Source organism: Aegilops tauschii, chromosome 1 (assembly GCF_002575655.3).
Source record: "Aegilops tauschii subsp. strangulata cultivar AL8/78 chromosome 1, Aet v6.0, whole genome shotgun sequence".
Lineage (NCBI taxonomy): Eukaryota > Viridiplantae > Streptophyta > Magnoliopsida > Poales > Poaceae > Aegilops > Aegilops tauschii.
Genome location: NC_053035.3, coordinates 279,134,776 through 279,278,954, shown reverse-complemented (window position 1 = coordinate 279,278,954; position 144,179 = coordinate 279,134,776).

Here is a 144,179-nt window from a genome sequence, read left to right as displayed (position 1 = left end):
AATACTACTATGCTAAGATGACTTCACATTCCTCCTCAACTCCTCATCCACAAAAAACAATCAATTCAATCAAGCCATGGCCAGCGTGAGTTCTGGGTCGAGAGATTTCCACCAGGGAGGGGTGAGCATGGAAGAGGAAGCACAAGAGATGTCCCGCCTCGCCGCGAAAGCAGCCGACATGTCCAGCCGTGCAGCAGTAGGAACACAGAGGTCCCGCCGCACCGCCGAAGCAGCACGGAGGTCCCGCCGCGCCGTCGATATAGCAGACTGGTCCGACCATGCTGCGGAAGCAACAGAGATGTCCCGCCGCGCTGCCGAAGCAGCACGGAGGTCTCGCCGCACCGCGGCGGCCTGGGAAAATTTCTCGCGGGCAGGCGAGGACTCTTACAGGCGCATGCATGCGACGGTCCATAGCTAGATGGATCAGATCTCTGACTGGGCGAGGTTGCAGGACGAGGCTACCGGCGTCATCCAGCAACTAGGGGAGGGCAATGCGAAGCTCTGAAGCGAAGATCGCCGGAAGGGCGAAGCAGGAGGAGGAGACCGCTGCCTTGTTGCAGAGGATGGGCGTCATCATCAAGAAACTTATGGATGAGAATGCCATGCTCCGCATCGAGCGCAATAGGTTGGTGGAGGAATCCATGGATGCTGCCAAGCAGCGTATTAAGGACATGAAACTGATGAAAGAGATCATCGCCCGCCGCGAGAACTAGTCTCCGCGACCTGCAGCGCATAAAGAAAGTAGAGATCAGCGAGCCAGATCGTTGTATGCGTCTTCCTTCTTCTTTTGCCCTTGTGTATTTCGGGCGTAGCCGCATGTGGCTTTTTTAATTATCTTCCTAATTATGTAAGACAATTATTATCCACTCTCGTCGTCCTTATATATATTCATCAGTCTTGCAATAAGTCGTAGTAGATGCTATATAGGTCCGTCGGATCTTACATCAAGATCCGTGCAAAATTTTCTTTTCAGATTTTCCTTTTTCTCTCTTAAATCTCAGTCGAGTGAGACATTTCCACGCCATTAAATAGAGGCTCGGGCGCCATTAATGGAGACCTTGGGAGAGAGGTGGACGGCAGATGGAGGTCAAAGGGCCTTCCTCCTGATAAGCACGCGCAGGGGTCTGATTGCACGCCTCCCGTACTCAAATAGCTACCCTGCACGGCGCCTCCTAGCTAATAAAAAAAGGGGACGCGTGGCGGCATGTAAATGGTAAATAGAACGCCCACGGTTTCAATAATACTTGTGTTTCCGATTGTAACGTGACAGCACTTGTTCCAAAATGACTTTAATGATTGTTAATGTGTGCGCCTTCGCTAATCGGACAGCAAAATTACCACAGCATGTTGGTGCCATGTCATGACACCAAGCCAAGTTTCATGATTTTCATGCGTGTTTCGGATTTACAGGAATTAAAAAATCAAGTTTTTCAATGTTTCCAGCCGAGCCATGACGCCCAGATGTTTGAATTTCATTCCCATTTCTGGCATGGGACCTAGAAATTTACCCGAGGACACACATGTGATTTTTCCACCAGCTTTGGGGCACTGGAGCATGTGCTTGTATTTAAAATTTGAATTATGCACACAAAGGTGACACGTTCCCTCTCAGAACCACGAGCCTTCTTGAGAGAAGCTCCGGTTGGCAAGAAACTTATACCAAAACTTGTTCCTATTCTGCAATTTTTTTACCACAGCATGGTAGTACCATGACATGACACCATGCCAAGTTTCATGATCTTCAGGCGTGTTTTGGATTTACAAGAATTTTAAAACCAAGCTTCTCAATGTTCTCGGCCGAACCACGATGCCCAGATGTTTGAATTTCATTCCCATTTCTTGCATGGGACCTAGAAATTCACCCGAGGACACACATGTGATTTTTCAATCAACTTTGGTGCATGAGAGCATGTTCTTGTAGTTCAAATTTGCATTATGCACATTAACTGACCAGAAACTCGATTAATGTATAAAAAAGGCCAAACGAACCCGGAATAATTCCAAAATTTAACAGGGCACTCATATAGTTCTATGTTGCCTCTGTAAAGAAAATCTGGGGGAGGTAGCGGTATATTGTTTCGCACACAAAGGTATAAAGAAATAAAGAAATAAAGAAATTAGCATACGTATTTAATTCTTGGGTTCTTATTATTTATGCCACTAGTTGTGTATCACTACTCAGTTTTATCATTAGAAGTTACAACTACTCAAAAAATGTCATCGATCCGTGAGATGCCTGCTCAAAAATGCAATTAGATATCTAAAAAATGCAATCGTTAAGTTAGATGTTTGCTCAGAAATGCCATTAGACATTGTTATTTTCACGTCAAACCCGTTGACCATGTTACCAGACAAAAATAAGCCGATTCTCACAATGATAAGTTAATGGTGTCCAGCATAACACACCCCTCAAATAAAACTAAGCACCCTGGAATTCTTTGACAAAACTAAGCACCCTGAAATTCTTTGACAACTAAACTGCTGGCTATATGATGTTGGCCATATATATTGTATGTATATAATGTGAAGAAATGAGTGGTAGTACTATACCAACTAAAAGATGAAATATACAAAATATAACGAGAAGAAACATAACATAGTTCTGCTCGGGGCTCAGCACAACACACCCCTCAAATTAAACTAAGCACACCTGGAATTAAACCATGCAACTAATCCGGTAGACACTGCATTAGAACCACCATGAGCAACGACACTGCCACCTTACTCGGAGTCCTCGTCCACGTCCTCGACTTCGTCCTTGTCCCTCTTCCTCTTGGCCAATACTTCTTTGCTTGAACCGCACACTTGGCTCATGCTCTTCATCCAACCCTTGTAGATATTCAAACAAAGGTACCCATCCATTGCAGCATACTGGATGTGGTCTATATCTAGTACATTCCACTGCCATACATGACGATGAAACGTGTACGGAGGTTTCTCTAGTTTACCGTACGAAGGATGAACCATGGCTCCTGCCAGGGTCAGCATTGAAGGCTGACCACGGGAGGGCAGCAGCCGATTCTTCTGGAGATCGAAGGGGTTGCCTACAATGAGGCCTATCCGACCCAGGACTCTTTTGTCGTTCGTAAAGTCTACAGTAACGAATTTGACTAGGCCGCCCTGGAGGAAGTTCTTAAATTCCTCGCACTCACCGTCGGCATGGCATATGTGGTAAACCAAGCATAAGTCATGCACGCAAACCTGGATCACGGCGGGCTTCTTCTTCTCTTCCTCCTTTAGATCCTTCTCATGTCCCAGGACTGTGGTGTACTCAACATCTAGCCCAGCGACCCACTCATCATTTGAGTTTTCGAACATGCGACTGAAGCGAGCAAGGCATCCTTTCACCGTCGCGGAAGAACGGGTGTAGATGACGTCGAACTCATGGCCGGTGATGGTTCTAACCCTGTACTCACCGCTGATCATGGAGATTTGGGACGCCATGAATTTGGGAGGAGGGTTAGGATTAGTGGAACTGCTGTAATGTGAAAGGGCGGGACGACTAGGAGCGAACTGCCGTAATGTTAAAGGACGTCCGGGGACAAGTAGGAGCGAACTGCCAGTGGTTTTTCGATTGTAAAAATGCTGAGTGGGGCGTGCGAACGGCAGGGTAGTGGCATGCCTACTGGATAAATGGATTCATGCATAGTGCTATGGGGGCCCAATTAGATGTCATGTCTACTCGACGCCCAATTAAATGGCTTTCGATGTCATGTCAAGCGTCGGGAAAATTACAGGTGATACGAAGCTTTCCATTCTCCCATGATACGGGCTTCCGAGAGCCCTTGGATCTGAGATCGAACGGTTGCGTGGCGTGATCCTAGACCTATGGGTGAATATCCTATCCTGGAGGGTTACTCTGCAATTTTTCAGCAACTTAGCATGTGACCGTTCGATCTCAGATCCAAGGGCTGCCAGCAGCCCGTATCATGGTCGCGCCGCCTACCACGACCGTCGCCTCGCTCGCGCGGTTGCGCCCTTGGAGATTTAACACGGTGTGTTAGGCTATCTGATGTTGGCATGTCATACATAGTCATCACTTAGTCACTCGTACTACAACAAGGTTAGCTATAAGAGTATTTTTTACTTCTCTCTATCTCTTTCTTCGTAGTATTTATTGCATTTGCCAAGGAGTGACCTCTTTCAATGAAATGGTGCTTAGATGAGGTGCTAAGGGCATTAAATGGCTTAGCAATCAAGTCCCCAATGCATAGGTGCTTAGTTTTTTGTTGCTAAGTTTGCTTCATTTAATTAACTATAGGCTCAAAATTGTCTTTTCACCTAGGTACACACACTTAGCACCGTTTCTTCCTTGGGTCACCAAACTAGTATCTCTGTTCTTAATTAAATTGCCACATCAGACTTTATGCCTATGTGGCAAGCTTAGCACCTGTAGGAGCAAGTAAGTACTCCATCCGTTCCAAAATAGATGACCCAACTTTGTACTAACTTATTAAGTTAGTACAAAGTTGGGTCATCTATTTTGGAACGGAGGGAGTACAATAGCGGGCTATAAGCCCGCTTTACATGGCATTTTTGCATATGTGGAGGAAAGAGGCAAGGAAAAAGTGGAGGAGTGGGCTCTCATGCAAGAGCCAGCCTCTACATGGTGGAGCATTGGGAGAGGTACCTGTATGGAGGTGGTCAGGAATCGGGAGACTCACGCCGGTCGTAGCGCCATAGTTAAAATGATAATGGCAAGTCAAATCACGGGGCCCCACCTGTCCAGCAGTAACTCGCTGTCAAGTCACACAGCCCTACGTTTGCAGCAGCCTACTCCCTCATCTTCTCGCGTCTCTGTCGAACCGACTAGCCGGAACTGCCCCGCCAACCGCGCAGGAAAAGCCCCGCCCTCGACTTTTAAATAGTACAGTATACTAATTTTGTATCCACGGATTGCGCCATGGAGCAAAGCCTCAAGAAAACGGCGGTACACATGTACGGAGTATACAGCACGCCCGTCGCGTTCGCGTCGCACCCCAGACGGTCGGTCGGTCTGGCACGCCGCTCTCTGAATGGAAATGCGTCATATTGCGTTTGCACACACATGTGGGACCGCAATTGAGAACCGACCATAGGCACACTCCCCGGCCCCGCAAGTCGGGTGAGTTAATAGAAGAGAGAGACGAGCGATAGTACTACTAGAGAAGTGTTGTAGGAGTACATACGTTGGTACCTGGACGATCCCTGCAAGACACGGAAGATCAGTTCGTCCATGCATGTGACCAGACTCCATCAGACACGCCTAGATTGGCTATCGTCTACATATCGTGCAGGCTGTGTTGTACAGGGCTGTAGTTCTGGTGAGAAATCTAAAAAAAGGTTTCTTGTCATCTCGCAAAATTAGGTGTCATGTGCTTCGGATCACTGCGAGGGTTAAACAGTGACAACTGAGTTGGGCTAGTCATTGGGGGCACATGAACGAAGACTACTCGGCTGCCATCTAGGTCAGGCCGGCTATGTTAATTAGGACATCTATCGACGGACCCCTTTTCTACGAGTTTATCTTTAATTTGAGCTTTGATCCTCGTCTAGTTTGTCCGTCGGGATTCATCTAGTCTCCTTTGGGCAGTGAGGTTATGATTTCTTGTCATGTGGCATTTTTTCGTGTCATATGTTATAATCCGGTGCTTCAGATCAAAATGATGACAACTGCACCTCTAGGCACGTGCATGAATACTTCTTGACAGTCATTGCCGAGGTCAAGCCGGCTCTGGCCAGTAGACAAAAGAAAACTAGTACTCCACTATATAGGCAGGAGCCTCCGCGCTTGCTTGCTAGTGTTGATCTATTCACACTGTCTCGTCCTCTCCAGATCTAAACATGACAGCGGTGGCCACAGTCTCTCTCTCTGCTCACCGCTGGTCACAGATCCAGCCGGATCCTCTCCGCCGGGGAAGGTGAGAAGGTGCAACATTCACGCGGTCGTCCTCGGCGATGGCTCTTACCCACTGTCGGCACGTCCCAATCAGCGTGCCTTGCCGTTCTCTCCCAAGCATCGCTGGCGAGGGAGGGCCTCCCACCCCTTGTTCCTCGTTGTCGTAGTGTGGGCAGATCCGGCCTCCCGCCGCCCACCTAGCGACATCCCGGCGACCCTCAGGTATAACTTCCTTCGAAACCGGCCTTGCTCTACTTCCCGAGCTCCTGACGTTGCTGCATTTGTATCTTTTACTATTTCTCAGGCCCCCTCGTAGATAGGATCGATCGGCTGTTCGAAAACCACCTAATTTTTTACTGTTAAGAGGTAAAACTAGTTCATGCACTCGAATCTAGTACTACTTAGTTCAAACAAGGAAGAAAGGGGGTGGGGGTGGGGGAATATTTGTTACCTGAATCTAGGACTTGGTCGAAAGAGGAAATAATGGGGGCGAAAAGTAGCAGAGACTGGCTATCCAACTGGTCTCTAGGTCTAATAGGGAAATAAAGGGACGCAGTACAAACTCAATATAAACCCGATCTATTGGTTGAAAAAGGAAAGAAAGTGGGGACTGGGGGACAAGTAAACAGAGTAAGTCCAGCACTAGATTTGCTAGCCTCACACAGTATAAGGTGGCTACATGCCGAACAAAAATGGGACCAACCCAGATATCCTCTTCTGATGTTTGTTGCCCCGAGCCACTCTTATGTAATGCCACTGGTAAAATGTAGCAGTCGCACTGTTAAAAGTAAGGACACGATAAACCAATGTTGTTTTCATTGTAATGCCTCCAGTAATATGAATCAATGGCACTTTTTTCATGTCCTGCTGAATTTCCCATTAACATAAGTTGCTTCTTTTCATTAGAGATGCAACTGTCCTGGTCCGCCTACTCTCCCGTGCCCAAATACCGACTCTGTAGCAGCTGTTAATGTAATGTTGCTGGTAAAATGAAGAAGTGGCTCCATTAAAGTAATGTCGTATTTAACGGTTGTCATAGTTAATCCTAATGCCCACACTAATATCTAGCAATGCTGCTAGAAATTGCTACTGTCCTTGTACGATTGCCATTCAGATAAGGAACATGCTTTTTTCATTTGATGCATGTTTCATCACTTGTTAGTCACCCTCCTTTCCACCTTTTGTGTGCAAACAGAGATATACATTTCACGCTTGATCTTAGTTGAACTGCGCAAATGATATCCAAATTATAGTTGAACATTCCAGGAGCTTCATGACCAACCTTGATGTTGCTCAATTTTATTGCAACTAATGAAGAAGAAGCTCTGTGGGTTTCGCTTTCTGATGGAAATGGAACTGGGGCTGGAGCCCTTTTCTTAAAAACAATAAGAAGCTGCTAGCTCATGGGACATTGCTTCATTTTAGGTGAACTGCACCAAAAGGTCCCATGAATTGAATCATCCATGTTGGTGACTGGTGTCATCCCTTCTACGATGGCGTTGACTGCAGATATGGTTCCCATCACGAGGTATGTTCCTTTTTGGACTGACCATTTGCCAAAGATCATGCATGTTGATCCTGCTCTTGTGCTACTGTTTTGGCACTGCCATGATAAAGCAGTAATGTTATTATTTTGCACCTTAATCTAGTGGCACTATTAATTTGAGGCAATGTTTTGGCACCGCTAGTGCCACTGTTTTTTATATATCGAAACAGGGGATTCCCTCCGATTTGATTAAACAAATCCAACCATAGAGAACCATTATCCGACAACATCTCAGTGTAAACGGGCAGTTATGCAACTACTACTAGAATGGACTGAGTACTAGCAGGAGACAAGTTCGCACATAAGCTAGGCAGGTAGGGGGCGCAGCACCAGCTCGACCAAGTTTGGATTACAACCCAAATGCTACCACAGAAACATCAGGGGGGAGATAGGGACTGAAAGAGCCAGCTTCAGCATCCCAGTCTAAGCACCCCCGGCCTTCATCCTTGCGACGCACGGTACACCTCGTTTGCCACCTGCTCGACCCTAGTGTCACTGATAAAATGAAGAAATAATACAGTTAAAATAGAGCGAGTGTCCTCTCTATCATTTCATTTCCAATGTAGATAAAGAAAGTGCTTCTCTTTGTTAATGTATGTTTCATCAACTAGTCCCATTGTTAATGTTTAAGCGTTTATGCAAACTGGGGTGCTTAATTTTAGTTGATCTACACAAAAATAGATATTTGAATGACTCAAGGCCCCTCCTTGTACTACCGCTCCACACTGATGTTCATCACTGGCAGAAGGTGTATCGGGGAGACTTGGGATGATTTCCAGTATGAGGCGTGGCGTACCGTATGAGGCGTCGCAGGGCCCATCTCGCCCTCGCAGCATGGCATACTCTGATACCATCGCAATATTTTCTTCTATTTATTTTGAGTGTTTCATCAACTAGTGCCACTATAATGTAATCATGCTTTTTCATTATAAGTGCAAACAGGGTTATTCAGCTGCATTTTGGTGGAACTGCACAAATGTACAGATGGAACCGGCATATATGCAGAGTGCGAGGTGTGCCAAGTAAAAATTACCGACACCAACCATGCTCCATGCACGCATTGGCATCCACCACCACCAGTGGGATGTGTGGCGCTCTCTGTGGATGGATCTTTCTCGGCAGCAAATCCTCTAACCAAATATTAGTAGCTTATAATGGCAGTTTTCTAGGGAGTACTCTTTTCTGAAAGAAGCACCAATCTACTTTTCTTTATTTGTACACAGTGTCACAACTTTGACCCAAAGGTCCAGAGCTATTTAAGGGTGATTGGTGTAGTACTCGGAGACTGATTGTAAGCATGATTTTCATTAGCTGTCACACTGATTGTAAGCATGAGCAGGTGGAAGATTAGGTTAGTGCGAAGCTTACCTTAAACCATACCGCCACCATTGAAACGAGGCGAGCGTCTAGGGAACCGTGGAGAACGGCGGGGAAGCGAGGTCGCGCCATCCGGCCTCCTCTTGCGGTGGGAGAACAAATACTCCTATGGCTCCGGCTGGCTCTGCACCCTCACGAACGGCACACCGTACTCGATCCATTCGTTATCCTTTGGGTGCTCGACCTTCGACCTGTACGCCCACCACCTCCTCCTAACTTTCGCCCCGGGCGAATCTGTCTGCTCCATCGCCCAGAGGAGATACTCGATGAACTCGAAGGACTACATGTACATTGCCGCCCTCATCGTCGCCGTCTCGCTCTTTCTCATACATTGCCACATGGCCCTCACCGTCCTCGAAATCTCCCACTCATTGTCAAACCAAGTAAGGATCTCCTTCAACCTGGCTAACTTTGCCTGGTCGCCGCCGGCGATCTGCCTGATTCGTTGCTGCATCCTCTCCATAAATGTCCTTCTGAGTGGTCCGGTGCTAGCTTTGGAAGATGGGAGGAGAGACGGTGGTTGTCAGGACCCCGATTCTAAGTCACACCGATCTAGCCTGTAACACCTCATATCACATTGCGGCCTCACGCACGGTACTCCCACAGGTGTCGCCTTACCATGGCCCGGGACCGTTTGCGCCTTTTGGCTCACGTATATGACAATGTCGCTAGCATCCATATGACAGAGAACCCGGGCCGACATGGCTAGTCGTGAACCCAAAGCGGCACTAACGTATGGGGACAGGCATACATGAATCAACATCGAACGTGTCGGTCAGCAGCGTGTGAATCCGGGCTGTAGCACTGGGCTAACAGGACTCCGGGAACCCGGGCTGTAGCAGGCTAGGCAGGACTCCGGATGTCACCGCGTGACATTTCCCCGAAGGGACAGACACAGGAACGATATGAAACACATGCCGGCCAATCAAGTGTCCAGAGCAGTAGTGCTGGGCTAGCAGGACTCCGGTGAACCGGGCTGTAGCGGACTACTATGGCTCAAGGAGGCACTAGACTACATTTCCCCATAAGAGAGGCTGCCAAGGATAAACAACTAGATTGTCGGATCCCACACATACCAAGCATTTCAATCATACACACAATATGCTCGATATGTGCAAATACAACATGGCATCACAACAAAACTCTACAACTCAAAGTACTTTATTTAAAGGGCTCCAGAGAGCCTTACATAACTTGTTCATACAGATAGGGGTCACATGACCCGACACTCAAGTCATACAATCATACAAACACATGCGGAAGCAACTTGTCTGGGTACAGACACTAGAAAGAAAGAAGGCTTGACGAAGCCTGTCTATCTACGTAGGCCCTTCACAAGCCTAGATCACCACCTGGGTGGCAAGTCACTCGTCGTCGTCGAGTTCTACATAGAACCCATCGGAAGGGGCGGTGTTGTCGTCTGAAAACAGTAATTGAAGCAACATGAGTACAAAGGTACTCAGCAAGTCTTACAACAGATCCTACTATACATGTTCATTCTCAAGAAGGAAGTGGAGTTATTGCAGCAAGCCAGCTTTGACTCTTGGCTAAGCTATCCTACGAGACACCACTTGTAAAATAGTTTTCGCACACGAGTCCACTAATCACCATTTCAATACTCCACCATGGATCCTCCCTCGTCATCCCACGAGAGAGCCATCCGCGGTACTCACACTTATCTTGAGGCTTTTAGTAGTATCCATTTACTTGTCTATGAACTGTATAAGCGACCAAGTAGTCCTTTACCGCGGACGCGGCTATTCGAATAGTTTTATACCCTGCAGGGGTGTACTTCGTCACACACGCTCTCACCACTTACCGCCGCTACACGACATGTACTCGGCAACCTTCAAGCGGAAGCCCAACGTGGGTGTCGGCCACAGCCTACCTAAACACTCAAGTCTCTAGTCCAGGTTTATCGCCTATTCAGGTTCCATCCGCAGGGAGTCCGGCCGAGGTTTCCACATACGGCCCCAAACGATGTGTGCAGGGTTCCCGGACACCAAACGGGCGACTCGGTACACCGTGCCACGAGCCTACCGCATCACAGCCCACCCCTTGGTCAGCGCTGTCCACGGCCTCCAGCTTACTACAAACACCAGAAACTACGTGCAACTCCTGGACAGAGGACAAGGGTGATTAAGAAGCCGAGGGGGTCCATTGGTTTCGGGCCCAATGCGTGGTAGTAGCTGAATCTTAAATCACGCATATAGATCTCAGTTCTTAGGGACGGTCTCAATGAAACAACCCACCATGTACTCCTACATGGCCTCCCATCGATACCTTTACCAAATCGTATTCAACACCTCACTCTCATTACCGACACACGCTTTCACTCTAGTTCATCACCCTGATGAGCCAGACCTGACACGACTCTAAGCGTAGCAAGCATAGCATTGTAGGAACACAACATGGCTCAATCAACTCCTACACATGCTAGTGGGTTTCATCTAGTTACTGTGGCAATGACAGGTCATGCAAAGGAAAGTGGGTTCAACTACCGCAACACACAGCAGTTTGAATCGCGTTGTCTTAATGCAGTAAATGAGAGCAGAAGCGAGAAGATGGGTTTGTATCGAAATGATCAATGGGTTGCTTGCCTGACGGAGTGGTGGTGGGATACTGCCCTTCAGTTGGATACTCGTGAATATCCTCGGAGGCAGAACCTACCACAATGAACACATCGAAGCACAATCAACACCAAGCAAGTGCAACAATATGATGCATGCATGAGACATGGCAAAATGGATGTATTGGGCTAATGCAACTAAGACCAGATGGGGTTGGACTATCTTGAATCAAAGATTCAAATTCCAAGTTCATAAATGGCCCATGTTAGTGCTTTATCTTGTTCTGCATTAAACAGTGGGTTAATTTGCTTAAACATGCATGAAACCAGTACAGATGGATAGAATGGATTTTTCTGATCATTTTTCATATATAAATCTTTTCATTCTGAGCTATAGATTATTTTCTATGATTTTTTGAAGTTTGTGATAATTTCTGGAATTTCCTGTATAAGCATAATTCCAGTAATTAAGTTACTTATTACGTCAGCAGTGTGTCATGATGACGTCAGCGGTTAACGGGGTCGTCCAGGTCAAACCTGACGTGTGGGTCCCCTGTGTCAGTGTCACTGTTAGATAATTAACTAATTAGAATTAACTTAAACCTAACCCAGGTTAATTAGCAGGCGGGCCCCACTTGTCAGTGACTCTGGGGAGTCAATCCGTGGTCAAACCACGCTGACTCGCCGGCGTTTAGCCGCCAGCGACGTCCAGACGCGGCGGTGGGGTGCGGGATCCGTGCTCCGGCGGCCAAATGGGCGGCGGAGAGCATCTACACGCAGCTAGGAACGAGCCACATCGATTGGTGGTGGTGGTGGAGCTCGGGGTCGCCGGAATCGACGCCGGCGATGAGCCGTGCGGCTGCCGGGGTACGGGTGTAGTCGAACCCGTCGCTAGAGAGCACGGCGAGGGGCGTGCGATGGTGCTACGGGCTCCTGGTGATGCAGTGAAGCTAACGGCCATGGTGGTGTGATCGTTGGATGGCCGGAGCCTCGTCGGCGACGAGCTCGTGCGGCGGCGTGTGCGGTGCTGCTGGTTACGGTCGACACAAGGGCGGCAGCAAGAATGAGAGGATGGGGAAGGGGCAGAAGCTCACGGCAGAGGCGATGAGCTAGGTGGCGCTGTTGGGGACGAACTGCTGCGGTGGTGACGGCGAAGGGGGTCTCCGGCGGTGGGCGGTGAAGGCGAGGTCGAAGCAGTGGCTTCGGGGCAAGCGAGCGCTCGGGGCTCGACTTGCTCGAAGGAGAAGGCGACGGCGGAGCTGCTGGACACGGTCAGGTGACGCGGGGACGGCGGTGGCTACGGCTACTCCGGCGAGGTGGCAGCGGCTGCGTCGGCCATGGCGAGAGAGAGCGAGGGAGAGGCGATGGGGGCGAATGGGGGTGTCCAGGGGCTCGGGGGCGCGACGTGGAGGTCGTCCAGCTTGTCCATGGGCGAGGCGGCAAGCAGGTGGCGCCGTGGCGAGCTTGCGCACGCCGGCGTCACCTCTGCGCCTGCTCTGGCGGGAGCAAGCAGCTGACTGGCCATGGGCCAGCACAGTGCTGGGCCGCCAGGTGGGCTGCCAGGTAAGTTCCTTCTCTGCTTTCTGTTTTCCTTTATATTTATTTCTGTTCTGTGTTTTGAAATAGTAGAAATACTATTCCATTTAGGAAAATCCTGGAAATATTCAGAGGCACATTTGAAATTATTCTCAACAGCCTAAAAATACCTTCAAGATTATTTGGGCATTTTAAAATATTTATAGGATTTAAATTGCCCAAATGCAAATACTTATGGCTTGGTGCAAAAATCCAGAATGGCCTCCAAAAATATGAAACCATTTTTGGCAGAGGTTTTAGCCAGGACCAAAGATGGTGAACATTTATGGAGGGCATTTCAGGTTCATTGAAAAGGATTTTAGTAAACCCTAGTTGTGTTCAGGGGGGTGCTGGGGGTTTCTGGCATCCCCATTTCAAGTTTCTGTGAAAAGTAGACATGATGCAACACTCTAATGCATGAACTAGCTAGGATGTGACAACTCACCCCCACTCAAAAGAATCTCGTCCCGAGATTTAGGATCCGTTGGGAAGAAGGTGGGGTACTCAAGTCGAAGACGATCCTCCCTTTCCCAAGTAGCTTCTTTCTCGGAATGGTGTGACCATTGAACCTTGAGAAACTTGATGTTTTGGCGTCGAGTGGTACGCTCGGCTTGATCAAGTATTCGAACGGGATATTCCAGATATGTGAGATTATCTTGGAGATCAAGCGTTTCGTAGTCCACTCCACGGATAGGATCCGAAAGCAACGCCTGAGTTGAGAAACGTGGAAGACGTCATGAACCTTGGAAAGATGCGGAGGTAGTTCCAATTGGTAGGCAACTTCTCCTCGCTTGGCAAGAATGCGAAAGGGTCCAATGTAATGAGGAGCCAATTTGCCTTTGATACTGAATCGATGGGTTCCCTTTAAAGGGGTAACCCGAAGGTAAGCCTTCTCATCAACCTCAAAAGTCATAGCCTTATGTTTGCGGTCATAATGGCTCTTTTGGCGAGATTGGGCTGTTTTCAATTTCTCACGAATAATGCGAACCTGCTCTTCTGCTTCCTGAATCATATCCGGGCCAAAGAGTTGTCTTTCCCCGGTTTCTGACCAGTTAAGAGGCGTTCGACATTTTCGTCCATAGAGAACCTCGAAAGGAGCTTTGCCCAAGCTAGCTTGATAACTATTGTTATAAGCGAACTCGGCGAATGGAAGGCATTTCTCCCAATCCATGCCGAAAGAGATGACAGAAGCTCGGAGCATATCCTCCAGAATTTGATTAACTCGTTCTACCTGACCACTTGATTGAGGGTGGAAGGCGGTGCTAAAGGAGAGGCGTGTTCCCATAGCATTTTGGAAACTTTCCCAAAATCGAGAGGTGAAGAGACTTCGACGGTCTGAATTAATTTCCAATGGAACACCATGAAGAGACACTATTCGGGAGATGTACAAGTCAGCTAGCTGGCTCGCGGTTATACTCTCACGAACAGGTAGGAAGTGGGCTACTTTGGAAAGACGATCGACAACAACGAAGATAGCATTATTCCCTCTCTTGGTCCTGGGAAACCCGGTAATGAAATCCATACCGATTTTATCCCATTTCCATTCAGGAATAGCCAAAGGCTGAAGGGTGCCAGCAGGCCGTTGATGCTCTGCTTTAACACGACGGCAGACGTCGCAATTAGCAATGTATTGAGCAATTTCTCTCTTCATCCTAGTCCACCAAAACCTCTGGCGTAGGTCTCGATACATTTTAGTACTACCGGGATGAATGGTGAGAGGAGATTCATGAGCTTCCTTAAGGATCAATCGCCTCAGGTTGCGTACCTTGGGAACCACTAGGCGGTCTCCAAAGAACAAAACACCTTGGTCATCAACGGAGAAACAATCCGCAACTCCTTTCTTGATGTTTCTCTTAATACGGGAGATTCCCAGATCTACCTTCTGAGCTTTGATGATCTGATCCGTAAGGGTAGGTTTCGCCACCAGGGTGGATAGGAACCCCCGAGGAACAATGTGAAGGTTAAGCTTACAGAATTCCTCGTGGAGAAGTGGTTGACTTTGTTGTAACATCAAGTTGTTACAGTAAGATTTACGGCTTAGCGCATCAGCCATGACGTTGGCTTTGCCCGAGGTGTAAGTTATTCCTAAGTCGTAATCTGTGATCAACTCGACCCAACGTCTTTGCCTGAGATTCAAATCCGGTTGGGTGAAGATGTATTTCAGACTTTGGTGATCGGTGAAAATCTCGCAACGATTACCGAGAAGGTAATGTCGCCATGTTTTGAGTGCATGGACTACGGCTGCAAGCTCTAGATCATGTGTGGGATAATTATCCTCATGTGGACGCAACTGTCGAGAAGCGTAGGCAATCACATGACGATCTTGCATGAGTATGCAACCTAGTCCTTGTCGCGAGGCGTCGCAATAGATAACAAAGTCCTTAGAAAAATTTGGTGGTATGAGTACGGGGGCAGATGTCAGGCGTCTTTTCAGTTCCTGAAAGCTGAACTCGCACTGTGGGGTCCACTCGAACTTTTTATCTTTCTTGAGGAGTTCAGTTAGAGGTTTAGCAACCTTGGAGAAATTCTCGACGAAGCGGCGACAGTAGCTCGCTAAGCCAAGGAAACTCCGAACTTGCTTGACCGATTCAGGTGGAGTCCAGTCAAGGATGGCTTGAACTCGCTCGGGATTGACAGCAATACCCTTCCCAGAGATTACATGGCCTAGATAGGTCACTTCTCGCAACCAGAATTCACACTTAGAGAATTTAGCATAAAGGCGATGCTCTCGAAGTTTCGTCAATACTAGCCTTAGATGCTCGGCATGTTCTTCCTCATTCTTGGAGTAGATGAGTATATCATCGAGGTATACTACGACGAATTTATCCAAATACTCCATGAAGATTGAGTTCATTAACCGAGAGAAGGTGGCTGGAGCATTGGCTAAACCGAAAGACATGACGGTATACTCGTATTGGCCATAACGAGTAACAAAGGCCGTTTTAGGAATGTCCCCGTTCTTGATTTTGATTTGATGGTAGCCCAACCTCAAATCCATTTTAGAGAAGACTGAGGATCCAGCGAGCTGATCATACAGGTCATTGATCCTGGGGAGCGGATACTTGTTCTTGATAGTGACTAGGTTGACAGGTCGGTAATCTACAACCATCCGATCCGTACCATCCTTCTTCTTGACGAAGAGGACGGTGCAAGCCCACGGAGAAGAACTAGGACGGATGGAACCCTTTTTCAAGGACTCATCGAGTTGTTTCTTAAGCTCGGCTAGCTCTAGGGGTGCCATCTTATAAGGTCTTCTAGAGATTGGGACGGTTCCTGGAACAAGGTCTATCACGAACTCGACATCCCTGTCAGGTGGAATACCTGGCAGTTCTTCTGGAAAGACATCTGGGAAGTCGCGGACTACCGGAACATCTTCAAGGTCTGGAAGAGGGTTGGCATTTAATGAGTAAAGCTGACGCTTAGACACTCGGGTCAGAACATTGACTGTCTTGCCCAACGGATGGGTGAGTTGAACAGTTCTAGTAGAGCAATCAATCTTAGCATAATGAGCTGACATCCAGTCCATACCCAAGATGATATTTATGTCCGAGGACTTGAGAGCTATTAGTGATGCAAGGAAGACCAATCTGTCGACAAGAATTTCATTTCCATGGCTTATCCTAGAGGTTTGCCACTTAGAACCAGGGGTTTGAATTACCATGGAGGTGGGCGTGTCACAGAATGTGGTGTTGTGCAATCGAGCATAGCTCTCAGAGATAAATGAATGAGATGCTCCAGTATCGAAAAGAACAGTTGCCGGATGGCAATTAACAAGGAGCGTACCAAGGACGACGTTGGGATCCTCATGAGTTTCTTCAGCTGAAACATAGTTGACATGGCCATGTGCAGTGGTGGCTGGCTTGGCGTAGTAAGTCTTTCCTGCTGGCTTACCACGGCCAACGGACTGTCCAGGTTGATTGGGGTTGTTTCGGGGGCACTCGCGCAAATAGTGACTCGTTTCTCCACACTTGAAGCATGTCACAACATTGGGGCGTGGAGCAGCATTAGCAGCGGGGCCACCATAGACCTTGGGCGGTGCATACTGCTGGTTGGCGCGAGGCGCCTCGAAGGATGGCCTCGGAGTGAACCTAGGTGGCAGAGCAGTGTTTGGAATCCAGACCTGGCGCTTCTGAGATCCGGAGCCGGATGAGGAACCAAAATCGCGAGAGTGCTTGCGTGTAGCGTCATAGTCAGTCTGTCCTGTCTCAGCACTGATGGCCTTATTGACCAATTTCTGGAAAGAGGTGCACTCGTGCAGACGAAGATCACGGCGAAGCTCGGGGCTAAGTCCCTTGCGGAACCTTGCCTGCTTCGTGGCGTCGGTGGATACCTCTTCAGGAGCATAGCGTGCTAGATTTCCAAACTCACGGCTGTATGCATCCACAGTCAGTCTGCCTTGGGTGAAGTTGCAGAATTCTTCCCGCTTACGATCTATGAGACCCTCCGGAATATGGTGCTCACGGAAAGCCTCACTGAATTCAGCCCAAGTAGTGATTTGGCCGGCTGGGCGCATAGCCTCAAAGTTTTCCCACCAGAGGCTAGCAGGGCCTTCGAGGTGATAGGCAGCGTAGGTAACCTTATCAGCTTCGGCTACGTTGGCAGAACGTAGCTTATGGGTGATGCTGCGAAGCCAATCATCCGCATCGAGGGGCTCGACGGAATGGTTAAACTTCGGTGGGTACAACTTGATAAAGTCATTGATGGACACCAAGTCGTTCCTCTGATGACGTGCAGTATTCTGCTCAATTCGCTCTAGCAAGCGGTTAGTCTCACGCTTGTTTCTTTCTGCCTCCAGCATGACTTCGGCCAGAGAAGGCGGTTGAGGCAGATTCTCCCCCCTAACTGCATTGGCTTCACCCTGCGCCTGGACAGCATGGTTGTTGCGGGTGTTAACCATCCTAGGAGAAACAAAACAACGGTTTAGACAAGGATGGCTAAATCTTGGCAGGGGAATGCGGAATGTAATGGATAACACGGAATGCAGAGATGATCATCAGTATGACATGGTAATATAGAAACTGACATATAGATACCAACGGTCATACTCACCATACATAGTTTAGTACAAGCCCAAGCTAGAGTACAGCTACGATGAAAGACGATACATCTCATCAGAGGCATTCCAAGCTCCTATACATTATTTTTCTACACCTCCGGAACGTGATACACACCAAGTCGTATCCCACAAGACACGCAGGACTGTGGGGAATACAACTGTTACAATATTAGTGGAACTACTACCAACTCAGACGTCTCCGTAGTAATCTTCATAGAAGTCACCACCATGTCCTGGGAGCTGAACATGATCATCTGGAAACAGTCGGTCCTGTGGAGCTTGCGGTCCATAAGGACTCGGGTGTGGCCTTGGTCCAACAAACGGTGGCAGACGGGGTCCACGAGGAGGGGTGATGCCTCCTACATCACGCCATTCCATACATTCTGGCAGACCAGACCGCACGGGGTACAAGTCCCTCATGTCCATATACCCGGCCTGCACGGCAGGTGCAAACCGTGTCAGAGTGGCCCAGTGATCAGAACGGGCATTAAAGAGCTCCATTCGCAAGACACGATTCTCATGGTCCTTGTCCTCAAGCATCTCGGTGGTGGTGCGGAGTAGTGAATCCTCATGGGTAGGATCACAGTAGGTAGCCTGATAGTACCCCTGTGCCCCAGGGAGTGACGCTGGCATATAGCGGAAGTCAGTGTTCTGAAGCAAGGCAGTTCTGGCTCGCATGATAGTCATCATCAAGTAAGCTGCGTCCTGCACGGACATCTCGATGGTAACCCCAAGTCCATAAGAGCAATGGAGGGGTTCAGTAGCTCCAGGATAGGAAGGGTAAATCCTGACTGTGCAAAAATATTGGCTTTGATTAAAGTCTCGAAACTGCTCCTCGACGGTATACTCGGGATACCACCGATAGCCTGTCTCAACCATCACTCGGATCAGCATGGCCGTGTGACCAGGTACGCCGAGGCACCGGGTTAGGCGAACCACTTGATTCTGGGAACGGGTGGCCATCTGAAAGCACCGAATAATGCAAGGCATTAGTATCTCTAGGAGAATTCGGACATCATAATGGCTGTAAATGCTCGGAAAGAGATTTGAGACATTTGCAATAGTTTGCCATACCACTCAACAACATCATATCAAGGTTCTGGTTCAACCGACAACATACTAAAGTTAGTAGAAACTGAACTGAAGCATGGAACCAGCAATCCTATAAGTTACTACGGATTAGTAACACGTGAACTTGATAGAGAGAAGAGAGCCTAGTCCTTAACCCACGTAGAATGATAAGAGAATGACTCAGATCAGAGGGCATAGGGTAAGGAGTAAAAGCGCCTTACGTTCCCTCCCACAATCAATTCCCCTACATATAACTAAAGCATTTCTAGACTCGACATCGACCAGTTTGGCTTAACACACCTACAGGCAGTCCGGCTCTGATGCCAATGCTGTCAGGACCCCGATTCTAAGTCACACCGATCTAGCCTGTAACACCTCATATCACATTGCGGCCTCACGCACGGTACTCCCACGGGTGTCGCCTTACCATGGCCCGGGACCGTTTGCGCCTTTTGGCTCACGTATATGACAATGTCGCTAGCATCCATATGACAGAGAACCCGGGCCGACATGGCTAGTCGTGAACCCAAAGCGGCACTAACGTATGGGGACAGGCATACATGAATCAACATCGAAGGTGTCGGTCAGCAGCGTGTGAATCCGGGCTGTAGCACTGGGCTAACAGGACTCCGGGAACCCGGGCTGTAGCAGGCTAGGCAGGACTCCGGATGTCACCGCGTGACATTTCCCCGAAGGGACAGACACAGGAACGATATGAAACACATGCCGGCCAATCAAGTGTCCAGAGCAGTAGTGCTGGGCTAGCAGGACTCCGGTGAACCGGGCTGTAGCGGACTACTATGGCTCAAGGAGGCACTAGACTACATTTCCCCATAAGAGAGGCTGCCAAGGATAAACAACTAGATTGTCGGATCCCACACATACCAAGCATTTCAATCATACACACAATATGCTCGATATGTGCAAATACAACATGGCATCACAACAAAACTCTACAACTCAAAGTACTTTATTTAAAGGGCTCCAGAGAGCCTTACATAACTTGTTCATACAGATAGGGGTCACATGACCCGACACTCAAGTCATACAATCATACAAACACATGCGGAAGCAACTTGTCTGGGTACAGACACTAGAAAGAAAGAAGGCTTGACGAAGCCTGTCTATCTACGTAGGCCCTTCACAAGCCTAGATCACCACCTGGGTGGCAAGTCACTCGTCGTCGTCGAGTTCTACATAGAACCCATCGGAAGGGGCGGTGTTGTCGTCTGAAAACAGTAATTGAAGCAACATGAGTACAAAGGTACTCAGCAAGTCTTACAACAGATCCTACTATACATGTTCATTCTCAAGAAGGAAGTGGAGTTATTGCAGCAAGCCAGCTTTGACTCTTGGCTAAGCTATCCTACGAGACACCACTTGTAAAATAGTTTTCGCACACGAGTCCACTAATCACCATTTCAATACTCCACCATGGATCCTCCCTCGTCATCCCACGAGAGAGCCATCCGCGGTACTCACACTTATCTTGAGGCTTTTAGTAGTATCCATTTACTTGTCTATGAACTGCATAAGCGACCAAGAAGTCCTTTACCGCGGACGCGGCTATTCGAATAGTTTTATACCCTGCAGGGGTGTACTTCGTCACACACGCTCTCACCACTTACCGCCGCTACACGACATGTACTCGGCAACCTTCAAGCGGAAGCCCAACGTGGGTGTCGGCCACAGCCTACCTAAACACTCAAGTCTCTAGTCCAGGTTTATCGCCTATTCAGGTTCCATCCGCAGGGAGTCCGGCCGAGGTTTCCACATACGGCCCCAAACGATGTGTGCAGGGTTCCCGGACACCAAACGGGCGACTCGGTACACCGTGCCACGAGCCTACCGCATCACAGCCCACCCCTTGGTCAGCGCTGTCCACGGCCTCCAGCTTACTACAAACACCAGAAACTACGTGCAACTCCTGGACAGAGGACAAGGGTGATTAAGAAGCCGAGGGGGTCCATTGGTTTCGGGCCCAATGCGTGGTAGTAGCTGAATCTTAAATCACGCATATAGATCTCAGTTCTTAGGGACGGTCTCAATGAAACAACCCACCATGTACTCCTACATGGCCTCCCATCGATACCTTTACCAAATCGTATTCAACACCTCACTCTCATTACCGACACACGCTTTCACTCTAGTTCATCACCCTGATGAGCCAGACCTGACACGACTCTAAGCGTAGCAAGCATAGCATTGTAGGAACACAACATGGCTCAATCAACTCCTACACATGCTAGTGGGTTTCATCTAGTTACTGTGGCAATGACAGGTCATGCAAAGGAAAGTGGGTTCAACTACCGCAACACACAGCAGTTTGAATCGCGTTGTCTTAATGCAGTAAATGAGAGCAGAAGCGAGAAGATGGGTTTGTATCGAAATGATCAATGGGTTGCTTGCCTGACGGAGTGGTGGTGGGATACTGCCCTTCAGTTGGATACTCGTGAATATCCTCGGAGGCAGAACCTACCACAATGAACACATCGAAGCACAATCAACACCAAGCAAGTGCAACAATATGATGCATGCATGAGACATGGCAAAATGGATGTATTGGGCTAATGCAACTAAGACCAGATGGGGTTGGACTATCTTGAATCAAAGATTCAAATTCCAAGTTCATAAATGGCCCATGTTAGTGCTTTATCTTGTTCTGCATTAAACAGTGGGTTAATTTGCTTAAACATGCATGAAACCAGTACAGATGGATAGAATGGATTTTTCTGATCATTTTTCATATATAAATCTTTTCATTCTGAGCTATAGATTATTTTCTATGATTTTTTGAAGTTTGTGATAATTTCTGGAATTTCCTGTATAAGCATAATTCCAGTAATTAAGTTACTTATTACGTCAGCAGTGTGTCATGATGACGTCAGCGGTTAACGGGGTCGTCCAGGTCAAACCTGACGTGTGGGTCCCCTGTGTCAGTGTCACTGTTAGATAATTAACTAATTAGAATTAACTTAAACCTAACCCAGGTTAATTAGCAGGCGGGCCCCACTTGTCAGTGACTCTGGGGAGTCAACCCGTGGTCAAACCACGCTGACTCGCCGGCGTTTAGCCACCAGCGACGTCCAGACGCGGCGGTGGGGTGCGGGATCCGTGCTCCGGCGGCCAAATGGGCGGCGGAGAGCATCTACACGCAGCTGGGAACGAGCCACATCGATTGGTGGTGGTGGTGGAGCTCGGGGTCGCCGGAATCGACGCCGGCGACGAGCCGTGCGGCTGCCGGGGTACGGGTGTAGTCGAACCCGTCGCTAGAGAGCACGGTGAGGGGCGTGCGATGGTGCTACGGGCTCCTGGCGATGCAGTGAAGCTAACGGCCATGGTGGTGTGACCGTTGGATGGCCGGAGCCTCGTCGGCGACGAGCTCGTGCGGCAGCGTGTGCGGTGCTGCTGGTTACGGTCGACGCAACGGCGGCAGCAAGAATGAGAGGATGGGGAAGGGGCAGAACCTCACGGCAGAGGCGATGAGCTAGGTGGCGCGGTCGGGGATGAACTGCTGCGGTGGTGACGGCGAAGGGGATCTCCGGCGGTGGGCGGTGAAGGCGAGGTCGAAGCAGTGGCTTCGGGGCAAGCGAGCGCTCGGGGCTCGACTTGCTCGAAGGAGAAGGCGACGGCGGAGCTGCTGGACACGGTCAGGTGACGCGGGGACGGCGGTGGCTACGGCTACTCCGGCGAGGTGGCAGCGGCTGCGTCGGCCATGGTGAGAGAGAGCGAGGGAGAGGCGATGGGGGGGAATGGGGGTGTCCAGGGGCTCGGGGGCGCGACATGGAGGTCGTCCAGCTCGTCCACGGGCGAGGCGGCAAGCAGGTGGCGCCGTGGCGAGCTCGCGCACGCCGGCGTCATGTCTGTGCCTGCTCTGGCGGGAGCAAGCAGCTGACTGGCCATGGGCCAACACAGTGCTGGGCCGCCAGGTGGGCTGCCAGGTAAGTTCCTTCTCTGCTTTCTGTTTTCCTTTATATTTATTTCTGTTATGTGTTTTGAAATAGTATAAATACTATTCCATGTAGGAAAATCCTGGAAATATTCAGAGGCACATTTGAAATTATTCTCAACAGCCTAAAAATACCTTCAAGATTATTTGGGCATTTTAAAATATTTATAGGATTTAAATTGCCCGAATGCAAATACTTATGGCTTGGTGCAAAAATCCAGAATGGCCTCCAAAAATATGAAACCATTTTTGGCAGAGGTTTTAGCCAGGACCAAAGATGGTGAACATTTATGGAGGGCATTTCAGGTTCATTGAAAAGGATTTTAGTAAACCCTAGTTGTGTTCAGGGGGGTGCTGGGGGTTTCTGGCATCCCCATTTCAAGTTTCTGTGAAAAGTAGACATGATGCAACACTCTAATGCATGAACTAGCTAGGATGTGACAGTGGTCTTGCAATAGAGAAGAGGGAGAGGCGAGACGGTGGTTTTGGAATGGAAATGATGGAGAGGAGAGGAGGTGGTTTTGCAATGGAGAAGAGGGAGAGGCGACACGGTGGTTTTGGAATGGAGATGATGGAGAGGAGAGGAGGTGGTTTTGCAGTGGAGAAGAGGGAGAGGCGAGATGGTCGTTTTTGAATGGAGATGATGGAGAGGAGAGGAGGTGGGTTTGCAATGGAGAAGAGGGAGAGGAGCGTGCGACAGCGATTTAGGATTGGACGAGAGGGCCGGCGCGCTGTGACTGGATCAAAATCAAAATCAATTTACCCTTCAATTAAGAAAGTGACCCCACATTAACTAGTCTCCCTTTTATTCTGGGTCATAATTGACCATGATTTTCGCAAATAAAATATATGTTATACGTTGCAAAAATAATATAATTTGAAAGTACATTCAGATACGAACCAAACGATAGAATTTTTGGTGACATGCATTCACATTTTGCTTGTCAAATACAGTACGCGGTCATACTTTGACCCAAAATACACAAAAAAAATACTTCCAAGACCAGCGCCGCTCTTCCGCTCTTCTCCTGTTAAACCACCGCCGCTCCTCTCCTGTTCCAATCTAAATCCAGTGCCACTCCTCTCCTCTTCCATTTCAAAACCACCGCCCCTCCTCTCCTGTTCCAATCCAAAACCAGCGTCGCTCCTCTCCCGTTATAATCCAAAACCAGCGCTGCTCCTCTCCTCTTCCATTCAAAAACCACCGCCGGCGAGTGAAGGTGTTGTGGAGAAGTAGATCGATGGAGGAGTACAGCCGATACGTGAGGATCGCAGACGACGACCCTGTGAAGCTAGCTAGGATGTTGGAGATACAGTCTTGGTTTGACAACAAGGACCAACTAGCGGCGACGGCGACATCCATGGACAAATATCTGCAACAGAGCGAAAAGGCAGCGATACTCCCGGAGGGAGTCGCGCGGGAGTACATAGAGCTGCTCCTCTAGGCCATGGAGCAAACAGATTCACCGAATCCGATCGTGAGGGAGCGGTGGTGGGAGTATCGATCCCAGATGGAGCATCCACCAGAGATTGAAGGATCGAGCATCTACAGGGTGCCGTTTATGAGGGTGTCGTGCCAGAGCGAGCCGGTGGAGTCTTCATCGACCGAACCCAACTGCAAGAGGAGAAAACAGTTGGCCCGACGACGCTTCCCCGCCATCCTCTCCCTCGCCGTTCACATCATATCATGGGGCGGCTGTCTGCCGTCGAGGAATAGGAGGGACTCCCCCCAGCCCAATAGTCGGGCAGGTTGTGAATTGTCAGGAGGAGCTTAGGGTTGTCAGTATTTGCAGGTTGTGAATTGTGTTTTGTGTTGTGTATTTTGAGAGTACTTTCAGATATGAATGTCTTTTGAATTTCAGATTTGCAGTATTGAGCATATGAAGTATTTTATGAATTCTAGAGATCTATTTTTAGCACTTAAAAAATGTAGTTTCATAGGAGTATAAAAGTGCAGACAATGTGATTCTTAGAGAAGAAACTGCAAGTTTCAGTTTCAGATAAGAAACTCCAACTTCAGTTTCAGATAAGAAACTGCAACTTTCAGAGGCAGAGCATTTGTATTAACATGGCCTTTTCAAACAGTGTTAACATCATGTTGGAAGTTTTATTCATGGTTGAAACTGGAACTACCAGCCAGTTAACATCATGCTGATCAACATTCATGCATATCACATCTTCATTTGATGCATAGTCAAAAAGATATGCTATTTTCAAAATGCCCACACAATGTCGAGTGTGTGAAAACAGAGAAAATGAGGGACGAAGTTTTGGCAAGTGTTGGACGTGGTGTGCGTAGATGACAATTGGGACCCACATGTCAATAAAGGCAGAGGCAAAAATTTGGAGATATTTTCTCTGCACGGGTGGAGTCGAACCCGGGCGGAACAGCTGTCGGGTAGTGTCACTCGGCCACTAGGCTAGTTCAGTTGTTTCGTTACCGATATGGCACTTCCTCAGGTGGTCGGATCTCCTCCTGCGCCTTTGTCCGCTCGCCACGACGCCGCTGTCTGCCATTGTGAACATGCTGAACAAACGAGAGGAATCTGGAGAGGACTGTACGTGGAGAGGCGGACATTCAGGACCCACCAGGTCTATGGTCGTACGCAAGCAAGTGCCTCATCAAAAAAAAATACTTCCTCCTAATGCTATACTGACGTTGGGGCCCACGGGTTTGTCAACATAGTTACATTTTTAGGTGCTACGTAGTTACTATAGGAGATAAATTCACAACAAAGCCGGGGAGCTGGCAGGTATCATTTATTATCACTGGGGCAGCAAGTATCAGCTGGGTTTTGGGCTGCCCCGTCTAGGCTTTCTTTTTTAACATGCGCAGCCCACGACCTCGGATGGGAGGTCCATAGGCCTGTTTGTATTTTCTTGAGGGTCGTCATGTATCGACCGGCCTATGGACCTCCCATCCGAGATTTTATTTTTCCTGAAACATCGGCAGCCCAATTTATGTTTTTTTTGAAGAAAATGCAGAGGTCTGTTCTATTTTTCTATATAAGAATAGGAACGCCTGGTCCAACTTATGTTTCCCTTCTAACTATATTATATATATTTAAATTATTTTATATGTTATTATATATTATTGTTATTGCCTTCATATATTTAACAGATACTTCCATATCTAAGAAAACAATATCCCACATCTTATTAACTTATAAAAATAATTTCTTAACAATAAAATCCTGGATTTTTTGGCAACAAAAATCCTGGTGATTGTGTACAAAAGCTTGGTAAGATTTAAGGACCAATGTAATAATAAATCACTTATTATTTAAATATATATATATATAACAAAATGCTCAGCCCCTCTTTATTTTTTGATAACATTGCTGCGCCCACCCCAACATTATAATTAGAATCAGCCCAGCAAAATCATGTATTTCGAGAAAGTGCAAATGGCCTGTAATTTTTTAGGAAAAACATAAATGGGCCGCATGGAGGCAACATTATTTGTTCACCCAGCCCAGCTAATGGACTGTAATTCAAAAAAATAAGAGATCAAATTTACTGTAAATTCTACCCCACAAAAAAGACTGTAAATTCTGAAAAAATGGGTTGAATACGTGCCACATTTTTTGGAGGCTGAAATGTGGGCCAATAGGTCGAAGCTAATGCAAGTCGTTGTCAACTTAGTCAACAAATGATTCTGACATCATTAGCCGTTGGATTTACATCCAACGACCGGCATCCATCTTCAATCTCTCGTCTTCTTCCTCCAGCGCCGCCGGGATCACCTGCTCCCGCCTCCTGCTGCTAGCGGCTCTGCTTAGCATGCTTCGCTATTGAGCGCTACTCCACCGTTGGCCAGGCCATCCCTCCACCCCTCCACACCTCCTGTTCTTCTCCACCGACTGCCGAACCACACCACACCAGAACCAGTTAACCCTCGTACACCTCTCCGTCTGCGACTCTACTCCCGCGTCTTCCCATCTCCGTCTCGTTGATGTCCGGGGCCTCGCCGTCGTCCACCACCTTGGATGCGCTCGGCGCGGAGTGGTCAACATGGTCAACGAACGACATCATCAGAAGTAGACTGTGTGTGGAGAGGCTGACAGCTGGGTCCACGGCCGCACGCAAGGAAATGCCTCCTTATTACGCGCAAAACAATTATTCCTCCACCTGACAGCTGGGACCCGACGGAAGGGCCTCTGTATTTCGTGAAAAAACGTTCCCACCGCTGACAAGTCGGACCCACCAGCTATATCTTCGCATGCAAGTAAGTGCCTCCTTATTACGCACAAAAAATGAATACCCCCTGCTAGCTGGGACCCATAATAGTGGGAGGCTGACTTGTGGGCCAACTAAGTTGACGGGGACGGAGGGCTTTGTCAACTTAGTCAATATGAATGATTCTAGCTCCAGTGACCGTATGATGTCCATCCAACGGCCGTAGTGCTTCTTCAACCTCTGGTCTTCTTGCTCCAGCCGCCCAAACCAGCGCCGGTCATGCCTCGTGCTCCTGCCTCCCATGGCCGGCTGCGATGCCACGGAGGCCTCACCGCCCCCTACTACTCCCACCGCTGGCCAGGCCATCCCTCTACTCACCCACACCCCCTGTTATTCTGCGGCGACGGCAGCCTCACACCGCAGCGAACCAGTGAACCCTCATACTCAATTACGCGTGGGCATCCACTGCCGCGTCTTCCCCGGCTCCGCGTCATCCCCTTCCTAGGCCTCGCCGTCGTCCACCGCCCTGGTGCTCTCGGCGCGGCGTGGTCAACGTGGTCAAGGAACGACTTCCATCGGACGTGGACTGTGCGTGGAGAGGCTGACAGCTGGGTCCACGGCCGCAGCAAGGAAGTGCCTCCTTATTACGCGGAAAATAATGATTCCTCCACCTAACAGCAGGGACCCACTGGACGGGCAACCATATTTCGCGAAAAAAACGTTCCCCCCCGACTGCTGGGACCTACCAGCGACATCTTCGCAGACAAGGAAGTGTGTCCGGGCAAAAATAAACGATTCGCCCCCCTGACTGCTGAGACCCACCAGCTACATCTTCGCACGCAAGGAAGTGCCTGACAGTCGGGACCCACCTGGTCGAAGCGTATGTAGCGTTGTCATTCCGGTCGCGAACGTGTATGTACATACTGGTCCATGTAGAGGCGCGCACGTGTCGAAGTAGAGGCGCGCACGTAGCATGTACACGTACGTACAGCGGCCAATGTGCAAGAAAGAAAATATGGCCACGTACGTACATACGGGCAGGGTCTCGAACGCCTACTCGCGCACACGTACGGCCAGGGCTCATGTACATGGCTGGGTCGGAACAGAGAAACAGCGTCGTCGTCGTGTTCATGGGTAGCCAACCGGCTGGGTCAGAACAGAATGCGTCGTTGTGTTCATCGGGAGGGATTGGACAGAACACACGCGCTCGGGTTGAGTAGGCGAACGCCTCGCTTGGGTTCAGTTCGAGCCCAACGCCGAGCACACACGCGCGTGCATGTATGAGAGAAACGTGCATCGCTCGGCCCCGACCACCCACCATAACCGGGAACACCCCGATATTTTCCTCACCCTCGCTTCTACCATGGTTTTTCTGTCATGGACGGCCCAAAGAATGTCATGCAGCTACGTCTCCGGCGCGCCCAGGACGAAAAGCCTATTTTCTGTCATGATTTTTTGTCATAGAAGTAGGACCCCACCACATCTATGATCATACCGGGTTTTGCACAATTATCGTCATAGAAGGGTCATAAGTATGACAGAAAAAAAATTCGTTCAGCCCAAAATATCACGGATGTGTCTTTTTTTGTAGTGAGGAGAGAGGGGGAGACTCGTCGTCATGTCTGTGATCATATCCGGGACTCCGGACTACCTTCGGTTCATCAAAACACATAATCTCATATTACCGATCGTCACCGAAGGTTAAGCGTGTGGACCCTACATGTTCGAGAACTATATAGACATGACCGAGACACGTCTCCGGTCAATAACCAATAGCGGAACCTGGATGCTCATATTGGTTCCCACATATTCTACGAAGATCTTTATCGGTCAAACCGCATAACAACATATGTTGTTCCCTTTGTCATCGGTATGTTACTTGCCCAAGATTCGATCGTCGGTATCTCAATACCTAGTTCAATCTCGTTACCGGCAAGTCTCTTTACTCGTTCCATAATACATCATCCCGCAACTAACTCATTAGTTGCATTGCTTGCAAGGCTTATAGTGATGTGCATTACCGAGAGGGCCCAGAGATACCTCTCCGACAATCGGAGTGACAAATCCTAATCTTGATCTATGCCAACTCAACAAGTACCATTCAAGACACCTGTAGAGCACCTTGATAATCACCCAGTTACGTTGTAACGTTTGGTAGCACACAAAGTGTTCCTCCAGTATTCGGGAGTTGCATAATCTCATAGTAATAGGAACATGTATAAGTCTTGAAGAAAGCAATAGTAATAGACTAAACGATCAAATGCTAAGCTAACGGAATGGGTCAAGTCAATCACATCATTCACTAATGATGTGATCCCGTTAATCAAATGACAACTCATGTCTATGGTTAGGAAACATAACCATCTTTGATTCAACGAGCTAGTCAAGTAGAGGCATACTAGTGAGACTCTGTTTGTCTATGTATTCATACATGTACTAAGTTTCCGTTTAATACAATTCTAGCATGAATAATAAACATTTATCATGATATAAGGAAATATAAATAACAACTTTATTATTGCCTCTAGGGCATATTTCCTTCAGCCTCCGACTTGCACTAGAGTCAATAATCTAGATTACACAGTAATGATTCTAACACCCATGGAGTCTTGGTGCTGATCATGTTTTGCTCGTGAGAGAGGATTAGTCAACGGGTCTGCAACATTCAGATCCATATGTATCTTGCAAATCTCTATGTCTCCCTCCTTGACTTGATCGCGGATGGGATTGAAGCGTCTCTTGATGTGCTTGGTTCTCTTGTGAAATCAGGATTCCTTTGCCAACGCAATTGCACCAGTATTGTCACAAAAGATTTTCATTGGACCCGATGCACTAGGTATGACACCTAGATCGGATATGAACTCCTTCATCCAGACTCCTTCATTTGCCGCTTCCGAAGCAGCTATGTACTCCGCTTCACACGTAGATCCTGCCACGACGCTTTGCTTAGAACTGCACCAACTGACAGCTCCACTGTTCAATATAAACATGTATCCGGTTTGTGATTTAGAGTCATCCGGTCAGTGTCAAAGCTTGCATCGATGTAACCATTTACGACGAGCTCTTTGTCACCTCCATAAACGAGAAACATATCCTTAGTCCTTTTCAGGTATTTCAGGATGTTCTTGACCACTGTCCAGTGATCCACTCCTGGATTACTTTGGTACCTCCCTACTAAACTAATAGCAAGGCACATATCAGGTCTGGTACACAGCATTGCATACATGATAGAGCCTATGGCTGAAGCATAGGGAACACCTTTCATTTTCTCTCTATCTTCTAGAGTGGTTGGGCATTGAGTCTGACTCAACTTCACGCCTTGTAACATAGGCAAGAACCCTTTCTTTGCTTGATCCATTTTGAACTTCTTCAAAACTTTATCAAGGTATGTGCTTTGTGAAAGTCCAATTAAGCGTCTTGATCTATCTCTGTAGATCTTGATGCCCAATATATAAGCAGCTTCACCGAGGTCATGCATTGAAAAACTCTTATTCAAGTATCCTTTTATGCTATCCAGAAATTCTATATCATTTCCAATCAACAATATGTCATCCACATATAATATTAGAAATGTACAGAGCTCCCACTCACTTTCTTGTAAATACAGGCTTCTCCAAAACTCTGTATAAAACCATATGCTTTGATCACACTATCAAAACGTTCATTCCAACTCCGAGATGCTTGCACCAGTCCATAGATGGATCGCTGGAGCTTGCACACTTTGTTAGCATCCTTTGGATCGATAAAACCTTCAGGTTGCATCATATACAACTCTTCTTCTAGAAATCCATTCAGGAATGCAGTCTTTACTTCCATTTGCCAAATTTCATAATCATAAAATGCGGCAATTGCTAACATGATTCGGACGGACTTAAGCATCGCTACGGGTGAGAAAGTCTCATCATAGTCAACTCCTTGAACTTGTTGAAAACCTTTCGCAACAAGTCGAGCTTTGTAGACAACAACATTACCGTCAGCGTCTGTCTTCTTCTAGATCCATTTATTCTCGATGGATTGCCGATTATCGGGCAAGTCAACCAAAGTCCACACATTGTTGTCATACATGGATCCCATCTCAGATTTCATGGCCTCAAGCCATTTTGCGGAATTTTGGCTCATCATCGCTTCCTCATAGTTCGTAGGTTCATCATGGTCAAGTAACATGACCTCCAGAACAGGATTACCATACCGCTCTGGTGCGGATCTTACTCTGGTTGACCTACGAGGTTCAGTAGTAACTTGATCTGAAGTTACATGATCATCATCATTAGATTCCTCACTAATTGGTGTAGGAGTCATAGGAACTGATTTCTGTGATGAACTACTTTCCCATAAGGGAGCAGGTACAGTTACCTCATCAAGTTCTACTTTCCTCCCACTCATTTCTTTCGAGAGAAACTCCTTCTCTAGAAAAGATTCATTCTTGGCAACGAATGTCTTGCCTTCGGATCTGTGATAGAAGGTGTACCCAACAGTCTCCTTTGGGTATCCTATGAAGACACATTTCTCCTAGTTGGGTTCGAGCTTATCAGGTTGAAACTTTTTCACATAAGCATCACAGCCCCAAACTTTAAGAAACGACATCTTTGGTTTCTTGCCAAACCATAGTTCATAAGGTGTCGTCTCAACGGATTTAGATGGTGCCCTATTTAATGTGAATGCAGCAATCTCTAAAGCATAACCCCAAAATGATAGCGGTAAATCAGTAAGAGACATCATAGATCGCACCATATCTAGTAAAGTGCGATTACGATGTTCGGACACACCATTACGCTATGGTGTTCCAGGTGGCGTGAGTTGCGAAACTATTCCGCATTGTTTCAAATGAAGACCAAACTCGTAACTCAAATATTCTCCTCCATGATCAGATCCTAGAAACTTTATTTTCTTGTTACGATGTTTTTCCACTTCACTCTGAAATTCTTTGAACTTTTCAAATGTTTCAGACTTATGTTTCATCAAGTAGATATACCCATATATGCTCAAATCATCTGTGAAGGTGAGAAAATAACGATACCGGCCGCGAGCCTCAACATTCATCGGACCACATACATCAGTATGTATGATTTCCAACAAATCTGTTGCTCGCTCCATTGTTCCGGAGAATGGAGTTTTAGTCATCTTGCCCAAGAGGCATGGTTCGCAAGTACCAAGTGATTCTAAAAGTCCATCAGAATGGAGTTTCTTCATGCGCTTTACACCAATATGACCTAAACGGCAGTGCCTTCAAATAAGTTGCACTATCATTATCAACTCTGCATCTTTTGGCTTCAATATTATGAATATATGTATCACTACTATCGAGATTCAATATAAATAGACCACTCTTCAAGGGTGCATGACCATAAAAGATATTACTCATATAAATAGAACAACCATTATTCTTTGATTTAAACGAATAACCGTCTCGCATCAAACAAGATCCAGATATAATGTTCATGCTTAACGCTGGCACCAAATAACAATTATTCAGGTCTAAAACTAATCCCGAAGGTAGATGTAGAGGTAGCATGCCGATCGCGAGCACATCGACTTTGGAACCATTTCCTACACGCATCGTCACCTTGTCCTTAGCCAATCTTCGCTTAATCTGTAGTCCCTGTTTCGAGTTGCAAATATTAGCAACAGAACCAATATCAAATACCCAGGCACTACTGCGAGCATTAGTAAGGTACACATCAATAACATGTATATCACATATACCTTTGTTCACCTTGCCATCCTTCTTCTCCGCCTAATACTTGGGGCAGTTCCGCTTCAAGTGACCAGTCCCTATGCAGTAGAAGCACTCAGTCTCAGGCTTAGGTCCAGACTTGGGCTTCTTCACTTGAGCAGCAACTTGCTTGCCGTTCTTCTTGAAGTTACCCTACTTCCCTTTACCCTTTTTCTTGAAACTAGTGGTCTTGTTAACCATCAACACTTGATGCTCCTTCTTGATTTCTACCTCCGCAGCCTTTAGCATTGCGAAGAGATCGGGAATTGTCTTATCCATCCCTTGCATGTTATAGTTCATCACGAAGCTCTTGTAGCTTGGTGGCAGTGATTGAAGAATTCTGTCAATGACACTATCATCCGGAAGATGAACTCCCAGTTGAATCAAGTGATTGTTATACCCAGACATTTTGAGTATATGCTCATTGACAGAACTATTCTCCTCCATCTTGCAGCTGTAGAACTTATTGGAGACTTCATATCTCTCAATCCAGGCATTTGCTTGAAATATTAACTTCAACTCCTGGAACATCTCATATGCTCCATGACATTCAAAACATCGTTGAAGTCCCGGTTCTGAGCCGTAAAGCATGACGCACTGAACTATCGAGTAGTCATCATCTTTGCTCTGCCAGATGTTCATAACATCTGGCGTTGCTCCTGCAGCGGGTTTGGCATCTAGCGGTGCTTCCAGGACGTAATTCTTCTGTGCAACAATGAGGATAATCCTCAAGTTACGGACCCAGTCCGTGTTGTCGGCATTCTGGGAAAGGGGGTCCCTAGACTTGCCTGCCTGCGGCCCACGGCGTGGCTATGCTAGCGGGCCTGTACGGCCCATCTTCATAAACAAGGCATTCAAGACCCTCGCGAGGCGAACAACGCAAGAGCTCCTCAGGAGCGGCCTCACCAGGCTGCCTCGCGAGGAGCAGAGATATCAAGGCAGGGCGAACCTCGCGAGGCTCTCGTGACGTGAGCCATGACGATCAGGATCAGGCGAGCGCCAGCGCGCGAGGCGTCCTTGTTTCCTCTTTGGTGCTAAGGAGGCCAGCGCAGGCGTGGAGTACCGAGGCATTAGGCAAAGGTTTCCATATCAGTGCAACGAGACCAATACCAGCCGGACAGAAGGACGGATTTCGCCGTGGAGCCCGAGACGGCGTCACCACCCGAGCTTTCCGCAGGCGAAGACCGCTTTTGTCAGGATAAGCTGTACTAGTTGTCCCCTTTCAAATTGGCCATTGTTGGCTCCCTTCCCTCTCAATATTTGGGGAGAGGACCAGGGCCTATATAAGTAGGACTAGCCACCACAATAGGGGGCAGCTGGATCACATTTGATCGGGAGCCAATCCTTAGCCACACACCGAACACAAGAACACATCAACCTCAGGAGGTTGTTCTTCCCCTTGTACTGTTCATCATCAGCCCAAGAGGCAATCCACCACCACCACACTGGAGTAGGGTATTACACCACAACGGTGGCCCGAACCAGTATAAATCTTGTGCCTTTGTGTTGTGAGTTCGTCGAGTTCGTCCGCGAGATCTTAGCGAGCTAGGGCGTAGATCGGTAGGAGGGAAAGAACTTCGCGCGCACCCCAGAATTCGAACCTTAAGGGTTTTCCCGGAACCCGAGATCCGACATTCGGCGTGCCAGGTAGGGGTGCGCCGGAGCCTCTTCCCCGCCGATCGATCCACCGACGCTTTGCGCCCCGATGTCCGGCAATCCAAGGCCAGACTCGGACCGCTGGGCAGCTTGGTCAGCCCGAGCGGTGTCACCTGCCCATGAAGACCTCGACCACGCGCTCCAGGCGGCGCAAGCACTGTCCAACGCTGCGAGGCACGGGCGGCGCGGCCAGGCGTCGTCCACCCTCACTCCACGGCAAGTGCGAGCCACTGCAAGGGCAGCCAGCCACGCCGTAGCAACGGCACCGCACACACGGCGGGAGCAAGCGAACATGCGGGCAGCGCTCACGGTGGCGCAAGAGCTGCTGTGGTGCCGGCTGATGGAGAGCGGCCGGGATGCACTGCTGGAACGCGTCGCCGAGCTGCTGGATGCGGCGGCACCGGGAGCGCCGCCCTTCTGCTATCAGCTTCCTTCTCAGGCCACTACGGGGTCTCACGGCAGGCCTCGCCGCAACCACGCGCCCTCGGGTGTGCCTGGGGGCTTCGTCAACACTAGCACGGTCGGCGGCGCCGGGGGCTCCACCGCCCCCGTGCCGCCCGCGACAAGCATGGGCACAAGTGTCGCCTCCCATGGTCCCTGTGAGATGCCGCGCTACAATCCGCAGGACGCCACGCTGGGCCGGGCAACATGGAGTGTGGGGCACTACGGCGAGGTGTTCGGGGTAACGGCCCCGGAAGCCTACGTGCGCCGCATGATAGACCAGGAGTACGCGCCGGAGGACGACCCTGGCTCGTTCCTCGGAGAAGATTGGGAAGAAGGGACGCTAGAAGTTGAAGCCTTCCAGGAACCGACGGAGAACCGCAACGATCACGCCAGCAACAACAACTACAGGGTACCACTCATCTCTGAGGAGCAGGCTTATGCTAACCGTGGGCTGCAAGTGAATCCGGTCAGAGCGTCGGTCGACGACCCCGGCACAATAGCATCCCTTCCACCGGGGGAAGCACACTTGGGGCCATGCGGAGGGAGCTAGGAGCAAGGCCCCTCCCCACTTCGCGCGAAGCGAGGCAACGCCCAGAGGTAGGCCCTCTGCCGGGGAGGTGTCGGCAAGCCTTCCCCCGGCAGAGGACCCGTGGTCGCCGAGGGCACCGCTGGCGTCCCCTTTCCCCCCTTTGTGTCGTCCAGGTTGCCGGTCGGCTCAAAGGTGGTCGAGGGTGGCGCAAGGCAGGGCCCTCGTCTGGCGATATGAAGCAAGGCCGGTTCCTGTGAAGAAGGCCCAGTGCCTGTGAAGCTCACCACCCGTGACACTCTCACGTAATAATGAGTGGGGATGTACACGCCCCGGAGTCTCAGGGGTGCCAGCCTCAGGCCCTGCGGCTCCCTCCCACGCCTAGTGGCAGCACTTAGCTCCGCGCTGGTGAGAAGACTCGAAGACCAGAAGACTAGACTAGGCGTCGGACGCGGCCATTTTCTTTGGATCTCTTCTTCTGTAGCCTTGCTTTCTGGATTTGGATTTAAGTTGAAGTCGAGTTTTTGTCGATGCGTGTGGGGGGTGTATTTTCTCGTTCAAGCGATTTCTTGCCATCTGGTTCTTGCCTTATTCTGGAGCTCACGCTCGCTGCCTCCCCCTCACGGGCCCCACGCAAGCGGGGCTGGGTACAACACGCGCGCCACACGCGCCGATCAGCGCCGGAACCTGGCAAGGCCCTCTCGGGCGGGTCAGCGGACCCTTCAGGAGCCCCGTGGCGACTCTCGACCTTACAATCCGATTCAGGGCCCGCCCCAGCTAAGGTAAGCCACAGCGGCAAAACTTGTCGTCAGACTCATGACTGACCAAAACGCGCCCTCGGTTAGGCATAAAGGAGTAGAAATCATGATTTGTTTACATGAGGGGTTCCCCCTCCCAAAATGCTCTCACAATCTTTAGGGGCCACGCCCGAGTTTTTGCATACAGGGTGAAGCAGTAAAGGGACGAGGAATTAGCTAGATATGTTGCTCGCCGCGTCCTCCGCATCGCCTTCGGACGCGCCGCCCGCGTCGCTGTCATCATCATTGACGCCGCCACCGTCACCGACGTCCCCGTCGTCGACCACGTCGCCTCCGTCTGCGGCGACCATCACCGCGTCGTCCTCTGAAGTGAAGGCCCGGACCAACGCGTCCACGTTGTCCTCTACCCACCGTGCCAGGTCATCCCGAACGACCGTAGGAACGGGGGCGATGGCGGCGTCGAAATCGAAATCGGGGTTGGCGTTCAGGAGATGGCTGAACACACGGGAGAAAGCGAGCTCGAGCAGGCCGCGACTCCTCTCCTCCACGAGCCTGCGAGCTTTGTCAGATCAGGCCTCCAGGCGTGTCACCACGTCGGTGAAGAAGCAGAGGTGACTGGCGTAGTCGTTCACTTGAGGATGTGGGGCGTTCACGTCACAGACATGGCCTAGGGCAGTGTTGGCCCTGTTCCGAAGATCCTGAAGCATGGGAGCATGATAGCGCTCCAGCGTCCGCCTCTCCAGCACTTCCTCCCGACTCTGCCGCGCGACGGACTCGGCGCCATCAACCCGCCTCTGGAAGGAGAGCAACTCGGCGCGGGCAGAGGCCAGCTCCGCCTGCGCCGCGGCCAGGGCGACGGCCGTGGCCTTCGCGCGCCTCTCTGCATCAGCGAGCCTGGGCCTGAGGCCAGCGGCCCTGCCCGCATCCTCCTCCCCGCAAGTTTCAACTTCAAGTCATACCTACCCTCCAGATCTGCATGAGCTTCGGCCACCCGACGATCAACCTACTCCTGAGCCTTGGCCTCGCGTGCGTCGACGGCATCTTCTGCCTGGGCAACTTGGCGTTCCCTCGTCTCCAACTGCTCGAGCTCGAGGCTAAGCTCCACGGCTTCAAGGGCCAACGCCTCCTCGCGCTTCCGGACCTCTTCTTCCTCGGCGGGCGTCCCCCTCAGCGATGCAAGGGCGGCTCTGCGCGCCTCCACCTGCTGCTCGAGGGACGCACTCCAGGCCTGGAGCTCCCACGCGCGCTTCTCTACAGCCTCGCGACGGTGGTCAGCCTCGCGAGCCTCCTCCAAGGCTCGGGAGCAATCTTTGCGGGAAACCTTGAGGGACGCCTTGGCCTTCGCATTGTCAAGATCACGCTGTTAGTGGCCCAGGTTGACGGCCACCCTCAGCTTACGCCACTCCTCCGCCAGCCAAAGACCTTCAGCCTCAAGACGCGAGTCAACAGCCGCGAGTTCTTCACCAAGTCGGCGCATCGCGCCCATCGCCTCCTGGAAGAGCTCATGGCGAACGACGCTTCGCCCGCGCTCGGACTCGAACGCATGGCCCACCTCGTCCTCCACCTCGGGGGCTGCAGGGGGGACATCAAGCGGTGCACCGCCTCTCGGCAGGGAGCTGGGGCCTGATGCTGCCCCGGGCGCCGGCCAGTCCTCGCGGGGGGCCCTAGCCGGTCGGGGCCCGCTGCCTGAAGAGGAACCGAAGACTGAAGCTCACCAGCTACTGTCCATGGCCGGAGGAGGGGTCCTGGGCACGCCCGCCAAGCTCCATGCCAAGCCGTGGGGGAGGAACGACAAGGTCGCAGGATCGGCGCGCCACGAAGGCAAGCGCGCTCCATGAACCAACCCTGCTCCAGGGGCAGCAAGCGGACTCGGAGTGCTCAAGGCCGATGGGGGAGTCGAGGAAAGAGGAGGCCGTTTCTCAGGAGGCGCAGCAGCCTCGACGGAAGGAGCCCTGAAGGACTGACGTCAGGAGATGGAAACAGCACACGAGAGGCCATTGCGGTACGGTACTTACACGTCGACGGCGATGTACTTCCTTCGCTTCAGCGGCCCGAAGATGCTGTTACCGCTTGGGGATCCTTTCCTCTTCCGGAGCTCCTCGAAGTCCATGCAAAGCCGACCGAAGCGCTGGACGTGGCGGCCAGCGTGGGGCAAGGCCGAGGAAGAGCTTGGAGGGACAACTTCAGGGGTGCCCGGCTGCGGTGAACAGTCGGACGCCGTCTCACCACGACCTCCCGAGGCTTCCGGGGCTTTGACCTCGGGAGCCGCATGCTGCGTCACCTCAGTAACCGACGCCCTAGGGGAGGGATCGCGAGCTCCCGAGGATGACTCCCCAGGATCACCAGGCGGCATAAGCTCCTCAGCACTCGAGCCGCCGACCTCCGTCGGAGCTTGCCCCCTGCGCCCACACTTGGGGTGGGCTCGGCACCGGCGGCGAGGAAGGGAACCACGTCGACGGGGTTCTCGCGGGGCCCCACCAGGCCGATCGGGCGCAGCCCCCACTCATCGAAGGTGGGCATGCTTTCGGCAAATTCAGCGTTGTTCTCGCAGTGGTACAATAGACAGCTCTTCCTGGGCATGTCGTCCGGCAGAGGGGCACCCGTCAGGACCGTAAGCACTGTTTGCCACGTCTTAAGAGGAAGCCCCTCCTCCTAAAACCTCATATGGTCTTGACTGCTGAGCACGGCCCATATCGGGCGGGAATGGCGCTGAAGCGAAGCAACTCGGTGCTTGACGAACTCCTTCATCACCATAGGCGCAGTCACGCCACGGTCCTTCAACCTCCTCAACCTGAGCCATACGGGAACGAGACGGGGACTCGCGAGCCTCTGGTGGCCCCAACCGGAGTTGGAAACGGCAGGCCCTGGCGGAGCACGGAGTAGAGGGCTGAGCACACCGGCGTTGACAAACACCCATCGTGTCCGAAACACGCTCGGAGATGGTGGAAGCTCAAAATCGATCCCCGCGCCCGCTGTCGCGGCCACGGCCTGGAAGCTCACGCACCCAGAGCTTTGCCGAGGGTCAGTCACATGCAATGAGAAGAAATGGCAGAAGAGGGCCACCGAAGGAGCAATGCCCACCATGGCTTCACACACAAAGGCGAAGACGGCGAGAAGAGTCGCAGATTGAGGGTCGAGATGCAGCATGTGGATCTGATAATGCTCGAGCACCGCGTTGAAGAAGGCGGATAAGGGAGGAATCAGGCCAGCCCAGAGGGCATCTATGGAGATTGGGACCTCAGTGGCTGCCAGGGTAATGCGAGCGCGGGACGCAGGCCAAGCCACCGTCTCTCCGCACTCGTTGAAACTGGAAGCGAGCATGGGGCGCACCTTATCCATGGCCTCGTCGTTGAGCACCAGGGGTCGGCCGAGCGCAGGCTCGAAGGACGGAGGCGCACTTGGCGAAGGCAGGGGCTTCTTCCCCTTGTCTGCTCCCTCCGGCGTCATAGCGACGAGGCGGGCAGGGCGCAGATCAGATTGGAGGGGAGGAGCAGAGTCCCGGGGAAGCAGGAAGATTGGGGAAGCCAGGCGTGGACGAGGGAAGAATAACCGTGTAGGCTGCGGGGGCCGCATAGCCAGGCGGATTGAAAGGTAGCGTGGGGAAGCGGAGACGCCCACGTCCAATCAACCGCCATGCGTCGACCAAGGCCGCAGGCTTTCGGGGCCCGCGGCGCTCCGCACTTGACCCTTGGCTTTGCCTCGAAGCCAAGCCCGAGCGCACCTTGGGCCCGGGGGCTACTGTCGGCGTTCTGCGAACGGGGGTCCCCAGACTTGCCTGCCTGCGGCCCACGACGTGGCTATGCTAGCGGGCCTGTACGACCCATCTTCATCAACAAGGCATTCAAGACACTCGTGAGGGGCCAAGCCTCGCGAGGCGGACGATGCATGACCTCCTCAGGAGCGGCCTCACCAGGTTGTCTCGCGAGGAGCAGAGATATGAAGGCAGGGCGAACCTCGTGAGGCTCTCGTGACGTGAGCCATGACGATCGGGATCAGGCGGGCGCTAGGCGGGCGCCAGCGCGCGCAGCGTCCTTGTTTCCTCTTTGGTGCTAAGGAGGCCAGCGCAGGCGCGGAGTACTGAGGCATCAGACAAAGGTTTCCATATCAGTGCAATGAGACCAAGACCAGCCGGACGGAAGGACGGAGGTCATCGTGGAGCCCGAGATGGCGTCACCACCAGAGCTTTCCGCAGGCGAAGACCGCTTTTGTCAGGATAAGCTGTAATAGCTGTCCCCTTTCAAATTGGTCGTTGTTGGCTCCCTCCCCGCTCAATATTTGGGGAGAGGACCAGGGCCTATATAAGTAGGACTAGCCACCACAATAGGGGGCAGTTGGATCACATCTGATCGAGAGCCAATCCTTAGCCACACACCGAACACAAGAACACCTCAACCTCAGGAGGTTGTTCTTCCCCTTGTACTGTTCATCATCAGCCCAAGAGGCAACCCACCACCACCACACTGGAGTAGAGTATTACACCACAACTGTCGGATGTGGGGTTCCGGCAAAACCCTTAACGTTCGAACTCTGGGGTGCACGCGAAGTTCTTTCCCTCCTACTGATCTACGCCCTAGCTCACTAAGATATCGCGGACGAACTCGACGAACTCGCAACACAGAAAGACACGGGATTTATAATGGTTCAGGCCACCATTATGTTGTAATGCCCTACTCCAGTGTGTGGTGGTGGATTGCTTCTTGGCCTGATGAAGAACAGTACAAGGGGAAGAATAGCCTCCTGAGGTTGAGGTGTTCTTGTGCTCTGTGGACTTGTGTATGAGGACTCGGTTCGTCTCACCCACCCCCCTACTGTGATGGCTAGCTCTACTTATATAGGCCCTGGTCCTCTCCCCAAATATTGAGCGGGAAGGGAGCCAACAACGGCGGGCGAATTTGGAAGGGGACAGCTAGTAAAAGCTATCCTGACAAAAGCGGTTTTCGCCTCCAAAAGGCACTGGTGGTGACGCCGTCTTGGGCTCCACGGTGACCTCCGTCTTGCTGTCCTGCTGGTCTTGGTCTTGTTGCACCGATATGGAAACCTTTGCCTGATGCCTCGGTACTCCGCCCCTGTGCTTGCCTCCTTAGCACCAAAGAGGAAACAAGGACGCTGCGCGCGCTGGCGCCCGCCTGGTCTCGATCGTCATGGCTCACGTCACTTGAGCCTCGCGAGGATTGCCCCGCCTTGATATCTCTGCTCCTCATGAGCCCGCCAAGAGGGGCCGCTCCTGAGGAGGTCTTGCGTCGTCCGCCTCGCGAGGCTTGGCCCCTCGCGAGGGTCTTGGATGCCTTATTGATGAAGATGGGCTGTACAAGCCTGCTAGCACAGCCACGCCGTGCACCGCAGGCAGGCAAGTCTGGGGACCCCCGTTCCCAGAACGCCGACCGGAGCCCCCGGGCCGAAGGTGCGCTCGGGCTTGGCTTCGCGGCGAAGCCAAGGGTCAAGTACGGAGCGCCGCGGGCCCCGAAAGCCTGCGGCCTCGGTCGACGCGTGGCGGTTGATTGGACGTGGGTGTCTCCACTTCCCACGCTGCCTTTGAATCCGCCTAGCAATGCGGCCCCCGCAGTCTACACAGTTATTCGTCCGTTGCCCGTGTCTTGCTTCCCCAATCTCTCTGCCTCCTCGAGACTCTGCTCCTCCTCTCCGATCTAACCTGCCTCCTGCCAGCTCCCCCGCCATGGCGCCGAAATAAGCAGACAAGGGGAAGAAGCCCTTGTCTTCGCCGAGCGCGCCTCCGGCCGTCGAACCGGCGCTTGGCCGTCGTCGGTTCTCAACGACGAGGCCATGGACAAGGTGCGTCCAGTGCTCACTTCCAGCTTGAACGAGTGGGGAGAGACGGTGGCTTGGCCCGCGTCTCGCACTCGCATGGCCCGGGCCGCCACTGAGGTCCCAATCTTAATAGATGCCCTCTGGGCTGGCCTGATTCCTCCCTTCTCCGCCTTCTTCAACGCGGTGCTCGAGCATTATCAGATCCACATGCTGCATCATGACCCCCAATCTGTGACCCTCCTCGCCGTCTTCACCTTTTTGTGCGAAGCCATGATGGGCATCGCTCCTTCGGTGGCCTTCTTCCGCTATTTCTTCTCATTGCATCTGACTGACTCTCGTCAGAGCTCAGAATGCATAAGCTTCCAGGCCGTGGCCACGACGGCGGACGCGGGGATTGACTTTGAGCTTCCTCCATCCACGAGCGAGTTCCAGACATGATGGGTGTTTGTCGACGCCGGTGTGCTCAGCCCTCTGCTCCATGCCCCGGCGGGGCCTGCTGTTCCAAACTCCGGTTGGGGCCATCAGAAGCTCATGGGCCCCCGCCTCGCTCCCATCTGGGCTAGGCTGAGGAGGTTGAAGGACCGCGGTGTGACAGCGCCTATGGTTGTGAAGCAGTTCGTCAAGCGCCGAGTCGGTCCGCTTCAGCGCCATTCCCGCCCGATGTGGGCCTTGCTCAGCAGTCAGGACCACATGAGGTTTCAAGAGGAAGGGCTTCCTCTTAAGACATGGGAGACAGTGCTTATGGTCCTGACGGGAACCCCTCTGCCGGACGACATGCCTAGGAAGAGCTATTTGCTGTACCGTTGAGAGAACAAGGATGGGTTTGCCGTGAGCATGCCCTCCTTTGATGAGTGGGGCCTGCGCCCGATCAGCCTGGTGGGGCCCCACGAGAATCCTATCGACGTGGTCCTGCTCCTCGTCACCGGTGCCGAGCTCGCCCCGAGTGAGGGTGCAGGAGGGCGAGCTCCGACGGAGGCCGGCGGCCCCAGCACTGAAGAGCACATGTTGCGTGGAGATCCGGGAGCATCGTCCTCGGGAGCTCGCGATCCCTCCCCTGGGGCGTCGGTCACTGAGGCAACACAGCTTGCAGTTCCCGAGGTCAAAGCCCCCGAAGCCTCGGGAGGTCGTAGCGAGACGGCGCCCGACTGTTCGCCGCAGCCAGGCTGTAACGCCCAGGTAACTAAGCTACAGTAATCCCACGCTAATGGTGCCATGTCACCATGGTTACTATTGCTAATCTACCGTTAGGTCAAACCGTTTAAAAATTCAAATTCAAATTAATGTCAACGATAAAAGTTTTTCAAAATTTAAAAGAAAATTGTTCGGGGGTGCCATATTTTGCATAAGTAAATATGGTGTAATAAACACATTTTTATAAAATGCCTAGATAATTTAAAATGATTTAAAACAGAAAAGAAAATACAAAAGAGAAAAGAAAAAAACCTGGGCCTTTTGGCCCAGCTCGCCATCCACGCGGACCCGAGCCGCCCGAATGGGCCGGCCCAACCGGCCACTTCCCCCCCACTCCTCCTTATCCACCCCGAACCCCCCACCGACACCCCACTTCCCCCCTCCCCCCGAAAATATCTCCCCCCCTCTCCCCCGATTGGATCGGGATCGAGAGGAGGAGACTGACGACGCCACCGCCCGGACCGCTCGACGCCGCCTCGCCCTCGCCGGCCTGCCTCCTCCTCCCCGCCGGCCTGCTTCTCCTCGTCGCCGTCGTCCTCGACCACCACCCTGACCCCCGTTGCCCCTGACCCTACGGCCACCGTGAGCCGCCGCCTATTCTGTTCTCCTCTCCCCCTGACCCCGTACGCACGCATGCGCGCACGCTCCGCCGTGGCCGCGCCCTCTCCCCCATTGCTCCCTCGTCCCGCAGCTCCACGCCAGCACGCGCGCCCGCGCCGTCCCGTGCCCGTGCTCGCGTCGTGGCCGCGCCCTCCCCCTCCCCCCGTGCTTAGCTCCGTCGCCCGCCGTTGCTCGCGGACGGCCGCATCCGGCCAACCCCGCGGCGCCCCGCTCGCACGTCCCGCTCCGGCCGGCGCCCCATGGCCCCGTGCCTCGGCGTGCCTCGTCTCCGCCCTCTCCTCCCTCCCGTGGCGCCGCCCTCCGCCGCCTCCCTTGGCCGGCGTCGTGGGCGCCGGCGGCCTCGCCATGCCCGTGGCTGGCGCCCCCCTGCCTGCTGATTTGGGCGCTCGCCCAGTCGGGCGCCGACGCCCGACGCCCGGCTCCGCCCAGCGCCCGCGCGCCCGCTTACCCGTGCGCCTGTTAGGCCCCTGGGGCCTATGACACATGGGCCCCGCCCAGAGAACGTTTTAATAAAAAATGATGACTTAAAAAAGTTAATAAACATAAATAAATAAATAATAAATATAATTAAATAAGATAATTAATTAACTTAATTAATCCTGTTAATATTAACTAATTGAGATTAATTAACCTAATAACTAATTAACCTAATTAACTACTGTTAATTAGCTAACAGCCCCTGACAGGTGGGACCCACCTGTCAGGTTGACTAGGTCAACGGTCAACGTTGACTGTTGACGTCATGCTGACGTCATGCTGATGCATTAATTAAATTTCGAATTAAATTAATTTATTAAATTCTAAAAATGGTTTAATCTTTGAAAATTCATATAAAATAATGCGTAACTCGGATGAAAATACTTTCTACATGAAAGTTGCTCAGAACGACGAGACGAATCCGGATACGCAGCTCGTTCGTTCAGCACACGTCCCTAGCATAGTGAACCTGTAACATTTCACCTCCGGTCCATCTGTTCGAAAACGCGAAACATCGGGAATACTTTCCCGGATGTTCCCCCTTCGTCGGTACCTCCTACTGCCACGTTAGGGCACACCTAGCACCGCTCATTGTCATGTCACGCATCGTCATGCTTATGTTTGCATTGTATTTACTGTTTCTCCCCCCTCTTCTCTCCGGTAGACTACGAGACCGACGCCGCTGCTGCCCAGTTCGACTACGGAGTTGACGACCCCTCCTACTTGCCAGAGCAACCAGGCAAGCCCCCCCCCCCTTGATCACCAGATATCGCCTATTCTTCTCTATACTGCTTGCATTAGAGTAGTGTAGCATGTTACTGCTTTCCGTTAATCCTATCCTGATGCATAGCCTGTCCTTGCTACTACTGTTGGTATCTTTACCTGCAATCCTACATGCTTAGTATAGAATGCTAGTTTCCATCAGTGGCCCTACACTCTTGTCCGTCTGCTGTGCTATACTATCGGGCCGTGATCACTTGGGCGGTGACCACGGGTATATACTTATATACTCTATACATGACACCTGTGGTGACTAAAGTCGGGTCGGCTCGTAGGAGTACTCACAAGTGGATCTTGTGGCGGAGCGACAGGGTAGGTTGAGACCACCTAGGCGAGAGGTGGGCCTGGCCCTGAGCGGCGTCCGCGGTTACTTCAAAATAACACGCTTAACGAGTTCTTGGTATTTGATCTGAGTCTGGCCATTTGGTCTATACGCACTAACCAGCTACGCGGGAACAGTTATGGGCACTCGACGTCGTGGTATCAGCCGAAGCTCTTTTTGACGTCAGCGACTAAGTGGCGCGTGCCGCATTGGACCGTAAGCTCGCGCTTGTATTAAGGGGGCTAGGTCTGCTTCCGGCCGCGTACGCAACGTGCAGGTGTGCAATGGGCGATGGGCCCAGACCCCTGCGCGCATAGGGTTTAGACCGGCGTGCTGACCTCTCTGTTGAGCCTAGGTGGGGCTGCGACGTGTTGATCTTCCGAGGCCGGGCATGACCCAGAAAAGTGTGTCCGGCCAAATGGGATCGAGCGTGTTGGGTTATGTGGTGCACCCCTGCAGGGAAGTTTATCTATTCGAATAGCCGTGTCCCTCGGTAAAAGGACGACCCGGAGTTGTACCTTGACCTTATGACAACTAGAACCGGATAATTAATAAAATACACCCTTCCAAGTGCCAGATATAACCCGGTGATCGCTCTCTAACAGGGCGACGAGGAGGGGATCGCCGGGTAGGATTATGCTATGCGATGCTACTTGGAGGACTTCAATCTACTCTCTTCTACATGCTGCAAGATGGAGATGGCCAGAAGCGTAGTCTTCGACAGGACTAGCTATCCCCCTCTTATTCTGGCATTCTGTAGTTCAGTCCACTGATATGGCCCTTTACACATATACCCATGCATATGTAGTGTAGCTCCTTGGTTGCAAGTACTTTGGATGAGTACTCACGGTTGTCTCTCTCCCTCTTTTCCCCCTTTCCTTTCTACCTGGTTGTCGCAACCAGATGCTGGAGTCCAGGAGCCAGACGCCACCGTCGAGGACGACTCCTACGACACTGGAGGTGCCTACTACTACGTGCAGCCCGCTGACGACGACCAGGAGTAGTTAGGAGGATCCTAGGCAGGAGGCCTGCGCCTCGTTCGATCTGTATCCCAGTTTGTGCTAGCCTTCTTAAGGCAAACTTGTTTAACTTATGTCTGTACTCAGATTTTGTTGCTTCCGCTGACTCGTCTATGATCGAGCACTTGTATTCGAGCCCTCGAGGCCCCTGGCTTGTATTATGATGCTTGTATGACTTATTTATGTTGTAGAGTTGTGTTGTGATATCTTCCCGTGAGTCCTTGATCTTGATCGTACACATTTGCGTGCATGATTAGTGTACGGTCAAATCGGGGGCGTCACAAGTTGGTATCAGAGCCGACTGCCTGTAGGAATCCCCCTTTCCACACTCCTTGGCCGAAGTCGAGTCTAGACATTACAAAACTTTTACTAACATGGTTGTGTGTCTTACGGGCCCACGTCGCCATTGGGTGGTACTAGGATCTTTTACTCCTCGACCTTTACTCTGGGACTCTGAACTCTCTTCTACTCGGGTTAAACGAATTTACTAACTCTAACACTAGGATCCCGTGGCCGCATTCACCCCAAAGTTGGATAAGCCATAGTTATTTCTTAGAATAGTATTTTGAACAATTCACACACTGTCATTTGATTCCTTTGAAACATCTTTGCTTTCAGATGGAACCCACGAGGCAGGTCGTGCGCCACACGACGGCCATTGGTGCCTCGGGATCACCGGCTGTGCTAGCTGAGATGATGACCTATCTGGGTTATCGCTGGCACCCTGAGTACACCGTCTACGAGGAGTACCAGGACTTTAACCAGGAGCAGTACCGTGCCATCGTCCACCTCTACTCGCGGGAGTATGACTCCACTACTGTGCTGCACACCGCTCATGGTGTTGGAGTGACCATAGATATGGCTGTCCACGATGCTGTCTATGCTGCTCTGACACGTCTTCGTGGAGAGTATCGGGAGTTGGACACCTCCCTTTCAGGCACATTGCTATCGCATCTGATGTTGGTGCGGAGGGATACTATACTGCTGCCTACTCCACTGTCACCCGAGAGCCCTTCTACCATCAGAACCTGGTTCTGCATGCTGATGGGTTGGATCGAGCTAACCGAGCTCTTCGCCATGAGTTGTACACCACCTGTCAGCACCTTTACCGTGCTCTGACGCTGCTGCACCCCTTTGTCCGATCTAGGGAGCTGCCCCGTTCTGCGATCTACCCAGCCAGGACTGTGATGCCCCAGGGTGTCAGCTGGCCAGATGTGGGAGGCCACTCTCCCGCACTTGGACATCTTCTGCCACCTGAGCATCAGGTTCTACACCAGAGTATTCGCGGACCCCAGGTTGCTGACGTGGAGTTCCCGATGCGACACTACCAGCTTTCAGGCTACACCTACCTCCACAGTACCTCTTGGGACTGATGTAGGCTTGCTTGTTAGTGTTAGATGCATTCGCCGCAAGCCTGTGTGCCGCCTATGTTGTTTTAGTCTATGTACTGAACTCTATGCATGACCCCTTTTGTAAGTTATGCCGACTACTATGTAGTAGCTATCGTGCTCCTTTCATTATGCATGTTTCATCATGAATGATTCTTGTCTTTGCAAATTTCTCAATGCTGAACTACCCCTGTTATATATTAGCAGGCTGGTTAGACCAGGTGGTCGTGGTAGTGGTGGAAATGCCCCACCACCACCTGAGTACATGGCTGGTATGATCCAACAGTTCGAACTGAACCGCCAATTCATGGAAAATATGATGGCTCAGTTTCCTCGTCCCAATATGGACTAGCAACCAACCCCAGTAACTCTGCAGGATTTCATGCGCCTCAATCCAACTGTGTACCGCAGCTCAACTCAGCCTCTGGATGCTGATGACTGGTTCCGTGACATCACCTATGAGATGGAGTCTGCCAATGTAGCCCCTGCCAGCTATGTCACCTTTGCTTCCTTCTTTCTGAAGGGACCCGTAGCTCAATGGTGGGACAGCCACAGGCGTACTCTGCCAGCTGGAACAATCATCACCTGCCCAGACTTCCAAGCAGCTTTCCGTGCCCGCTTCATTCCTCAAGGAGTCATGGACCGAAAGAAGCGTGAGTTCCGCAAGCTCATCCAAGGCAACAAAACTGTTGAAGCTTATCAGCGGGAGTTTCTGGACTTGTCTCGCTATGCTGAAGAGGACATTACAACTGATGCACGCAGACAGGAGAAGTTCCGTGATGGCCTTCAAGCTGACATCAAGCTCGCACTTCTGGTGCATGACTTTGCTGATTTCGCTACCTTGGTGAACAAGGCCATCAATGTCGAAACTGGTCTGCAGGAATACCAGAGCTCCCACAGGCGCAACCGTGACACGGGCTCATCTTCGGGCCCGCCCTCATAGAAGCGTAAGATAGGGATCCCGAACAGCATGTACCGTCCAAATGCATCTGCCCCAAGGCAGACCTATGCTGCACCTCGTCTGCCTCCACCACCATCTAGGCAGTCAAGACTTCCAGCTCCACCATCCCAAGCTCCTGTTCCCACTCCCAATAATGGTCTGTGCTACAAGTGTGGACAACCAGGTCACCGTGCCAGGGACTACAATCAGAATCAGAATCAACTTGCCCTTCCCACAGCTGGCCGTGGTAACAACCAGCCCCGCAACAACAATGCTAAGTCTTATGGTCGTGCTCATGCCAACCACGTTGACCTGAACGAAGCTCAAGACCAGCCTGCTACTGTGATGGGTACACTCCTCGTAAATTCAGTACCAGCATCCGTTTTATTTGATACAGGTGCATCACATTCATTCATGTCAGAAGATTTTGCATACAAGCACGACGTTAAATGTGAGGAGATGAACACCTCGGTATTGGTCAAAACCCCCGTGGGACAGTGTCAAACCTCCCTGGTTGGCATTGACGTCCCCGTGGAAATCGAAGGGCTGGAATTCTATGCCTCTCCCATTATCCTGAAGTCATCTAACATCGACCTCATTTTGGGGATGGATTGGTTGAAAGCGCATACTGCTTCAATCGTTTGCGCCACTAAGACCGTCCATCTGCTACACCCTTCAGATGAAATAGTTGCTTACCAAGCTCATCTGGTGCAAAATGCTGAGGCCAGGCTCTATGCATTGAATGCATTGAACGCCGCACCACTCGAGGGCATTGAAAACATTCCCGTCGTGCGTGAATTCCTCGACGTCTTTCCTGAAGAACTTCCAGGGATTCCCCCTGCTAGGGCTGTCGAATTCATCATCGACTTGAAACCAGGCACCACTCCTATAGCCAAGCGACCCTACAAGATGCCGCCGCATGAACTCCTTGAGCTTAAGGAGGAAATCGACAAATCTCTTCGCAAAGGATTCATTCGCCCAAGTTGCTCTCCTTGGGGAGCACCTTCTCTCTTTGTCAAGAAGAAGGATGGGACAAACCGATTAGTTCAAGACTATCGTCCTATAAACCAAGCTACCATTCAGAATAAATACCCTCTTCCTCGGATCAATGATCTATATGATCAACTGGCAGGTTCATCAGTGTTCTCTAAGCTCAACTTGAGGTTGGGTTACCACCAGATCCGTGTTCGCGAAGAGGATATCCCAAAGACCGCCTTCGTGACTCGACATGGTTCATACGAGTACACCGTCATGTCTTTCGGTTTAACCAATGCTCCAGCCACCTTCTCTCGTCTAATGAACTATATATTCATGGATTACCTCGACAAGTTCATCGTGGTTTATCTGGATGATATCCTGGTATTTTCCAAGAACGAAGAAGAACATGCTGAACATCTTCGTCTTGTGCTGGAAAAGCTACGAGAGCATCAACTATATGCCAAATTCTCCAAATGTGAATTATGGTTACCCGAAGTAACCTATCTTGGGCATGTCATCTCTAAGGATGGTATTGCCGTCAACCCTGAACGAGTCCAGGCTATCCTTGATTGGACTCCTCCCAAGAACGTTAAGCAAGTCAGAAGTTTTCTCGGTCTCGCTAGCTATTGCCGTCGATTCGTCGAGAACTTCTCCAAGATCACCAGGCCTCTGACTAACCTGTTGCATAAGGGCGTTAAGTTCCAATGGACAGACAAATGTTAGGAAATTTCCAGGCACTCAAAGACAAGTTGACTTCTGCCCCAGTTCTAGCTCCACCTGATACTAAGAAGGACTTCATCATTTACTGCGACGCTTCCCGTCAAGGATTAGGCTGTGTCCTAATGCAAGACCGCAAAGTGATTGCTTATGCCTCTCGGCAATTGCGCCCTCACAAAGAGAACTACCCAGTTCACGACCTCGAACTTGCTGCTGTCATTCATGCGCTGAAGCAGTGGCGACATTACCGTCTCGGTATCATTGCGAGATCTTCACTGAACACCAAAGTCTGAAGTATCTGTTTGCTCAGCCAGACCTAAACCTCCGTCAGCAGAGATGGATGGAGCTTGTTGCAGACTTTGTCTTGGGTATTTCCTATACGCCAGGCAAGGCTAATGTAATCGCTGATGCCTTGAGCCGCAAGTCTTACTGCGACCACCTCCAGGTTCACAAAGTTCAGCCCTCGCTTGTTGAAGAATTCAGGAAGCTGAACCTCCATATTGTTCCTCCAGGTGCACTCGCTCCCCCTCCTAAGGAGTTTCGCAAGATGAACCTCCATGTTGTTTCCCAGGGTTCCCTCAATACCCTGGCCGTCGAACCAGATCTCTTGGACTCCATCAAGAGAATACAGGTATATGACTCTGAAGCCCACAAGATTAAGCGCTACCTCGCAGAAGGAAAGCCCTCATTCTTCACTATTGCTGAAGATGGCACTTTGTACTTCAAGGGCTGCCTAGTGGTGCCATGTGCAGAGAAAAACCTGGATATGACTCAGGAAGTTATGAAAGAAGCTCATGATACGCCTCTATGTATCCATCCTAGTAGTACAAAGATGTACCAAGACATCCGTCAAAGATTCTGGTGGTCTAATATGAAGCAAGACATTGCTCGTTATGTTGCTGAGTGTGACGTTTGCCGTCGTATCAAAGCAGAACATCAAAGGCCTGCTGGAACTCTGCAACCTATCTCTATTCCTGAATGGAAATGGGACCATGTTGAGATGGACTTCGTCACTGGATCTCCCAAATCACAGAAAGGTAATGATGCTATTCTTGTCGTCATTGACCGGCTTTCCAAAGTTGCACATTTCCTGGCGGTCAAAGAAACGATCACTGCTAGTCAGCTGGCAACGCTCTATATGTCCAGGATTGTTTCACTCCATGGTATTCCATTGGTTATCAGCTCAGACCGTGGCAGCTTATTCACTTCAAGATTCTGGGCAAGTTTCCAAGAAGATATGGGAACTCATCTGTCGTTCAGTACTGCGTTTCATCCTCAGTCGCAAGGGCAAGTTGAACGCGTCAACCAAGTTCTCGAAGACATGCTTCGAGCTTGTGTTATTTCCTTCGGCAAGAAATGGGAGGAATCTCTCCCGTATGCTGAGTTCTCTTATAATAATAGCTATCAAGCTAGTCTGAAGATGGCCCCCTTCGAAGTGTTATATGGACGAAAGTGCCGAACCCCTCTGAACTGGTCAGAAACTGGGGAACGTCCACTCTTCGGTCCGGATATTATCCAACATGCCGAAGAACAAGTCTGCATTATTCGTGAGAATCTCAAGACTGCTCAGTCACGTCAGAAGAGTCAGTATGACCGTCATCATAAAGACATGGTCTATCAACCTGGCGAAAAGGCTTATCTTCGAGTCACACCAATGAAGGGTGCTCACCGCTTCGGAATCAAGGGCAAACTAGCTCCTCGATATATTGGCCCATTCACTATTCTTGAAAGGCATGGAAAAGTGGCATACCAACTGGAGCTTCCGCTGAACCTTTCTCAGGTTCACGATGTGTTCCATGTGTCACAGCTCCGCCGTTGCTTCAAGGACCCAATCCGAGCAGTGGATCATGAAGTGCTCGAATTGCAGCAGGACCTCTCCTATAAGGAGCATCCGGTCCGCATTCTCGACCAAGCTGAACGCCGCACACGTCAGAAGGCGATCAAGTTCCTCAAAGTCCAGTGGTCGCACCATTCTGAAGATGAAGCCACCTGGGAACGCGAGGATCGCCTGCGTGATGAATACCCCGCACTGTTTCCTTCTACCTCCTAAATCTCGGGACGAGATTTCTTGTAGTGGAGGAGTTTTGTAACGCCCGGGTAACTAAGCTACAGTAATCCCACGCTAATGGTGCCACGTCACCATGGTTACTGTTGCTAATCTACCGTTAAGTCAAACCGTTTAAAAATTCAAATTCAAATTAATGTCAACGATAAAAGTTTTTCAAAATTTAAAACAAAATTGTTCGGGAGGTGCCATATTTTGCATAAGTAAATATGGTGTAATAAACACATTTTTGTAAAATTCCTAGATAATTTAAAATGATTTAAAACAGAAAAGAAAATAAATAAAAAGAAAAGAAAATACAAAAGAGAAAAGAAAAAAAACCTGGGACTTTTGGCCCAGCTGGCCATCCACGCGGACCCGAGCCGCCCGAATGGGCTGGCCCAGCCGGCCACTCCCCCCCCACTCCTCCTTATCCACCCCTCAGCTCCGTTGCCCGCCATTGCTCGCGGACGGCCGCAACCGGCCAACCCCGCGGCGCCCCGCTCGCGCGTCCCGCTCCGGCCGGCGCCCCATGGCCCCGTGCCTCGGCGCGCCTCGTCTCCAACCTCTCCTCCCTCCAGTGGCGCCGCCCTCCGCCGCCTCCCTTGGCCGGCGTCGTGGGCGCCGGCGGCCTCGCCACGCCCGTGGCTGGCGCCCCCCCTGCCTGTCGATTTGGGCGCTCGCCCAGTCGGGCGCCGACGCCCGATGCCCGGGTCCGCCCAGCGCCCACGCGCCCGCTTAGCCGTGCGCCCATTAGGCCCTTGGGACCTATGACACATGGGCCCCGCCCAGAGAATGTTTTAATAAAAAAATGATGATTTAATTTTTTTAATAAAAATAAATAAATATGATAATTAATTAACTTAATTAATCCTGTTAATATTAACTAATTAAGATTAATTAACCTAATTAACTACTGTTAATTAGCTAACAGCCCCTGACAGGTGGGACCCACCTGTCAGGTTGACCAGGTCAACGTTGACTGCTGACGTCATGCTGATGCATTAATTAAATTTCGAATTAAATTAATTTATTAAATTCTAAAAATGGTTTAATCTTTGAAAATTCATATAAAATAATGCGTAACTCGGATGAAAATACTTTCTACATGAAAGTTGCTCAGAACGACGAGACGAATCCGGATACGCAACCCGTTCGTTCACCACACGTCCCTAGCATAGTGAACCTGCAGCATTTCACCTCCGGTCCATCTGTCCGAAAACGCGAAACATCGGGAATACTTTCCCGGATGTTCCCCCCCTTCGCCGGGACCACCTACTGCCGCGTTAGGGCACACCTAGCACCGCTCATTGTCATGTCACGCATCGTCATGCTTATGTTTGCCTTGTATTTACTGTTTCTCCCCCCTCTTCTCTCCGGTAGACTACGAGACCGACGCCGCTGCTGCCCAGTTCGACTACGGAGTTGACGACCCCTCCTACTTGCCAGAGCAACCAGGCAAGCCCCCCCCCCTTGATCACCAGATATCTCCTATTCTTCTCTATACTGCTTGCATTAGAGTAGTGTAGCATGTTACTGCTTTCCGTTAATCCTATCCTGATGCATAGCCTGTCCTTGCTACTACTGTTGTTATCTTTACCTGCAATCCTACATGCTTAGTATAGGATGCTAGTTTCCATCAGTGGCCCTACACTCTTGTCCGTCTGCTGTGCTATACTATCGGGCCGTGATCACTTGGGCGGTGACCACGGGTATATACTTATATACTCTATACATGACACCTGTGGTGACTAAAGTCGGGTCGGCTCGTAGGAGTACTCGCAAGTGGATCTTGTGGCGGAGCGACAGGGTAGGTTGAGACCACCTAGGCGAGAGGTGGGCCTGGCCCTGGGCGGCGTCCGCGGTTACTTCAAAATAATACGCTTAACGAGTTCTTGGTATTTGATCTGAGTCTGGCCATTTGGTCTATACGCACTAACCAGCTACGCGGGAACATTTATGGGCACTCGACGTCGTGGTATCAGCCGAAGCTCTTTTTGACGTCAGCGACTAAGTGGCGCGTGCCGCATTGGACCGTAAGCTCGCGCTTGTATTAAGGGGGCTAGGTCTGCTTCCGGCCGCGTACGCAACGTGCAGGTGTGCAATGGGCGATGGGCCCAGACCCCTGCGCGCATAGGGTTTAGACCGGCGTGCTGACCTCTCTGTTGAGCCTAGGTGGGGCTGCGACGTGTTGATCTTCCGAGGCCGGGCATGACCCAGAAAAGTGTGTCCGGCCAAATGGGATCGAGCGTGTTGGGTTATGTGGTGCACCCCTGCAGGGAAGTTTATCTATTCGAATAGCCGTGTCCCTCGGTAAAAGGACGACCCGGAGTTGTACCTTGACCTTATGACAACTAGAACCGGATAATTAATAAAATACACCCTTCCAAGTGCCAGATATAACCCGGTGATCGCTCTCTAACAGGGCGACGAGGAGGGGATCGCCGGGTAGGATTATGCTATGCGATGCTACTTGGAGTACTTCAATCTACTCTCTTCTACATGCTGCAAGATGGAGATGGCCAGAAGCGTAGTCTTCGAAAGGACTAGCTATCCCCCTCTTATTCTGGCATTCTGCAGTTCAGTCCACTGATATGGCCCTTTACACATATACCCATGCATATGTAGTGTAGCTCCTTGCTTGCAAGTACTTTGGATGAGTACTCACGGTTGTCTCTCTCCCTCTTTTCCCCCTTTCCTTTCTACCTGGTTGTCGCAACCAGATGCTGGAGTCCAGGAGCCAGACGCCACCGTCGAGGACGACTCCTACGACACTAGAGGTGCCTACTACTACGTGCAGCCCGCTGACGACGACTAGGAGTAGTTAGGAGGATCCCAGGCAGGAGGCATGTGCCTCGTTCGATCTATATCCCAGTTTGTGCTAGCCTTCTTAAGGCAAACTTGTTTAACTTATGTCTGTACTCAGATGTTGTTGCTTCCGCTGACTCGTCTATGATCGAGCACTTGTATTCGAGCCCTCGAGGCCCCTGGCTTGTATTATGATGCTTGTATGACTTATTTATGTTGTAGAGTTGTGTTGTGATATCTTCCCGTGAGTCCCTGATCTTGATCGTACACATTTGCGTGCATGATTAGTGTACGGTCAAATTGGGGGCGTCACACAGGCACCACTGAAGTTGTCTCTCCAAGCTCTTCTTCGGCCCCGCCTCGCACCGGCCGTCACGTCCAGTGCTTCGGTCGGCTTTGCGTGGACTTCTAGGAGCTCCGCAAGAGGAAAGGATCTCCAAGCGGCAACAGCATCTTCGGGCCGTTGAAGCGGCGAAAGTGCTTTGCTATCGACGAGTAAGTACTGCACCTTGTGATTTCTTGATTGCTGCTTTCCTTCCTGACGCTAGCTCTTCAGGACCCCTTCTGCCAGGGCCATCGGGCCCCTCGTGAAGCAATCCTCGCCTTCCTCGGCAGCCCTGCTGGCCTTGTGCACCCCGAGCCTGCATGCCGTGCCCGGAACTGGGTCGGCAAGGGGGTGCGCTCGCCTTCATGGAGCCTTGAATCTGTTGCTTCGCTGCCCTTCCTGCACGGTCTGGCTTGGAGCCTGGCAGGCGTTCCCCGATCTCCTCCTCTGGTGATGGACAACAACCGGTTGACTTCGTCCTTTGGCTCCTCCTCAAGCATCAGGCCGCATCCGGCCGGAGCTTCTCGCAAGGTCGGGCCGGTGCCCGGTGCGACACCAGCCCCCAGCCCCCTGCCGAGAGGCGGCGCACCACTTGATGTCCCGCCTGATGCCCCCGAGTTGGAGAACGAGGTGGGCCGTGCTTTCGAGTCTGAGCGCGGGCGAAGCGTCGTTCGCCATGAGCTCTTCCAAGAGGCGATGGGCGCGATGAGACGACTCGGTGAAGAACTTGCGGACATCGACTCGCACCTTGAGGCTGAAGGTCTGCGGCTGGTGGAGGAACGGCGTAAGCTGAGGGTGGCCATCAACCTTGGCTGCTATCAGTGTGATCTTGACAATGCGAACGCCGAGGCGTCCCTCAAGGTTTCCCGCAAAGCTTGTTCTCGAGCCTTGGAGGAGGCTCGCGAGGCTGGAGAGAAACGCGCGTGGGAGCTCCAGGCCTGGAGTGCGCCCCTCGAGCAGTAGGTGGATGCGCGCAGAGCCGCCCTTGCGTCGCTGAGGGGGACGCCCGCTGAGGAAGAGGAGGTCCGGACGCGTGAGGAAGCGCTGGCTGTGGAAGCCGTGGAGCGCAGCCTTGAGCTCGAACAACTGGAGACGACGGAGCGTCAAGTTGTTCAGGCGGAAGACGCCGTCGGGGCTCGCGAGGCCAGGGTCGAGGAGGAAATCGACCATCGGGTGGCCGAGGTTCATGCAGACCTGGAGGGTAGGTATGACTTGAAGTTGAAGCTCGCAGGTACGGAGGATGCGGGTAGGGCCGCTGCCCTCAGGCCCAGGTTGGACGAGGCGGAGAGGCGTGGGGAGGCCACGGCTGCCGCCCTGGTCACAGCTGCCGCCCTGGTCACGGCGCAAACGGGTTGATGACGCCGAGGCCGTCGCGTGGCAAAACAGGGAGGAAGTGCTCCAACGACGGACGCTGGAGCGCGAGCACGCCCCCATGCTTCAGGACCTCCAGAACAGGGCTAATACTGCCCTGGGCCACATCTGCGACGAGAATGCACCCCCCCACTCGAATGACTACGCCAGCCACCTGGCCTTCTTCACCGACGTGGTGACACACCTGGAAACCCGGTCTGACAGGGCTCGCCGGCTCATGGAGGAGAGAAGTCGGGGCCTGCTCCGGCGCGCATTCTCCCGTGTCTTCAGCCACCTCAGGAACACCTTCCCTGACTTCGACTTCGACGCCGCCATTGCCCCGGTACCGCAGGCCGTCCGGGGCAACCTGGCGCGATGGGTGGAAGACAATGTGGACGTGTTGGTCAGAGTCTTCACTTCAGAGGACGACGCGGTGGTAGTCGCTGCCGACGGAGGCGACGTGGTTGACGATGGGGACGCCAGCGCTGGTGATGGTGGCGACAGCGCCGACGACGACGTCAGCGACGAGAGCGGCGCGTCCGAAGATGACGCGGGGGACGCGGCGAGCGACATATCTGGCTAATTCCCCGTCCCTTTACTGCTTCACCCTGTATGCAAAAACTTGGGCGTGGCCCCTAAAGATTGTGAGAGCATTTTGGGAGGGGGCGCCCCTCATGTAAATGAATCATGATTTTTATTTCTCTGTGTTGAATCAAGGGCGCATTTTGGCCTGCCATGAGTCTGATGGCAAGTCTTGCCGCTGCGGTTTACCTTAGCTGGGGCAGACCCTGAATTGTGTTGTGAGGTCGAGTGCTGCCGCGGGGCTCCTGTAGGGTGTGCTTTCCCGCCCGAGAGGGCCTCGTGAGGTTCCTGCGCTGATCGGCGCGCACGGCGCGTTCGCTAGGCCTAGCCCCGTTCGCGAGGGGCCCGCGAGGGGGAGGCGGCAAGCGTGAGCTTGAGAACAAGGCAAGAACCAGACGGCAAGAAAACGCTTTGAACGAGAAAATGCACCCCCCGCACGCATCGACAAAAGCTTGACATCAACTTAAATCCAAATCCAGAAAGCAAGGCTACGGAAGAAAAGATCCAAAGCAAATGGCCGCGTCCGGCGCCTAGTCTAGTCTTCGGATCTTCAAGTCTTCTCACTAGCGCGGAGCTAAGTGCTGCCACTAGGCGTGGGAGGGAGCCCCAGGGCCTGAGGCTGGCACCCGTGAGACTCCGGGGCGTGTATAGCCCCACTCATTATTACGTGAGAGTGTCACGGGCGGCGAGCTTCACAGGCACTGGGCCTTCTTCACAGGAACTGGCCTTGCTTCATATCGCCAGACGAGGGCCCCGCCTTGCGCCTCCCTTGACCACCTTTGACCCGACCGGCAACCTGGACGACACAAAGGGGGGAAAGGGGACGCCAGCGGTGCCCCCGGCGACCACGGGTCCTCTGCCGGGGGAAGGCTCGCCGGCACCTCCCCGGCAGAGGGCCTACCTCCGGGCGTTGCCTGGCTTCGCGTGACATGGGGAGGGGCCTCGTTCCTGGCTCCCTCCTCATGGCCCCCAGCGTAGTCCCCCCGGCGGAAGGGATGCTGCTGCGCCGGGGTCGCCGACTGATGCCGTGACCTAATTCACTTGCAGCCCATGGTTAGCGTAAGCCTGCTCCTGAGAAATTAGTGGTACCCTGTAGTCGTTGACGCCGGCGCGATCGTTGCGGTTCTCCGTTGGTTCCGGGAAGGCTTCAACTTCCAGCGTCCCTTCTTCCCACTCTTCCCCGAGGAATGAGCTAGGGTCGTCCTCCGGCGCGTACTCCTGGTCCATCATGCGGGGCACGTAGGCTTCTGGGACTGTCACCCCGAACACCTCGCCGTAGTGCCCCACACTCCATGTCACCCCACCCTCCGCGGCGTCCTGAGGATGGTAGCGTGGCATCCCACTGGAACCATGAGGGGCGACGCTTGTACTCATGCTCGTCGCGGGCGGCATGGGGGCGGCGGAGCCCCCGGCGCCGCCAGCCGTGCTGGCGTAGACGAAGCCCCCAGGCGCACCCGATGGCGCGTGGTTGCGGCAAGGCCCACCGTGAGACCGCGGAGTGGCTTGAGAAGGAAGCTGATAGCAGAACGGCAGCGCTCCCGATGCCGCTGCATCCAGCAGCTCAGCAACGCGCTCCAGCAGTGCATCCCGGCCGCTCTCCATCAGCCGGCACCGCAGCAGCTCTCGCGCCACCGTGAGCACTGCCCGCATGTTTGCCTACTCCCACCGTGAATGCGACGTTGTTGCTGCGGCGTGGCTTGTTTCCCTTGCAGCGGCTCGTACTTACCGTGGTGTGAGGGTGGACGACGCCTGGCCGCGCCGCCCGCGCCCTGCAGCGTTGGGCTGCGGTAGCGGTGCCTGGGGCGCGGGGTCGAGGTCTTAATGGGCAGGTGTCACCGCTCGGGCCGGCCAAGCTGCCCAGCAGTCGGAATCAGCCCTCGGGTTGCCGGACATCGTGGCCACGGAGCGTCGGCAAGTCGATTGGCGGAGAAGAAGCTCTGGTGCACCCCTACCTGGCGCGCCAAATGTCAGATGTGGGGTTCCGGCAAAACCCTTAAGGTTCGAACTCTGGGATGCCTGCAAAGTTCATTTCCTCCTACCGATCTACGCCCTAGCTCACTAAGATCTCGCAGACGAACTCGACGAACTCGCAACACTGAAAGACACGGGATTTATACTGGTTCAGGCCACCATTGTGGTGTAATACCTGAAGGAAATATGCCCTAGAGGCAATAATAAAGTTATTATTTATTTCCTTATATCATGATAAATGTTTATTATTCATGCTAGAATTGTATTAACCGGAAACTTAGTACATGTGTGAATACATAGGCAAACATAGTGTCACTAGTATGCCTCTACTTGACTAGCTCGTTAATCAAAGATGGTTGAGTTCCTAGCCATGGACATGAGTTGTCATTTGATTAACGGGATCACATCATTAGTAGAATGATGTGCTTGACTTGACCCATTCCGTTAGCTTAGCACTTGATCGTTTAGTATGTTGCTATTGCTTTCTTCATGACTTATACATGTTCCTATGACTATGAGATTATGCAACTCCCGTTTACCGGAGGAACACTTTGTGTGCTACCAAATGTCACAACGTAACTGGGTGATTATAAAGGTGCTCTACAGGTGTCTCGAAAGGTACTTGTTGGGTTGGCGTATTTCGAGATTAGGATTTGTCACTCCGATTGTCGGAGAGGTATCTCTGGGCCCACTCGGTAATGCACATCACTATAAGCCTTGCAAGCATTGTAACTACTGAGTTAGTTGCGGGATGATGTATTACGGAACGAGTAAAGAGACTTGCCGGTAACGAGATTGAACTAGGTACTGAGATACCGACGATCGAATCTCGGGCAAGTAACATACCGATGACAAAGGGAACAACGTATGTTGTTATGCGGTTTGACCGATAAAGATCTTCGTAGAATATGTAGGAGCCAACATGAGCATCCAGGTTCCGCTATTGGTTATTGACCGGAGACATGTCTCGGTCATGTCTACATAGTTCTCGAACCTGTAGGGTCCGCACGCTTAAAGTTTCGGTGACGATTTTATTATGAGTTTTTGTGTTTTGATGTACCGAAGGTAGTTTGGAGTCCCGAATGAGATCGGGGACATGACGAGGAGTCTCGAAATGGTCTAGACGTAAAGATTGATATATTGGACGACTATATTCGGACATCGGAAAGGTTTCGAGTGATTCAGGTATTTTCGGAGTACCGGGGAGTTACGGGAATTCACCGGGAGAAGTATTGGGCCCCCCTCTGGTCCGAATTGGACAAGGGGTGCAGCCCCCTTTTCCTTCTCCCTCTCCCCCTCTTTCCTTCTCTCCTACTCCGGAAAGGAAAGGGGAATCCTACTAGGACTTGGGAGTCCTAGTAGGACTCCCCACACTTGGCGCGCCCCCTCTAGGGCCGGCCTCTCCCTCCCTCCTTTATATTCGGGGGCAGGGGGCACCTCTAGACACAACAATTGATCACTTGATCTCTTAGCCGTGTGCGGTGCCCCCCTCCACCATAATCCACCTCGATCATATCGTAGCAGTGCTTAGGTGAAGCCCCGCGTCGGTAGCATCATCATCACCGTCATCACGCCGTCGTGCTGACGGAACTCTCCCTCGAAGCGCTGCTGGATCGGAGTTCGTGGGACGTCATCGAGCTGAACATGTGCTGAACTCGGAGGTGCCGTGCGTTCGGTACTTGGATCGGTCAGATCGTGAAGACATACGACTACATCAACCGCGTTGTGCTAACGCTGCCGCTTTCGGTCTACGAGGGTACGTGGACACACTCTCCCCTCTCGTTGCTATGCATCACCATGATCCTGTGTGTGCGTAGGAAATTTTTGAAATTACTACGTTCCCCAACAGTGGCATCCGAGCCTGGTTTTATGCGTAGATGTTATATGCACGAGTAGAACACAAGTGAGTTGTTGGCGATACAAGTCATACTGCTTACCAGCATGTCATACTTTGGTTCGGCAGTATTGTTGGATGAAGCGGCCCGGACCGACATTACGCGTACGCTTACGCGAGACTGGTTCTACCGACGTGCTTTGCACACAGGTGGCTGGCGGGTGTCAGTTTCTCCAACTTTAGTTGAACCGAGTGTGGCTACGCCCGGTCCTTGAGAAGGTTAAAATAGCACTAGCTTGATGAACTATCATTGTGGTTTTGATGCCCTAGGTAAGAACGGTTCTTGCTCAGCCCGTAGCAGCCACGTAAAACTTGCAACAACAAAGTAGAGGACGTCTAACTTGTTTTTGCAGGGCATGTTGTGATGTGATATCGTCAAGACGTGATGAGATATAAGTTGTTGTATGAGATGATCATGTTTTGTTGAAGTTATCGGCAACTCGCAGAAGCCTTATGGTTGTCTCTTTATTGCATAAGATGCAAGTGCAAATAATTGCTTTACTTTATCGCTATGCGATAGCAATAGTTGCAAGAGCAATAGTTGGTGAGACGATCATGTGACGACACATTGATAGAGATCAAGATGATGGAGACCATGGTGTCATGCCGGTAACAATAGAGATCATGACGGTACTTTGGAGATGGAGATCAAAGGCGCAAGATGATCATGGCCATATCATGTCACATATTTTGATTGCATGTGATGTTTATCTTTTATGCATCTTATTTTGCTTAGATCGACGGTAGCATTATAAGATGATCTCTCACTAAATTTCAAGGTATAAGTGTTCTCCCTGAGTATGCACCATTGCGAAAGTTCTTCGTGCTGAGACACCACGTGATGATCGGGTGTGATAGGCTCTGCGTTCAAATACAACGGGTGCAAAACAGTTGCACACGCGGAATACTCAGGTTAAACTTGACGAGCCTAGCATATGCAGATATGGCCTCGGAACACTGAGACCGAAAGGTCGAGCGTGAATCATATAGTACATATGATCAACATAGTGATGTTCACCATTGAAACTACTCCATCTCACATGATGATCGGACATGGTTTAGTTGATATGGACCACGTGATCACTTAGATGATTAGAGGGATGTCTATCTAAGTGGGAGTTCTTAAGTAATATGATTAATTGAACTTTAATTTATCATGAACTTAGTCCTGGTAGTATTAGCATGTCTATGTTGTAGATCAATAGCTCACGCTTAGCTCCCCTGTTTATATTTTGATATGTTCCTAGAGAAAACTAAGTTGAAAAATGTTAGTAGCAATGATATGGACTTGGTCCGTGATCTGAGGATTAACCTCATTGCTGCACAGAAGTATTATGTCCTTGATGCACCGCTAGGTAACAGAACTATTGCAGGAGCAAATGCAGACGTTATGAACGTTTGGCAAAGCTCGGTATGATGACTACTTGATAGTTTAAGTGCCCCATGTTTTACGGCTTAGAACCGGGACTTCAAAAATGTTTTGAACGCCACGGAGCATATAAGATGTTCCAAGAGTTGAAATTGGTGTTTCATACTCATTCCCGTGTCGAGAGGTATGAGACCTCTGACAGTGAGCATGTGCCTACAAGATGGAGGAGAATAGCTCAACTAGTGAGCATGTGCTCAGATTGTCTGGGTACTACAATTGCTTGAATCAAGTGGGAGTTAATCTTCTAGATAAGATAGTAATTGACAGAATTCTCTAGTCACTATCACCAAGTTACTAGAACTTCGTGATGAACTATAATATGCAAGGGATGACGAAAGTAACTCCCGAGCTCTTCGCGATGCTGAAATCGATGAAGGTAGAAATCAAGAAAGAGCATCAAGTGTTGATGGTTAACAAGACCACTAGTTTCAAGTAAAGGGACAAAGGGAAAAAAGGGAACTTCAAGAAGAATGGCAAGGAAGTTGCTGCTCAAGTGAAAAAACCCAAGTCTGGACCTAAGCCTGAAACTGAGTGCTTCAACTGCAAAAGGACTGGTCACTGGAAGCGGTACTGCCCCAAGTATTTGGTGGATAAGAAGGATGGCAAAGTGAACAAAGCTATATTTGATATACATGTTATTGATGTGTACTTTACTAGTGTTTATAGCAACCCCTCGGTATTTGATACTGGTTCAGCTGCTAAGAGTAGTAACTCGAAACGGGACTTGCAGAATGAACAGAGACTAGTTAAGGGTGAAGTGACGATGTGTAATGGAAGTGGTTCCAAGATTGATATGATCATCATCGCACACTCCCTATACTTTCGGGATTAGTGTTGAACCTAAAAATAAATGTTATTTAGTGTTTGCGTTGAGCATGAATATGATTGGATCATGTTTATTGCAATACGGTTATTCATGTAAGCTAGAGAATAATTGTTGTTATATTACATGAATAAAACCTTCTATGCTCATACACCCAATGAAAATTGTTTGTTGGATCTCGATCGTGGTGATACACATTTTCATAATATTGAAGCCAAAAGATGCAAAGTTAATAATGATAGTGCAACTTATTTGTGGCACTGCTGTTTAGGTCATATTGGTGTAAAGCGCATGAAGAAACTCCATGCTGATGGGATTTTGGAATCACTTGATTATGAATCACTTGATGCTTGCGAACCACGCCTCATGGGCAAGATGACTAGAACGCCGTTCTTCGGAACAATGGAGCAAGCTACTAACTTATTGGTAATAATACATACTGATGTATGCAGTCCAATGAGTGTTATGGCTCGCGGCAAGTATCGTTATTTTCTGACCTTCACAGATGATTTGAGCAGATATGGGTATATGTGCTTGATGAAACACAAGTCTGAAACATTTGAAAAGTTCATATAATTTCAGAGTGAAGTAGAAAATCATCGTAACAAGAAAATAAAGTTTCTACGATCTGATCGTGGGGGAGAATATTTGAGTTACGAGTTTGGTCCTCATTTGAAACAATGCGGAATAGTTTCGCAACTCACACCACCTGGAACACCACAGCGTAATGCTGTGTCCGAACATCGTAACCATACTTTATTAGATATGGTGCAATCTATGATGTCTCTTACCGATTTACCACTATCATTTTGGGGTTATGCATTAGAGACAGCTGCATTCACGTTAAATAGGGCACCATCTAAATCCGTTGAGACGACACCTTATGAACTTTGGTTTGGCAAGAAACCAAACATTGTCGTTTCTTAAAATTTGGGGTTGTGATGCTTATGTGAATAAGTTTCATCCTGATAAGCTCAAACCCAAATCGGAGAAATGTGTCTTCATAGGATACCCAAAGGAGATAGTTGGGTACACCTTCTATCACAGATCCAAAGGGAAGATATTCGTTGCTTATAATGGATCCTTTCTAGAGAAGTAGTTTCTCGCGAAAGAAGTGAGTGGGAGGAAAGTAGAACTTGGTGAGGTAACTATACCTGCTCCCTTATTGGAAAGTAGTTCATCACAGAAATTTGTTCCTGTGACTCCTACACCAATTAGTGAGGAAGCTAATGATGATGATCATGTGACTTCAGATCAAGTTACTACCGAACCTCGTAGGTCAACCAGAGTGAGATCCGCACCAGAGTGGTACGGTAATCCTGTTCTGGAGGTCATGTTACTTGACCATGATGAACCTATGAACTATGAGGAAGCGATGATGAGCCCAGATTCCGCGAAATGGCTTGAGGCCATGAAATCTGAGATGGGATCCATGTATGAGAACAAAGTGTGGACTTTGGTTGACTTGCCCGATGATCGGCAAGCCATAGAAATTAAATGGATCTTCAAGAGGAAGACGGACGCTAATAGTAGTGTTACTATCTACAAAACTAGAATTGTCGCAAAAGGTTTTCGACAAGTTCAAGGTGTTGACTACGATGAGAGTTTCTCACTCGTATCTATGCTTAAGTGTAACGCCCACGATGCGGCTATATCTCCCACGTGTCGAGGCACGACTTAGAGGCATAACCGCATAGTGGTTTTGTCGCAAGAAGGGTCATCTTCACACAATCCCATGTAATGAACAAGAATGGGATAAAGAGTTGGCTTACAATCACCACTTCACACAGTACATGAATGTAGTCATACATCATCCAAAATACAATCATATAGACCGACTACGGTCAAAATCCAGATGAAAATAAGACAACCCCAAATGCTAGATCCCCGATCGTCCCAACTGGGCTCCACTACTGATCATCAGGAAAAGACACATAGTAACGACCACGTTCCTCGTCGAACTCCCACTTGAGATCGACGCCATCATCTGCACTGGCATCGTCGGCACCTGCAACTGTTTTGGTAGAATTTGTGAGTCACGAGGACTCAGCAATCTCACACCCGCGAGATCAAGACTATTTAAGCTTGTAGGAAAGGAAGGTGTAATAAGGTGGAGCTGCAGCGGCAAAAGCATATATGGTGGCTAACTTGCGCAAATGAGAGCGAGAAGAGAAGCAACGGAACGGTCGTCAACTAGCAATGACCAAGAAGTGATCCTGAACTCCTACTTACGTCATACATAACTCAGACCGTGTTCACTTCCCGGACTCCGCCGAGAAGAGACCATCACGGCTACACACGCAGTTGATGTATTTTAATTGGGGTCAAGTGACAAGTTATCTACAACCGGACATTAACAAATTCCCATCTGCCTCATAACCGCGGGCACAGCTTTCGAAAGATAATACCCTGCAGGGGTGTCCCAACTTAGCCCATCATAAGCTATCACGGTCAACGAAGGATAAACCTTCTCCCGGAAAGACCCGATCAGTCTCGGAATCCCGGTTTACAAGACATTTCGACAATGGTAAAACAAGACCAGCAAAGCCACCCGAATGTGCCGACAAATCCCGATAGGAGCTGCACATATCTCGTTCTCAGGGCACACCGGATGAGACATCCTACGAGTAAAACCAGACCTCGAGTTTCCAAGAGGGGGCCCCGCAGTCTACTCAGTTCGGACCAACGCTCGAAGGAGCACTGGCCTGGGGGGGTTAAAATAAGATGACCCTCGGGCTCGCGAAAACCCGGGGGAAAAGGCTTAGGTGGCAAATGGTAAAACCAAGGTTGGGCCTTGCTGGAGGAGTTTTATTCAAGGCGAACTGTCAAGGGGGTCCCATAAATCACCCGACCGCGTAAGGAACGCAAACTCAAGGAACATAATCCCGGTATATCAGTAACTAGGGCGGCAAGAGTGGAACAAAACACCAGGCATAAGGCCGAGCCTTCCACCCTTTACCAAGTATATATAGATGCATTAATTAAATAAGAGATATTGTGATATCCCAACATATCCATGTTCCGACATGGAACAAACTTCAACTTCACCTGCAACTAGCGACGCTATAAGGGGGGCTGAGCAAAAGCGGTAACTTAGCCAAACAACGGGTTGTTAGGAAAGGATGGTTATGGGCTGACATGGCAATATGGGAGACATGATATAGCAAGTGATAGGTAGCGGAGCATGGCAATAGAGCGAACAACTAGCAAAGCAAAGATAGAAGTGATTTCGAGGGGTGGTCATCTTGCCTGCAAGGTTCTCAGAGTTGTCGAAAGCTTGATCCTCGTAAGCGTCCTCAACAGGTTCCTCATTCACGAACTCGTCTCCCGGCTCTACCCAAGACAAGAACACAAACAAACGGAACCACAATCAACAACGAGAAATGCACAAGCAACATGATGCAAAACATGTATGATATGCGAGATATGATATGCGATGCGTATGCATGCTCCGGAAGGAAAATGATGAACAAGGCAGTAACTTGGCAAACCAATCATGCCACTGGAAAGATGAGATGATTTCGGTCGAAATCGATATAAAGATCACCGGAAACGGATGCACGGTTTGCAAATGGCAAGCAAAACAATAATGACACGAATCTGCGATTAACAGCATGATAGCACTTAAAATGCAACAAGTAACAATGCTACAGCACTCCAACATAGCAACAAAGCACATGGAAGTAATCTACAGGAGATTCTTGACAAAATATGAACACCGAGCTACGGCTAGATCACAACATATCAAGCTCAAACAAGCATGGCAAAAGTGCAAAAGACAACAGGTTCACAGACTTGGTGAAAAACTGGACATGGCAGAAAACAGCATCAGGTAGCAATGTTCAGAGCACAAAAACAACATGTTACAGGAACTTAACATAGCAAAACAAGGCATGGCAGTGTGCTACTAAAGGCACATGACAAAATACCCTTACCGACCATAAGCCAAAAAGGACCACAAGATATGATGGCAAGCATGTGAACATAGCAAGTTTCGTTATCAGGTTTCAGACTTAGCAGAAAACAGAGCATGGCAGAAATAATAATATGTAGGCCTCTTTGTGAGCTTGATGCACTCACTACAGAGCAATGCACTACAAAAAAAGCACACCTATGGCAAGATGGCATGCTTATGAATCTAATCATGGCAAGAACAAAAGCATAGCATGTATGGAGCAATTAAAATAAGCTTGGCAAAATTGCATATCATGTTAAGAATCTGCCAGAAATATTTTATAGCAAACGTTGAGCAAGATTGAGTCATGCTATGGCACTCCATAATTGCAAACAAGGGCAGGAGTGGATCAATTACCATAATAGATACAAAACATCCTTACTGAACATCTCCAAAATATGCATAGATCTCTTTGTAGAATCAAGTTTACATGGCAACAAAATAACAGCAGACAAGGACTTAGAGAAATCACCAAGTCCTTGAAATCAGAAATATTACGGGGCCTACTTTGCATGCTTGTGCTACTCACCACAGAGACCACAAAAATACATGGACTACACCACTGGAAATATGGCATGGCATACTTCAAAACACATGTAGAGCTCACGCTCATAAGATGCACAGATTAAATGATACAAAAATGACAAATCTCCAAGTTCTGCTAAAACCAGAGAATAACAGCAAGTAGCCCTCTTCCAACAGAGATTTGGGCATCAAGATGACCTCTAATGAACATGTGCAATTGAACAAAATGACGATCATCGCGAGACTAACAATTTGACATATCACACGCGTGAATCGGAGCTACATGCAAAGAGTTGTGCAACGATGAACATGAGCACTTGCTGAGAAAACTTGAGGACTTGGCAGATTTTTTAGGGTTCGGGGGAAAGTCAACGCTCACGATGTTGGATCCAGATCGGCGAGAGGAGGTCGGCTCGACGGGGCTCCGGCACGGCGCTGGAGGCTGCCGCTGGCGGGGAAGTGCGGCGAGGGGAAGGAGGGGACCGGAGACCGCGGGCGACGGCGGGGAAGTGCGCCGGCGACGGGGCGGCGCCTGCGACGGCGAACGGCGGCGGGGCAAGCTCGACGACGGCCGGAGCTGCGCCGGTGGCGACGGCGGGGCGGCGGGCCGGCCGGCGACGGCGAGGCGGCGGAGGCGCGGGGCGGGCGCGGAGGCTGGGCGGCGGCGGCGCGGCGCGGGCTCGGGCGGGCCTCCCGTGGGCCGAACGGACCGCGGCGGAGGGAGGTGGCCGGGTGCCACGTGGCGGCGCCCGATTCGCTGGACGCGGCGGCGGGGATGTCCGGCGGGCGCCGGACACGTCCGGTGGCGGCGGGGAAAATTAGGGTTACGGGAGACTGCGAATGTTTTCGGGAGGGCTCACATATTTATAGGTAGAGGGAGTTAGGAGGCTCCAAATGAGGTGCGGTTTTCGCCCATACGATCGTGATCGAACGACCTAGAGCATGGAAGAGAATTTGGTGGGTTTTGGGCTGGTTTTGAGGGGGGTTTTTGCTGGACACTCAAATGGACTTTGCGGATGCCCGGTCAACCGTTGTAGTATGAAACGACCTCCAAATGGAACGAAACTTGACCGGTGGTCTCCGGGTGGTGTAATAAGGCCACTTGACAAGCCTCGGTCCATTCCGAGGAAGTTTGACACCCACACACGAAAGAAAACAAGAGGGATGCACCGGAGGAGATAGGAGCGCCGGATTGGAAAACGGACAACGGGGAAAATGCTCGGATGCATGAGACGAGCACGTATGCAAATGCAATGCAGATGATGACATGATATGAAATGCATGACATGAACAAAATGCAAAACGAAAGACAAAACCCGACCACGGAGGGAATATCATAACACATAGCCGGAAATGGCAAGAGTCGGAGTTACAAATATGGCAAGTTACATCCGGGGTGTTACAACACTCCACCACTATGAGAGGATCTCGTCCCGAGATCTAGGACTGAAAGAACTCCGGATATTCAGAACGGAGATGGTCCTCGCGTTCCCAGGTGGCTTCCCGGTCGGAATGGTGCGACCACTTCACTTTCAGGAATTTGATTGACTTGTTGCGAGTCTTGCGCTCAGTTTCTTCAAGAATAGCAACGGGGTGCTCATGATAAGACAAATCTTCTTGAAGGTCAATCTCTTCGAAGTTGATAGTGCGCTCAGGTGTCTTGAAGCACTTGCGGAGCTGTGACACGTGGAACACATCATGCACGTTCGCGAAGTTGGAAGGAAGTTCAAGTTGATAGGCGAGGTCGCCTCTTTTGCCAACGATCTTGAAAGGACCCACGTATCTAGGGGCAAGCTTCCCTTTGATACCGAAGCGACGAGTGCCTTTCATTGGAGAGACGCGGAGATAGACATGGTCTCTGATCTCGAAAGCCAAATCACGATGCTTACTATCATAGTAACTCTTCTAACGCGATTGTGCGGCTTTGAGATTATCACGGATGACTTTACACATTTCTTCAGCTTCAGTGATTAAGTCATTGCCAAGAAGTTGGCATTCACCAGTCTCTGACCAATTGAGAGGAGTACGGCACTTTCTGCCATAGAGAATCTCGAATGGGGCCTTGCCCAAACTTGCTTGGAAGCTGTTGTTGTAGGAGAATTCAGCATAAGGAAGACAATCTTCCCATTTCATGCCAAAGGAAATGACACAAGCCCTGAGCATATCTTCAAGAATTTGATTGACTCGCTCGACTTGGCCGCTAGTTTGAGGATGGAAAGCTGTGCTGAAGCGAATGTTTGTGCCCATGGCCTTCTGGAAGGAGTCCCAGAACTTAGAGGTGAAGATGCTTCCACGATCTGAAGAAATCAATTGTGGAATGCCGTGCAAGGAGACAATTCTGGAGGTGTAAAGCTCTGCCAGCTGAGCTGCTGTGATGGATTTCTTTGATTGGAATGAAATGAGCCACTTTAGAAAGCTTGTCAATGACAACAAAGATAGCATCATTTCCGCGCTTGGACTTTGGAAAACCAGTCACGAAGTCCATTTCGATGTGATCAAACTTCCATTCTGGGATAGCAAGAGGTTGGAGGAGACCAGCTGGTCATTGGTGTTCTGCTTTCACTCTTCGACAGACATCACATTCATTCACGAACTGAGCAATTTCTCGCTTCATTCGAGTCCACCAATACGACTGCTTGAGGTCATGATACATCTTTGTACTTCCAGGATGAATGGAAAGAAGAGAATTGTGTGCCTCGTTCATAATGACTTTCCTTAGATCACCTTTAGGAACCACAATCCGGTCCTCGAAGAATAAAGTGTCTCTGTCATCAATGCGATAGCACTTGTATTTGGAAAGGCCCTTGTCGATACCACGTTTCACCTTCTTCACCATGGCATCAAGGAGTTGTGCCTCACGAATTTGATCTTCCAAAGTAGGAGAGACTAAGAGGTTGGCAAGAAAGCCTTGAGGAACAACTTGGAGATTCAGCTTGCGAAAAGCTTCACAAAGATCTGGTTGGAAAGGCTTGAGAATTAAGCTGTTGCAATAAGCCTTCCTGCTTAAAGCATCTGCAATGACATTGGCCTTGCCTGGAGTATATTCAATACTCGGATTGTACTCTTGAATCATTTCGACCCATCGAGTCTGCCTGAGGTTGAGGTTGGGTTGAGTGAAGATATACTTGAGACTCTTGTGATCGGTGAAAATGTCCACTTGTCTTCCCAACAAGAGATGTCTCCACGTTATTAATGCATGGACAACTACCGCCAACTCAAGATCGTGAGTGGGGTAGTTCTTCTCGTTGGGCTTCAACTGACGAGAGGTATAGGCCACGACTTTCTTCTCTTGCATTAATACACGACCGAGACCATGGAGAGAAGCATCACAGAAAACTTCATACGGCTTGGATTCATCAGGAGGAGTCAAGACAGGAGCTGTGACTAGCTTCTCTTTGAGAGTGTTGAAAGAAACGTCACACTCAGGAGACCAGACATACTTCACATGCTTCTGTAGGAGGTTGGAAAGGGGCTTTGCAATCTTAGAGAAATTCTCAACGAATCTTCGGCAATAGCTTGCAAGACCAAGAAAACTGCGGAGCTGCTTGACATTTTGAGGAGGTTCCCAATTCACAATTGCGGACACCTTCTCGGGGTTAACAGCGATGCCCTTGGCAGAGATGATGTGACCAAGGAAAAGAACTTCATCGAGCCAAAACTCACATTTGGAGAACTTCGCATAGAATTGATACTCTCTGAGCTTGTCGAGCACCAATCGCAAATGTTTGGCATGATCCTGCTTATTCTTGGAGAAGACCAAGATATCATCGAGATACACCAGGACGAATTCATTGGTATAGGGGTTGAAGATGAAATTCATCATCCGAGAGAACACTGGAGGAGCATTGACAAGGCCGAAAGACACGACAGTATATTCATAAGAACCAAAGCTTGTTCTGAATGCTGTCTTGGGAATATCTTCTTCACGAATGCGAATCAGATGATAACCCATACGAAGGTCAAGCTTCGAGAATACTTTAGCCCCTTTGAGTTGCTCAAATAGCTCATTGATGTTGGGAAGTGGATACTTGTTCTTGATTGTCTTCTTGTTCAGTGGACGTTAGTCGACACAAAGTCGGTCCGTGCCATCCTTCTTCTTGACAAAAAGAACACCACAACCCCATGGAGAAGAACTCGGTCTGATCAAACCCAGACGCTCTTGTTCATCAAGCTGTTTCTTCAATTCCTTCAGCTCGTTGGGTCCAAGCTTGTATGGACGCTTGCAAACGGGTTCAGTGCCAGGCTCTAGTTCGATAACGAACTCAACTGGCCGATGAGGAGGCATACCCGGAAGCTCTTCTGGAAAGACATCTTGATACTCACAAACGACTGGAATTTGCGAGATGGCATTCAATTCGCCCTTCTCATTGAGAGAGAAAAACCGAATGGTTTCATCACGAGCGACATAAATAATCACATCCTCAGACGAGTGTGTCAATTGAATTTCCCTGGCAGCACAATCAAGTTGAGCCTTGTGCTTAGAAAGCCAGTCCATCCCAAGAACTAGATCAATATCCGAGTCACCAAGAACAATTGGAGAAGACTGAAAATCATAGTCACCCATCTTGATGGAAACATCGGGAGCAACCAAACTAGAAGACAAAAGCTTTCCCGGAGAAACAACTTGCATAACTTTCGATAAAATCTCTGTGTCAACATTGTGCTTCGATGCAAATGGGTATGACAAGAAAGAATGCGATGCACCAGTATCAAAAAGAACTTTCGCAGGAATATCATTAACTGAGAGATTACCCATTATCACATCAGTAGATTCCTCCACTTGAGCTGCACTCATCATGTTCACCTTTGCAGACTTTGGATTATGCTTGACCACTGCATTGCTGGAAGATCTGACAGGAGGAGGAGGAGGAAGGCGCCTTTGGTTGAAGCACTTGTTAGCATAGTGACCTTTCTGCTGACATTTGTTGCAAGTCACCTCTGAGAGTGGACGGTGATAAGGAGCATTGGACTTTGGAGCTTGATTCTGAGACTTGTTCTGATAGCCAGAGTTGGAAGAGTTGGAAGAACCATGGCTGTCGTGGAATTCTCACGGCAGATGTCCTCGAACTAGGCCTTAGTCGTGGAGCCATCGCAACTAGGAAGCTTGAAGGGGTTAAGTGGGACAAGGCACATGAGGGTTTATACTGGTTCGGCCCCTTACGGTGAAGGTAAAAGCCTACGTCCAGTTTGAGGTGGTATTGATTAGAGTTTCGATGACCAGGGAGCTTAACTGCTATGCCTGGCTCTCGACGAGATCTTACATGTCCCTAAACCGCTGCCGGGTTGTCCCTTTATATAGGGAGGCTGACGCCCAGCAGCTCTCAGAGTCCCGGCCGGCTCATAAAAGTGTCCGGCTCGGACTCTCAACTACTCTTGCCTTACACTACAAGTTCTACCATAATAATGATTGTAACTACGGGCCTTAAGCCATGTCCGGGTCTTAAGCCCATCTTTGGCCCACCGTCTTCAAGCTTAGCGTCGGGCTTCTGGCAATGACCATATGAGTAACCCAGCCCCTCCTGGCGGGTGACTCTAAGGTCTATATCCTCAACATTAGGCCCCAGATTGATTTGAGCCGGCTCATGTCAATCTTCAATTCTTTCGACAGAAAAAATCTCCGGCTTACCATTTATGTGAAGACCATAACCCGGCGTGACGTCATTCTCTGGACTCCGGGTAATCCGCCGTGACGTCATCTTCCATTAATCCCGTTTTTTACTCCACCAGATCCGCAACGGATCTTATCTTTACTGTCATCCCGAAAATCGAGGCGTTTCGTGGGGAGATAACCACGCCATGGTCTCCTCGTTTCTCGCGCCCACTTATGAGCTCACCCTTATAAATAGGCCGGTCCGACGGGCCTTTCTCACTCTCCTTCCTCTGTCGTCTCCTTCCTCTCACTGCTCCCGCACTGCTCGAGCTCCGCCGCCGTCGCCGCCGCGGGTCTTCTCGTCGTCACCAGCTCAGGCCCCTGCATCACCCTGATTTGACCAGAGAAACGTGACGACCTCCGCGACTCCCCAGCCCCTGTAAGTCCTGGCTGCCCTATAGAACAGATCTGCAGAAGGGTTCGAACAGTTCGTCTGTGTTCTTCGCCGCCACCCGCGAGTTCTTGGTAGTTTTCCCTTTTTACTGCCTCTTTCTGATCTTAGGATAGTATATAACCAATGTGGCGGCTGTTTAGCACTCATTTCAAATGTAAGTAGATCTCTTTTTACTACATAAGAGCCTCGTTCGAGCCCAAGAACTTCTCCCGCGTCTGTTTTTAGGTCTAGAAAATTTCCTTTTAGCCGACCATTTTGATCCAAATTATTTACTGCGATGTGTGAAACCTGTTTTCACCACACTTAGTGAAAAACTGCACCTGTTAAGTCTTGGCGGTTTACATTTCCGGTTTAAAGAAAACACGCGCCGTAGAACCTTCCGACTTAAAGGAGACCATGCGCCATAGAATTTTCTGGCTCATCTGTGATAAGGCCGTAGACAATCGAATTACTCTCAGTACCTTGGGCGGCTTAAATAACCTGGTGCACTTAGATATATGTCATCAGTCCCCTCCGTAAGGCGCCACTTTAACATCGAACTATAACTTTCCTCCGGCTTATACTTAAACCAGACGTTTCCTGTTATCATAGGCTGCCGACTTTCACCATGCCTCCCAAAGCTCCTAAAGCCTCCATCACTTGCAATTGGATGAGGTCCAATGTCACCAACGAGACCTTAGCAGATTTTGTCAAGTCAGGCTATCTGCCCAAGAAGGACATCATGTCCTACCATGCCCCCGACCCATCAAAGGAGAGACCACAGCCAAGGGACAGGGAGGTGGTCATTTTTGCGGATCACATGAGCCGGGGCTTCGCACCGCCCGGCTCAAAGTTTTTCAGAGACGTTCTGAATTTCTTCGATCTGCGGCCTCAGGACATAGGACCCAACTCAGTGTCCAATATCTGCAACTTCCAAGTGTTCTGCGAGGTTTACCTTGGAGAAGAACCCAGTCTGCTGCTCTTTAGAGAGCTCTTCTACCTGAACCGTCAGAATGAGTGTGCCAATGAGCCAAGTCTGGAGCTAGGTGACATCTCCATTCAGCGGCGGAGGGACTGCCTTTTCCCTTACGCAGAGCCGCCAAGCCACCCCAAAGACTAGAATCTGACGTGGTTCTACTGCCAAGACACGTCGCCGGCTGATGAGAGTCCGTTGCCCGGCTTTCGCCCCTCGCGTCTGGAGCCGACTCACCCGCTGTCTGACAAGTTAACTCAGGCGGAACGCCAACCTCTGCTCCCCACCATCAACAAGATCAAAGCTTTCCTGGGCAATGGTCTCAACGGAATCGATCTGGTCTGGGTCTGGATCTCCTGGCGGGTGATCCCATTGAGCCGCCGCCCCGGCTTAATGTGCGAGTACACGGGCCAAAAGGATGACCCCCAGAGACACAGCCGCAACGATCTTCCTGAAGATGTTGCAGAGGATATGACCAAGGCTCTTTTGAACGAGAGCCTGGCAGACTGTGGGAGGACCGGGTTAGCCCCCTTCTGCAAGACCAACCCAGCCCCAGTGGTAAGCCGCTGATCTGAACATCTTATCTTCTTCTGTATATAACTTTCATCTGAATCGTTTTAAGAAATCATCATTGTATTTTTCAGGCTGATGACAAGTTCTGGCGGGTCAAATATGACCATGAGGCGGCCAAGAAGGCCAGAAAGGCGAAGAAAGCCGCCAAGAAAGCTGCCCCTCGCAAGAAAGGAAGTAGGCCTACTGCTTCAGAGCTGATGCAACTAAGCGACAGCTCCGAGTCAGAGGTAACCCCTGAGCCTGTAAGTCCTTATTGTATTTGTTGTTTATTTCTGTCCGCCTTATCAATACTTGTTCATCAATAGGACGACACCGGAGCAAGTAACCCGGTGCTTGAAGAGGTAACGATACTTTCCTCCGACTCGGAGCCCTTGCCACGGCTGAAAATCCGAAGGGTAACCCGGAAAGTAAGCTTTTCACATCCTTTAGCTTATCAAGACCCTCAATTTATTTTGAAGCGACAAGTTCATGAGAGCCGGCGGCACACCCGGACCGACAAAAACACTGACCTCTCCTCCGGGTTACCTGACGCATCAAGGAAACGCCGGACCGAGGTGATTTCAAAATTGTACCCCTTTCATCCTTTGGCAGGTGTTATACGTCAACCGCTCAACTCCGCTGACTCAAATTATCAGGAAACTTCCCCCTCTTCTGGCGACTCTATGCAGTCAAGCCTGCCGGCTTTCAAGACCGTGCCCGGGTAATGACAATCATCTCATGTTGTACTTTGTATTTACTTATACTATTGTGCTTAACCTTTCTGTCTTTTCAGTGCCCAGGCCAACCTCACCAAGAGCGCGAAGAAGACCAAGCCGGTCGAAGAGCCGGACTTGCCTGAGCCAGAGGCAGTCGCTCAAGAACCGCCAGCTGCCTCTGCTCCTGAGGCCGCTGCTCCAACCAACAAGCCCGTAACAGAAGCTTCTGTTAACCCGGAGGCCCCCAGCTCGGCTCAACCAGCAGATGACCCGGACGTGGTAATCACTCGGACGGAGTTTGTTGAGCCGGGTAGACCTACTGCGCTGGCCAAGTGCTCCGCCAAAGGGGAGCTGCTAGAGTCCCGCCGGGTTAACCTGGACCTCACCGACTACGCCAATTTGAACATTGGAGAGATCGTCTCCGGCTTCGTCAGCCAAGTGCACAAGAGCCTGGACGCAGAGATTGCCATGGTGAACCAGATCCAGCAGAAATCTGAGGTATTATTCTTCTGTCCTCTTACTTACTGTATAGTTACCATTACCATGCTAACCCCCAAGTCGATGACTTATGATTGAGTATGTTGTAGACTTAGGTTCCGGCTTATTTCCATGAGCCGGTAGTTTGTAGATAGGAATGTTCGATATGCATTAGCCCCCAAGTGCCAAGTGTCTTTGCTTGGAAAACGCTTGGGACTTTAAATTTGCATAGTAACTGTTCATGCCATAACCCGGAAATTTATGCAGGCTGCTGGCAAGAAGTTTGAGGCTGACATCTCTGATCTCAAGAACCGGCTGAAGATGCAAGAAATGGAGACCCGGAAGGCAAATGCCAAATTTGTGTCCAGCATCGCCGCGCAAGAAAAGCTGAAGACGGAGTTTGACACTGAACGGAAGGCTTGGGCCGAAGAAAAGGCCGCGCTGGTGAACCGGGCTGAACAGGCGGAGAAGGCTCTCTCCGAGAAGACCGCCAAACTCTCCGGCTTAAAGCGCCAAGTATCCCAGATGGTTGCCGCAATCTTCGATAAGTCATCTCACCGGCTTTCATCAAGTTTAGAATCTTTATATCTCATAACTCATCCCTGTCGGCGGCTTACCTGATTCTGTTAAACAGGTCCCAGAAGTGCCAACCTCAACCAGAGTGTGGTAACCATGCTGAAGGCCGTGTACACCCTGGTGGAGCAACTCTACACCGGGTCACAGCGTGCCTTGGCTGTGGTGGCCCTATCCAACGAGGTGCCGACTCACCTGGCGGAAGTGCTTCGCCGGCTCGCCGTTCTTCCTCAACGTATCCAGGAGCTGCGACGGGCCTCTGCAAGAGCCGGAGCTATCGCCGCGCTGAGCCGGTCCAAGGCTTTCCTTCCAGAGTTAGACCCGGCGGACATCGCCCTCGGCTATCCAAGTTTGAAGGAGGACGGCACAGCCTTCGACCAAAGGGACTTTGCCGCCTGCGTGAAGGTCGTGCGCCCGGTGGCCACTCTCATTGTAAACGACACAGATCTGACCAAGTACCAACCGGGTTACAATGCGGAAAATCAGAGGATCCCGACCCCGCGCTATGAAGCCCTCAGCTTAATCCCGTCGGCTCGTCAGCACACCTTCGCCCCGGAGATTGACCCGGCGGGGTTAATTGACGAGGAGGCTCAATTCGAGGCTCTGAGCGGCATCGATTGGAAGTCATCGACTTTCCAGGCCTTGGGAACGGCCGGAGGAGAAGAGAGGGACGAGCCGGAGACTTCAACCCAGCAAGCGTCTTAACTTCTGCAGGAGGCTTATAAAACAATGCTCCACCCTTTTGGACTCAATGATTCTTGTAATAGAGTAGGACCAACACTTTATCTCTGCCGTGCCATCGTGCACGCCTTGAATGCTGAAGTCCATTGAAGTTGTCTCCTTTATATTTCTCCGGGTCGTAATCAATCATTTGTTTTCCTTAATCTCAAAATAGTTGCCTTTAACTATCCTGCATAGAAGGACAAATCACAAGTCTCGAGGCGGCTTACCGCCCTGAGAATCATAGGTTTTAGATGTATAACCCGGAATATGAATCAAAAAGGACTGGTCTTCAATTATATCCTTAATACAGCCGTAATAACACACTTAGCGGCCTGCAAGCATACTTCCGGTTTAGATAACCCGGGTAATAAGGTTGGTACCTCAACTCCGGTTTACCTGTCTGAATAACGCCCATTATGTTCAACTAACACTGTAAATCAAAGCTAAGCCGGCAAAATGAGACCCGGCCGTACACACTTTGAAATAATCAGAAGAAGCTTGCTATAAAGCAGAAGAACTTTAGGGGCTTCCGGTTCGAATACGACCAGAGACCCGGCCCAAAGGGGTTATGCTAGGATTCGAATACGATCATATAGCCCCCAGTGGGTGTGGCGATGCCAATCAAGAGGGTACCGACAGCTATGTTCTCTTTGGTTCGAATACGACCCATGTTTGAACAGGAAGCCCCCAAATGACTTTAAGAATTGTTTAGCGACGCTGATTCGAATACGATCCACGTCGGTTCTCAAAGGGGTTAAACTAAGATTCAAATGTGATCAAAGAAAATTCCCAAATGAGCTCGGCACTTTGCCAATCAAATGGGTATCGACAGCTATGTTCTCTTTGGTTCGAATACGACCTATGTTTGAACAGGAAGCCCCCAAGTGACCTTATTGGTTACGGCTAGATTCGAATACGATCATAAGCCGGATCCTCCTTCAGGTGATCATGTAATCTTGCAATGGAAACACACGTGCACATTTGGAGGAGAAAAAAGGATAGAGGTCCTGCTTTATTACTTATCATAAGATATACATGGCTTGGAGAAATATGTACATTATGAGAGCCGGAGGCTTCAAGTGTAGTAAGGCCGAAGCTGAGCTATGTTCCACGGCCGACAGGTCTCTTCCTCCGACTTACGTGAATCCTTGTGCTCCCGAATGTCAATGAGGTAGTATGACCCGTTGTGCAAATTCTTGCTGACCACAAAGGGCCCTTCCCAAGGCGGGGATAGCTTGTGCGCATCTGTTTGATCTTGGATGAGCCGGAGCACCAGATCGCCTTCCTGGAAGACCCGGGATTTAACCCGGCGACTATGATAACGGCGCAGGTCTTGTTGGTAAATCGCTGAGCGAGCTGCGGCCACATCACGCTGTTCGTCCAACAAGTCAAGAGCATCTTGGCGCGCCTGTTCATTGTCCGCCTCAACATAAGCCGCCACTCGAGGTGAGTCATGACGGATGTCACTGGGGAGGACTGCTTCTGCTCCATAAACCATGAAGAAAGGCGTGAACCCTGTAGACCTGTTAGGAGTAGTGTTGATGCTCCATAACACGGAGGGCAACTCCTCCACCCAACAACCCGGCGTCCGTTGCAAAGGGACCAAAAGCCGGGGCTTGATGCCCTTCAGAATCTCCTGATTAGCCCTCTCAGCTTGACCATTGGATTGAGGATGAGCAACAGAGGAAACATCAAGTCGGATATGCTCTCGTTGACAAAACTCTTCCATGGCACCTTTGGATAGATTGGTGCCATTGTCAGTTATAATGCTGTGCGGAAAGCCAAAGCGAAAAATCACCTTTTTCATAAATTGAACCGTCGTGGCTGCATCACACTTGCTAACTGGCTCTGCTTCTACCCACTTGGTAAATTTGTCAACTGCCACCAAGAGGTGGGTCTTCTTATCTTTGGACCTTTTAAAAGGCCCAACCATATCAAGCCCCCAGACCACAAAGGGCCAAGTAATTGGGATCATCCTCAGCTCCTGAGCCGGCACATGAGCCCGTCGCGAGAACCTTTGGCAACCATCACATTTACTGACCAAGTCCTCCGCATCAGCATGAGCCATCAGCCAATAAAAACCATGGCGAAAAGCCTTGGCCACAAGAGACTTTGAGCCGGCGTGATGGCCACAATCCCCTTCATGAATCTCGCGCAAGATCTCTTGACCTTCCTCAGGGGAGACACAACGCTGAAACGCTCCTGTAACACTACGGTGATGCAACTCGCCATTGATAACAATCATTGACTTAGCCCGCCGGGTTACTTGTCTGGCCAAAGTTTCATCCTCAGGCAACTCTCCCCGGGTCATGTAAGCCAAATAAGGTACTGTCCAGTCCAGTATGATGTGGAGAGCCGCCACCAGTCGCGCCTCCGGGTCAGGGACAGCCAAGTCTTCCTCTGTAGGCAACTTAACAGAAGGGCTATACAGGACGTCCAGGAAAGTATTAGGCGGCACCGGTTTTCGCTGAGAGCCCAGCCGGCTTAAAGCATCAGCCGCCTCGTTCTTCCTACGATCGATGTGTTCCACTTGGTAACCCTGAAAGTGCCCAGCAATGGCATCAACTTCGCTGCGATAAGCCGCCATGAGAGGGTCCTTGGAATCCCACTTTCCTGATACTTGCTGAGCCACCAAGTCTGAGTCGCCGAAGCACCTTACCCGGCTCAAGCTCATCTCTTTAGCCATCCGAAGACCATGGAGCAAGGCCTGGTACTCAGCCGCGTTGTTTGTGCAAGGAAACATCAACTGCAGCACATAATGGAACTTGTCACCTTTAGGGGAAGCCAACACGACTCCAGCCCCCGAGCCCTCCAACTGCCTGGACCCATCAAAGTGTATAGTCCAGTATGTGTTATCCGGCTTTTGCTCGGGCACTTGTGACTCTGTCCAATCATTGATGAAATCCACCAAGGCCTGAGACTTAACAGCAGTGTGTGGCACATATTTCAGACCATGAGGTCCAAGCTCTATAGCCCACTTGGCCACTCTCCCTGTGGCCTCTCTGTTTTGAATGATATCACCAAGAGGGGCAGAACTGACCACACTGATAGGATGACCCTGGAAATAATGCTTAAGTTTCCGGCTTGCCATGAACACACCATAAACAAGCTTCTGCCAATGTGGGTACCGCTGTTTGGACTCGATAAGCACTTCGCTGACATAGTAAACCGGCCGCTGAACCGGATGCTCCGTACCTTCTTCCTTGCGTTCCACCACCACAGCCACACTGACGGCTCGTGTGTTTGCCGCCACATACAGTAATAAGGGCTCCTTATCAACCGGAGTAGCAAGGACTGGGGGCTCTGCCAGCTGCTTCTTCAAATCCTCAAAAGCGGTATTAGCTACATCATTCCAGACAAAGTTATCAGTTTTCTTCATCAACTGATATAATGGCATGGCCTTCTCACCCAAACGGCTTATAAACCGGCTCAAAGCAGCGATGCGACCCGCCAAGCGCTGAAAGTCATTTATACACGCCGGTTTAGCCAGGGAGGTGATGGCCTTGATCTTCTCCGGGTTAGCTTCAATACCTCTGTCAGAAACCAAAAAACCCAAGAGTTTGCCTGTAGGAACACCAAAAACACACTTGGTCGGGTTAAGCATCATCTTGTAAACCCGGAGATTATCAAAGGTTTCCCTTAAATCATCTATCAGGGTTTCCTCCTTTATGGACTTAACCACGATATCGTCCACATAAGCATGAACATTACGCCCAATCTGGTTATGAAGACAGTTCTGTACACAGCGCTGATAAGTCGCCTGTGCACACTTGAGTCCAAAGGGCATAGACACATAGCAGAAGGCTCCAAAGGGAGTGATGAATGCCGTCTTCTCCTGGTCCTTAACTGCCATTTTAATCTGATGATATCCGGAATAAGCATCCAAGAAACTTAAGCGCGCACAACCTGCCGTAGCATCAATAATTTGATCGATACGGGGAAGGGCAAAAGGATCAGCCGGACACGCCTTGTTTAAGTCCGTGTAGTCCACACACATCTGCCAAGTGCTGTTCTTCTTGAGTACGAGCACCGGGTTAGCTAACCATTCTGGGTGAAAGACTTCAACAATAAACCCGGCCGCCAAGAGTCGGGCCACCTCTTCACCAATAGCTTTCCGCCTCTCTTCATTAAACCGCCGAAGGAATTGCCTGACCGGCTTAAATTTCGGATCAACATTGAGAGTGTGCTCAGCGAGTTCTCTAGGTACACCCGGCATGTCAGACGACTTCCATGCAAAGATGTCCCTATTCTCACGGATGAACTCGATGAGCGCGCTTTCCTATTTTGGATCCAGACTGGCACTGATGCTAAACTGCTGAGATGAATCTCCTGGAACAAAATTAACAAGCTTAGTTTCATCAGCCGACTTAAATTTCATCGCCGGCTCATTTTCCGTAGTCGGCTTTTTCAGAGAGGTCATATCCGTTGGATCAACATTGTCCTTGTAAAACTTCAACTCCTCTGTTGCACAAACAGATTCTGCATAAGCTGCATCGCCTTCTTCACACTCCAGAGCCACCTTCCGGCTGCCGTGAACCGTAATGGTCCCATTGTGACCCGGCATCTTGAGCTATAAGTACACATAACACGGCCGTGCCATGAACTTGGCGTAAGCCGGCCGCCCAAATATGGCATGGTACGGACTTCTCATCTTAACCACCTCAAAGGTCAATTTCTCCACCCTGTAGTTGTTCTCATCTCCAAAGGCCACTTCTAATTCGATCTTGCCGACTGGATAAGCCGACTTACCAGGTACCACACCATGGAAAATAGTGTTTGATTGGCTGAGATCCTTATCAATCAACCCCATACGACGAAATGTCTCATAATAGAGGATGTTGATGCTGCTGCCTCCATCCATGAGTACCTTAGTGAACTTATATCCTCCCACCTGAGGAGCCACCACCAGGGCCAAGTGACCCGGATTATCCACCCGGGGAGGGTGATCCTCCCTACTCCACACTATAGGTTGCTCAGACCACCGCAAGTAGCGTGGAACCGCCGGCTCAACAGCATTCACAGCCCTCTTATGAAGCTTCTGGTCTCGCTTACACAGACTGGTGGTAAACACATGATACTGTCCACCGCTAAGCTGCTTTGGATTGATCTGATAACCTCCCTGCTGCTGTTGATGACCCTGGCCAGACTGCTGATTAAAGCCCCCTTGACCGTTCTAAGGATTAGAATTTGAGCCGCCGCCCGGGCCATGAAAGTCGCCGGCGCCTGAGCCACCGCCTGGGCCATTGTAATTCTTAAAGGCCTTCATGATTGCACAATCCTTCCATAGATGAGTCGCTGGCTTCTCTCTAGAGCCATGCCTTGGACAAGGCTCATTCAATAATTGCTCCAGCGTCGGGCCTGACCCGCCGCCTCGGGGAGGGGGCCTCCCCTTGCGTCGCTGGTTATTACCTTGTGAGCTGGCATTAGCTACAAACTCTAGGCTGCCATCGGCCTTGCACTTGCCTCCTCCTTGGTTTCCCGGGTTATGCTGAGGACCCTTGCCATTGTCGTTCTTCTTTCCCTTCCCTGTCCTTTCATCATCTGAAGCGGGGTCCTTGGTACCATCAGAATCGGCGTACTTGACAAGAGCCGCCATCAGTGTACCCATATCATTGCAGTCGCGTTTAAGCCGCCCGAGTTTCATCTTCAGGGGCACAAAACGACAATTCTGCTCCAACATTAAGACTGCAGAGCCGGCGTCCATCTTATCCGAGGAATGTATTATCTCCTTAACCCGGCGAACCCAATGTGTCGTAGACTCACCCTCCTACTGCTTGCAGTTAGTCAAATCCACAATTGACATAGACTGCATACAGGTATCCTTGAAGTTTTGGATGAACCGGGCCTTCAGCTCAGCCCAAGACCCAAAGGAATTCGGTGGTAGTCCTTTCAACCAAGTGCGGGCAGTCCCATCTAACATCATGGTGAAGTACTTAGCCATGGCCGCTTCACTGACCTCCAGCAGTTCCATAGCCATCTCATAACTCTCGATCCAGGCCGCGGGTTGTAAGTCTGCCGTGTAATTAGGTACCTTCCTAGGGCCTTTGAAGTCCTTGGGTAGACGTTCATTGCGGATAGCTGGCACTAAACAAGGGACACCCCCAGTCCTGGTAGGGATACCCACGTCGACGGAAGCCGTCGGATAAGCCGGGGAAGTCTGGTAAGCCGTCAACTGAGGCACCTGTTCTGCCTCTTGCCGCGCTCTGTCTTGGCCTGCTGCGTGAAAGGCTCCGTTATGAGCCGGGCCATAGCCAGGGGGTGGGTCATGGCGTCGGACGTTACTTGAGCCGGTCGCTGAGACCATGTGTCTGCTGTAACTCGGGCTCCGGCCTGGGCGAGGGGTCGAGTGGATCCTGTCCCGGCTGTAGGAGTATGCCTCTTGCTGCACCAGTGCTGTCTGAAGGAGTTCCCTGACCCGGCGGGTTTCGATAGCCGTCGGAGAGTCGCCGTCAATTGGGAGAGCCGCCAGCCGTGCTGCCGCGGCGACCATGTTCTCCAGCGGGTTGGCATAATGACCCGGTGGTATTGGCACGTACTGAGGCGGGGCAGGGGGCATCTGGGGAGGCCCCATCACTTGCGGTTGAATAGGGGTTCCAGACCCGGGCACTATGACCCCTGGCGGGTTACTAGACCCTGCACCTGGCGTGTTGAAGAGGTTTCGCGGATCGTAAACCGGAGGGAGTCGAGATTGGGCCTTTTGATGCCTCCTTCTCATGACCTCATTGGACGCGTTTTGATCCATCGTGAGCCGAAAGGACTGCGCTTGAATCAACTGGGTTTGGGCGTCGAGAGCCACCCTTTCCGCAGCCATCCTGATCCCTTATGCTGCTAGATCCTCCTTAGCTTTCACTAGATCCAACTTTAACTGTGCCGCCTCCGCATCATGCTGAGCTTGATCCGCCGGGTCAACCGTGGCGGTTAATAGGGCCGTCATTTTGTCCATGAGATCCATTAGCACCTGAGCCAGCGAGGGCACCGGGGTTCCCGCTCCAGCAGCAGGGTTCTGAACAGGCTGTGCACCAGCCATAAAGACTCCAACCTGACTTGGCGGCTCAAACGGGTCTGGAATACTGTCACCATCGGAACAACCCATGAGCCTGCCATCTTGAAGTTGATACAACGAGTTTGACTCATCGGTGGACGACTCGCCGTCAGAGCCGGCGGCCGTCTCATCACCAGATCCAGATCGGTCAGAGAGCCCTCCATGGATACATCCCACAAAAGCATGCCTTAAGGCAGGCCGGGCCCGGGCGGGTCGTGCACGCTGAGCTGTCTCGACGAGATCGGCGCAGAGATCCGGCTCAGGGCCCGGCTCACCAATCTTGCCAATGAAAACATGAATTCCGCCGAAGGGGACCCGGTACCCGTATTCAATTGAGCCGACGTCGGGGCCCCAGTTTGCATCGTCGATGTAGAGCTTGCCGCGACGACTCTTGGTCATCCGGCCCACAGCGTATCCCTTGAGCCCTTTGAAGCTGCCCTTCAAGAACTCAAATCCACCGTGTGCTGGTGTGACGCCCCCGATTTGACCGTACACTAATCATGCACGCAAATGTGTACGACCAAGATCAGGGACTCACGGGAAGATATCACAACACAACTCTACAACATAAATAAGTCATACAAGCATCATAATACAAGCCAGGGGCCTCGAGGGCTCGAATACAAGTGCTCGATCATAGACGAGTCAGCGGAAGCAACAATATCTGAGTACAGACATAAGTTAAACAAATTTTGCCTTAAGAAGGCTAGCACAAAAGTAGCAACGATCGAAAAGGCAAGGCCTCCTGCCTGGGACCTCCTAACTACTCCTGGTCGTCGTCAGCGGCCTGCACGTAGTAGTAGGCACCTCCAGTGCCGTGGGAGTCGTCGTCGACGGTGGCGTCTGGCTCCTGAACTCCAGCATCTGGTTGCGACAATCCGGTACAGAAAGGGGAAAAGAGGGAGAAAAGCAACCGTGAGTACTCATCCAAAGTACTCGCAAGCAAGGAGCTACACTACATATGCATGAGTATATGTGTAAAGGGGCATATCAGTGGACTGAACTGCAGATTGCCAGAATAAGAGGGGGATAGCTAGTCCTGTCGAAGACTACGCTTCTGGACATCTCCATCTTGCAGCATGTAGAAGAGAATAGATTGAATTCCTCCAAGTAGCATCGTATAGCATAATCCTACCCGGCGATCCCCTCCTCGTCGCCCTGTTAGAGAGCGATCACCGGGTTGTATCTGGCACTTGGAAGGGTGTATTTTACTCAGTATCCAGTTCTAGTTGTCATAAGCTCAAGGTACGACTCCGGGTCGTCCTTTTACCGAGGGACACGGCTATTCGAATAGATAAACTTCCCTGCAGGGGTGCACCACATAACCCAACACGCTCGATCCCAATTGGCCGGACACACTTTCCTAGGTCATGCCCGGCCTCGTAAGATCAACACGTCGCAGCCCCACCTAAGCACAACAGAGAGGTCAGCACGCCGGTCTAACCCTATGCGCGCAGGGGTCTGGGCCCATCGCCCTATGCACACCTGCACGTTGCGTACGCGGCCGGAAGCAGACCTAGCCTAGTGGCGTTCCAGTCCAATCCGGCGCGCGCCACTCAGTCGCTGACGTCAAGAAGGCTTCGGCTGATACCACGACGCCGGGATACCCATAACTACTCCCGCGTAGATGGTTAGTGCGTATAGACCAAATGGCCAGACTCAGATCAAATACCAAGATCTCGTTAAGCGTGTTAAGTATCCGCGAACGCCGACCAGGGCCAGGCCCACCTCTCACCTAGGCGGTCTCAACCTGCCCTGTCGCTCCGCCACAAAGATCCACTTGCGGGTACTCCTACGAGCCGACCCGACTTTAGTCATCACATGTGTCATGTATGTAGTATATAAGTATATACCTGTGATCACCGCCCAGGTGATCACGGCCCGATAGTATAGCACAGCAGACGGACAAGAATGTAGGGCCACTGATGGAAATCTAGCATCCTATACTAAGCATGTAGGATTGCAGGTAAAGGTATCAACAGTAGTAGCAAGGATAGGCTATGCATCAGGATAGAATATCGAAAAGCAGTAACATGCTAAACTACTCTAATGCAAGCAGTATAGAGAATAGAGTAGGCGATATCTGGTGATCAAGGGGGGGCTTGCCTGATTGCTCTGGCAAGTAGGAGGGGTCGTCGACTCCGTAGTCGAACTGGGCAGCAGCAGTGTCGGTCTCGTAGTCTACCGGAGAGAAGAGGGGGAAGAAACAGTAAATACAATGCAAACATAAGCATGACGATGCGTGACATGACAGTGAGCGGTGCTAGGGGTGTCCTAACGCGACAGTAGGTGGTACCGGTGAAGGGGGGGAACACCCGGGAGGTATTCCCGATGTTTCACGTTTTCGGACAGACGGACCGGAGGGGAAAAGTTGCTAGTTCGATAGGTTAGGGAGGTGTGGTGGACGAACGGACTGCGTATTCGGATTCGTCTCGTCGTTCTGAGCAACTTTCATATAGAAAACATTTTCATCCGAGTTACGGTTTAAAAGATATGAATTTTCAAAGTTTATTTGAATTTCTGGAATTATTTATATTCAGAAAAATGAATTATGACGTCAGCATGAGGTAATGCTGACGTCAGCAGGTCAACTGGTCGGCTGACCAGTCAAACCAGACAGGTGGGTCCAGTGGGACCCACATGTCAGCCTCTGTTAGTCTAACATTTAGTTAATCTAAACTAACAGTATAATTAGAGGGATGGGCCCCACATGTCAGTGACTAATTAGTTAAACTAATTACTTTTAATTATAAAATCATTTTAATTATTTATTTTAAGGGGCGGGGCCCGCACGTCAGTGGCTGGGGCCGCCCAGTCAGCCCAGTTGACCAGGTCAACTGGTCAACAGGTGACCAGGGGGCCCACTGGCAGTGACCCAGGGGGTGGCCCCCAGGTGTGCCACGTCGGACGCCGGCGGGAGGGCACTCCGGCGAGCCCGTACACGGCGACGAGCCTCGGCCGTGGCCGGATTTCGGCCACAGGGGTCCGTTTCACGCGCGCTTGGTCGCGTTCGAACGGCCAAGACGATCCGCGCCGGATGGTGGTAGTGGTTCGTCCGGAGATGGCCGGAAACGGCACCGGCGGTGAGCTTAGCGGCGGCCGGAGTTCGGGGTTGCACGGGCACGGCGATGGGAGGCACGGGAAGGCCAGGCGTGGGGCTCTACGGGGTCCTGGGAGTGCCAGGAGCACGCGGGGACCATCGGTGCGGGCGGAGGAGCTCGGGGTGCGCGAGGACGAGGGGGGGCAGGCGGGGCGTGGCCGACGCGGGCGCGCGGTCGGGGCGCGCGCGGGCGAAGGCCGTGCGGGCGCGCGTGCGTGGACAGGCGCGGCGGGGCGCGTCTGGGCGCGCCGGAGCGCGAGCGGGGCGGCGGTGACCGAGAGGAGAGGGGCGGGCGACGGAGGCCGGTGGCCTCACCGAGGGATGCAGGGTCACGGCAGTGGGGTCGAGGGGGAGACGGGGGCGACGGCGATGCGGTGTCGAGGCGCAGGCCGGCGAGGAGGAGGAGGCAGGCCGGCGAGGCAGCGCTCCGGCGAGGCGAGGGCGCGGGGTCGAGCGCGACGGCGTCGGTCTCCTCCTCGATCCAGACCGGGGGGGTGAGATATTTCGGGGGGGGAAGCGAGGCTGTCGGTGGGGGGGGCAGGGGATAAGGTGAGGGGGGTTGGGCCGGCCGGCTGGGCCTGGGGTGGCCCAGTTGGGCCAGGTCCAGTGGGGGGGGGCTTTTGTTCCTTTTTTTTTTCTTTGTTCTGTTTTCTGTTTTCTCTTTTTTGTTTATTTCCTTTTCTGTTTTATTTCATTTAAAAGTATTTAGACATTTTATAAAAATGTGTTTTCTCCACCATAATTACCAGTGTATTATTTAGAACCCACTGAACATTTCTGTTTGAATTTTTGAAAACTTTTATTTTCCACTTTGATTATATTTGAAGTTTGAACTAGGAGTTTGACAAGGGTGTGGTTCAAATGTGATCAAGCCCTGTTTAGCAACATGATTAGCTTAATCATAGGGGGTTACTGTAGCATGATTCCCAGGGTGTTACAAATCTCCTCCACTACAAGAAATCTCGTCCCGAGATTTAGGAGGTAGAAGGAAACAGTGCGGGGTATTCTTCGCGCAGACGATCCTCTCGTTCCCAAGTGGCCTCATCTTCAGAATGGTGCGACCACTGGACTTTGAGAAACTTGATCGCCTTCTGACGTGTGCGGCGTTCAGCTTGGTCGAGAATGCGGACCGGATGCTCCTTATAGGAGAGGTCTTGCTGCAATTCGAGCACTTCATGATCCACAGCTCGGATTGGATCCTTGAAGCATCGGCGGAGCTGTGACACATGGAACACATCGTGAACCTGAGAAAGGTTCGGCGGTAGTTCCAGTTGGTATGCCACTTTTCCACGCCTTTCGAGAATAGTGAATGGGCCAATATAGCGAGGAGCTAGTTTGCCCTTGATCCCGAATCGGTGAGCACCCTTCATAGGTGTGACTCGAAGATAAGCCTTTTCGCCAGGTTGATAGACCATGTCTTTATGATGACGGTCATACTGACTCTTCTGACGTGACTGAGCAGTCTTGAGATTCTCGCGAATAATGCGGACTTGTTCTTCGGCATCTTGGATAATATCCGGACCGAAGAGTGGACGTTCCCCAGTTTCTGACCAGTTCAGAGGGGTTCGGCACTTTCGTCCATATAACACCTCGAAGGGGGCCATCTTCAGACTAGCTTGATAGCTATTATTATAGGAGAACTCAGCATACGGGAGAGATTCCTCCCATTTCTTGCCGAAGGAAATAACGCAAGCTCGAAGCATGTCTTCGAGGATTTGATTGACGCGTTCAACTTGTCCTTGCGATTGAGGATGAAACGCAGTACTAAATGACAGATGAGTTCCCATTGCTTCTTGGAAACTTGCCCAGAATCTTGAAGTGAATATGCTACCACGGTCTGAACTGATAACCAATGGAATACCATGGAGTGAAACAATCCTGGACATATAGAGCGTTGCCAACTGGCTAGCAGTGATCGTTTCTTTGACTGCCAGGAAATGTGCAACTTTGGAAAGCCGGTCAATGACGACAAGAATAGCATCATTACCTTTCTGCGATTTGGGAAATCCAGTGACGAAGTCCATCTCAACATGGTCCCATTTCCATTCAGGAATAGAGATAGGTTGCAGAGTTCCAGCAGGCCTTTGATGTTCTGCTTTGATGCGACGGCAAACGTCACACTCAGCAACATAACGAGCAATGTCTTGCTTCATATTAGTCCACCAGAATCTCTGACGGATATCTTGGTACATCTTTGTACTACCCGGATGGATACACAGAGGCGTATCATGAGCTTCTTTCATAACTTCCTGTGTCATATCCAGGTTTTTCTCTGCACATGGCACCACTAGGCGGCCCTTGAAGTATAGGGTGCCATCTTCAGAAATGGTGAAGAATGAGGGCTTTCCTTCTGCGAGGTAGCGCTTAATCTTGTGGGCTTCAGAGTCATACCCCTGTATTCTCTTGATGGAGTCCAGGAGATCTGGTTCGACGATCAGGGTATTGAGGGAACCCTGGGGAACAACACGGAGGTTCATCTTGCGGAACTCCTTAGGAGGGGGAGCGAGTGCACCCGGAGGAACAATATGGAGGTTCAGCTTCCTGAATTCTTCAACAAGTGAGGGCTGAACTTTATGAACTTGGAGGTGGTTGCAGTAAGACTTGCGGCTCAAGGCATCAGCCATTACATTAGCCTTGCCTGGAGTATAGGAAATACCCAAGTCAAAGTCTGCAACGAGCTCCATCCATCTCTGTTGACGGAGGTTCAGATCTGGCTGAGTAAACAGATACTTCAGACTTTGGTGGTCAGTGAAGATCTCGCAACGATTACCGAGAAGGTAATGTCGCCACTGCTTCAGCGCATGAATGACAGCAGCAAGTTCGAGGTCGTGAACTGGGTAGTTCTCTTCGTGAGGGCGCAATTGTCGAGAGGCATAAGCAATCACTTTGCGGTCTTGCATTAGGACACAGCCTAATCCTTGACGGGAAGCGTCGCAGTAAATGACAAAGTCCTTCTTAGTATCAGGTGGAGCTAGAACTGGAGCAGAAGTCAACTTGTCTTTGAGTGCTTGGAAACTTTCCTGACATTTGTCTGTCCATTGGAACTTGACGCCCTTATGCAACAGGTTAGTCAGAGGCCTGGCGATCTTAGAGAAGTTCTCGACGAATCGACGGCAATAGCTGGCGAGACCGAGAAAACTTCTGACTTGCTTAACGTTCTTGGGAGGAGTCCAATCAAGAATAGCCTGAACTCGCTCGGGGTTGACGGCAATACCATCCTTAGAGATGACATGCCCGAGATAGGTTACTTCGGGTAGCCAAAATTCACATTTAGAGAACTTGGCATATAGTTGATGTTCTCGTAGCTTTTCCAGCACAAGACGAAGATGTTCAGCATGTTCTTCTTCGTTCTTGGAAAATATCAGGATATCATCCAGATAAACCACGACGAACTTGTCGAGGTAATCCATGAATATGTAGTTCATCATACGAGAGAAGGTGGCTGGAGCATTGGTTAAACCGAAAGACATGACGGTGTACTCGTATGAACCATAGCGAGTCACGAAGGCGGTCTTTGGGATATCCTCTTCGCGAACACGGATCTGGTGGTAGCCCAACCTCAAGTCGAGCTTAGAGAACACTGACGAACCCGCCAGTTGATCATACAGATCATTGATCCGAGGAAGAGGGTATTTATTCTGAATGGTAGCTTGGTTTATAGGACGGTAGTCTTGAACTAACCGGTTTGTCCCATCCTTCTTCTTGACAAAGAGAGAAGGTGCTCCCCAAGGAGAGCAACTTGGGCGAATGAATCCTTTGCGAAGAGACTTGTCGATTTCCTCCTTAAGCTCAAGGAGTTCATGCGGCGGCATTTTGTAGGGTCGCTTGGCTATAGGAGTGGTGCCTGGTTTCAAGTCGATGATGAATTCGACAGCTCTAGCAGGGGGAATCCCTGGAAGTTCTTCAGGGAAGACGTCGAGGAATTCACGCACGACGGGAATATTTTCAATGCCCTCGAGTGGTGCAGCGTTCAATGCATTCAATGCATAGAGCCTTGCCTCGGCATTTTGCACCAGATTAGCTTGGTAAGCAACTATTTCATCTGAAGGGTGTAGCAGATGGACGGTTTTAGTGGCGCAAACTATAGAAGCAGTATGCGCTTTCAACCAATCCATACCCAAAATGAGGTCGATGTTAGACGACTTCAGGATAATGGGAGAGGCATAGAATTCCAGCCCTTCGATTTCCACGGGGACATCGATGCCAACCAAGGAGGTTTGACACTGTCCCACGGGGGTTTTGACCAATACAGAGGTGTTCATCTCCTCACATTTAACGTCGTGCTTGTATGCAAAATCTTCTGACATGAATGAATGCGATGCACCTGTATCAAATAAAACGGATGCTGGTACTGAATTTACGAGGAGTGTACCCATCACAGTAGCAGGCTGGTCTTGAGCTTCGTTGAGATCAACGTGGTTGGCATGAGCACGACCATAAGGCTTAGCATTGTTGTTGCGAGGCTGATTGTTACCACGGCCAGTTGCTGGAAGGGCCAGTTGATTCTGGTTCTGGTTGCATTCTCTAGCACGGTGCCCTGGCTGACCACACCTGAAGCACAAGCCATTATTCGGAGTGGGAACAGGAGCTTGGGATGGTGGAGCTGGAAGCCTTGACTGCCTGGACGGTGGTGTAGGCAGGCGAGGTGCAGCATAGGTCTGCTTTGGGGCAGAAGCATTTGGACGATACATGCTGTTCGGGATCCATATCTTACGCTTCTGTGAGGGCAGGCCCGAAGATGAGCCCGTGTCACGGTTGCGTCTGTGAGAGCTCTGGTATTCCTGCAGACCAGTTTCGACATTGATGGCCTTGTTCACCAAGGTGGCGAAATCAGCAAAGTCATGCACTAGAAGTGCGAGCTTGATGTCAGCTTGAAGGCCATCACGGAACTTCTCCTGTCTGCGTGCATCAGTTGCAATGTCTTCTTCAGCATAGCGGGACAAGTCCAGAAACTCCCGCTGATAAGCTTCGACAGTTTTGTTGCCTTGGGTGAGGTTGCGGAACTCACGCTTCTTCCGGTCCATGACTCCTTGAGGAATGAAGCGGGCACGGAAAGCAGCTTGGAAGTCTGGCCAGGTGATGATTGTTCCAGCTGGCAGAGTACGCCTGTGGCTGTCCCACCATTGTGCTGCGGGTCCCTTCAAGAAGAAGGAAGCAAAATTTACATAGCTGGCAGGGGCTACATCAGCAGACTCCATCTCATAGGTGATGTCACGGAGCCAGTCATCAGCATCCAGAGGCTGAGTTGAGCTGCGGTAGATGGTTGGGTTGAGGCGTATGAAATCTTGAAGAGTCACTTGAGCTGGCTGTTGGTTCAAATTGGGGCGAGGAAACTGAGCCATCATATTTTCCATGAATTGGCGGTTCAGTTCAAACTGTTGGATCATACCAGCCATGTACTCAGGTGGTGGTGGGGCATCGCCACCACGACCACGACCACCTGGTCTAACCATCCTGCTAATATATAACAGGGGTAGTTCAGCATTTAGAAAATTTGCAATGACAAGAATCATTCATGATGAAACATGCATAACGAAAGGAGCACGATAGCTACTACATAGTAGTCGGCATAGCTTACAAAAGGGGTCATGCATAGAGTTCAGTACACAGAGTTCAGTACATAGACTAAAACATCATAGGCGGCACACAGGCTCGCGGCGACTGCAACTAATACTACAAGCAAGCCTACATCAGTCCCAAGAGGTACTGTGGAGGTAATCGTAGCCCGACAGCTGGTAGTGAGGTAACGGATAATCCTCCACGTCAGCAGACTGGGGGCCGCGGATGCTCAGGTGTAGAGCCCGGTGCTCAGGTGGCAGAAAAGGACCAAGTGCGGGAGAGTAGCCTCCCACCTCTGGCCAACCGACACCGTGGGGCATCACGGTCCTGGCTGGGTAGATCGCAGTACGCGGTACCTGTCCAGACCGGACAAAGGGGTGCAGCAGCGTCAGAGCACGGAAAAGGTGCTGCCGGGTGGTGTACATCTCGTGGCGAAGAGCTCGGTTAGCTCGATCCAGCCCATCAGCATGCAGAACCAGGTGCTGATGGTAGAAGGGCTCTCGGGTGAGAGTGGAGTAGGCAGCAGTATAGTATCCCTCCGCACCAACATCAGAGGCGATAGCAATGTGCCTGAAAGGGGAGGTGTCCAACTCCTGATACTCTCCACGAAGACGTGTCAGAGCAGCATAGGAAGCATCGTGGACAGCCATACCGATGGTCACACCAACACCATGTGCGGTGTGCAGCACAGTAGTGGAGTCGTACTCCCGAGAGTAGAGGTGGACGATGGCACGGTACTGCTCCTGGTTAAAGTCCTGGTACTCCTCGTAGACGGTGTACTCCGGGTGCCAGCGATAACCCAGATAGGTCATCATCTCAGCTAGCACCGCAGGTGATCCCGAGGCACCAATGGCCGTCGTGTGGCGCACGACCTGCCTCGTGGGTTCCATCTGAAAGCCAAGACGTTTCAAATGAGTCAAATGACAGTGTGTGAGTTGTTCAAAATACTATTCTGAGAAACAATTATGGCTTATCCAACTTTGGGGTGAATGTGGTCACGGGATCCTAGTGTTAGAGTTAGTAAATTCGTTTAACCCGAGTAGAAGAGAGTTCAGAGTCCCAGAGTAAAGGTCGAGGAGTAAAAGATACTAGTACCACCCAATGGCGACGTGGGCCCGTAAGACACACAGCCATGTTAGTAAAAGTTTTTGTAATGTCTAGACTCGACTTCGGCCAAGGAGTGTGGAAGGGGGTTTCCTACAGGCAGTTGGCTCTGATACCAACTTGTTACGCCCCCGATTTGACCGTACACTAATCATGCACGCAAATGTGTACGACCAAGATCAGGGACTCACGGGAAGATATCACAACACAACTCTACAACATAAATAAGTCATACAAGCATCATAATACAAGCCAGGGGCCTCGAGGGCTCGAATACAAGTGCTCGATCATAGACGAGTCAGCGGAAGCAACAATATCTGAGTACAGACATAAGTTAAACAAATTTTGCCTTAAGAAGGCTAGCACAAAAGTAGCAACGATCGAAAAGGCAAGGCCTCCTGCCTGGGACCTCCTAACTACTCCTGGTCGTCGTCAGCGGCCTGCACGTAGTAGTAGGCACCTCCAGTGCCGTGGGAGTCGTCGTCGACGGTGGCGTCTGGCTCCTGAACTCCAGCATCTGGTTGCGACAATCCGGTACAGAAAGGGGAAAAGAGGGAGAAAAGCAACCGTGAGTACTCATCCAAAGTACTCGCAAGCAAGGAGCTACACTACATATGCATGAGTATATGTGTAAAGGGGCATATCAGTGGACTGAACTGCAGATTGCCAGAATAAGAGGGGGATAGCTAGTCCTGTCGAAGACTACGCTTCTGGACATCTCCATCTTGCAGCATGTAGAAGAGAATAGATTGAATTCCTCCAAGTAGCATCGTATAGCATAATCCTACCCGGCGATCCCCTCCTCGTCGCCCTGTTAGAGAGCGATCACCGGGTTGTATCTGGCACTTGGAAGGGTGTATTTTACTCAGTATCCAGTTCTAGTTGTCATAAGCTCAAGGTACGACTCCGGGTCGTCCTTTTACCGAGGGACACGGCTATTCGAATAGATAAACTTCCCTGCAGGGGTGCACCACATAACCCAACACGCTCGATCCCAATTGGCCGGACACACTTTCCTAGGTCATGCCCGGCCTCGTAAGATCAACACGTCGCAGCCCCACCTAAGCACAACAGAGAGGTCAGCACGCCGGTCTAACCCTATGCGCGCAGGGGTCTGGGCCCATCGCCCTATGCACACCTGCACGTTGCGTACGCGGCCGGAAGCAGACCTAGCCTAGTGGCGTTCCAGTCCAATCCGGCGCGCGCCACTCAGTCGCTGACGTCAAGAAGGCTTCGGCTGATACCACGACGCCGGGATACCCATAACTACTCCCGCGTAGATGGTTAGTGCGTATAGACCAAATGGCCAGACTCAGATCAAATACCAAGATCTCGTTAAGCGTGTTAAGTATCCGCGAACGCCGACCAGGGCCAGGCCCACCTCTCACCTAGGCGGTCTCAACCTGCCCTGTCGCTCCGCCACAAAGATCCACTTGCGGGTACTCCTACGAGCCGACCCGACTTTAGTCATCACATGTGTCATGTATGTAGTATATAAGTATATACCTGTGATCACCGCCCAGGTGATCACGGCCCGATAGTATAGCACAGCAGACGGACAAGAATGTAGGGCCACTGATGGAAATCTAGCATCCTATACTAAGCATGTAGGATTGCAGGTAAAGGTATCAACAGTAGTAGCAAGGATAGGCTATGCATCAGGATAGAATATCGAAAAGCAGTAACATGCTAAACTACTCTAATGCAAGCAGTATAGAGAATAGAGTAGGCGATATCTGGTGATCAAGGGGGGGGCTTGCCTGATTGCTCTGGCAAGTAGGAGGGGTCGTCGACTCCGTAGTCGAACTGGGCAGCAGCAGTGTCGGTCTCGTAGTCTACCGGAGAGAAGAGGGGGAAGAAACAGTAAATACAATGCAAACATAAGCATGACGATGCGTGACATGACAGTGAGCGGTGCTAGGGGTGTCCTAACGCGACAGTAGGTGGTACCGGTGAAGGGGGGGAACACCCGGGAGGTATTCCCGATGTTTCACGTTTTCGGACAGACGGACCGGAGGGGAAAAGTTGCTAGTTCGATAGGTTAGGGAGGTGTGGTGGACGAACGGACTGCGTATTCGGATTCGTCTCGTCGTTCTGAGCAACTTTCATATAGAAAACATTTTCATCCGAGTTACGGTTTAAAAGATATGAATTTTCAAAGTTTATTTGAATTTCTGGAATTATTTATATTCAGAAAAATGAATTATGACGTCAGCATGAGGTAATGCTGACGTCAGCAGGTCAACTGGTCGGCTGACCAGTCAAACCAGACAGGTGGGTCCAGTGGGACCCACATGTCAGCCTCTGTTAGTCTAACATTTAGTTAATCTAAACTAACAGTATAATTAGAGGGATGGGCCCCACATGTCAGTGACTAATTAGTTAAACTAATTACTTTTAATTATAAAATCATTTTAATTATTTATTTTAAGGGGCGGGGCCCGCACGTCAGTGGCTGGGGCCGCCCAGTCAGCCCAGTTGACCAGGTCAACTGGTCAACAGGTGACCAGGGGGCCCACTGGCAGTGACCCAGGGGGTGGCCCCCAGGTGTGCCACGTCGGACGCCGGCGGGAGGGCACTCCGGCGAGCCCGTACACGGCGACGAGCCTCGGCCGTGGCCGGATTTCGGCCACAGGGGTCCGTTTCACGCGCGCTTGGTCGCGTTCGAACGGCCAAGACGATCCGCGCCGGATGGTGGTAGTGGTTCGTCCGGAGATGGCCGGAAACGGCACCGGCGGTGAGCTTAGCGGCGGCCGGAGTTCGGGGTTGCACGGGCACGGCGATGGGAGGCACGGGAAGGCCAGGCGTGGGGCTCTACGGGGTCCTGGGAGTGCCAGGAGCACGCGGGGACCATCGGTGCGGGCGGAGGAGCTCGGGGTGCGCGAGGACGAGGGGGGGCAGGCGGGGCGTGGCCGACGCGGGCGCGCGGTCGGGGCGCGCGCGGGCGAAGGCCGTGCGGGCGCGCGTGCGTGGACAGGCGCGGCGGGGCGCGTCTGGGCGCGCCGGAGCGCGAGCGGGGCGGCGGTGACCGAGAGGAGAGGGGCGGGCGACGGAGGCCGGTGGCCTCACCGAGGGATGCAGGGTCACGGCAGTGGGGTCGAGGGGGAGACGGGGGCGACGGCGATGCGGTGTCGAGGCGCAGGCCGGCGAGGAGGAGGAGGCAGGCCGGCGAGGCAGCGCTCCGGCGAGGCGAGGGCGCGGGGTCGAGCGCGACGGCGTCGGTCTCCTCCTCGATCCAGACCGGGGGGGTGAGATATTTCGGGGGGGGGAAGCGAGGCTGTCGGTGGGGGGGGCAGGGGATAAGGTGAGGGGGGTTGGGCCGGCCGGCTGGGCCTGGGGTGGCCCAGTTGGGCCAGGTCCAGTGGGGGGGGGCTTTTGTTCCTTTTTTTTTTCTTTGTTCTGTTTTCTGTTTTCTCTTTTTTGTTTATTTCCTTTTCTGTTTTATTTCATTTAAAAGTATTTAGACATTTTATAAAAATGTGTTTTCTCCACCATAATTACCAGTGTATTATTTAGAACCCACTGAACATTTCTGTTTGAATTTTTGAAAACTTTTATTTTCCACTTTGATTATATTTGAAGTTTGAACTAGGAGTTTGACAAGGGTGTGGTTCAAATGTGATCAAGCCCTGTTTAGCAACATGATTAGCTTAATCATAGGGGGTTACTGTAGCATGATTCCCAGGGTGTTACAGCTGGCCCCACGGTGGGCGCCATCTGTCGTGGAATTGTCACGGCAGATGTCCTCGAACTAGGACTTAGTCATGGAGCCATCGCAACTAGGAAGCTTGAAGGGGTTAAGTGGGACAAGGCACACGAGGGTTTATACTGGTTCGGCCCCTTACGGTGAAGGTAAAAGCCTACGTCCAGTTTGAGGTGGTATTGATTAGGGTTTCGATGACCAGGGAGCTTAACTGCTATGCCTGGCTCTCGACGAGATCTTACCTGTCCCTAAACCGCTGCCGGGTCGTCCCTTTATATAGGGAGGCTGACGCCAGCAGCTCTCAGAGTCCCGGCCGGCTCATAAAAGTGTCCGGCTCGGACTCTCAACTATTCTTGCCTTACACTACAAGTTCTACCATGATAATGATTGTAACTACGGGCCTTAAGCCATGTCCGGGTCTTAAGCCCATCTTTGGCCCACCGTCTTCAAGCTTAGCACCGGGCTTCTGGCAATGACCATATGAGTAACCCGGCCCCTCCTGGCGGGTGACTCTAAGGTCTATATCCTCAACAATGGCCACCTTTGTTCTTCTGCTGGTAAGGCTGACGAAACGGAGGAGGAGGAGGCAACCAGAACTTCTGTTGCTTAGCTGTCACAAGTGAGGAAGAAGAAGACTGAACTGCGTCTCTGACTCTCTTCTTAGAAGCCTCACACTTGAGCTGAGCAGCCTCTTGCTTCAGTGCCATATTGTAGAATTGATCAAACTGAGTAGGCTCAACAAGAACGAGAGCTAACTGCAGATCCTCCTTAAGGCCACCTCTGAAGTGATAGATCATGCTCTTTTCATCAGGAACGTCTTGTTTAGCGAAGCGAGCAAGTTCTGAAACTGGATGTTGTATTGATACACAGACATGTTGCCTTGCTTGAGATTGCGGAACTCCTCACGCTTGCTCTCAACAACACTTTGTGGAATGTGGTGCGCTTTGAAGTCCCGACAGAAGTCAGTCCAAGTGATCACATGACCTCCTCTGGAATCTTTGTATTGTTGAAACCAATCAGCAGCTTGGTCCTTGAGCTGGAAAGAAGCGAACTTGACATAGTCCTCATGCCTGACATTGCTACATTCAAAATGCTTGTTGATGTCCACGAGCCAATCATCGGCATCCGTGGCCTCGGCACAGTAGCTGAAAGACTTGGGCTGATTTGCGAGAAACTGGTTGAGAGTAGCAAAGTGAAACTGATTGTTACCTTGACCTTGATTGCCTTGCCCTTGAGTACGTTCTTGCAAGAGTTGCAGAATCATCTGAGCATTGGCGTTGGTGGCTGCCATGATAGATTGCCATGCCTCTGGAGGTGGAGGTGGTGGCGGAGGGTTCGCTTGACTCCCTTCATTGCGATCTGGATTCTGACGCGTTGGCGGAGCCATCTTGAAGTGGGTGACATCCATTAACATCTTGATAGACAAATAGATAAGTAGAATCAACGGATAGAAATTGCAACATATAGTCTTCGCAATAAACATTCGAACGAAGATGAACGAATGAATTCTGTAGTAAATCATCACACTTCCATAAGTTGAGAAGCCACTTATAAAAGATATGGAATCAACATATGAATTCGAAGCAACTCGAATACCACAATACAAAATAAAAGAAAGTATTGGCTTGCAGAATAAGCCGGAACAAACATATGATAGATATTTCGTCCGAAGTTTTCGTGGTGGGGCCCACACGGGCTCAATCGTACAGCACCATCATGTACAAGGCTGTGCACATGACATACGAAGCGTCCCCGAGTCGGCATAGCCATGGACTCTTTAAGACACTACGTGACCACTGTAAAATCAACCGTATACAGGCGGACCACTAGACGTCGAACCCCAATCTCGTATCATGTGTCTGTCGGAAAGATATCCTAAGGCTACTTGAATTCCCACTTATAAACTCCCGAAACTTTCTGGTTATGCAATCTGGTGTTGGGGATACAGGGGACACAAAATATATCACCCAAACTAACAATCCCTAGATCCAGCTGTATCCATCCGTCAACACATAACCAAGAAACCTTCGGAAATCGTTTACATCAACCTTCAAAAAACATCCGTTATACAAGTTATGGCAATACTCCCGAACTCCCGCCCCAGTACTGGGTGGCGTCGAGATGATCTCACCAACAACTGCATAAAAGAGATTTCGATGTCGGCGAAACTCATGTATTCCAGAACTGCAACGATAAAATTGTGACGACAACACCTCGGAGCTCAACTCCCCGGGACACTGCCACAACCCCTAAATGACAGGAGGCACCAAGAACAATGTTCTCGTCACAAAACCATCGGAACGATTCCAAGATATCCGCGTGATCCAAAAAAAAAATTTAGTGAAATTTGAGGAGAGAATAGTCAAAACTTCTACGTCAGGAGACCTCACCAGAGCGACGAAGGGACTGAGGAGTAAAAAGAATCCTACTCTCCGATATATATAATCCTAAGACTCAAAACATTTTTGTTCTAGACTCAACAACGCCAGCGATTCGATCAAGCAGGGGGCTCCTAAGTCGGGGATGGCTCTGATTACCAACTTGTAACGCCCACGATGCGGCTATATCTCCCACGTGTCGAGGCATGACTTAGAGGCATAACCGCATAGTGGTTTTGTCGCAAGAAGGGTCATCTTCACACAATCCCATGTAATGAACAAGAATGGGATAAAGAGTTGGCTTACAATCGCCACTTCACACAGTACATGAATATAGTCATACATCATCCAAAATACAATCATATAGACCGACTACGGTCAAAATCCAGATGAAAATAAGACAACCCCAAATGCTAGATCCCCGATCGTCCCAACTGGGCTCCACTACTGATCATCAGGAAAAGACACATAGTAACGACCACGTTCCTCGTCGAACTCCCACTTGAGATCGACGCCATCATCTACACTGGCATCGTCGGCACCTGCAACTGTTTTGGTAGAATCTGTGAGTCACGAGGACTCAGCAATCTCACACCCGCGAGATCAAGACTATTTAAGCTTGTAGGAAAGGAAGGTGTAATAAGGTGGAGCTGCAGCGGCAAAAGCATATATGGTGGCTAACTTGCGCAAATGAGAGCGAGAAGAGAAGCAACGGAACGGTCGTCAACTAGCAATGACCAAGAAGTGATCCTGAACTCCTACTTACGTCATACATAACTCAGACCGTGTTCACTTCCTGGACTCTGCCGAGAAGAGACCATCACGGCTACACACGCAGTTGATGTATTTTAATTGGGGTCAAGTGACAAGTTATCTACAACCGGACATTAACAAATTCCCATCTGCCTCATAACCGCGGGCACGGCTTTCGAAAGATAATACCCTGCAGGGGTGTCCCAACTTAGCCCATCATAAGCTCTCACGGTCAACGAAGGATAAACCTTCTCCCGGAAAGACCCGATCAGTCTCGGAATCCCGGTTTACAAGACATTTCGACAATGGTAAAACAAGACCAGCAAAGCCACCCGAATGTGCCGACAAATCCCGATAGGAGCTGCACATATCTCGTTCTCAGGGCACACCGGATGAGACATCCTACGAGTAAAACCAGACCTCGAGTTTTCAAGAGGGGGCCCCGCAGTCTACTCAGTTCGGACCAACACTCGAAGGAGCACTGGCCCGGGGGGGTTAAAATAAGATGCCCTCGGGCTCGCGAAAACCCGGGGGAAAAGGCTTAGGTGGCAAATGGTAAAACCAAGGTTGGGCCTTGCTGGAGGAGTTTTATTCAAGGCAAACTGTCAAGGGGGTCCCATAAATCACCCGACCGCGTAAGGAACTCAAACTCAAGGAACATAATCCCGGTATATCAGTAACTAGGGCGGCAAGAGTGGAACAAAACACCAGGCATAAGGCCGAGCCTTCCACCCTTTACCAAGTATATATAGATGCATTAATTAAATAAGATATATTGTGATATCCCAACATATCCATGTTCCGACATGGAACAAACTTCAACTTCACCTGCAACTAGCAACGCTATAAGGGGGGCTGAGCAAAAGCGGTAACTTAGCCAAACAACGGTTTGCTAGGAAAGGATGGTTAGGGGCTGACATGGCAATATGGGAGACATGATATAGCAAGTGATAGGTAGCGGAGCATGGCAATAGAGCGAACAACTAGCAAAGCAAAGATAGAAGTGATTTCGTGGGGTGGTCATCTTGCCTGCAAGGTTCTCAGAGTTGTCGAAAGCTTGATCCTCGTAAGCGTACTCAACAGGTTCCTCGTTCACGAACTCGTCTCCTGGCTCTACCCAAGACAAGAACACAAACAAACGGAACCACAATCAACAACGAGAAATGCACAATCAACATGATGCAAAACATGTATGATATGCGAGATATGATATGCGATGCGTATGCATGCTCCGGAAGGAAAATGATGAACAAGGCAGTAACTTGGCAAACCAAGCATGCCACTGGAAAGATGAGATGATTTCGGTCGAAATCGATATACAGATCACCGGAAACAGATGCACGGTTTGCAAATGGCAAGCAAAACAAGAATGACACGAATCTGCGATTAACAGCATGATAGCACTTAAAATGCAACAAGTAACAATGCTACAGCACTCCAAAATAGCAAAAAAGCACATGACAGTAATCTACAGGAGATGCTTGACAAAAGATGAACACTGAGCTACGGCTAGATCACAACGTATCAAGCTCAAACAAGCATGGCAAAAGTGCAAAAGACAACAGGTTCACAGACTTTGTGAAAAACTGGACATGGCAGAAAACAGCATCAGGTAGCAATGTTCAGAGCACGAAAACAACATACTACAGGAACTTAACATAGCAAAAAAAGGCATGGCAGTGTTCTACTAAAGGCACATGACAAAATACCCTTACTGACCATAAGCCAAAAAGGACCAGAAGATATGATGGCAAGCATATGAGCATAGCAAGTTCCGTTATCAGGTTTCAGACTTGGCAGAAAACAGAGCATGGCAGAAATAATAATATGTAGGCCTCTTTGTGAGCTTGATGCACTCACTACAGAGCAATTCACTACAAACCAAGCACATCTACAGAAAGATGGCATGTTTATGAAGCTAGCCATGGCAAGAACAAAAGCATAGTATGTATGGAGCAACTACAATAAGCTTGGCAAAATTGCATATCATGTTAAGAATCTGCCAGAAATATTTTATAGCAAAAGTAGAGCAAGATTGAGTCATTCTATGGCACTCCATAATTGCAAACAATGGCATAAGTGGATCAACTACAATAATATCTACAAAACATCCTTACTGAACATCTCCAAAATATGCATGGATCTCTCTGTAGCATCAAGTTTACATGGCAACAAAATAACAGCAGACAAGGACTTGGATAAATCACCAAGTCCCTGAAATCAGAAATATTATGGGGCCTACTTTGCATGCTTGTGCAAGTCACCACAGAGACCAAAAAAATCCATGGACTACACCACTGGAAAGACGGCATGGCATACTTCAAAACACATATAGAGCTCACGCTCATAAGATGCACAGATTAAATGATACAAAAATGACAAATCTCCAAGTTCGGCTAAAAACCAGAGAATAACAGCAACTAGCCCTCTTCCAACAGAGATTTGGGCATCAATATGACCTCTAATGAACATGGTGCAATCGAACAAAATGAAGAGCATCGCGAGACGAACAATTTGTCATATTACACGCGCGAATCGGAGCTACATGCAAAGAGTTGTGCAACGATGAACATGAGCACTTGCTGAGAAAACTTGAGGACTAGGCAGATTTTTGAGGGTTCGGCGGAAAGTCAACGCTCACGATGTTGGATCCAGATCGGCGAGAGGAGGTCGGCTCGACGGGGCTCCGGCCCGGCGCTGGAGGCTGCCGCCGGCGGGGAAGTGCGGCGAGGGGAAGGAGGGGACCGGAGACCGCGGACGACGGCGGGGAAGTGCGCCGGCGACGGGGCGGCGCCTGCGACGGCGAACGGCGGCGGGGCGAGCTCGGCGACGGCCGGAGCTGCGCCGGTGGCGACGGTGGGGCGGCGGGGCGGCGGGCCGGCCGGCGACGGTGAGGCGGCGGAGGCGCGGTGCAGGCGCGGAGGCTGTGCGGCGGCGGTGCGGCGCGGGCTCGGGCGGGCCTCCCTTGGGCCGAACGGGCCACGGCGGAGGAAGGTGGCCGGGTGCCACGTGGCGGCGCCCGATTCGCTGGACGCGGCGGCAGGGTTGTCCGGCGGGCACCGAACACGTCCGGTGGCGGCGGGGAAAATTAGGGTTACGGGAGACTGCGAATATTTTCGGGAGGGCTCACATATTTATAGGTAGAGGGAGTTAGGAGGCTCCAAATGAGGTGCGGTTTTCGCCCACACGATCATGAACGAACGACCTAGAGCATGGAAGCGAGTTTGGTGGGTTTTGGGCTGGTTTTGAGGGGGGTTTTGCTGGACACTCAAATGGACTTTGCGGATGCCCGGTTAACCGTTGGAGTACCAAACGACCTCCAAATGGAACGAAACTTGACCGGTGGTCTCCGGGTGGTGTAATAAGGCCACTTGACAAGCCTCGGTCCATTCCGAGGAAGTTTGACACCCACACACGAAAGAAAACAAGAGGGATGCACCGGAGGAGATAGGAGCGCCGGATTGGAAAACGGACAACGGGGAAAATGCTCGGATGCATGAGACGAGCACGTATGCAAATGCAATACAGATGATGACATGATATGAAATGCATGACATGAACAAAATGAAAAACTAAAGACAAAACCCGACCACGGAGGGAATATCATAACACATAGCCGGAAATGGCAAGAGTCGGAGTTAAATATGGCAAGTTACATCCGGGGTGTTACATTAAGTCTGTCCGAATCATGTTAGCAATTGCCGCATTTTATGAAATCTGGCAAATGGATAAACAAAACTACATTCCTTAATGGATTTATTAAAGAAGAGTTGTATATGATGCAACCAGAAGGTTTTGTAAATCCTAAAGGTGCTTACAAAATATGCAAGCTCCAGCGATCCATCTATGGACTGGTGCAAGCATCTCGGAGTTGGAATATACGCTTTGATAAGTTGATCAAAGCATATAGTTTTATACAGACTTGCGGTGAAGCCTATATTTACAAGAAAGTGAGTGGGAGCACTACAGCATTTCTGATAAGTATATGTGAATGACATATTGTTGATCGGAAATAATGTAGAATTATTCTGCAAAGCATAAAGGAGTGTTTGAAAGGAGTTTTTCAAAGAAAGACCTGGGTGAAGCTGCTTACATATTGAGCATCAAGATCTATAGAGATAGATCAAGACGCTTGATAAGTTTTTTCAATGAGTACATACCTTGACAAGATTTTGAAGTAGTTCAAAATGGAACAGTCAAAGAAAGAGTTCTTGCCTGTGTTACAAGGTGTGAAATTGAGTAAGACTCAAAACCCGACCACGGCAGAAGATAGAAAGAGAATGAAAGTCATTCCCTATGCCTCAGCCATAGGTTCTATAAAGTATGTCATGCTATGTACCAGATCTATTGTATACCCTACACTGATTTTGGCAAGGGAGTACAATAGTGATCTAGGAGTAGATCACTGGACAGCGGTCAAAATTATCCTTAGTGGAATAAGGATATGTTTCTCGATTATGGAGGTGACAAAAAGGTTCGTCGTAAAGGGTTACGTCGATGCAAGTTTTGACACTGATCTAGATGACTCTAAGTCTCAATCTGGATACATATTGAAAGTGGGAGAAATTGGCTTGAGTAGCTCCGTGCAGAGCATTGTTGACATAGAAATTTGCAAAACACATACGGATCTGAATGTGGCAGACCCGTTGACTAAACTTCTCTCACAAACAAAACATGATCACACCTTAGTACTCTTTGGGTGTTAATCACATAGCGGTGTGAACTAGATTATTGACTCTAGTAAACCCTTTGGGTGTTGGTCACATGACGATGTGAACTATGGGTGTTAATCACATGGTGATGTGAACTATTGGTGTTAAATCACATGGTGATGTGAACTAGATTATTGACTCTAGTGCAAGTGGGAGACTGAAGGAAATATGCCCTAGAGGCAATAATAAAGTTATTATTTATTTCCTTATATCATGATAAATGTTTATTATTCACGCCAGAATTGTATTAACCGGAAACTTAATACATGTGTGAATACATAGACAAACATAGTGTCACTAGTATGCCTCTACTTGACTAGCTCGTTAATCAAAGATGGTTGAGTTTCCTAGCCATGGACATGAGTTGTCATTTGATTAACGAGATCACATCATTAGGAGAATGATGTGATTGACTTGACCCATTCCGTTAGCTTAGCACTTGATCGTTTAGTATGTTGCTATTGCTTTCTTCTTGACTTATACATGTTCCTATGACTATGAGATTATGCAACTCCCGTTTACCGGAGGAACACTTTGTGTGCTACCAAACGTCACAACGTAACTGGGTGATTATAAAGGTGCTCTACAGGTGTCTCCAAAGGTACTTGTTGGGTTGGCGTATTTCAAGATTAGGATTTGTCACTCCGATTGTCGGAGAGGTATCTCTGGGCCCACTCGATAATGCACATCACTATAAGCCTTGCAAGCATTGTAAGTAATGAGTTAGTTGCGGGATGATGTATTACGGAACGAGTAAAGAGACTTGCCAGTAACGAGATTGAACTAGGTATTGAGATACCGACGATCGAATCTCGGGCAAGTAACATACCGATGACAAAGGGAACAACATATGTTGTTATGCGGTTTGACCGATAAAGATCTTCATAGAATATGTAGGAGCCAATATGAGCATCCAGGTTCCGCTATTGGTTATTGACCGGAGACATGTCTCGGTCATGTCTACATAGTTCTCGAACCCGTAGGGTCCGCACGCTTAAAGTTTCGGTGATGATTGTATTATGAGTTTTTGTGTTTTGATGTACCGAAGGTAGTTCGGAGTCCCGAATGAGATCGGGGACATGACGAGGAGTCTCGAAATGGTCTAGACGTAAAGATCGATATATTGGACGACTATATTCGGACATCGGAAAGGTTCCGAGTGATTCGGGTATTTTCGGACTACCGGGGAGTTACGGGAATTCACCGGGAGAAGTATTGGGCCTTATTGGGCCATACGGGAATAGAGGAGAGAGGCCAAAAGGAAGGAGGCGCGCGCCCCCCCTCTGGTCCGAATTTGACAAGGGGTGCAGCCCCCTTTTCCTTCTCCCTCTCCCCCTCTTTCTTTCTCTCCTACTCCGGAAAGGAAAGGGGAATCCTACTAGGACTTGGGAGTCCTAGTAGGACTCCCCACACTTGGCGCGCCCCCTCTAGGGCCGACCTCTCCCTCCCTCCTTTATATACGGGGGCAGGGGGCACCTCTAGACACAACAATTGATCTCTTGATCTCTTAGCCGTGTGCGGTGCCCCCCTTCACCATAATCCACCTCGATCATATCGTAGCAGTGCTTAGGTGAAGCCCTGCGTCGGTAGCATCATCATCACCGTCATCACGCCGTCGTGCTAACGGAACTCTCCCTCGAAGCTCTGCTGGATCGGAGTTCGTGGGACGTCATCGAGCTGAACGTGTGCTGAACTCAGAGGTGCCGTGCGTTCGGTACTTGGATCGGTCGGATCGTGAAGACGTACGACTACATCAACCGCGTTGTGCTAACGCTTCCGTTTTCGGTCTACGAGGGTACGTGGACACACTCTCCCCTCTCGTTGCTATGCATCACCATGATCCTGTGTGTGCGTAGGAAATTTTTGAAATTACTACGTTCCCCAACAATACCCTCCAGTCTGTGGTGGTGGATTGCCTCTTGGGTTGATGAAGAACAGTACAAGGGGAAGAACAGCCTCCTGAGGTTGAGGTGTTCTTGTGCTCTGTGGACTTGTGTATGAGGACTCGGTTCGTCTCACCCCCGCTACTGTGATGGCTAGCTCTACTTATAACGGCCCTGGTCCTCTCCCCAAATATTGAGCGGGAAGGGAGCCAACAACAGCGGGCGAATTTGAAAGGGGACAGCTAGTACTAGCTATCCTGACAAAAGCGGTCTTCGCCTGCAAAAGGCTCTGGTGGTGACGCCGTCTTGGGCTCCACGGTGACCTCCGTTTTGCCGTCCTTCTGGTCTTGGTTTTGTTGCACCGATATGGAAACCTTTGCCTGATGCCTCGGTACTCCGTGCCTGCGCTTGCCTCCTTAGCACCAAAGAGGAAACAAGATGATGCACGCGCTGGCGCCCGCCTGGCACCCGCGTGGTCTCGATCACCATGGCTCACGTCACTTGAGCCTCGCGAGGTTTGCCCCGCCTTGATATCTCCACTCCTCGTGAGCCCGCCTAGAGGGGCCGCTCCTGAGGAGGTCTTGCGTCGTCCGCCTCGCGAGCCTTGGCACCTCGCGAGGGTCTTGGATGCCTTGCTGATGAAGATGGGCCGTACAGGCCTGCTAGCACAGCCACGCCGTGGGCCGCAGGCAGGCAAGTCTGGGGACCCCTGTTCCCAGAACGCCGACAACAATGGTGGCCCGAACTAGTATAAATCTTGTGCCTTTGTGTTGTGAGTTCGTCGAGTTCGTCCGCGAGATCTTAGCGAGCTAGGGCGTGGATCGGTAGGACGGAAAGAACTTTGCGCGCACCCCAGAGTTCGAACCTTAAGGGTTTTGCCGGAACCCGAGATCCGACACGTGTAGTTTCTACCATCGTCTTTCAACTTAGCTTTCTCAAGGAACACATTAAAATTCGACGGAACAACAGCACGGGCCATCATTTTTTTTCGAGACCTACTCAGGCAAGGAAACACAAAACAAAAACTAGATGGATCTCGAAAACAAACCTAATATGAAAAGAACTCGGATTGGTGATGGACAGGCGGTGGTATATGTGGTATATGTGGACTCGAATTGGTGATGGACAGGCGGTGGTATATGTGCACTCGGATTGGTGATGGACAAGCGGTGGTATATGTGGACTCAGATTGGTGATGGATATATGGTGGTATTTGGCGGCGGCGATGTGTCTGGTGTGGTGGTGGTATATGTCAGCGGAAGATGAATCTGGTGTGGTGGTGGTATATGGCAGCGGATGATGAATCTGGTGTGGTGGTGGTATGTGGCAGCGGATGATGATGGTGCGGCGGCGGCGTGAATACCCGTGAACAGAACTCGAAACTCTAAAAGACTAGACGCTAAGACCAGAAACTAGACACGACGATGCAACCGCAAATTCAATCAAAGCAAATATAGAAAAGATTATGCAAAGGCTCAGATTGGTTCAAATATGATGAACTAACCCTAATTTTTTTGTGGCTTTTTCGTGGACTGTAGGTATGAAGAACAGACTCGATCTAAACTACGAAAAACTGTAAAATCTCACCGAGCAACCTGAAAATCTGATACCACTTGATAGAGGCAAAGGTGTCCCGATGTTTCGATGAGATGGTGGCTATCGTTTTCTGTGGGAGTTGACCTTGACAATCCGACTACAAACGTGCGAGACATCGCGCCTTAGCAATCGCTAAACCAACTTCCTAGGGTTATTGACCACGCCGGAGCACGATCAACCTGACCCGAGGGCCTGTTTCCTGCGAGCAAACGAAGAACAAGCAAGAAACTAAGATTGCAATCTGGATATTGCAAATATAAGAGGAAAGCTTTATTAATGAAGGTGGGGTTCTGTGACGCCTTGGTCTGGTCGTTGAACACAAACGAAGTACGCGAAGTTGCAGCTATGGCGAACTTTTAATCTAAACAAAACCCAAAGTCTAAACGACGCCCTAAGGGCTGTATATATGGAGGAAGAGGGGGGATTTCGTGGCCCTTGAGGGAGGGGTCCGAAACCAACCCTAACTCTTGTTTCCCCACACATACGGACTCTAAAAACAGCCTATACTTAAGTATTTCGAAATTACATGGGCCTGGCCCAATAATAAGGTGACACAGCACCTAGAATAGCCTCTGGACGAAATTTATCAAGAGGCATCTTGTATATTTCGTCCAAGGCTTCATGCACTCCTTATGGTGGCTTGAAAGTCCTGAAATCATCACTTGTAACTCCGTTCTTGTTGCCCTTGCGCATGCCATCATCTCCAGGATTGGTCTTGCTCCAGTGTTCATCCCTCTTATCCATGCCAGGCCCTTCATTTGTAAGCAAAACAAATGTATCCAATTTAGGCAGCATCATATTCTCACGAACATTAGAATCATTACCAAGAAACGAAAGTACCTGATAATTTAATTGGTGTGCGCGAGCTCTAGTAATTGGTCCAGTATATATAGCAGTAGGGGCTGTGGGTGTAACAATGGTATTGATGTCCTCATCACTTAATAGTCATTCATGTATCTTTATGCTGGCGTTACCAGTAACGCCCCCTCTTTATGTACTTTAAACCCTGTGTAACTGAGGGCCGGAGGGGTCTGGCGAACTCTATATAAGCCACCCCCTCCTCAGGGACAAGGGTTCGCACCCCCTGTAACTCCACACACATATAATCCAGTCGACCGCCTCCGGGCACCGAGACGTAGGGCTATTACTTCCACCGTGAAGGGCCTGAACTCGTAAATCTTGTGTGTACAACTTCACCATAGCTGGGATCTTGCCTCCTCATACCTTCCCCCCATTCTACTGTCAGTCTTAGAACCACGACAGTTGGCGCCCACCGTGGGTCAGGTGTCTTAGCGACTTTTCGGTGAAGTTGCGATTTTTCCAATTCCCATCATCATGGTTTCCAGCGGTGGATTGGCTGAGGGCCGCGAGATCCGTCTCGGTGCGCTCGTCTTTGTTGCCGACGACTCCGCCTGGCTTCAGGAAGCTCCCCTCGACGTCGAGAAGCTCCCGTCCGTGGGTCGACGTACTTTCGTGCGTGCGTTCACGGCATCCTTCTCCGGCAGCCGTCGACCAAGTATCGGTCGGCTCCCGTGGTGTCCTCGCTCCCCGCTGTTCGCCGAGGCAAGCGATCCGGTTGGTCGCGGCTTCAGCGGTGGGTGAAACACGCGGTGGCTCGTCAGTCAGCCACCCCACAAGTCACGGCAATCGAGCCTGACAAAACTCTCTACAGCATGTTCGATCTGTCGACTGGCTCCGTCGAGACCGCATCCGGGTGCGATAGCAGCGATCCTGCGGCTGAAGTCTTGATGGTCGACGGACCACGTAGTCCGCCTGGCTTCCGCCGCGACGACGGCGGTGATGGTGGTGGCGATCCGTCACGCGTTCACAAGGAGTACTGCCCCGAACCCCTTTCTTCGCAGCAGAGGGAAGAGCTTCACCGCCGCAACATGGATGCGCTCCACACGCCCATCGTTGGGGGAACCTCCGAGGCTCGGGCCTTGGAGGAGGCGCGCCTAGCCAACTTGGTTGAGCGCACTTGACTGGAGAACCTTCAGCATGCACTCGACGAGCGTGCTCGGCAGCGGATTCCTGAGTCCAGTCGACGACAGCTTTTTCCGCCTCAACCTCAGGTATACCGCACTCCGATTCAAAATCTCACAGCTGCGGCCCATATAGCAGAGTCAATTCAACCTTCCCAGTCGGAGGCTGGCAGAGGTTTGATGCAGATCCGGGCCTTTCTCCGGGCAGCAGGAGAGCGGAACATAGCACTGTCTCAGTCGCGGAATAGGATTCATAGCAGATCTCTGATGGCAGATACAGTTCAGTCGGCCCACAGCCCAAGATCGCCCCCGCGGCGTGAGGGACGTGGGCACTGGCAGGATCAATACAGGAACCACAAGCAGTATGATCACCGACTCGGCCGTGATCATCGTCGTCGAGTGCCTCGGCAATATGATGACAGACGCCCTCACAGTGGCGAGCAAAAAATACCAGTCGACCCAAGGGAGCCAGGCTTTGATGCGAGGTCTACTCTCGTTCAAGGTCTAGTCGACAGGAACAGAGCACACGGAGAGGGCCTTGACAGAGATCACCCGACTGGCAGCAGAGTTCATGTTTTAGGTCCAGAGTGTTTCAGCAGAGCCATCAGGGCCGCGGTGATTCCTCCCAACTTCAGGTTGGCGACTGGAGTCAGCAAGTTCACTGGTGAGTCCAAGCCTGACACTTGGCTTGAGGATTACCAAGTGGCTGTGCAGATTGGTGGCGGCAATGATGAAGTGGCCATGAAGCATCTTCCTCTGATGTTGGAAGGTTCAGCCAGAGCATGGTTGACTCAGTTAACACCAGGCAGTATATTCAGTTGGGAGGAACTTGCCCGAGTGTTTGTCAGAACTTTTGAGGGTACTTGCAAGCGGCCAGCAGGATTAACAGAATTGTAGCATTGCGTGCAAAAACCGAATGAGACTCTGAGGGATTACATTTAGAGGTGGACCACTTTGCATCACACAGTGGAAAATGTGTCCTAGCATCAAGCAGTTTGTGCCTTCAAGGAAGGCGTTAAGTATCGAGAACTGGTCCTGAAATTCGGTCGGACGGGAGATATATCTCTGACTCGGATGATGCAAATAGCCACTCGGTATGCTAGCAGAGAAGAAGAGGATCGACTCCGCAGTGGAAAGAGCAAACCAGTCGGTCAGGACACCGGTGGAGGCAATTCCAATCGGAAACAGAAGCGTAAAGCTGAGCCTGCAGGGCCTGGTGAAACTGCGGCAGTGATTCAAGGAAAGTTTAAAGGGAAACCTAAGGGGCCCTGGACCCCCAAAAAGGTAAAAGATCAAGCAGGAAATGATGTGTTGGATTTGCCATGTCATATTCACACCAAGAAGGATGAAGAGGGTAATCTGATTTATCCTAAACACACCACTCGACAGTGTCGACTCCTGATCCAGCAATTCTGAGAGAAGCAGCCCAGTGAAAAGGAAAAGGAGTCGGACAAGGATGAGGACAAGGAAGAAGGTGATGATGGTTTTCCCAACGTCAATTCCTCTCTGGTGATTTTTGCTGATGTTGAGAGCAAAAGTCGACTGAAAGTGATAAACCGGGAAGTGAATATGCTTGCTCCGGCAACGGCAACATACGTGAAGTGGTCACAAACAGCTATCACATTCGACCAGTCTGATCATCCTGCTCACATAGCCACTCCAGGGAGGCAAGCATTGGTGGTCGACCCAGTCGTTGCAGGCACTCGATTGACCAAAGTGCTAATGGATGGTGGTAGCGGCCTGAATATCCTTTATGCTGAAACCATGAAGGGGATGGGCATTCCGATGTCCAAGCTAAGCGAAAGCAACATGAGTTTCCATGGTGTTATCCCTGGAAAGAAAGCCGAATCACTCGGCCAGATAACCCTTGACGTGGCTTTCGGTGATTCAAAGAATTACCGTAAGGAAAAGTTGACATTTGAAGTAGTGGATTTCTAGAGTGCTTATCATGGTATTTTGGGGAGGCCTGCATATGCACGCTTTATGGCTCGACCATGTTACGTGTATCTCAAATTGAAAATGCCTGGTCCCAGAGGAGTGATCACGATCACTGGCAATCGGCAGAAGGCAGAGGAATGCTTCCAGAAGGGTTCTAAAATTGCCGATGTACAAATGGCAGCAGTTGAAATGCAAGAGTATCAAAAAAATGCAGATCCAAGTGATTTGTTGCGAGCCAAGAAGCCCGCCACAGATTCTGCATTTCAGTCGTCCCGTGAAACAAAGCCGATTCATATTCACCCGACCGATCCTAATGCTGCTCCTACTCATATCTCGACATCACTCGACAGCAAATAGTAAGAAGCTCTCATCCAGTTCCTCCGTGAGAACTGGGACATCTTTGCATGGAAACCTTCTGACATGTCGGGTGTACCCAGGGGACTGGCTGAGCACCGTTTGCGAGTCGACCCGAAAGTGAAACCAGTCAAGGAACATCTTCGATAGTCCGCCGTACAGAAGAGAAAGGCAATTGGCGAGGAAGTGGCTCGGCTCCTGGCAGCTGAGTTCATCCGAGAGATTTACCACTCTGAGTGGCTCGCCAATGTTGTCATGGTCCCCAAGAAGGACGACTCACTTCGTATGTGCATTGACTTCAAGCATATCAATCGGGCCTGCCCGAAAGATCATTTCCCTCTCCCCCGTATCGACCAAACGTCGACTCAACTGCGGGGTGTGAGCGTTTGTCTTTTCTGGACACCTATTCCGGGTATCATCAGATCCGACTGTATGGACCCGATGAGATAAAACAGCTTCATCACTCCATTCGGGTGCTTTTGTTATGTCACCATGCCATTCGGTCTCAAGAACGCTGGTGCCACATTTATGAGGATGATTCAGAAGTGCCTGCTCACTCAAATCAGTCAGAATGTGGAACATATATGGATGACATCGTGGTCAAGTCGCGTAAAGGTTCCGACCTGCTGACTGACCTCGCTGAAACCTTTGCCAACCTGAGAAGGTATGATATCAAGCTTAATCCGTTGAAATGCACATTCGGAGTTCCAGGAGGAAAGTTACTCGATTTCCTCGTTTCCGAACGAGGGATCGACGCGAACCCAGAAAAAGTTGGGGCCATACTCCGGATGAAACGCCCTGTGCGGGTGCATGACGTTCAGAAGCTTACTGGTTGTTTGGCCGCCCTGAGTCGATTCATCTCTCGCCTCAGTGAAAAGGCATTGCCTCTTTACCGACTGATGAAGAAATCTGATAAGTTCGAGTGGACTCCTGAAGCTGATGTAGGGTTTGCAGAGCTCAAAACCCTGCTTTCCACCCAGCCGGTGCTTGCTGCCCCTATCAGCAAAGAGCCTTTACTGCTTTATATTGCAGCCACTGAACAAGTTGTCAGTATAGTACTCACGGTCGAGTGGGAAGAAGAAGGAAAAGCCTATAAAGTTTAGCGCCCAGTGTACTATATTTCTGAAGTCTTGACTCCATCCAAGCAGACATATCCACATTATCAGAAGCTTGTTTACGGAATTTACATGACCACGAAGAAGGTTGCACATTATTTTTTAGATCATTCAATTACAGTCGTCAGCGGTGCACCATTGTCAGAAATTCTGAACAACAGAGATGCAACTGGTCGAGTGGCAAAATGAGCGATTGAACTCCTTCCATTGGATATCAAGTTCGAGGCAAAGAAAGCTATCAAGTCCCTAGCAATAGCAGATTTCCTCGCCAAGTGGGTTGAGCAGCAACAACCGACTCAGATTCACTTGGAGCATTGGACCATGTTCTTTGATGGATCCAAGATGTTGAATGGTTCTGGTGCTGGGGTGGTATTGGTATCCCCCGGGGAGACAGGCTCAGTTATGTTCTTCAGATTCATTTTGATTCCTCCAACAATGAGGCTGAATACGAAGCACTTCTGTACGGGTTGCGTATGGCCATTTCACTCAGCGTCCATCGCCTAATGGTCTACGAAGACTCAGATTTGGTGGTTAATCAAGTAATGAAGGAGTGGGGCGTGAGGAGCCCGGCTATGACTGGTTATTGTAATGTAGTGAGAAAGTTAGAGACGAAGTTCGAGGGGTTAGAGCTCCATCATATACCCCGACTGAAAAATCAAGCAGCCGATGATTTGGCAAAGATAGGTTCCAAGCGTGAGCCTATTCCCAGTAATGTGTTCTTGGAGCATCTTCACACGCCGTCTGTCCAAGAGGATCCCTTCACGGAGGAGCCCCCACAACCTAAGAGCCCTACTGATCCGACTGAAGTTGAAATCCCAGCCGTGGTCGACTAGGTCATGGAAGTTTTGGTCATCATACCCGATTGGACAGTGTCGTACATTGCATATATTCTCAGGAAAGAGCTCCCAGATGATGAAGAAGAGGCCCGTTAGATTGTCCGTCGATCTAAAGCTTTCACAGTAATGGGTGGACAGCTTTACAGAGAAAGTGTTACCGGAGTCGCTCAGAAGTGCATAACACCGGAAGAAGGTCGAGTGATCCTCAACGACATCCATTCGGGGACCTGTGGTCACCATGCGTCCTCTCGGACCATTGTGGCCAAAGCATACCGAGCGGGGTTTTATTGGCCACGAGCGAATGAAATGGCGAAAGACATAGTCGACAAATGTGAAGGTTGCCAGTTCTATTCCAATATGTCTCGCAAGCCTGCATCAGCCCTGAAGACCATTCCACTCATCTGGCCCTTTGCTGTTTGGGGATTAGATATGGTTGGACCTCTGAGGACTGGCAGGAGTGGCTTCACTCATGTACTCATGGCAGTCGACAAGTTCACCAAATGGATTGAAGCCAAGCCTATCAAAAACCTCGAAGCAAGTACTACTGTCAGCTTCATCAGAGAGTTAACATTCAGATATGGTGTCCTGCACAGCATCATCACAGATAATGGGTCGAACTTCGATTCTGATGAGTTCAGGGCCTTTTGCGCTTCCCAAGGCACTCGGGTCGACTATGCTTCAGTCGCCCATCCCCAGTCGAATGGACAAGATGAAAGAGCAAATGGATTGATTCTCAAAGGACTGAAACCCCGATTGATGCGTGACCTAGCATGCAGCAGGTGCCTGGGTTGATGGACTTCCATCAGTGCTTTGGGGATTGAGGACAACTCCTAATCGGTCGACTGGCCGAACTCCATTCTTCTTAGTCTATGGGGCTGAAGCTGTCCTTCCGAGTGACTTGCTTCACAATGCACCCAGAGTCGAACTTTTCTCAGAAGATGAAGCGGAACAGGCTCGGCAAGATGCAGTTGATCTCCTGGAAGAGGAAAGAGAGATGGCTCTGATCCGGTCGACCATTTATCAGCAAGACCTGCGTCGATTCCACGCCAGAAACGTGAGGGGTCGAGCATTTCAAGAGGGAGACTTGGTTCTTCGAGTGGATCAGCAGAAACCACACAAGCTCGCTCCTGCTTGGGAAGGCCCCTTCATTGTCACCAAAGTGCTCCACAACGGAGCATACCACCTCTACAATGTCGAGCACAATAAAGACGAACCACGCGCTTGGAATGCGGAGCTGCTCCGCCCCTTTTATACTTAGGCATTCAGATTGTTGAGATGTAATAAGAAATACCTTCTAGTTTGGTTATCAAAGACACAGTTTCACAGTCTCCTAAATGATTGTTGTTCCTTTTTTATGTGTTCTAAATCCCCCAGCGGGTGCCTTAGCTTAGCTGCGAATCCGTTTCGCCTAAGTTCCAAAAAAGAAAATCCTACCGAGTGGTGAGCAAGCCTCTCACTCAGGGGCTTAGCTGCAGTCTAGTACTCGCCTAAGTTTAAAAAATCCTACCGAGTGGAGAGCAACCCTCTCACTCGGGGGCTTAGCCGCAGTCCAGTACTCGCCTAAGTTTAAAAAATCCTACCGAGTGGCGAGCAAACCTCTCACTCGGGAGCTTAGCTGCAGTCCAGTACTCGCCTAAGTTTAAAAAAATCCTACCGAGTGGTGAGCAAGCCTCTCACTCGGGGGCTTAGCTACAGTCCAGTACTCGCCTACGTTTAAAAAATCCTACCGAGTGGCGACCAAGCCTCTCACTCGGGGGCTTAGCTGCAGTCTAGTACTCGCCTAAGTTTAAAAAATCCTCCCGAGTGGTGAGCAAGCCTCTCACTCGGGGGCTTAGTGGTAGTCCAGTACTTGCCTAAGTTTAAAATATCCTACCGAGTGGTGAGCAAGCCTCTCACTCGGGGGCTTAGCTGCAGTCCAGTACTCGCCTAAGTTTAAAAAATTCTACCAAGTGGCGAGCAAGCCTCTCACTCGGGGGCTTAGCTGCAGTCCAGTACTTGCCTAAGTTTAAAAAATCCTACCGAGTGGTGAGCAAGCCTCTCACTCGGGGGCTTAGCTGCAGTCTAGTACTCGCCTAAGTTTAAAAAAATCCTACTGAGTAGTGAGCAAGCCTCTCACTCGGGGGCTTAGCTGCAGTCGAGTACTCGCCTAAGTTTAAAAAATCCTACCGAGTGGTGAGCAAGCCTCTCACTCGGGAGCTTAGCTGCAGTCCAGTACTCGCCTAAGTTTAAAAAATCCTACCGAGTGGTGAGCAACCCTCTCACTCGGAGGCTTAGCTGCAGTCTAGTACTCGCCTAAGTTTAAAAAAAATCCTATCGAGTGGTGAGAAAACCTCTCACTCGGGGGCTTAGCTGCAGTCCAGTACTCGCCTAAATTTTAAAAAATCCTACCGAGTGGTGAGCAACCCTCTCACTCGAAGGCTTAGCCGCAGTCCAGTACTCGCCTAAGTTTAAAAAAAATCCTACTGAGTGGTGGGAAAACCTCTCACTCGGGGGCTGCAGTCCAGTACTCGCCTAAGTTTAAAAATTCCTCCCGAGTGGTGAGCAAGCCTCTCACTCGGGGGCTTAGCGGCAGTCCAGTACTTGCCTAAGTTTAAAATATCCTACCGAGTGGTGAGCAAGCCTCTCACTCGGGGGCTTAGTTGCAGTCCAGTACTCGCCTAAGTTTAAAAAATCCTACCGAGTGGTGAGCAAGCCTCTCACTCGGGGGCTTAGCTGCAGTCCAGTACTCGCCTAAGTTTAAAAAATCATACAGAGTGGTGAGAAACTCTCTCACTCGGGGGCTTAGCTGCAGTCCAGTACTCGCCTAAGTTTAAAAAATCCTACCGAGTGGCGAGCAACCCTCTCACTCGAGGACTTAGCTGCAGTCTAGTACTCGCCTACGTATAAAACACGTTCCTAGTGAGAGCCGATCTTCTCGCTCGGGAACCTGGCCACATGCTCCATCCTGATCTGCAAGGACAACGAGGTGTAGGTCGACTGCGACCTTCTCCTCAGAGCTGCGCCATAAATACAATGTACACTCCATCCTGATCCGTGAGGACGATGAGGTGCAGGTCGACTGCGACCTTTTCGTCAGAGCTGCGCCATAAGTACAATGTGTGGTCCATCCCGATCCGCGAGGGCAACGAGGTGCAGGTCGACTGATTACCTTCTCCTCAGAGCTGCATTGCAAGTACAAAGACTATTCCGAGTGAAGAAACAAGTTCCACTCGAAGGCAAGCACCAGCATATTCAGAGAAAAACCAAGTTCAAATAAATCCTAAGGTTCCAGACCACGGATTAAAGTACTCGGGCATCAGGCCCGAAGGAGTTTTACGTTTACAAAATCACTCGACATTCCGAGGCTAATTTAAGGCAAGGCATAAAGTTTGTTTACTCCGCAGGAGGAGGGCTAGCTGGCTCGACAAACTCGTCCAGGTCGATACCGTCAGCGATCCGAGTGGCAGCAGCAATGAAAGTCTCCATGAAAGATTGGAAGTCGTGCTTTTTGGTATTGGCAACCTTGATTGCTGCTAGCTTCTCTTCTCGCGCTTCCTTGCAGTGGACACGAACCAGAGACAAAGCCACGTCAGCACCGCAACTAGCAGAAGACTTCTTCCATTCCTACACCCGACCAGGAACCTCGTTGAGTCGAGCCATCAAAGACTCAAGGTCATTTTGGAGCGTCGCTCTTGGCCAGAGTGTTGTGTCGATTCGCGACACCGCAACTTTCAGATGAGCAAGGTAGTCGACAACACCAGCGACACGAGATTCCAGTCGGACCACGTGAAGGAAATATGCCCTAGAGGCAATAATAAAGTTATTATTTATTTCCTTATAGCATGATAAATGTTTATTATTCATGCTAGAATTGTATTAACCGGAAACATGATACATGTGTGAATACATAGACAAACAGAGTGTCACTAGTATGCCTCTACTTGACTAGCTCGTTGATCAAAGATGGTTATGTTTCCTAGCCATAGACATGAGTTGTCATTTGATTAATGGGATCACATCATTAGAAGAATGATGTGATTAACTTGACCCATTCCGTTAGCTTAGCACTTGATCGTTTAGTATGTTGCTATTGCTTTCTTCATGACTTATACATGTTCCTATGACTATGAGATTATGCAACTCCCGTTTACCGGAGGAACACTTTGTGTGCTACCAAACGTCACAACGTAACTGGGTGATTATAAAGGTGCTCTATAGGTGTCTCCAAAAGTACTTGTTGGGTTGGCGTATTTCTAGATTAGGACTTGTCACTCCGATTGTCGGAGAGGTATCTCTGGGCCCACTCGGTAATGCACATCACTATAAGCCTTGCAAGCATTGCAACTAATGAGTTAGTTGCGGGATGATGTGTTACGGAACGAGTAAAGAGACTTGCCGGTAACGAGATTGAACTAGGTATTGAGATACCGACGATCGAATCTCGGGCAAGTAACATACCGATGACAAAGGGAACAACGTATGTTGTTATGCGGTTTGACCGATAAAGATCTTCGTAGAATATGTAGGAGCCAATATGAGCATCCAGGTTCCGCTATTGGTTATTGACCGGAGACATGTCTCGGTCATGTCTACATAGTTCTCGAACCCGTAGGGTCCGCACGCTTAAAGTTTCGATGACAGTTATATTATGAGTTTATATGTTTTGATGTACCGAAGGTTGTTCGGAGTCCTGGATGTGATCACGGACATGACGAGGAGTCTCGAAATGGTTGAGACATGAAGATTGATATATTGGAAGCCTATGTTTGGATATCGGAAGTGTTCCGGGTGAAATCGGAATTTTACCGGAGTACCGGGAGGTTACCGGAACCCCCTTGGGGCTTAATGGGCCATAGTGGGTCTTAGTGGAAGATAGGAGAGGCGGCCAGGGCAGGGCCGCGCGCCCCTCCCCCCCACCCCTAGTCCGAATAGGACAAGGAGAGGGGGGCAGCGCCCCCTTTTCCTTCCTCTCTCCCTCCTCTTTCCCCCTCCACTCCTAGTCCAGCAAGGAAAGGGAGGGAGTCCTACTCCCGGTGGGAGTAGGACTCCTCCTGGCGCGCCCCTCCTGGCCGGCTGCACCTCTCCCCCTTGCTCCTTTATATACGGGGGTAGGGGGCACCCTAGAGACACAACAATTGATCGTTTGATCTTTTAGCCGTGTGCGGTGCCCCCCTCCACCATAGTCCACCTCGATAATACTGTAGCGGTGCTTAGGCGAAGCCCTGCGTCGGTAGAACATCATCATCGTCACCACGCCGTCGTGCTGACGAAACTCTCCCTCAACACTCGGCTGGATCAGAGTTCGAGGGACGTCATCGGGATGAACGTGTGCTGAACTCGGAGGTGCCGTGCGTTCAGTACTTGATCGGTCGGATCGTGAAGACGTACGACTACATCAACCGCGTTGTGCTAACGCTTCCGCTTTGGGTCTACGAGGGTACATGGACAACACTCTCCCCTCTCATTTCTATGCATCACCATGATCTTGCGTGTGCGTAGGAAATTTTTTGAAATTACTACGGTCCCCAACAGCACGTTCATGGCAGCTTCGTCCTTCACAGGAGAGAAGATGGGGTCCAAGCTTGTCTCAACTCGCCCAGTCTCTTCCTCGAAGTTCTGGCAAAACTCTGCACACGCAATACAACGATGAGTCAATGGTTATATATCGAATCGACAGCAACCAGTCAGTCGGACAAGGGAAGGCACCTTCAAGCATGACGAACAACTTTTTGGCAAGACCTCCCAGATAATTCTCCAAGTCATCTCTCTTGCGGGCGATGTCTTCCACTTTGTCGGTCAGGGCCCTCTTGTCCTTCTTCAGACGAGTCGCTTCCTTATTGGCTTCATCAAGGGCAGTTTTCAGCTTGGCGTTCTCTTCCTCCAGTTTGCCGACTGAAGCCAGCTTCTGGTCGGCGAGTGCAATTTTCTCTTTAGCTGCTTTCTGCGCGGCTGCAAGGTCCAGATCCTTCTTTGCTAGATCCTGGTTCATTGTTTCTGAAAGAAATAACGCTTGGATCAGAAAAAGCAAATAACACCCGGTTCAGGAACAAATCAGTCGACAAGTTTTTCGTACCAGCGGCTTCATCCTTGGCCTTCTGCAAGTTTGTCTTGGCTAGCTCCAGATCGAGATTGAGCTGAATCTGCTTCTTCTCCAGGTCAGCAAAACGAGCTCCAAGTTCACAGGATTTCTATAATCAAAAGACGACCAATCGACAGATGAAAAGACCGGTTACTTCAGAGCAATAGAGTGATAAATTCAACAAGTTCTAAGACTACTGCCGAATCAAACATCCAATAGTAGTCTCGGGGACTACACCCAGTGGGTGCACTTAGCATGCCCCCACTGCTTCAGTTTCCACTTGACATGATCCGCCCAGGCCGAGTGTAAAAAAAAGAGGAAAGTTGTTCTCAGACTACAGTCGACTACCGGCAATCGACTACGGTCTCGGGGACTACACCCAGTGGGTGCACTTAGCGTGCCCCCACTGGTCCAGTTTCCACCCGACATGGTCCGCCCAGGCCGAGTGAGAAAATTCCGATTCTCAAACCATAAGCCGACTGCTCGCAGTCAACTATGGTCTCGGGGACTACACCCAGTGGGTGCACTCAGTGTGCCCCCACTAGTTCAAAAACTCAGTCGACACAACCTAGTCGACCCAAGAAACAAAACTATTCAGCAGTAAGTTAAAACACCCATTGGGTGTACAAATGCAAAACGCAGACTGATGGAAAGATCCCTCAGGGAAAGTTTTCAGGTAGCATATCCTAACAGAACAAGCGACAAGCTAAAGGGTCAGTCGGCGATCAACCAACCTGGACGTTGCTCTGGAGAGCTGAGCTGGCGTCGTAAGCAGCTTGGTTGGCCTCCCGGACCACCTTCATCCACTCCATCATGATGCCCGCCTAGTGTATAGCCTCCTTGGCAGCACTCACTTGGTCCTCTGGGACGTGATGTGCAGTGAAGAGTGAAGATGGATCGGCTGGAGTCTGCGCAGTCATTGCTGAAGGCTGGGCACTCGACAATGGTACAGCGAAAGTCACAGAAGTTCGATTGGCGTCGCGGGTCTCCTGGATTACCGGTTCCATCACCGGCGTCGACTGAGTCGCCTTTTCAGTTGATGTCTTCCTGCTTCTCCTTCCCATAGGCCTCAGCGGCACATCCTCATCATCATCTGGAAGATCAATGACATTGGGAGGAGCTGCAAAAAGAATCAATCGCCAGAATTCAGTCGACCAGCAAAACGGCTGAGAAAGTAAAGATAAGATTACAAGAGTCATACCCGGATTAGAGGTGACTGCATCCTCCATTTCCTCGTCTTCGTCCCTGTAAACAGAAGTCCCAGAGGTAGCAGCACTGCAAATCTCAAGATTCAGTCGGTCAGACCTTCCGAAATGAGTCGACTAAATTTCAATCCATGCCAAACCAAGAAATCAAGTCCAACTATTACCCGGAAGCAATGGGAACGGTCACTTTGATCTTGGGCAAAGCCTTCCGCGGTTTTGACGGCGTAACCTTAGACTGCTTTGGGGCCTTTTCAGTCGGCGTTGGAGAAGATGTCCGAGGGCGCTTTGAGGTCTGTCCAGTCTGCACAGTCGCCTTGCCATGGATACTTGCCGGGTCATGCTTATTCTTGGAACGCCTTTCATTGCGAGGTGGTGACTCGACCTCTTCGCCACTGCTCGAGTCCTCGCTTTCCTCCTCCTCTTCTCCTCCATCAGACTGATAATCCATGCTTTCACCTCCGCTCCTTCCTGGTACTGCTCTTGCTCCCCGTTCGGCATTGAGTATGTATCTGTATAGATCTGTGAAGCAAAAGAGGTGAACAAAGGATGGTCGACTCAGTAAACAATTGCAAGTCAGAATGAAAAACACTCGGAAATAAAAGAATGGACTTTGTCTGGTTGGTTGTTGGTGTCGAATGGTAAAACCCTTCGGGGGCCCCTGGGGTTGTCCTTGTTTCCTATGATGCCTTGCACCCACTGCGCCACCGTCTTCTCATCAACGTCCTCTGGGTGGATCCGAGTGGAATCTTCAATCCCCGAGTACATCCACATCGAGTGATCGCGAGCCTGGAGGGGCTGGATACATCGACTGAGAAATACCTCGAGCAAATCCATTCTGGTCACACCCTCATGAATCCGCTGAACTACTCGCTCCATCAACATGGCCACCTCCACATTCTCTGCTGGAGTCACTTCAAGGTGGTGGGTTTCTGGACTCGCGCCAAAGAAAAGGGAGGTAGACCGGTCGAGTGGCCAGGAGTCGACTTGTCTTTGCAATAAAACCAAGTCGACTGCCACCCTCTAACCGAGTCGGGGAGAGTCATCGCAGGAAAAGCGCTCTTCCCCCGCATCTGGATGCCCAAGCCCCCACACATCTGGATTACCTGGGTTTTCTCGTCACTCGGGCTAGCTTTTTTCACAGTCTGCGAGCGACATGTGAAGATGTGCTTGAACAGACCCCAGTGCGGTCGACAGCCTAGGAAATTCTCACACAGTGAGACAAAGGCAGCAAGGTACATGATAGTATGGGGAGAGAAATGGTGGAGTTGAGCTCCGAAGAGGTTCAGAAAGGCACGGAAAAAGGGATGTGGGGGCAAAGAAAAACCGCGGTCGACGTGGGTAGCGAGCAAGCCGCATTCACTCTCTTGGGGCTGCGGCTCAGACTCGTCCCCCGAGAGCCTCCAGGAACCATGCTCGATCAACCCACTCTTGGCCAGATCTCACAGATCATCCAGCTCGATGCCGGACTGGATCCAGTCGCCCTGAACCCAGCCGCGCGGCAAGCCGGATCTCGACGACGACCCGCTCCTGCCGGTATTCTTCCCCTTCCCCTTCGCCGCCCCCTTCTTCGCGCGTTCCAGCGCCGCCGTCTTGTCCTTCGCCATCGAAGCAAGAGGCGCACGGGCGGGAGGCGGCGTCGAGAACAGAAGCGGCAGCGGTGGAGAAACAGAGGAGGGAGAAGGAGAAATTGGGGTGCACTATACAGAATTCCCCAATCCAACGCCTTATATGGAATCGTTTCCGAGTGACTGGCCATTGGGCCCGGACGATCCTGACAAATCCCGCAACTGGCACTCGCTCGGTACATGGCAAAAAAGGTGCTGCAGATATCGAGGTGTCCCTGCCTAATCCGTCCCGATTACTGCGGCCTCCTCCGTCCCGCGCGCTTCCCAAAATTTTGAATCCGGCAAGATCCGGGAGTAGCAGAGCAGTTCGTCAGACCGAAGATTTTTTCCATAACAACACTCGAAGCTTAGCAGCAAAGTTCACTCGACAAACTAAGAATGGATCAAGGGGACTGAAAAAGAAGTTGAAGTCATCATATTGTTCATTGATCCCAGCAAGACGCTTCCAAAGCGCAAAAATCAAGTCGGAATTATTTTCAACTCCTTATCCACTCGAACCCTGAACCATTCGGGGGCTAATGACGACAACATGTACCTAGGGTAGGGTCATAGGCCTGACCTAGACACCCTCCCCAAGGACATTACCCTAAAGTCAGAAGCATTCAAGGCATAACATCATCCACTCGACCAGAAGCACTCCACTCGGAAGACTCAATATCACTTGACCATAGCATTAGTCACTCGACAACCAGAAGGTCTAAATCCGCTCTGAACAGCAATGGTCGGGCATTTACTTTATAGACTTAATAGTCATTCATGTATCTTTATTGCTGGCATTACCAGTAACGCCCCCTCTTTATGTACTTTAAACCCTGTGTAACTGAGGGCCGAAGGGGTCTGGCGAACTCTATATAAGCCACCCCCCCTCCTCAGGGACAAGGGTTCGCACCCCCTGTAACTCCACACACATATAATCCAGTCAACTGCCTCCGGGCACCGAGACGTAGGGCTATTACTTCCACCGTGAAGGGCCTGAACTCGTAAACCTTGTGTGTACAACATCACCATAGCTGGGATCTTGCCTCCTCATACCTTCCCCCCATTCTACTGTCAGTCTTAGAACCACGACATCGCCCACAACTCACTTGTGTTCTACTCGTGCATATAACATCTACGCATAAACCTGGCTCGGATGCCACTGTTGGGGAACGTAGTAATTTCAAAAAAATCCTACGCACACGCAAGATCATGGTGATGCATAGCAACGAGAGGGGAGAGTGTCGTCCACGTACCCTCGTAGACCATAAGCGGAAGCGTTATGAAAACGTGGTTGATGTAGTCGTACGTCTTCACGATCGACCGATCCTAGTACCGAACGTACGGCACCTCCGTGATCTGCACACGTTCAGCTGGTGACGTCCCACGAACTCACGATCCAGTAGAGCTTCGAGGGAGAGTTCTGCCAGCACGACAGCGTGATGAAGGTGATGATGAAGCTACCGACGCAGGGCTTCGCCTAAGCACCGCTATGATATGACCGAGGTGGATTATGGTGGAGGGGGGCACCGCACACGGCTAAGACATCAATGATAAACTTTTGTGTCTATGGGGTGGCCCCTCCCCCGTATATAAAGGAGTGGAGGAGGGGGAGGAGGTCGGCCTCCTAGGTGCGCCCCAAGGGGAGTCCTACTCCCATCGGGAGTAGGATTCCACCCCTTCCAAGAGTAGGAGTAGGAGGAAAGGAAGGAGGAGAGAGGGGGAAGGAAAAGGGGGCGCCCCCCCTTGATACGTCTCCAACGTATCTATAATTTTTTATTGTTCCATGCCATTATATTATCTGTTTTGGATGTTCAGTGGGCTTTATTATACACTTTTATATTATTTTTGGGACTAACCTATTAACCGGAGGCCCAGCCCAAATTGCTTTTTTTTGCCTATTTCAGTGTTTCGAAGGAAAGAAATATCAAACGAAGTCCAAACAGAACGAAACCTTCGGGAACGTGATTTTCGGAACAAACGTGATCCAGAGGACTTGGAGTAGACGTCAAGCAATCAACGAGGAGGCCACGAGGCAGGGAGGCGCGCCTGCCCCCCTGGGCGCGCCCCCCACCCTCGTGGGCCCCTCGTAGCTCTCCTGACCGACCTCTTTCGCCTATATATACTCATATACTTTGGAAACATCAGAACAGGAGCCGAAACCCTATTTCTACCGCCGCAACTCTCTGTACCCGTGAGATCCCATCTTGGTGCCTTTTTCGGTGCTCCGCCGGAGGGGGCATTGATCAAGAAGGGCTTCTACATCAACACCATAGCCTCTCCGATGATGTGTGAGTAGTTTACCTCAGACCTTCGGGTCCATAGTTATTAGCTAGATGGCTTCTTCTCTCTCTTTGGATCTCAATACAAAGTTCTCCTCAATTCTCTTGGAGATCTATTCGATGTAATCTTCTTTTGCGGTGTGTTCGTCGAGATCCGATGAATTGTGGGTTTATGATCAAGATTATCTATGAACAATATTTGAATCTCCTCTAAATTCTTTTATGTATGATTTGTTATCTTTGCAAGTCTCTTCGAATTATCAGTTTGGTTTGGCCTACTAGATTGATCTTTCTTGCAATGGGAGAAGTGGTTAGCTTTGGGTTCAATCTTGCGGTGCTCGATCCCAGTGACAGAAGGGGAAACGACACGTATTGTATTTTTGCCATCGAGGATAAAAAGATGGGGTTTATATCATATTTCTTGAGTTTATCCCTCTGTCAGCTTGCTTAAAGCGTTACTCTGTTCTTATGAAGTTAATACTCTAGATGCATGCTGGATAGTGGTCGATGTGTGGAGTAATAGTAGTAGATGTAGGCAGGAGTCGGTCTACTTGTCACGGACGTGATGCCTATATACATGATCATACCTAGATATTCTCATAACTATGCTCAATTCTATCAATTGCTCGATAGTAATTTGTTCACCCACTGTAATACTTATGCTCTTGAGAGAAGCCACTAGTGAAACCTATGGCCCCCGGGTCTATTCTCTTTCATATTAATCTACCGTTATTTCTATTACCGTTTATTTTGCTTTCTTTACTTTTAGTCTTTATCATAAAAATACCAAAACTATTATCTTATCATCTCTATCAGATCTCACTTTTTTGCAAGTGGCCGTGAAGGGATTGACAACCCCTTTATCGTGTTGGTTATAAGGTTCTTATTTGTTTGTGTAGGTACGTGGGACTTGAGCGTGGTCTCCTACTTGATTGATACCTTGGTTCTCAAAAATTGAGGGAAATACTTACGCTACTTTACTGCATCACCCTTTCCTCTTCAAGGGAAAACCAACGCAGTGCTCAAGAGGTAGCAAGAAGGATTTCTGGCGCCGTTGCCGGGGTGTCTACGCACAAGCCAAGACATACCAAGTACCCATCACAAACTCTTATCCCTCGCATTACATTATTTGCCATTTGCCTCTCGTTTTCCTCTCCCCCACTTCACGCTTGCCGTTTTATTCGCCCTTCTTCCATTCGATCTTGTGTTACCATGTGCCTTTTATTTGCTTGCATCTTTGCTTGCTAAAAATCTATTGATATGGATCCACTTAAAGTGTTCTACTTCGATCATCTTCGATCCTTATGCGCTCGTGCTGAAACCTCAACTAGCCTAGTTGATGGGAAATCTTTAGATGAGCATGCTCATTTTGCGCGTCACCGCTTGTCTGAAAAGGGGAGACTCTTATGGGATCAAATAAACAGATTGATGTGTTATGCTTGGAATCTTTGTGAAATTTATGATTTTACTTGTTGCTCTAAGGACCCTAAAAAACACCTCCCCTACCTATGTGAGTTTAATGATAATGAAATCTTATCTTCTTATGCAAAGGGTGTTTATAGTTACTACGATATCGAACAAATTGAAGAATTTGTTGCTTTTAAGGGTGCTTATGAAGTTGCTTCTTTGATTGAAAAGTATGATATTACTCTCTACGAATCTGAAAATTTTGACATACTTAAATATTGCTATGAAAATTATGCTCATAATGTCTATGTCAAAGATTTTATTGAAAGAATGACCGTTGCTTCTGAAGAAAATAATGTTATGCATGAATCTATAGATAATCATGATTCCGATGATTTGATTGAAATATCCCTTGATGAACATGATGCTTGCTATTCTTGTGGCCATGATGCCAATATTTATGAAGATGAATTCGCTATAGTTCCTTATGTTAAACATGAGATCGTTGCTATTGCACCCATACTTGGTAGTTCCTTCGATGAAAAGCATGATTGCAATGATGTTACTATAAATTCTCTTGATGTCAATTGTGCTAATAATATGGAAAACCCTAAGCTTGGGGATGCTAGTTTTGCTATGTCTACTACGTGTTGCAATGATCATGATTGGGGTGATAATGTTTCTTATGATCTTGAAAATCTATTTAAGCCCATGATGAATATGAGATTGATAATAGTGTTTGCAATAGTATTGAAAGTGGGTTTGCAAGAGTGTCAACTTTAGATCCCACATATTTTGAGAATGTTCAATCTTATGAAATTTTTGATAAAAGTGGGTTTGGAGAGGTCATGACTTTAGTTAATGTTAATCCCACTATTTTGGAAGAGTGTCAACTTTGCATACATGTGGATCGTGTTAAGAATATGTTTTGTGATATCTATATTGTTGAATTTTCATATGATCCTACATGTAATTATTATGAGAGAGGAAAATATGGTTACAGAAATTTTCATGTTACTAAATTACCTCTCGCTATGTTGAGATTGCTATTGCTTCTTTCCTCTTCCTTGCATATGCTAGTTTTTGCTTGCTATGATAATTTGTTTGCCTATAAGATGCCTATGCATAGTAAGTATGTTAGACTTAGATGTGTTTGTCACATGTTCTATGATGCTCTCTTTGTGCTTTAATTCTTGTCTTTGATGTGAGCATCATTAAAATTATCAATGCCTAGCTAAAAAGACTTTAAAGAAAAAGCACTTGTTGGGAGACAACCCAATATTAATCCTTGCTGTTTAGTAATAAATAATTCATCTAGCCTCTGGTTAGATTTGTTTTTATGTTTTAATTAGTGTTTGTGCCAAGTGAAACCTATAGGATCTTCTTGGATAATAGTTATTTGATCTTGCTGAAAAAGTCAGAAACTTTCTGCTCATGAAAACAATTGTTAAAAATCACCAGAACGTGATAAAATACTGATTCCAATTGCAGTAGATAAATAAACAAATTATCTAGGTCGTCCTATTTTGGTAGATTTTTCTGAATTACAGAAGTTTGCGTTAGATACAGATTACTACAGACTCTTCTGTTTTTGACAGATTCTGTTTTTCGTGTGTTGTTTGCTTATTTTGATGAATCTATGGCTAGTAATGGAGTTTATGAACCATAGAGAAGTCTGAATACAGTAGGTTTAACACCAATATAAATAAAGAATTAGTTCATTACAGTACCTTGAAGTGGTGTTTTGTTTCCTTTCGCTAACGGAGCTCATGAGATTTTTCTGTTAAGTTTTGTGTTGTGAAGTTTTCAAGTTTTGGATAAAGATTTGATGGGTTATGGAACAAGGAGTGGCAAGAGCCTAAGCTTGGGGATGCCCAAGGCACCCCAAGGTAAAATTCAAGGACAACCAAAATCTTAAGCTTGGGGATGCCCCGGAAGGCATCCCATCTTTCGTCTTCGTCTATCGGTAACTTTACTTGGGGCTATATTTTTATTCACCACATGATATGTGTTTTGCTTGGAGCGTCTTGTATGATTTGAGTCTTTGGTTTTTAGTTTACCACAATCATCCTTACTGTACACACCTTTTGAGAGAGACACACATGATTCGGAATTTATTAGAATACTCTATGTGCTTCACTTATATCTTTTGAGCTATATAGTTTTTGCTCTAGTGCTTCACTTATATCTTTTAGAGCACGGTGGTGGTTTTATTTTATAGAAATTATTGATCTCTCGTGATTCACTTATATTATTTTGAGAGTCTTAAACAGCATGTTAATTTGCTTTAAATGTGAAATTAGTCCTAATATGATAGGCATCCAAGATGAGTATAATAAAAACTTCCATATTGAGTTCATTGAATATCGTGAGAAGTTTGATACTTGATAAGTGTTTTGAGATATAAAGGTGGTAATATTAGAGTTAGCTAGTTGAGTAATTGTGAAATTGAGAAATACTTGTGTTAAGGTTGGCAAGTTCCGTAGCATGCACGTATGGTAAAAGTTGTGTGACAAATTTGACGCATAAGGTGTTCTTTTATTGCTTTCCTTATGAGTGGCGGTCGGGGACGAGCGATGGTCTTTTCCTACCAATCTATCCCTCTAGGGGCATGCGTAGTAGTACTTTGCTTCAAGGGCTAATAAACTTTTGCAATAAGTATATGAGTTCTTTATGACTAATGTGAGTCCATGGATTATACGCACTCTCACCCTTCCACAATTTTCTAGCCTCTACGGTACTGTGCATTGCCATTTCTCACCTTGAGAGTTGGTGCAAACTTCGCTGGTGCATCCAAACCCCGTGATATGATACGCTCTATCACACATAAACCTCCTTATATCTTCCTCAAAACAGCCACCGTACCTACCTATCATGGCATTTCCATAGCCATTCCGAGATATATTGCCATGCAACTTTCCACAGTTTCGTTTATTATGACACGCTTCATCATTGTCATATTGCTTTGCATGATCATGTAGTTGACATTGTATTTGTGGCAAAGCCACCATTCATAATTTTTTATACATGTCACTCTTGATTCATTGCATATCCCGGTACACCGCCGGAGGCATTCACATAGAGTCATATTTTGTTCTAAGTGTTGAGTTGTAATTCTTGAGCTGTAAGTAATTAAAAGTGTGATGATCATCATTATTAGAGCATTGTCCCATGTGAGGAAAGGATGATGGAGACTATGATTCCCCCACAAGTCGGGATGAGATTCCGGACTAAGAAAAAAAGAAGAAGAAAAAAGAGGCCAAAGAAAAAAAAAGAAGGCCAAAAAAAATGAGAGAAAAAGAGAGAAGGGACAATGTTACTATCCTTTTTCCACACTTGTGCTTCAAAGTAGCACCGTGATCTTCATGATAGAGAGTCTCCTATGTTGCCACTTTCATATACTAGTGGGAATTTTTCATTATAGAACTTGGCTTGTATATTCCAGTGATGGGCTTCCTCAAAATGCCCTAGGTCTTCATGAGCAAGCAAGTTGGATGCACACCCACTTAGTTTCTTTTCTTGAGCTTTCATATATTTATAGCTCTAGTGCATCTGTTGCATGGCAATCCCTACTCCTCACATTGACATCAATTGATGGGCATCTCCATAGCCTATTTATTAGCCGCGTCAATGTGAGACTTTCTACCTTTTTGTCTTCTCACATAACCCCCATAATTATACTTTATTCCACCCATAGTGTTATATCCATGGCTTGCACTCATGTATTGCGTAAGGGTTGAAAAGGCTGAAGCGCGTTAAAAAGTATGAACCAATTTCTCGGCTTGTCATCGGGGTTATGCATGATGAGAACGTTTTGTGTGATGAAATTGAAGCATGGCCTAACTATATGATTTTGTAGGGATAAGCTTTCTTTGGCTATGTTGTTTTGATAAGACATAATTGCTTGGTTAGCACGTTTGAAGTATTGTTGTTTTTATGTCAACATTAAACTTTTATCTTGAATCTTTCGGATCTAAATATTCATGCCACAATAAAAAGAATTACATTGAAAATTATGCTAAGTAGCATTCCACATCAAAAATTCTGTTTTTATCATTTACCTACTCGAGGACGAGCAGGAATTAAGCTTGGGGATGCTTGATACGTCTCCAACGTATCTATAATTTTTAATTGTTCCATGCTATTATATTATCTGTTTTCGATGTTCAATGAGATTTATTATACACTTTTATATTATTTTTTGGGACTAACCTATTAACCGGAGGCCCAGCCCAAATTGCTGTTTTTTTGCCTATTTCAGTGTTTCGAAGGAAAGGAATATCAAACGGAGTCCAAACGGAATGAAACCTTCGGGAACGTGATTTTCGAAACAAACATGATCCAGAGGACTCGGAGTGGACGTCAAGCAATCAACAAGGAGGCCACGAGGCAGGGAGGCGCGCCTGCCCCCCCCCCCCGGCGCGCCCCCCACCCTCGTGGGCCCCTCGTAGCTCTCCTAACCGACCTCTTTCGCCAATATAAACTCATATACCCTGGAAACATCAGAACAAGAGCCGAAACCCTATTTGCACCGCCGCAACTCTCTGTACCCGTGAGATCCCATCTTGGGGCCTTTTCCGGCGCTCCGCCGGAGGGGGCATTAATCACGGAGGGCTTCTACATCAACACCATAGCCTCTCCGATGATGTGTGAGTAGTTTACCTCAGACCTTCGGGTCCATAGTTATTAGCTAGATGGCTTCTTCTCTCTCTTTGGATCTCAATACAAAGTTCTCCTCGATTCTCTTGGAGATCTATTCGATGTAATCTTCTTTGCGGTGTGTTTGTCGAGATCCGATGAATTGTGGGTTTATGATCAAGATTATCTATGAACAATATTTGAATCTCCTCTAAATTCTTTTATGTATGATTTGTTATCTTTGCAAGTCTCTTCGAATTATCAGTTTGGTTTGGCCTACTAGATTGATCTTTCTTGCAATGGGAGAAGTGGTTAGCTTTGGGTTCAATCTTGCGGTGCTCGATCCCAGGGACAGAAGGGGAAACGACACGTATTGTATTGTTGCCATCGAAGATAAAAATATGGGGTTTATATCATATTTCTTGAGTTTATCCCTCTACATCATGTCATATTGCTTAAAGTGTTACTCTGTTCTTATGGACTTAATACTCTAGATGCATGCTGGATAGCGGTCGATGTGTGGAGTAATAGTAGTAGAAGCAGGCAGGAGTCGGTCTACTTGTCACGGACGTGATGCCTATATACATGATCATACCTAGATATTCTCATAACTATGCTCAATTCTATCAATTGCTCGACAGTAATTTGTTCACCCACCGTAATACTTATGCTCTTGAGAGAAGCCACTAGTGAAACCTATGGCCCCCGGGTCTATTCTCTATCATATTAATCTACCGTTATTTCTATTGCCTTTTATTTTGCTTTCTTTACTTTTAGTCTTTATCATAAAAATACCAAAAATATTATCTTATCATCTTTATCAGATCTCACTTTTGCAAGTGGCCGTGAAGGGATTAACAACCCCTTTATCGTGTTGGTTGCAAGGTTCTTATTTGTTTGTGTAGGTACGTGGGACTTGAGCATGGTCTCCTACTGGATTGATACCTTGGTTCTCAAAAACTGAGGGAAATACTTACGCTACTTTACTGCATCACCCTTTCTTCTTCAAGGGAAAACCAACGCAGTGCTCAAGAGGTTGCACCCCTTCCTTGTCCAATTCGGACTAGAGGGGGAGGGGGCGCGCGGCCTGCCCTGGCCGCCCCTTCCTCTCTCCACCAAGGCCCATGAGGCCCATTACACTCCCTGGGGGGTTCCGGTAACCCCCCGGTACTCCGGTATTCGTCCAAACTCACTCTGAACCCTTCCGAAGTCCAAACATATTCATCCAATATATCGATCTTTATGTCTCGACCATTTTGAGACTCCTCGTCATGTCCGTGATCATATCCGGGACTCCGAACTACCTTCGGTACATCAAAACACATAAACTCATATTACCGATCGTCACCGAACGTTAAGCGTGCGGACCCTACGGGTTCGAGAACTATGTAGACATGACCGAGACACGTCTCCAGTCAATAACCAATAGCGGAACCTGGATGCTCATATTGGTTCCCACATATTCTACGAAGATCTTTATCGGTCAAACCGCATAACAACATACGTTGTTCCCTTTGTCATCGGTATGTTACTTCCCCGAGATTCGATCGTCGGTATCTCAGTAACTAGTTCAATCCCATTACCGGCAAGTCTCTTTACTCGTTCTGTAATACATCATCCTGCAACTAACTCATTAGTTGCATTGCTTGCAAGGCTTATAGTGATGTGCATTACCGAGAGGGCCGAGAGATACCTCTCCGACAATCGGAGTGACAAATCCTAATCTTGATCTATGCCAACTCAACAAGTACCATCGGAGACACCTGTAGAGCACCTTTATAATCACCCAGTTACGTTGTGATGTTTGGTAGCACACAAAGTGTTCCTCCGGTATTCGGGAGTTGCATAATCTCATAGTCATAGGAACATGTATAAGTCATGAAGAAAGCAATGGCAATATACTAAACGATCAAATGCTAAGCTAACGGAATGGGTCAAGTCAATCACATCATTCACTAATGATGTGATGTCGTTAATCAAATGGCAACTCATGTCTATGGTTAGGAAACATAACCATCTTTGATTCAACGAGCTAGTCAAGTAGAGGCATACTAGTGACACTCTGTTTGTCTATGTATTCACACATGTACTAAGTTTCCGGTTAATACAATTCTAGCATGAATAATAAACATTTATCATGATATAAGGAAATATAAATAACAACTTTATTATTGCCTCTGGGGCTTATTTCCTTCAGTATGGTGATACCGACGATTGAATCTCGGACAAGTAACATACCGATGACAAAGGGAACAACGTATGTTGTTATGCGGTTTGACTGATAAAGGTCTTCGCAGAATATGTAGGAGCCAATATGAGCATCCAGGTTCCGCTATTGGTTATTGACCGGAGATGCGTCTCGGTCATGTCTACATAGTTCTCGAACCCGTTGGGTCCGCACGCTTAACGTTCGATGATGATTTGTTATATGAGTTATGTGATTTGATGTACCGAAGTTTCTTTGGAGTCCCGGATGAGGTCATGGACATTACGAGGAGTCTTGAAATGGACGATACATAAAGATTCATATATTGGAAGTTTATATTCAGACACCGGAATGGTTCGGGGCGTTTCGGATAAGTTTCGGAGTACCGGGGGTTACCGGAACCCCCCCCCCCCCCCCCCCCCGGGAAGTTATTGGGCCTCATGGGCCTACTGGTGGAAGAGAGGAGGCAGGCCAAGGAGTGGCGCGTACCCCCCTAGCCCAAACCGAATTGGACTAGGTATGGGGGGGCTTTCCTTCTCTCCTCCTCCTCCTTCCCCCTTCTCCTTGTTGGAATAGGAAAAGGGGGGCCGAATCCTACTTGGAGTAGGACTCCCCCCCTTTGGTGCGCCACCCTTGGCTGGCCTCCTCCCTCCCTCCTTTATATATGGGGGAGGGGGCACCCCATAGACACACAAGTTGATCTTTTAGCCGTGTAAGATGCCCCCCTCCACAGAAACACACCTCGGTCATATCGTCGTAGTGCTTAGGCGAAGCCCTGCGCCGGTAACTTCATCATCACCGTCACCATGCCGTCGTGCTAACGAAACTCTCCCTCAGCCTCAACTGGATCAAGAGTTCGAGGGATGTCACCGAGCTGAACGTGTGCAGATCGCAGAGGTGCCATGCGTTCGGTACTTGGATCGGTTGGATCACGAAGACGTTCGACTACATCAACCGCGTTACTAAACGCTTCCTCTTTCGGTCTACGAGGGTACATGGACACACTCTACCCGCTCGTTGCTATGCTTCTCCTAGATAGATCTTGCATGATCGTAGGAAATTTTTTGAAATACTACGTTCCCCAACAATAGATACCCATACTTTGCCTGAGCGATGGGGACGCTCAAGGTGGACGGAACAAAGACGTCGTCTTCGCTCTGCTTCTTGTTCAGTTCCGCCGACCTCTTGTTCCCCTCGGTGGCGGCCTCCTTCGCCGCGGTCGTCGGTTGTCTCTTCTCCGCAGGTTTCTTCCCCATTGCTGCAGCAACGCGGAGAGGGGAGGGGTTCATTGGGGAGGATGGCGGTGGAGGAAGGAGCAAGATGAGGAACTGTCACTTGGCTTGCGGAGGAAGAAGATGGAGGAGCGGGGCGAGAGACAGGTGAATCGTGCCGCTCTGATTTTCCCTACTCTTAAGGGGGGGGGCAAGCAGGACAGAAGTGCGACGCTTCATAAAATTACCGTTCTACCATAACTGCAACAGTGCCACGACCCCACGACGCGCAGTAATTGCACAAAGTGGACATTGGGTTGACTGGTCGCCATGACGGAACGACGCACACAGCCCTCTCGTGCCATGTGTCCATGCACTGTTTGGGGCCTAACACAACGTGCCACGCGACACGTGTGGCTCAGGCCCGGGGGCTTATGTCGGGGAAAATATACAGAGGCATGCATTTTCCCCTAACTCGTGCACGGACAAGCCAAGACCAAGCCAAAGATCAAGGGGCCAATAGATTTGAAGAACCAACATGCAGTTCAAAGGGACCAAGATCAAACCAGAGGAGCAATATATCGGCAAGAGAAGGGCCTCCCTTGCCGGGAAGGCGAGCCCGGCAAGGGGTGAGGCCACCCCCAGGAGCAGATAACAGGAGCACCCCGGCTGGGCCTACCGGGGCTCACGGAGGCAAAAACACCTCACCGCCCACTCAGCCACGACCCACATCGTTAATCAGTGCGGTGTCAAGCCGCAAAGTTACCGAGTGGCAGTCATTCGCCACATGGTTGCCTCTCCTTATAGAAGAAACCCACAGATGACACCCGTCCTACGACGTGTCAAGAGAACAGGCGCGGCGCTGGCAAGATAGCCCGGCAAGCCTTGCCGGGCAACGAGTGATGTGATAGTAAGCGATGCATTTAATGCACCCTATCAGCCCGCAGAGTTAGGTATGATAGCACTGTTTGCTATCATATTATTGGATAATGACTACTTTGCCATTGTGGTGACCCCTTAATCTATAAAAGGAGGCCCATGGCACCCGTAGGAAGGGTTGGAAAGTTGACGAACCCACACCCCCATACGAGCGTAGTCGCTGCTGCCCTACGGCAATCCCTGCAGGGCAAGTGTACTGCGCTTCACCATCCCCATTCCACCATCAATCCACTAAAGTAGGAGTAGGGTCTTACGCCTCGCGGCGGCCCGAACCTGGGTAAATTGCTTGTGCATGCTCTCTGTCGTGCTGCAGTGCGTTGGTCTGCTCTTTGTGCAACGCGATGTGCCCCTCCCGAACCAGCAAGGAGCCTCCTGGTCCCATAGGTGGTCATGGATATCCCGCGACAGACTCCCTTAGGGGGGGCTCCACCCTGCGGGCTCCCCTCTCTTTCTCCCCTATGGCCCATGAAGGCCCATTACTTCCCCGGGGGGTTCCGGTAACCCCTCGGTACCCCGATAAATATCTGAAACGTCCCGAAACCATTCCGGTGTCCGAATACCTTCGTCCAATATATCAATCTTTACCTCTCGACTATTTCGAGACTCCTCGTCATGTTCGTGATCTCATCTGGGACTCCGAACAATCTTCGGTCACCAAAACACATAACTCATAATACAAATCGTCATCGAACGTTAAGCGTGCGGACCCTACGGGTTCGAGAACTATGTAGACATGATCGAGACACATCTCCGACCAATAACCAACAGTGGAACCTGGATGCTCATATTGGTTCCTACATATTCTACGAAAATATTTATCGGTCAAACTGCAATAACAACATATGTTATTCCCTTTGTCATCGGTATGTTACTTGCCCGAGATTCGATCATCGATATCCTCATACCTAGTTCAATCTCGTTACCGGCAAGTCTTTTTACTCGTTCTGTAATGCATCATCCCATAACTAACTCATTAGTCACATTGCTTGCAAGGCTTATAGTGATGTGCATTACCGAGAGGGCCCAGAGATACCTCTTCGATACTCGGAGTGACAAATCCTAATCTTGATCTATGCCAACCCAACAAACACCTTCGGAGACACCTTTAGAGCATCTTTATAATCACCCAGTTGCGTTGTGACGTTTGATAGCACACAAGGTGTTCCTCCGGTATTCGGGAGTTGCATAATCTCATAGTCAGAGGAATATGTATAAGTCATGAAGAAAGCAATAGCAATAAAACTTAAATATCATTATGCTAAGCTAAAGGATGGGTCTTGTCCATCACATCATTCTCTAATGATGTGATCCCGTTCATCAAATTACAACACATGTCTATGGTTAGGAAACTTAACCATCTTTGATTAACGAGCTAGTCAAGTACAAGCATACTAGGGACACTCTGTTTTGTCTATGTATTCACACATGTATCAAGCTTCCTGTTAATACAATTCTAGCATGAATCATAAACATTTATCATGATATAAGGAAATATAAATAAAACTTTATTATTGCCTCTAGGGCATATTTCCTTCACCACCAAACTATGTAAGCAGTACCTTCACACAAATAACAGAAATTTGCAATCCAACGCGTAAGATGGGTTGTCAATCCCTCCTCGATATTGAGATAGATTAAATAGTATAAGATTGCATAAATAGATCTGATGAAAACACAAAATAAAATAAATAAAGAAAAAGTGCAGCAAGGTATTTTTGGGTTTTTAGATAAATAGATCTGAAGCAATATGGTCGAAAATAGACTCGAGGGCCGTAGATTTCACTAGAGCCTTCCCTCGAGAAAATAGCATACAGTGGGTAAACAAATTACTGTTGGGCAATTGATAGAAAAGCAAATAATTATGATGATATCCAAGGCAATGACCATGTATATAGGCATCACGTCCAAGATTAGTAGACCGAAATGATTCTGCATCTACAACTATTACTCCACACATCGACCGCTATTCAGCATGCATCTAGTGTATTAAGTTCATGAAGAAATGGAGTAATGCAATAAGGACGATGACATGATGTAGACAAGATCTATTCATGTAGGAATAGACCCCATCTTTTTATCTTTTATAGCAACGATACATGTGTGTCATGTCTCTTTCTGTCACTGAGATTGAGCACCGCAAGATTGAACCCATCACAAAGCACCTCTTCCCATGGCAAGAAAAATCAATCTAGTTGGCCAAACTAAACCATAGTTTCGGAGAAGAAATATGAGACTATAACAATCTTGCATATAAGAGTTCAACAAAGACTCAAATAATATCCATAGATAGATCTGATCATAAACTCACAATTCATCGGATTCCAACAAACACACCGCAAAAAGTCATTACATCAAATAGATCTCCGAGGAGAACATTGTATTGAAGATCAAAAAGAGAGAACAAGCCATCTAGCTATTGCCTGCGGACCCGTAGATCTGTGGTAAACTACTCACACATCATCGAAGGAGCACCAATGAGGATGATGAACCCCTCCGTGGTCGTTTCCCCCTTCGGCAAGGTGCCGGAAAAGGGCCCTAGATTGGATCTTGTGGTTCTGGAACTTGCGGCGGTTGAGACTCTGATCTCTTGACTCCCCTAGGATTTCTGGAATATTTGGGTATTTATATAGCTAAGAGGCGGTGGAGAGGGGGCCTGTGGGCCCCACTACCCACCAGGGCGCGTCAAGGGCCTCTAGCGTGCCTTGGTGCCTTATGGGCACCATGGGCCTCCGCTCCGGTACTTCCTTGGCTCCCAAGTTGTCTTCTGGGTAGAAAAAAATCTCCAAAAAGTTTTGTGGCATTTGGACTTCGTTTGGTACTGATATTTTGCGAAGTAAAAAACAAGCAAAAAATAGCAATTGGCACTGGACACTATGTCAATAAGTTAGTCCCCAAAAATGATATAAAGTTGCTATAAAATGGATACAAAACATCCAAGACTGATAATATAACAACATGGAGCAATAAAAATTATAGATACGTTGAAGACGTATCAGCATCCCCAAGTTTAATTTCTGCTCGTCCTCGAGTAGGTAAATGATAAAAACAGAACTTTTGACGTGGAATGCTGCCTAACATGTTCATCTCATAATCTTTTCTTTTGTAGCATGGACATTTGGACTTTTAGATGATTTAAAGCAATAGTCTATATTTGACATGAAGACGCCAATAATCAAGCATATCAACAAGCAACTATGTCTTTCAAAATATTAACACTAAAGAAATCTATCCCTAGCCCATTATGCTCAATCATTGATCCATTCATGAAACACACTGAAATATTAACTATGCTCAATGGACAAGTATGATAATAGTGTTCCCTAGTTGGTGTTTTATAAAAGAGGATGGAGACTCAATAAAAATAAAAATTGCATGAAGTAAATAGATAGGCCCTTCGCAGAGGAAAGAAGAGATTTGTAGAGGTGCCAGAGCTCAAAATTTAAATTGAAAGATAAAACTATTTCTGACAAACTAAGTAATATTCTCATGGTCTGAGAAATTAAGTAAACATTAACACTTTATATGAAAATTCCCGTAGCATAATAACGATATTATCTCTGAGTAATTCATCAGTTAAGTCTATCCAACACCATTGTTATTGTTCTGGTAACAATGTGTTCTCATTATTGATAGCATCCTTGTTACTATGACAATGCCCATGATTAGAAAATTGTGTGCGGCGGACCACTTCATCACAATTGTGTGTGATGTGCCCCTTATCGCACACCGACGAGCGTTGACGATTTGGCCCTCTATGTCCGATGTGGCTTTTGAACCACGTGGGTAATCAAATCTACACTAGTGTACTTTGCATAGTACAAGCTACTACAAAAACATATTATATTTAGTTATGGAGGGAGTAGAATTTTAAGGCGAAACTTAATTACGTCTATACCAACTAATAAAGCAAGGTGTGTTTTTCTGATTTTTTTCATCCGCTCACCGCCGAAAAGATTATTTTCCTATCCAAGGTGGCACTAATTTTTTGTGCGTCAGTATGCTAGGAAAGAAAATTTGGTTTCCAGAATTTCATACATGCGTTGTGCCCGCTGTGGCCCAGCGGAGCCATCCCACTTATTTTCCTATCCATGTAGCTCGAAAAACCCTGTTTGCCGCACACGGCGAAAAATAAATCAGACCTTCATACAGGTTGCCCAAGACTGGGCCAACCCGTTTTCCATTTTTTTGTGTTTTGTTTCTATTTTTCTTTTTATATTCCTTTCTCTTTTTCTTCCCTATTTCTTTCTCCCTTCCCCTTCCAAGTTTTATTTTACTTTTTTAGTCTTTAACGTCAATTCAAAATTTTCAAAAAATATCAAAACTTGATTTTTTTTTTAAATTTTGGGAAAACGTTCAAAATTTTGTTCCCATTTTGAAAAATGTACAGAACTTTAATTTTTTTTGTTCTCTTTAGAAATTTGTTCAAAATTCAAAAAAAAAATTCTAATTTTTCAAAACTGTTTTAGTTCTCCAAAATTGTTCAGGATTTAAAAAAAATGTTCCAAATTCGAAAATTATTCTTATTTTAGCGAAATGTTCACAAATTCAAGGCAATTTTTTAAATAGTCCTGCATTACATACAATCTACCAATTTATATAAGTGTGCGAAATTACAAGTAGTGATAAGCTGGATGAAGGACAGATGGACTAAGCTGGATGAAGGATGGATGGATTGGTACGTGACCTGGTTGGAAAAGGACCCTGAATTTCTTAAAATAAACTCTCTTTTTTTAACAAATTCTTGTGTTTTCCAAAAATGTTCAATGTTTTTAAAAAGAAAATTACATTTTAAAAAATACATCATATTCGAAAAATATTCTTATTTTAGTGAAATGTTCACAAATTCAAAACAATGTTCATGTTTGAAAATACACATTTTCTAACAAAAATGTGAATATTCCAAACATTTTCCCGCTTTCAAAAATTGTTCACAAAATCAAAAAATGTCTGTGTTTTTATAAAAGGTTCATGTTTTAAAAAAATGTTTGTGAATTTAAGAAAATTCTCCTGTTTCAAATTTTGTTCATGTTTTCCCAAAAATGTATGCAATTTTTTAAAAAAAATCGCATTTTTTAAAACTGTTTGGGATAAAATGTTCGAAGAATATTCGGCAATTCATTATTATTATTATTATTGGAAATTTTCGAAAAATAAAAATGTGTCAAATCTAGCGCTGCAGTATGTTCTTAAATATTGGTGCTAGCCATTGGTTAGTCTGACGTGTTTGTTCGAGTGGATGGTGGGACTTGGTTGGCTCTTCGAGGACGTGAGTTCGATCCTTCAACTCGTTTTGTTTTTGGATTTTTACTCGTGTCTTACAAACACGGGTCGTTTCGGTGCCTGGACCTTTCACAGGCCACGCAACTTAGCCGGTCACCTATCATGTAAATAAGCAAAAATATTTTAAATAGTCCCATGTTGCTCCTTTGCATGCAGTTGTATCAATTTATATACGTGTGTGAAACTACATGTGGTAAGCTGGATGAAGGATGGATGGATTAAGCTGGACAAAGGATGGATGGATTAGTAGGTGAACTAGCTGGAAAAAACCATGTATTTCTTGGAAGGAATTTCAGGACACACCCTGGATTTCTTGAAGATTGCTGCCCAAAGAAAAGAGAAGAGAAAACCCGATTATGTGAGCTAGATGCATGAAAAAGAGAAGACCCGGCTCACTCCCGTACTATGAAACTTCACACCTTAAATCCCCTCGATCAATTAACGAAAAAAATAGCAGAGTAGAATTAACTCCGTCGTACTATATCGGGCTAGTACATGGAAAAGATAAGACCCGCCTCACTTCCATATTATGAAACTTCATATCTTAAAAATCTCCTCGAATGGAAGGAAAATAGATTGAATAATTCACGGGCCTTCTATGGTGTGCGATGACCTAACAAAAGCCTTAAATCCCCTCGATCAATTAACAAAAAAATAGCAGTGATTACTTCACAAGCGGCGAAACCCAGAACTTAAATGTTTCTTTTCGGCCTGCACACGGGGTTTTGCTTGCACGTATAATTCACACTAAATTTAAATGCACACTACTTATTCTCGCGTTGCAACGCACGAACATATTATACCAGTCCTTTATAAAGCACCAGTCCTTTATAAAGCACATAATGTGTCCTGTCTCTATCGCTTGTGCGTGCACGATAAGGCGTGTCGTGCATGAGTATGTACGAAGTGCACAAAATACGCCCACTGAATCTAGTCTAGAGTGGCTCCATGCATGCGAGTTCATCTCCGTCGTCTGTTCGCTGCATCGGCATGAACCCGCACAACACCACCGGCCAGATCCAAGAAAGGCGAACATGCCATTGACCAGGCCACGGCGC